Source organism: Cherax quadricarinatus, unplaced genomic scaffold, assembly GCF_038502225.1.
Source record: "Cherax quadricarinatus isolate ZL_2023a unplaced genomic scaffold, ASM3850222v1 Contig545, whole genome shotgun sequence".
Classification (NCBI taxonomy): domain Eukaryota; kingdom Metazoa; phylum Arthropoda; class Malacostraca; order Decapoda; family Parastacidae; genus Cherax; species Cherax quadricarinatus.
In genome coordinates, this window is record NW_027195571.1 from 20,001 (window position 1) to 162,500 (window position 142,500).

General features: G+C 43.5%; 1 protein-coding gene across 1 annotated transcript; it reads right to left on the reverse strand.

Annotated features, from left to right (window-relative positions):
- Positions 1-14,126: 14,126 nt before the first annotated feature.
- LOC128691334 (uncharacterized) lies at positions 14,127-109,475 on the reverse strand. The gene is made up of 3 exons (XM_070080507.1): positions 109,340-109,475; positions 53,869-54,253; positions 14,127-14,288 (listed from the first exon to the last, which is right to left on the reverse strand). Exons 2-3 carry the CDS (start codon positions 54,250-54,252, stop codon positions 14,148-14,150), a joined length of 525 nt encoding a protein of 174 aa, XP_069936608.1. The 5' UTR covers position 54,253; positions 109,340-109,475; the 3' UTR covers positions 14,127-14,147.
- Between the last annotated feature and the right edge of the window lie 33,025 nt (positions 109,476-142,500).

Below are 142,500 nucleotides of genomic sequence, written 5' to 3' on the forward strand. Positions count from 1 at the left end.
CTATACTCTGTCTGCGGTCTTCTTTGCCCGTCCCCAATTTGGCTGAATTGAATTCGAGAAGCCAGTTACTGGACCACATGTCCAACCTGTCCAGGTCTCTTTGCAGTCCTGCCTCATCCTCGTCCGATTTAATTCTTCTCATCAACTTCACGTCATCTGCGAACAGGGACACTTCAGAGTCTATTCCTTCCATCATGTCGTTCACATATATCAAAAATAGCACTGGTCCTAGAACTGACCCCTGTGGTACCCCTCTCGTAAGAGGCGCCCACTGTGATACCTCTTCACGTACCATGACTCGTTGCTGCCTCCCTGTCAGGTATTCCCTTATCCATTGCAGTGCCCTCCCTTTTACATGCGCCTGATCCTCCATCTTCTGCACTAATCTCTTGTGGGGAACTGTGTCAAAGGCTTTCCTGCAGTCTGTGTGTGCGTGTGTGTGTGTGTGTGTGTGTGTGTGTGTGTGTGTGTGTGTGTGTGTGTGTGTGTGTGTGTGTGTGTGTGTGTGTGTGTGTGTGTACTCACGTATTTGTAATAACCTATTTGTGGTTGCAGGGGTCGAGACATAGTTCCTGGCCCCGCCTCTTCACTGATCGCTACTGGTCCTCTCTCTCCCTGCTTCATGAGCTTTATCATACCTCATCTTAAAATTATGTATGGTTCCTGCCTCCACTACATATGACAACAGGAAAATACAACCTCCCTTCCTGTAAGCTTTTCCACCCTGAAATGTGTCACTTTTCAGTACAGGAAAGAGAGTGCTGTAACTTATATTGCCAGACACACCACCTAAAAGGGACAAGAAGACACAGAACATCTAGACCATAGGACAACCTGGGTAGCCACAGCCACTCCAGAGAGCGAGGTTTTCTAGCGCCAGGAAGGAAAATAAGATGGCAGGAAATGACAGAAATTGTACGCCAACTCCAATCATTTCTTGAGTGGAGTCACAGTCGATGGCCTCCACTCTGAAACAACAGATAATAGTGCCAGGCAAAAAAGACCTTCCCCCTGTACCAACAATACCACCAATCAGACGACATTCATCTTTGTAAATATACAGGGTCTAAAGCCAGCAAAGAATAACAAAATACCATTCATCCGTGGACTGCTTACGGAGTCAAAGGCAATGGTCGCGGTTTTCACAGAGACCCACATAAAGGATCACTTGGACAACGAAATGTAGATCCCAGGTTACAGCCTATACAGATGCGACAGAATGAACAGGCAAAAGGGTGGGGGGGGGGGTTGGACTGTAAATTATAGTCACTTATATGCTCAAAACTACTAAATGCCTCAAATGATGTAGTTGAAATAACTACTAAATGCCTCAAATGATGTAGTTGAAATAACTACTAAATGCCTCAAATGATGTAGTTGAAATAACTACTAAATGCCTCAAATGATGTAGTTGAAATTTAAGCAGTAAAGATCAAGAAGCAAAACCTGGTCATTGTGGTTGTACACAAGCCTCCACATGCAACGTCCCAACAATTCCAAGAACAGCTTTCGAAAATTGACCACTGGCTGGAAAATCTTCCAGCTCCTGCCCCCAACATCTTACTCCTGGGGGATTTCAACCTAAGACACCTAAAATGGAGGAATACAGCAAATAATGTGGTAGCAGAGATAACACTAGGAGGCAGCTCAGATGAAAACTCACCTTAAACCAGCAAATAACAGAACCTACAAGATTGAAGAACACGCTGGGTCTCATCTTCACAATGATGATCTGATACGAAATGTCTCTATATCAAAAACAACATACCCGGATCACAACATAATATAGATCCACACATGTATGCATGGAGCACCAGACTGACAAAATGTGATCAGTCACGAGGGAGTCTTCACCAAATTCAACTTCAATAAAAAAATCCATAAGGTGGGACCAAGTAAACCAAGTCCTAAATGATATAAACTGGGAAGATAGACTAAGCAACATGGATCCTACCCTATGTCTAGAACAAATTAACTCCTTGGCACTTGAGGTATGCTCAAGGCATATTCCGTTAAGGAAAAGGAGGAGAAGATGTAAACTAGAAAGAGAAAGGCGCTCCCTATACAGGCGAAGGCAAAGAATAACAAAGTGGCTACGAGAGGCCAATATATCTGTAATACGTAGGGAGACACTGGTCAGAGAAATAGCAAATATCGAACTAAAGCTAAAGGAATCTTACAGGAGTCAAGAAATGAGAGAACAACATCCAGTATTGGGCCCCTACTTAAACGGAATGAGCCCTATAAAGATAACAAGGAAATAAGTGAGCTACTCAAGTCTCAATATGACTCGTTTTTCAGCGAGCCGCTAACCAGACTGACAGTCGAAGACTTAAATAAATTTTTTATGAGAGAGAGACAGAATTTGGTAGACACAAACCTATCTGATATTATCCTGATGCCAAATGACTTCGAAAAGGCGATAAAAGACATGCCCCAGGCACAGACTCATGGAACTCCGAGTTCATCAAGAACTGCAAGAAGCCCCTATCACGAGCTTTTACCATCCTATGGAGAGGGAGCATGGACACGGGGGTTATCCCACAGTTGCTAAAAACAACAGACATAGCCCCACTCCACAAAGGGGGCAGTAAAGCAATAGCAAAGAACTACAGACCGATAGCACTAACATCCCTATATCACAAAAATCTTTGAAAGGGTCCTAAGAAGCAAGATCACAACCCACCTAGATACCCATCAGTTACACAACCCAGGGCAGCATGGGTTTAGAGGAGGTCGCTCCTCTCTGCCCCAACTATTGTTCCTGTATGCTCTAGAAGACAACTGGTGGCCTGGTGGTTAACGCTCTCGCTTCACACGGTGAGGGCCTGGGTTCGATTCCCAGCCAGAGTAGAAACATTGGACGTGTTTCTTTCCACCTGTTGTCTATGTTCCCCATCAGTAAAATGGGTACCTGGGTGTTAGTCGACTGGTGTGGGTCGCATCCTGGGACACTGACCTAAGGAGGCCTGGTCACAGACCGGGCCGCGGGGGCGTTGACCCCCGGAACTCTCTCCAGGTAAACTCTCCAGGTAATGGAACTCTCTGTAGGTATACTCCAGGTATACTACATCCCTTGCCAGACTATTCCACTTCCCGACAACTCTTTGACTAAAGAAATACTTCCTAACATTTCGTTGACTCATCTGAGTCTTCAGCTTCCAATTGTGGCCCCTTGTTGCTGTGTCCCATCTCTGGAACATCCTGTCTCTGTCCACCTTGTCAGTTCATCGCAATATTTTGTATGTTGTTATCATGTCTCCCCAACCCTCCTGTCCTCCAGTGTCGTCAGGCCGATTTCCCTTAACATTTCTTCGTAGGACATTTCCGTTAACTCTGGAACTAGTCTTGTTGCAAACCTTTGCACTTTCTCTAATTTCTTGACGTGCTTGACCAGGTGTGGGTTCCAAACTGGTGCTGCATTCTCCAGTACGGGCCTGACGTATATCGTGTACAGTGTCTTGAACGATTCCTTACTAAGGTATCGGAACACTATTCTCAGGTTTGTCAGGCGCCCGTATGCTGCAGCAGTTATCTGGGAACATCACGACGTCCGTCGTGAAGTTCCCAGTAGTCGACTCACATTCGTTAGGTAGCACTACACCTTCACTTGTGGAATTCGTCAAGACGTTCTCGATGGTCTTCGTTGGTGCTATTGCAGCCCCATGCAACACTAACTAGGTGAATATTACGTGCATCTGGCAGAGAAGTGGAGGTCTCATTACTGCTCGCTTCTGCCCCTTGCTGAGAGTGTTGTACTCTCTGACCTTCTTGATCCTTTTCAAACGCTATGCTCCGATGATATGTTGCGCTAATCTTCTCCATGAGCTTTATCATTCTTCTTAAAACTATGTATAGATCCTGCCTCCACTGCATCACTTCCCAGACTATTCCACTTCCTGACAACTCTGTGACTAAAGAAATACTTCCTAAAATCCTTGTGATTCATCTCAGTCTTCAACTTCCAACTGTGACCCCTTGTTCTTGTGTCCCATCTCTGGAATATCCTGTCTCTGTCCACCTTGTCTGTTCCTCTCAGTATTTTATATGTCGTTATCATGTCCCCCCTATCCCTCCTGTCCTCCAGTATCGTTATGTTGAGTTCCCTTAACCTCTCCTCGTAGGACATACCTCTTAGCTCTGGGACTAGTCTTGTTGCAAACCTCTGCACTTTCTCTAGTTTCCTTATGTGCCTGGCCAGGTGTGGGGTTCCAAACTGGTGCCGCATACTCCAATATGGGCCTGACGTACAAGGTGTGACTCAGATGAGTCAAAGAGATGTTAGGAAGTATTTCTTCAGTCATAGAGTTGTCAGGAAGTAGAATAGTCTGGAAAGTGAGGTAGTGGTGGCAGGTACCATACATAGCTTTAAGAAGAGGTATGATAAAGCTCATGTGTGTGTGTGTGTGTGTGTGTGTGTGTGTGTGTGTGTGTGTGTGTGTGTGTGTGTGTGTGTGTGTGTGTGTGTGTGTGTGTGTGTATGTGTGTGTGTGTGTGTGTGTATGTGTGTGTGTGTGTATGTGTATGTGTATGTGTATGTGTATGTGTGCGTGTGTGTGTGTGTGTGTGTACACACCTATTTGTACTCGTCTATTTGTGGTTGCAGAGGTCGAATTACAGCTCCTGGCCCCGCCTCTTCACTGATCGCTACTAGGTCACTGTCTCCCTGGTCGACGAGGTTTATCGTACCTCATCCTAAAAGTATGCTAAGCTCCTGACTCCACTCTATCACTCTCCAGATTGTTCCACTTCTTGACAACTCTAAGACTGAAGAAATACTTCCTAACATCCTTGTGACACATCTGAGTTATCATGGTATTATAATGATTGACTTTCTGGACTGATGAAATGTGGGTCGTACGTACTCTTGCTGCTACCACATTAATTTATTCATTTTAATGAAATTTTTCAAGCAAAGTATGAGAAGCAGCTAAGTTTTCCAGAAACTATGTTCGTATGTTCTCCCGGAAGATGAGTGTCATCAGTGACAGTGACTGACGATGGCCTCATAACATGAGTGCTGCCACTGACAAGTGACTGACGATGACCTCATAACATGAGTGCTGCCACTGACAAGTGACTGACGATGGCCTCATAACATGAGTGTTGCCACTGACAAGTGACTGACGATGACCTCATAACATGAGTGTTGCCACTGACAAGTGACTGACGATGGCCTCATAACATGAGTGTTGCCACTGACAAGTGACTGACGATGACCTCATAACATGAGTGTTGCCACTGACAAGTGACTGACGATGGCCTCATAACATGAGTGTTGCCACTGACAAGTGACTGACGATGGCCTCATAACATGAGTGTTGCCACTGACAAGTGACTGACGATGACCTCATAACATGAGTGTTGCCACTGACAAGTGACTGACGATGGCCTCATAACATGAGTGTTGCCACTGACAAGTGACTGACGATGGCCTCATAACATGAGTGTTGCCACTGACAAGTGATTGACGATGGCCTCATAACATGAGTGTTGCCACTGACAAGTGACTGACGATGGCCTCATAACATGAGTGCTGCCACTGACAAGTGACTGACGATGGCCTCATAACATGAGTGTTGCCACTGACAAGTGACTGACGATGGCCTCATAACATGAGTGCTGCCACTGACAAGTGACTGACGATGACCTCATAACATGAGTGCTGCCACTGACAAGTGACTGACGATGGCCTCATAACATGAGTGCTGCCACTGACAAGTGACTGACGATGACCTCATAACATGAGTGCTGCCACTGACAAGTGACTGACGATGGCCTCATAACATGAGTGCTGCCACTGACAAGTGACTGACGATGGCCTCATAACATGAGTGCTGTCACTGACAAATGACTGACGATGACCTCATAACATGAGTGCTGCCACTGACAAGTGACTGACGATGACCTCATAACATGAGTGCTGCCACTGACAAGTGACTGACGATGACCTCATAACATGAGTGCTGCCACTGACAAGTGACTGACGATGGCCTCATAACATGAGTGCTGCCACTGACAAGTGACTGACGATGGCCTCATAACATGAGTGTTGCCACTGACAAGTGACTGACGATGACCTCATAACATGAGTGTTGCCACTGACAAGTGACTGACGATGGCCTCATAACATGAGTGTTGCCACTGACAAGTGACTGACGATGACCTCATAACATGAGTGTTGCCACTGACAAGTGACTGACGATGGCCTCATAACATGAGTGTTGCCACTGACAAGTGACTGACGATGACCTCATAACATGAGTGTTGCCACTGACAAGTGACTGACGATGGCCTCATAACATGAGTGTTGCCACTGACAAGTGACTGACGATGACCTCATAACATGAGTGTTGCCACTGACAAGTGACTGACGATGGCCTCGAGAAAGATCAATACTACCGAGTAAGAGTCTGAAGTGTGTTATAATACCTTCAATGATGCCGTTCCATTGTTTAAGTAAATCAGAAATTATTTTTGTAGATTGTCATTAATTTGTCTGCCTTAAAAGCACATTCCATTTCCTTTCATTCCAGAAATGCAGAGTGATGTGCCGGGCAACAGTCTTCGTGATCATAAATGCGAGGGTTTAACTTGCTCTGAGTTGACTTTGCTCCTCTGATTAGCATAGTTTAAACTGATAAGGATACAATAGAATCCGGAAAATGTATCTTTTGTAAGGATGTTTTCAGAGAGTTTAGTTGCTGATGCAGCGAGCCACGTTGAGTCTTACTGGGCGACTAATGGATGTTTACCATCCGGTGGCCTGGTGGCTAAAGCTCCCGCTTCACACACGGAGGGCCCGGGTTCGATTCCCGGTGGGTGGAAACATTTCGACACGTTTCCTTACACCTGTTGTCCTGTTCACCTAGCAGCAAATAGGTACCTGGGTGTTAGTCGACTGGTGTGGGTCGCATCCTGGGGGACAAGATTAAGGACCCCAATGGAAATAAGTTAGACAGTCCTCGATGACGCACTGACTTTCTTGGGTTATCCTGGGTGGCTAACCCTCCAGGGTTAAAAATCCGAACGATATCTTAATCTCTTAATGATAGGAGGGAGGCAGTCAAACTAGTTCCCAGGTGTAGCTCTACTAGTGGAGGTGTTATCTGTCTACTTGACATAGTAGTTACGTCCCAGATGTAAAGGTACCTTGTTGGTGTAATTAGTCAACAACCTTGTTGGTGTAATTAGTCAACAACCTTGTTGGTGTAATTAGTCAACAACCTTGTTGGTGTAATTAGTCAACAACCTTGTTGGTGTAATTAGTCAACAACCTTGTTGGTGTAATTAGTCAACAACCTTGTTGGTGTAATTAGTCAACAACCTTGTTGGTGTAATTAGTCAACAACCTTGTTGGTGTAATTAGTCAACAACCTTGTTGGTGTAATTAGTCAACAACCTTGTTGGTGTAATTAGTCAACAACCTTGTTGGTGTAATTAGTCAACAACCTTGTTGGTGTAATTAGTCAACAACCTTGTTGGTGTAATTAGTCAACAACCTTGTTGGTGTAATTAGTCAACAACCTTGTTGGTGTAATTAGTCAACAACCTTGTTGGTGTAATTAGTCAACAACCTTGTTGGTGTAATTAGTCAACAACCTTGTTGGTGTAATTAGTCAACAACCTTGTTGGTGTAATTAGTCAACAACCTTGTTGGTGTAATTAGTCAACAACCTTGTTGGTGTAATTAGTCAACAACCTTGTTGGTGTAATTAGTCAACAACCTTGTTGGTGTAATTAGTCAACAACCTTGTTGGTGTAATTAGTCAACAACCTTGTTGGTGTAATTAGTCAACAACCTTGTTGGTGTAATTAGTCAACAACCTTGTTGGTGTAATTAGTCAACAACCTTGTTGGTGTAATTAGTCAACAACCTTGTTGGTGTAATTAGTCAACAACCTTGTTGGTGTAATTAGTCAACAACCTTGTTGGTGTAATTAGTCAACAACCTTGTTGGTGTAATTAGTCAACAACCTTGTTGGTGTAATTAGTCAACAACCTTGTTGGTGTAATTAGTCAACAACCTTGTTGGTGTAATTAGTCAACAACCTTGTTGGTGTAATTAGTCAACAACCTTGTTGGTGTAATTAGTCAACAACCTTGTTGGTGTAATTAGTCAACAACCTTGTTGGTGTAATTAGTCAACAACCTTGTTGGTGTAATTAGTCAACAACCTTGTTGGTGTAATTAGTCAACAACCTTGTTGGTGTAATTAGTCAACAACCTTGTTGGTGTAATTAGTCAACAACCTTGTTGGTGTAATTAGTCAACAACCTTGTTGGTGTAATTAGTCAACAACCTTGTTGGTGTAATTAGTCAACAACCTTGTTGGTGTAATTAGTCAACAACCTTGTTGGTGTAATTAGTCAACAACCTTGTTGGTGTAATTAGTCAACAACCTTGTTGGTGTAATTAGTCAACAACCTTGTTGGTGTAATTAGTCAACAACCTTGTTGGTGTAATTAGTCAACAACCTTGTTGGTGTAATTAGTCAACAACCTTGTTGGTGTAATTAGTCAACAACCTTGTTGGTGTAATTAGTCAACAACCTTGTTGGTGTAATTAGTCAACAACCTTGTTGGTGTAATTAGTCAACAACCTTGTTGGTGTAATTAGTCAACAACCTTGTTGGTGTAATTAGTCAACAACCTTGTTGGTGTAATTAGTCAACAACCTTGTTGGTGTAATTAGTCAACAACCTTGTTGGTGTAATTAGTCAACAACCTTGTTGGTGTAATTAGTCAACAACCTTGTTGGTGTAATTAGTCAACAACCTTGTTGGTGTAATTAGTCAACAACCTTGTTGGTGTAATTAGTCAACAACCTTGTTGGTGTAATTAGTCAACAACCTTGTTGGTGTAATTAGTCAACAACCTTGTTGGTGTAATTAGTCAACAACCTTGTTGGTGTAATTAGTCAACAACCTTGTTGGTGTAATTAGTCAACAACCTTGTTGGTGTAATTAGTCAACAACCTTGTTGGTGTAATTAGTCAACAACCTTGTTGGTGTAATTAGTCAACAACCTTGTTGGTGTAATTAGTCAACAACCTTGTTGGTGTAATTAGTCAACAACCTTGTTGGTGTAATTAGTCAACAACCTTGTTGGTGTAATTAGTCAACAACCTTGTTGGTGTAATTAGTCAACAACCTTGTTGGTGTAATTAGTCAACAACCTTGTTGGTGTAATTAGTCAACAACCTTGTTGGTGTAATTAGTCAACAACCTTGTTGGTGTAATTAGTCAACAACCTTGTTGGTGTAATTAGTCAACAACCTTGTTGGTGTAATTAGTCAACAACCTTGTTGGTGTAATTAGTCAACAACCTTGTTGGTGTAATTAGTCAACAACCTTGTTGGTGTAATTAGTCAACAACCTTGTTGGTGTAATTAGTCAACAACCTTGTTGGTGTAATTAGTCAACAACCTTGTTGGTGTAATTAGTCAACAACCTTGTTGGTGTAATTAGTCAACAACCTTGTTGGTGTAATTAGTCAACAACCTTGTTGGTGTAATTAGTCAACAACCTTGTTGGTGTAATTAGTCAACAACCTTGTTGGTGTAATTAGTCAACAACCTTGTTGGTGTAATTAGTCAACAACCTTGTTGGTGTAATTAGTCAACAACCTTGTTGGTGTAATTAGTCAACAACCTTGTTGGTGTAATTAGTCAACAACCTTGTTGGTGTAATTAGTCAACAACCTTGTTGGTGTAATTAGTCAACAACCTTGTTGGTGTAATTAGTCAACAACCTTGTTGGTGTAATTAGTCAACAACCTTGTTGGTGTAATTAGTCAACAACCTTGTTGGTGTAATTAGTCAACAACCTTGTTGGTGTAATTAGTCAACAACCTTGTTGGTGTAATTAGTCAACAACCTTGTTGGTGTAATTAGTCAACAACCTTGTTGGTGTAATTAGTCAACAACCTTGTTGGTGTAATTAGTCAACAACCTTGTTGGTGTAATTAGTCAACAACCTTGTTGGTGTAATTAGTCAACAACCTTGTTGGTGTAATTAGTCAACAACCTTGTTGGTGTAATTAGTCAACAACCTTGTTGGTGTAATTAGTCAACAACCTTGTTGGTGTAATTAGTCAACAACCTTGTTGGTGTAATTAGTCAACAACCTTGTTGGTGTAATTAGTCAACAACCTTGTTGGTGTAATTAGTCAACAACCTTGTTGGTGTAATTAGTCAACAACCTTGTTGGTGTAATTAGTCAACAACCTTGTTGGTGTAATTAGTCAACAACCTTGTTGGTGTAATTAGTCAACAACCTTGTTGGTGTAATTAGTCAACAACCTTGTTGGTGTAATTAGTCAACAACCTTGTTGGTGTAATTAGTCAACAACCTTGTTGGTGTAATTAGTCAACAACCTTGTTGGTGTAATTAGTCAACAACCTTGTTGGTGTAATTAGTCAACAACCTTGTTGGTGTAATTAGTCAACAACCTTGTTGGTGTAATTAGTCAACAACCTTGTTGGTGTAATTAGTCAACAACCTTGTTGGTGTAATTAGTCAACAACCTTGTTGGTGTAATTAGTCAACAACCTTGTTGGTGTAATTAGTCAACAACCTTGTTGGTGTAATTAGTCAACAACCTTGTTGGTGTAATTAGTCAACAACCTTGTTGGTGTAATTAGTCAACAACCTTGTTGGTGTAATTAGTCAACAACCTTGTTGGTGTAATTAGTCAACAACCTTGTTGGTGTAATTAGTCAACAACCTTGTTGGTGTAATTAGTCAACAACCTTGTTGGTGTAATTAGTCAACAACCTTGTTGGTGTAATTAGTCAACAACCTTGTTGGTGTAATTAGTCAACAACCTTGTTGGTGTAATTAGTCAACAACCTTGTTGGTGTAATTAGTCAACAACCTTGTTGGTGTAATTAGTCAACAACCTTGTTGGTGTAATTAGTCAACAACCTTGTTGGTGTAATTAGTCAACAACCTTGTTGGTGTAATTAGTCAACAACCTTGTTGGTGTAATTAGTCAACAACCTTGCTGGTGTAATTAGTCAACAACCTTGTTGGTGTAATTAGTCAACAACCTTGTTGGTGTAATTAGTCAACAACCTTGTTGGTGTAATTAGTCAACAACCTTGTTGGTGTAATTAGTCAACAACCTTGCTGGTGTAATTAGTCAACAACCTTGCTGGTGTAATTAGTCAACAACCTTGTTGGTGTAATTAGTCAACAACCTTGTTGGTGTAATTAGTCAACAACCTTGTTGGTGTAATTAGTCAACAACCTTGCTGGTGTAATTAGTCAACAACCTTGCTGGTGTAATTAGTCAACAACCTTGTTGGTGTAATTAGTCAACAACCTTGTTGGTGTAATTAGTCAACAACCTTGTTGGTGTAATTAGTCAACAACCTTGCTGGTGTAATTAGTCAACAACCTTGTTGGTGTAATTAGTCAACAACCTTGTTGGTGTAATTAGTCAACAACCTTGTTGGTGTAATTAGTCAACAACCTTGTTGGTGTAATTAGTCAACAACCTTGTTGGTGTAATTAGTCAACAACCTTGTTGGTGTAATTAGTCAACAACCTTGTTGGTGTAATTAGTCAACAACCTTGTTGGTGTAATTAGTTGTTGGTGTAATTAGTCAACAACCTTGTTGGTGTAATTAGTCAACAACCTTGTTGGTGTAATTAGTCAACAACCTTGCTGGTGTAATTAGTCAAGAACGTGAGACGACCCATGAAGATATTGGTAAAGGTGAATAAAATATATTACATAAAACCTCGCACATATAATTTTTCTTTGTGAAAGATAGGAGAGACAGAGAAGATTTTAAAAGTAGTATGAACCGTACACAGCGAACCTTTCTGCTACATTACGATAAGAACGATAAGAAAATCTGCTTCCTCCTTAATATTCAGGACTTACCCTGTGAGTACAAGGTCGATATTTTCCATTCATTAACTCTCTCAATATGTTACCTGCGTTTATTACCTTCACATAATTCAGTGACCTCCAGTCAGTTGTGTGTATCTGACTTATTTATCGAATACTCTTTCTACATTATTATTTATATATAGATAATTCTCTTTTATGAAAAACATTTAATATATCAGAAATGTTCTTTAAGAGAAGTACATTTAAAGACCTAGAGTACTAAATCCTACCTCTGTGATATATGCCCTTTGTTTCACTGATGGTGTAGTGTGAGTATGTGGAGTGAAGGGGAGAGTTGGTGACCATTTACTTAACGGAGAATATTTAAATGATTATTGAAGGAGACCTCAGCTCTAGTGTAATAGAGAAAAGATCTGCTCTGTTTTAAGTACCAGTTACAGCAATATATAAGTAGAGATTACATATTTCAGATTTACATCCTTCCCAGAAAAACAAAAATGAGGCGAGTAATGGGACAGTGACCACGCAGCCCGAAACTCTCTCCCGTAAATTAAAGAAAAACTTCCTTCCATACCTCTAGCTGATGCCACACTTGTGAAGATTTAGCTTACTTCTAAAACCATCTTATTAACTAACACAGAAAACACAAGCCTCCAGCTCACTCCAGCAACCTCGAGTACCACTCACACAGCAAACACAAGCCTCCAGCTCACTCCGGCAACCTCGAGTACCATTTACACAGCAAACACAAGCCTCCAGCTCATTCTAGCAACCTCGAGTACCACTCACACAGCAAACAGAAACCTCCAGCTCACTCCACGAACCTCGAGTACCACTCACACAGCAAACACAAGCCTCCAACTCACTCCAGCAACCTCGACTGCCACTCACACAGCAAACACATGCCCACAGCTTATTCCAGTAATCTCGAGTACCACTCACACAGCAAACACAAGCCTCAAGTTCATTCCAGCAACCTCGAGTACAACTCACACAGCAAACACAAGCATCCAGCTCACTCCTCGAACCTCGAGTGCCACTCACACAGCAAGCACAAGCCTCCAGCTCGATTCAGCAACCTCGACTGCCACTCACACAGCAAACACAAGCCTCCAGCTTATTCCAGCAACCTCGAGTACCACTCACACAGCAAACACAAGCATCAAGTTCATTCCAGCAACCTCGAGTACAACTCACACAGCAAACACAAGCATCCAGCTCACTCCTCGAACCTCGAGTGCCACTCACACAGCAAACACAAGCCTTCAGTTCATTCCAGCAACCTCGACTGCCACTCACACAGCAAACACAAGCCTCCAGCTTATTCCAGCAACCTCGAGTACCACTCACACAGCAAACACAAGCATCAAGTTCATTCCAGCAACCTCGAGTACAACTCACACAGCAAACACAAGCCTCCAGCTCGATTCAGCAACCTCGAGTGCCACTCACACAGCAATCACAAGTCTCCAGCTCACTCCAGCAACCTCGAGTACCACTCACGCAGCAAACACAAGCCTCCAGCTCACTCCAGCAACCTCGAGTACCACTCACGCAGCAAACACAAGCCTCCAGCTCACTCCAGCAACCTCGAATACCACTCACACAGCAAACACAAGCATTCAGCTCACTCCAACAACCTCGAGTACCACTCACACAGCGAACACAAGCCTCCAGCTCACTCCGGCAACCTGGAGTACCACTCACACAGCAAACACACGCATCAAGTTCATTCCAGCAACCTCGAGTACAACTCACACAGCAAACACAAGCCTCCAGCTCGATTCAGCAACCTCGAGTGCCACTCACACAGCAAACCCAAACCCCCAGCTCATTCCAGCAACCTCGAGTACCACTCACACAGCAAACACAAGCCTCCAACTCACTCCAGCAACCTGGAGTACCACTCACACAGCAAACTCAAACTTGCAGCTCACTCCAGCAACCTGGAGTACCACTCACACAGCAAACACAAGCCTCCAACTCACTCCAGCAACCTGGAGTACCACTCACGGCATCAATCCTACACTGCGGTAACATTTTTATTTACACTTCTGTAACATACACGCACACCTTTATTACATACATCTTCTTCACTACAACCGTTTAGTGAAAGAATGAAAGGTAGATGCCAAATTTTTGCTATAAGTGATAAAAAGTGTTACTCTTATCGGTGACAGGGAGAGATCGAAATACCGTACATCGAGTTCAACAATAATCTCAATATTGTATAACATAGCAAATGACCAAATTTTGCACAGGTGTAATAAGAACTAACGAATATCACTTACCCGGTGAGAATGAAGACCTTAAAAGGAGGGTCTCGTTAAATAATCTGTCAGCAGGAAGGGGCAAGTCAAACATCCCCAGGAACTCCGAGATGTTAGCGATGCTGTTAAGGCGAATCAGGTTCTCCATGTCCAGCTGCCGAGGAAGAATAAAATAATACTTGTGGATGGGAGAACGAGGCAGGTGGTCTACCTGATGCTTAGTAATGAACCACACTTTAACTGAGACCCCAAATAAACACACACAAACACACTTATATATATATATATACATATATATATATATATATATATATATATATATATATATATATATATATATATATATATATATATATATATATATATTATATATATATATATATGTCGTGCCGAATATGTAAAACTGGCCAGTTAGCAAGAACTCATTTAAAATTAAGTCCTTTCTAAAATTTTCTCTTATACGTTTAAAGATATATTTTTTTCATTAATGTTGATATAAAAATTTATAATTTTGCACCAAAAGAATCTTTGAAAACTTACCTAACCTTATTATAACAAGAGCATTTTATTTTAGCCTAACTCAACTAAATATATTTTAGATTTGTTTACAATAATTTAATACTAAACAAACACGGTGAAATATATTTTTTTCGTTAGGTTCAGAATGATTTTGGCGAAATTATTGCATACACAAATTTTCACTTGTCCTATATGGCAAGATGAGCGTTGCTATTTAAGCCAAGATCGCAAGTTCTGCCTATTCGGCACGACATATATATATATATATATATATATATATATATATATATATATATATATATATATATATATATATATATATATATATATATATATATATATATATATATATATATATATATATATATATAATATATAGAAATATAAGCGCTATTCGTGACTATATATTATCAAGGAATAATAATGATTTGAAATACCCAAGAAACGTAATTGATAAATCTTTTAAAATTGCTAGAATCAACTAAAAATATGTTGGTTCTCCCTTACCATGAAAACTTGGTTGATATGCCTTCTCTTCTTAAGACTTTTAATATCAAAGTTGAATTTAAAAATCTTGATACAGTAAAAAAAACTTTTGATAAAGAATTCCCCCCAAAATGCTGATGGATGTGTCTATAAGATTCCTTGTAAAATTTGCGATAAAGTTTATTACGGTCAAACCGGTAAAAATTTCGAAGATTAAAACAACATAAATATAGCATTAGAACTGGACAAGATTCCAATGCTCTATTTATTCATGTGAGAGATTTTAACCATCCAATTGATTTTCAAAAAGTTGAGAAAGTTGTATCAAGCAAGTCCATGGTCGACAGGAATATAATTGAATCTTGTTTCATAAAAAGCAGTTTTGACAATAATATGAATATTTCCTTTGGTTTATATAAATTAGATCCATTTATAATTAATAGAATTTGGGAAGAATTTAATAATACATTGGACAAATAATAAATTTTAAAATTCTTAATTCTTGGGTAGAATAGTTTGTTTGTGGGTTGTGTGAAGGACCTGTCTAGTTGGGCCAGCGGGCCTGCTGCAGTGTTCTCTTTCTTATGAGTCGCGCGTCAGGTGTTGCTTTGTTGTGGGATGTGATAGTGAGGTGTGGGCTACACTTTTTATATGCCATCCTTTGATGCATTACTCTTATTGTTCCTTGATAATGTGAGTAGTTACAAAACACTTGGAATTATTCTATTCTTTCAGAGTGGTTGTTTTGCATATTCTGAAATCACATGTTTACTATCATCTAATTACATATATATATATATATATATATATATATATATATATATATATATATATATATATATATATATATATATATATATATATATATATATATATATATGGAATGTGAGTGGTGCACTCAGGAGTCTGTGGAGACAAAGAAGGTAATCTATGGAAGCATAAGAAGGAATGTATGAGAGTATAGTGGTACCAAGACTCTTAAATGAGTCAAGCATGAACGGTGAATGTTGTAATAAGCAGGTAGTAGAGATGTGTCTGAGGATAATGTGTGGCGTGAACGATTCTGCAAAAAAAATCGTGACTTGGAGATTAGAAGGATGTGTGGGGCTTCTAAAAGTATTATTTAGAGGGCTGAGGAGTGTTGAGGGGGTTCGATCATTTAGAGAGGTTTGAATAAAATAAGATGACTTGAAGGTCGTATACATCTGTAGTGGAGAGAAGGCGGGGTAGGATCATCCTAGAAAAGGTTGGAGGGACAAGATAAAGGTTTTGTGTGAGAAGGGATTAGACATCCAGAAAACGAGGATTAGACAGAAGTGATTGGAGATAAATAGTTTTTATGACTACTTGCTGTTGATATCTGAGCATGGGAACATTTTGAAGGTAGTTAAGGAAACCGGTTAGCTGGACTTGAGTCCTAGAGGTGGGAAGTACACTGCCAGTGCCAACAATCTGAAGAAGGAATGGGGATATTTACAAGCTTGAGCTGCAGTGTTGACACGCCTCTGGAAAGACAGTGATGGAGTGAGTTTTTCTTTTAGAAAAATGAGTGTAAAGGGGAAACTTGTAATTGTTTTACATGATGGTAGGATTGCTGGTGTGTTTTTTTTCTCATAAACATGCTGGATACCAGGTATATCTTGCTACTTATACTTACACTTAGGTCACACGAGGCCAAGCCCATGATGACACTCTTCAGGTCACTTGTTCTATCTAGGCTGGAATATTGCTGCACACTAACAGCACCTTTCAAGGCAGGTGAAATTGCCGACCTAGAAAATGTACAGAGAACTTTCACGGCGCGCATAACGGAGATAAAACACCTCAATTATTGGGAGCGCATGAGGTTCCTAAACCTGTATTCCCTGGAACGCAGGAGGGAGAGATACATGATTATATACACCTGGAAAATCCTAGAGGGACTAGTACCGAACTTGCACACGAAAATCACCCACTACGAAAGCAAAAGACTTGGCAGACGATGCACCATCCCCCCAATGAAAAGCAGGGGTGTCACTAGCACGTTAAGAGACCATACAATAAGTGTCAGGGGCCCGAGACTGTTCAACTGCCTCCCAGCACACATAAGGGGGATTACCAACAGACCCCTGGCAGTCTTCAAGCTGGCACTGGACAAGCACCTAAAGTCAGTTCCGGATCAGCCGGGCTGTGGCTCGTATGTTGGTTTGCGTGCAGCCCGCAGCAACAGCCTGGTTGATCAGGCTCTGATCCACCAGGAGGCCTGGTCTCAGACCGGGCCGCGGGGGCGTTGACCCCCGGAACTCTCTCCAGGTAAACTCCAGGTAAACACTACACATACATACACATGCATGTATATACACATACCCATCTGGGTTTAATTCTATTTTCTTGCTAGTTCTTGTTCTTGTTTGTTTCTTATCTCCATGAGGAAATGGAACAGAATTCTTCCTACATAAATCGTGCGCGTCGTAAGAGGCGACTAAAATGCTGGGAGGAAGGGGCTAGTAACCCTTTTTCTTGTATACCTGGAGTTTACCTGGAGAGAGTTCCGGGGGTCAACGCCCCCGCGGCCCGGTCTGTGACCAGGCCTCCTGGTGGATCAGAGCCTGATCAACCAGGCTGTTGCTGCTGGCTGCACGCAAACCAACGTACGAGCCACAGCCCGGCTGATCAGGAACTGACTTTAGGTGCTTGTCCAGTGCCAGCTTGAAGACTGCCAGGGGTCTGTTGGTAATCCCCCTTATGTGTGCTGGGAGGCAGTTGAACAGTCTCGGGCCCCTGACACTTATTGTATGGTCTCTTAACGTGCTAGTGACACCCCTGCTTTTCATTGGGGGGATGGTGCATCGTCTGCCAAGTCTTTTGCTTTCGTAGTGAGTGATTTTCGTGTGCAAGTTCGGTACTAGTCCCTCTAGGATTTTCCAGGTGTATATAATCATGTATCTCTCCCGCCTGCGTTCCAGGGAATACAGGTTTAGGAACCTCAAGCGCTCCCAGCGGCAACAAATAAAGTCTCCTTACATACCATGAATACGACAACATTTGCATTTGCAAATATACAGGATCTAAAACCATCACCTCACAGAGCCAAATTCTGTGTTTGCAGCTTTCACAGAGACCCACATAAAGGATCACTTTGACAAAGTAATATGGATCCCAGGATACAACTTATTCAGATGCAACAGAAAGAACAGACAACAGAGGAAACTTGGCCTATATGTCACAGAGTCACTCATTTGCTCGGAATTACTGGACACCATAAATGATGTAGTTGAAGTATTGACAGTAAAGATTAAAGACTTAAACCTTGTCATTGTGGTTGTATACAAGCCACCTGACACAACTTTTCCAATAATTTAAGGACAGATTTTGAAAACTGACTATTGCCTGGAAAATCTTCCAACCCCAGCCCTAAATATCTGGTTGCTGGGTGATTTCAGCTTAAGACACTAAAAATGGAGAAAAGTGGCAAACAATGTTTATGCCGGGATCACCCCAGGAGGCAGCTCAGATGAAAATTCACACACATATGAGCTACTGAATCTCTGCAACAAATTTACCTTAAACCAGCAAATAATAGAGCCAACAAGACTGGAAAATACACTTGAGCTTATCTTTACTAATAATGATGATCTGGTACGAAATATAACAGTGTCAAAGACACTCAGATCACAACATAACTGAAGTACGGACATGTATGTGCAGAACTCCTGACCAGCAAAATTAGATCAGCTGTGATGGTTCCTTCACCAAATTTAACTTCAATATGAGAAACATACAGTGAGCAAATTAACCATGTCCTAAATGAAACATGCTGGGAAGATATACTAAACAACATGAATCAAAAATTTTACTTAGAAAGAATTAACTCTGGCACTTGAGGTCTGCTCAAGGCACATTCCCCTAAGAAAAAAAAGAAGACAAGAAGACATGAAGTAAATTAGAAAGAGACGCTCACTGTACAGGCGAAGACTCACAGAAGTTTTCTTATGTCAAATCTAGAGCAAAAATAACGTCCAGTATTGGGTTCTTGCTGACACTAGATGGGACTTAGACAGAAGATATCAAAGAAATGAGTGAGATACTAACGTGCCAATATGACTCATCATTTAGTGAGCCGTTAATCAGACTAAGGGCTGACAATCTACATTATTTTTTTAATGGCAGACTCAAAATTTGGTTAATTCAATAATTTCTGATATAATTCTAACACCACAGAACTTTGAAAAAAGCAATAAATGACATGGTCATGCACTCTGCCCCAGGCCCAGACTCGCGGGACTCCATGTTCAGAGGCAGCATGAACACACGGGTCATCCCACACTCACTAAAAACAACAGACATAGGCCCACTCTACGAAGGCTGCAGTCAGAATGATAACAAATTCCCACTACAGGCAGCACACTCCACCAATATTCAAAACTCTAAACTTACTCACCGTACAAAATATCCATACTTATTATTGTACCTACTACATACATAGAACACCGAACTCGGATATAAACCCTCCCCTCAAACCTCTCCTTACCAACCTCAACAGAACACATGACCATAACACAAGGCACAGATCACTCTTTGATGTTGTCCGGGTCCATCTCACACTAAGTAAAAACTCATTTCACATAAAAGGCCCAAAAAATCTGGAATTCATTACCTGTGAATATAAAAGAAATACTGTCTGTTTATAAATTCAAGACTCTTCTTAAAACCCACTTACTCACCCACAACTAAATAAATACTGAATAACTGTATCTCATAAATGTATAACCTATGACCCTATCAAACTATGTTTTTTTTTAATTACATTATCCATTCTCTTGAATGCACAGTAACTCATCTAATGACCATATGACTCGTTTCTAAACTACAAATCATTGATTTTACTCAATCTGATTCGATTATATTATACATTGTTATGCTACAAATTTGTACAGCTTTAATGCTTATTTGAAATATTCATTTGTACGTCATGTTGTAATTTGTTTACTGTAATTTTTACCACTGAATATATCATTGCTTAGTTAATCTTAAGTTAATTTTAAGCCTGTCCATAATGCTCTGTATACAAGGGGCTTTTGGCATGTACACCCAATCACTATATTTCTTTGTGCAACTATGTATCATGTCCAAATAAAAAAAATAAAAAAAATAAAGCAATTGCAAATAATTACAGACCGGTAGCACTAACATCCCACATCATAAAATTCTTTCAGAGGGTTCTAAGAAGCAAGATCGCCAACCACTCGGACATCCATCAGTTACAAAATCCAGAGCAACACGGGTTTAGAGCAGGTCGCTCCTGCCTGTCCCAGCTACTGGACCACTATGACAAGGTCTTGGATGCTCTGGAGGACAAACAAAATGCCGATGCTGTATATACAGACTTTGCAAAAGCCTTCAACAATTGCGATCACGGTGTAATAGCACACAAAATGCGTGATAAAGAAATAACAGGAAAAGTGGGTAAATGGATCTATAACCTTTTAACAAATAGACCACAAAGAGCAATAGTAAACAGAGTAAAGTCAGAAAAGGCTACAGTGAAAAGCTCTGCTCCACCAGGCACAGTACTCACAACCATCCCATCCCAACTGACAGAGATGTAAGTCAAAACACCGTGTTCTCCTTTGCTGATGATGCCAGAATTTGGACGACAGTGTCATCCATTGACGATACTGCATATCTCCAAGCAGACATCAACCAAATCTTTAAATTGGGACTCAGAAAATGATAAGCTCAATGAAGACAATTTTCAATTACTCAGCTATGGAAAACTCCAGGAAATTAAAACTGGCTCAGAGTATAAAATAAATTACAACCACACAGTAGAGCGAAAGATCACAACAATGTACTTACCACATCTTCTAGGAAAATAATAGGACAGACAATGAAACCCTTGAAATCTAGGGATGCCAAGCCAATGATGATTCTTTTCAAATCACTTGTTCTTTCTAGGTTGGAGTATTGCTGTACACTAAAGACCCCTTTTATGGTAGGCGAAATTGCAGAATTTAGAGAGAACTTTCATTAAACGTGTAAGTACAATAAAGCACTTAATTACTGGGAACGACTGAAGTCACTTGATCATTACTTCTTCGAATGCAGGCGGGAAAGATATATGATAATATACATTTGGAAAATCCTGGATTGGTCCCAAATCTGCACACGAATATCACTCCCTACGAAAGCAAAAGACTCGGCAGGTAGTGCAGCATATCCCAATGAAAAGCTGTGCGGCCAGAAGCAATAACAGCCAAGTTGATCAGGCCCAGATCCACCGCAAGACCTGGTCATGGACAGAGTCGCGGGGGCGTTGACCCCTGGAACGCCCTCCAGGTATATCCTGCCTTGACTAGTGACGGGTGGTATATACGTCTTCACTAGTTATTAACAAAGAGGCATCAAGTGAAGTAAAGAAATATTTAAGTAGAGACATAATGTGGGTCAGGTGGTGAGTAACTTAGCCTTAAGTGTCTTGAGTGACTACTTAAGTGTCTTGAGTGACTACTTAAAATATGTGTCGTTGTTGTTGTTGTGTGGGATGTACACTGCTTTATTCTGATGTGTTCTTGTTGCTTTTGTTTTTGTGTGGTCTAGGTGGAATACAAGAGACGCCACACAGGTGGAATACAAGAGACGCCACACAGGTGGAATACAAGAGACACCACACGTGGAATACAAGAGACGCCACACAGGTGGAATACAAGAGACACCACACAGGTGGAATACAAGAGACGCCACACAGGTGGAATACAAGAGACGCCACACAGGTGGAATACAAGAGACACCACACAGGTGGAATACAAGAGACGCCACACAGGTGGAATACAAGAGACGCCACACAGGTGGAATACAAGAGACGCCACACAGGTGGAATACAAGAGACGCCACACAGGTGGAATACAAGAGACACCACACAGGTGGAATACAAGAGACACCACACAGGTGGAATACAAGAGACACCACACAGGTGGAATACAAGAGACACCACACAGGTGGAATACAAGAGACACCACACAGGTGGAATACAAGAGACGCCACACAGGTGGAATACAAGAGACACCACACAGGTGGAATACAAGAGACACCACACAGGTGGAATACAAGAGACACCACACAGGTGGAATACAAGAGACACCACACAGGTGGAATACAAGAGACGCCACACAGGTGGAATACAAGAGACACCACACAGGTGGAATACAAGAGACACCACACAGGTGGAATACAAGAGACACCACACAGGTGGAATACAAGAGACACCACACAGGTGGAATACAAGAGACACCACACAGGTGGAATACAAGAGACACCACACAGGTGGAATACAAGAGACACCACACAGGTGGAATACAAGAGACACCACACAGGTGGAATACAAGAGACACCACACAGGTGGAATACAAGAGACACCACACAGGTGGAATACAAGAGACACCACACAGGTGGAATACAAGAGACACCACACAGGTGGAATACAAGAGACACCACACAGGTGGAATACAAGAGACGCCACACAGGTGGAATACAAGAGACACCACACAGGTGGAATACAAGAGACGCCACACAGGTGGAATACAAGAGACACCACACAGGTGGAATACAAGAGACACCACACAGGTGGAATACAAGAGACGCCACACAGGTGGAATACAAGAGACACCACACAGGTGGAATACAAGAGACACCACACAGGTGGAATACAAGAGACACCACACAGGTGGAATACAAGAGACGCCACACAGGTGGAATACAAGAGACACCACACAGGTGGAATACAAGAGACGCCACACAGGTGGAATACAAGAGACACCACACAGGTGGAATACAAGAGACGCCACACAGGTGGAATACAAGAGACACCACACAGGTGGAATACAAGAGACGCCACACAGGTGGAATACAAGAGACACCACACAGGTGGAATACAAGAGACGCCACACAGGTGGAATACAAGAAACGCCACACAGGTGGAATACAAGAAACGCCACACAGGTGGAATACAAGAAACGCCACACAGGTGGAATACAAGAAACGCCACACAGGTGGAATACAAGAGACGCCACACAGGTGGAATACAAGAGACACCACACAGGTGGAATACAAGAGACACCACACAGGTGGAATACAAGAGACGCCACACAGGTGGAATACAAGAGACGCCACACAGGTGGAATACAAGAGACGCCACACAGGTGGAATACAAGAGACACCACACAGGTGGAATACAAGAGACGCCACACAGGTGGAATACAAGAGGTGGAATACGCCACACAGGTGGAATACAAGAGACGCCACACAGGTGGAATACAAGAGACGCCACACAGGTGGAATACAAGAGACGCCACACAGGTGGAATACAAGAGACACCACACAGGTGGAATACAAGAGACACCACACAGGTGGAATACAAGAGACGCCACACAGGTGGAATACAAGAGACACCACACAGGTGGAATACAAGAGACGCCACACAGGTGGAATACAAGAGACGCCACACAGGTGGAATACAAGAGACACCACACAGGTGGAATACAAGAGACACCACACAGGTGGAATACAAGAGACGCCACACAGGTGGAATACAAGAGACACCACACAGGTGGAATACAAGAGACGCCACACAGGTGGAATACAAGAGACACCACACAGGTGGAATACAAGAGACACCACACAGGTGGAATACAAGAGACACCACACAGGTGGAATACAAGAGACGCCACACAGGTGGAATACAAGAGACGCCACACAGGTGGAATACAAGAGACAAGAGACGCCACACAGGTGGAATACAAGAGACACCACACAGGTGGAATACAAGAGACACCACACAGGTGGAATACAAGAGACGCCACACAGGTGGAATACAAGAGACGCCACACAGGTGGAATACAAGAGACGCCACACAGGTACAAGAGACACCACACAGGGAATACAAGAGACAAGAGCCACACAGGTGGAATACAAGAGACGCCACACAGGTGGAATACAAGAGACGCCACACAGGTGGAATACAAGAGACGCCACACAGGTGGAATACAAGAGACGCCACACAGGTGGAATACAAGAGACGCCACACAGGTGGAATACAAGAGACGCCACACAGGTGGAATACACAGAATACAAGAGACTCCACACAGGTGGAATACAAGAGACGCCACACAGGTGGAATACAAGAGACACCACACAGGTGGAATACAAGAGAATACACCACACAGGTGGAATACAAGAGACACCACACAGGTGGAATACAAGAGACACCACGCAGGTGGAATACAAGAGACACCACACAGGTGGAATACAAGAATACAAGACGCCACACAGGTGGAATACAAGAGACGCCACACAGGTGGAATACAAGAGAATACAAGAGACACCACACAGGTGGAATACAAGAGACGCCACACAGGTGGAATACCACACAGGTGGAATACAACGCCACACAGGTGGAATACAAGAGCCACACACCACACAGGTGGAATACAAGAATACAAGAGGCACCACACAGGTGGAATACAAGAGACACCGCACAGGCAGAATACAAGAGACACCACACAGGTGGAATACAAAGACACCACACAGGTGGAATACGCACCACACAGGTGGAATACAAGAGACACCACACAGGTGGAATACAAGAGACACCACACAGGTGGAATACAAGAGACACCACACAGGTGGAATACAAGAGACACCACACAGGTGGAATACAAGAGACGCCACACAGGTGGAATACAAGAGGAGGAATACAAGAGACACCACACAGGTGGAATACAAGAGACACCACACAGGTGGAATACAAGAGACACCACACAGGTGGAATACAAGAGACACCACACAGGTGGAATACAAGAGACACCACACAGGTGGAATACAAGAGACACCACACAGGTGGAATACAAGAGACACCACACAGGTGGAATACAAGAGACGCCACACAGGTGGAATACAAGAGACGCCACACAGGTGGAATACAAGACACACCACACAGGTGGAATACAAGAGACGCCACACAGGTGGAATACAAGAGACACCACACAGGTGGAATACAAGAGACACCACACAGGTGGAATACAAGAGACACCACACAGGTGGAATACAAGAGACACCACACAGGTGGAATACAAGAGACACCACACAGGTGGAATACAAGAGACACCACACAGGTGGAATACAAGAGACGCCACACAGGTGGAATACAAGAGACACCACACAGGTGGAATACAAGAGACACCACACAGGTGGAATACAAGAGACACCACACAGGTGGAATACAAGAGACACCACACAGGTGGAATACAAGAGACGCCACACAGGTGGAATACAAGAGACGCCACACAGGTGGAATACAAGAGACACCACACAGGTGGAATACAAGAGAATACACCACACAGGTGGAATACAAGAGTCACCACACAGGTGGAATACAAGAGACACCACACAGGTGGAATACAAGAGACACCACACAGGTGGAATACAAGAGACGCCACACAGGTGGAATACAAGAGACACCACACAGGTGGAATACAAGAGACACCACACAGGTGGAATACAAGAGACACCACACAGGTGGAATACAAGAGACACCACACAGGTGGAATACAAGAGACACCACACAGGTGGAATACAAGAGACACCACACAGGTGGAATACAAGAGACACCACACAGGTGGAATACAAGAGACACCACACAGGTGGAATACAAGAGACACCACACAGGTGGAATACAAGAGACACCACACAGGTGGAATACAAGAGACACCACACAGGTGGAATACAAGAGACACCACACAGGTGGAATACAAGAGACACCACACAGGTGGAATACAAGAGACACCACACAGGTGGAATACAAGCCACACAGGTGGAATACACCACACAGGTGGAATACAACACCACACAGGTGGAATACACCACACAGGTGGAATACAAGAGGCACCACACAGGTGGAATACAAGAGACACCACACAGGTGGAATACAAGAGACACCACACAGGTGGAATACAAGAGGTGGAATACAAGAGACACCACACCACACAGGTGGAATACAAGAGACGCCACACAGGTGGAATAAGAATACAAGAGACACCACACAGGTGGAATACAAGAGACAGGTGGAATACCACACAGGTGGAATACAAGAGACACCACACAGGTGGAATACAAGAGACACCACACAGGTGGAATACAAGACACACCACACAGGTGGAATACAAGAATACAAGAGACACCACACAGGTGGAATACAAGAGACACCACACAGGTGGAATACAAGACACACCACACAGGTGGAATACAAGAGACAAGAGACCACACAGGTGGAATACAAGAGACACCACACAGGTGGAATACAAGAGACACCACACAGAGACGCCACACACGAGGAATAAAAGAGAAACCACACAGGTGGAATACAAGAGACACCACACAGGTGGAATACAAGAGACACCACACAGGAGGACACCACACAGGTGGAATACAAGAGACACCACACAGGTGGAATACAAGAGACACCACACAGGTGGAATACAAGAGACAAGACCACACAGGTGGAATACAAGAGACACCACACAGGTGGAATACAAGAAGAGAATACACCACACAGGTGGAATACAAGAGACGCCACACAGGTGGAATACAAGAGACACCACACAGGTGGAATACAAGAGGCACCACACAGGTGGAATACAAGAGACACCACACAGGTGGAATACAAGAGACACCGCACAGGCAGAATACAAGAGACACCACACAGGTGGAATACAAGAGACAGCACACAGGCGGAATACAAGAGGCACCACACAGGTGGAATACAAGAGACACCACACAGGTGGAATACAAGAGACACCGCACAGGTGGAATACAAGAGACACCACACAGGTGGAATACAAGAGACACCACACAGGTGGAATACAAGAGACACCACACAGGTGGAATACAAGAGACACCACACAGGTGGAATACAAGAGACACCACACAGGTGGAATACAAGAGACACCACACAGGTGGAATACAAGAGACACCACACAGGTGGAATACAAGAGACACCACACAGGTGGAATACAAGAGACACCACACAGGTGGAATACAAGAGACACCACACAGGTGGAATACAGGTGGAATACAAGAGACACCACACAGGTGGAATACAAGACCACACAGGTGGACACCACACAGGTGGAATACAAGAGACACCACACAGGTGGAATACAAGAGACACCACACAGGTGGAATACAAGAGACACCACACAGGTGGAATACACAGGTGGAATACAAGAGACACCACACAGGTGGAATACAAGAGCACCACACAGGTGGAATACACCACACAGTTGGAATACAAGAGACACCACACAGGTGGAATACAAGAGACACCACACAGGTGGAATACAAGAGACACCACACAGGTGGAATACAAGAGACACCACACAGGTGGAATACAAGAGACACCACACAGGTGGAATACAAGAGACACCACACAGGTGGAATACAAGAGACACCACACAGGTGGAATACAAGAGGCACCACACAGGTGGAATACAAGAATACAACACCACACAGGTGGACACCACACAGGTGGAATACAAGAGAATACACGCCACACAGGTGGAAGACAAGAGACACCACACAGGTGGAATACAAGAGACACCACACAGGTGGAATACAAGAGACACCACACAGGTGGAATACAAGAGACACCACACAGGTGGAATACAAGAGACCACACAGGTGGAATACAAGAGACGCCACACAGGTGGAATACAAGAGACACCACACCACACAGGTGGAATACAAGACACCACACAGGTGGAACCACACAGGTGGAATACAAGAGACACCACACAGGTGGAATACAAGAGACACCACACAGGTGGAATACAAGGTGGAATACAGCACACAGGAGGAATACAAGAGACACCACACAGGTGGAATACAAGAGACACCACACAGGTGGAATACAAGAGACACCACACAGGTGGAATACAAGAGACACCACACAGGTGGAATACAAGAGACACCACACAGGTGGAATACAAGAGACACCACACAGGTGGAATACAAGAGACACCACACAGGTGGAATACAAGAGACACCACACAGGTGGAATACAAGAGACACCACACAGGTGGAATACAAGAGGTGGAATACACCACACAGGTGGAATACAAGAGACACCACACAGGTGGAATACAAGAGACACCACACAGGTGGAATACAAGAGACACCACACAGGTGGAATACAAGAGACACCACACAGGTGGAATACAAGAGACACCACACAGGTGGAATACAAGAGACACCACACAGGTGGAATACAAGAGACGCCACACAGGTGGAATACAAGAGACACCACACAGGTGGAATACAAGAGACGCCACACAGGTGGAATACAAGAGACACCACACAGGTGGAATACAAGAGACACCACACAGGTGGAATACAAGAGACACCACACAGGTGGAATACAAGAGACACCACACAGGTGGAATACAAGAGAATACACCACACAGGTGGAATACAAGAGACACCACACAGGTGGAATACAAGAGACACCACACAGGTGGAATACAAGAGACACCACACAGGTGGAATACAAGAGACGCCACACAGGTGGAATACAAGAGACACCACACAGGTGGAATACAAGAGACACCACACAGGTGGAATACAAGAGACACCACACAGGTGGAATACAAGAGACACCACACAGGTGGAATACAAGACACACCACACAGGTGGAATACAAGAGACACCACACAGGTGGAATACAAGAGACACCACACAGGTGGAATACAAGAGACACCACACAGGTGGAATACAAGAGACACCACACAGGTGGAATACAAGAGACACCACACAGGTGGAATACAAGAGACACCACACAGGTGGAATACAAGAGACACCACACAGGTGGAATACAAGAGACACCACACAGGTGGAATACAAGAGACACCACACAGGTGGAATACAAGAGAGAGGTGGAATACAAGAGACACCACACAGGTGGAATACAAGAGACACCACACAGGTGGAATACAAGAGACACCACACAGGTGGAATACACAGGTGGAATAGACACCACACAGGTGGAATACAAGAGACACCACACAGGTGGAATACAAGAGACACCACACAGGTGGAATACAAGAGAGGTGGAATACAAGAGACACCACACAGGTGGAATACAAGACACCACACAGGTGGAATACAAGAGACACCACACAGGTGGAATACAAGAGACGCCACACAGGTGGAATACAAGAGACACCACACAGGTGGAATACAAGAGACACCACACAGGTGGAATACAAGAGGTGGAATACAAGAGACACCACACAGGTGGAATACAAGAGACACCACACAGGTGGAATACAAGAGACACCACACAGGTGGAATACAAGAGACGCCACACAGGTGGAATACAAGAGACACCACACAGGTGGAATACAAGAGACACCACACAGGTGGAATACAAGAGACACCACACAGGTGGAATACAAGAGACACCACACAGGTGGAATACAAGAGACACCACACAGGTGGAATACAAGAGACGCCACACAGGTGGAATACAAGAGACACCACACAGGTGGAATACAAGAGACGCCACACAGGTGGAATACAAGAGACACCACACAGGTGGAATACAAGAGAATACAAGACACCACACAGGTGGAATACAAGAGACACCACACAGGTGGAATACAAGAGACACCACACAGGTGGAATACAAGAGACACCACACAGGTGGAATACAAGAGACACCACACAGGTGGAATACAAGAGACACCACACAGGTGGAATACAAGAGACACCACACAGGTGGAATACAAGAGACACCACACAGGTGGAATACAAGAGACACCACACAGGTGGAATACAAGAGACACCACACAGGTGGAATACAAGAGACACCACACAGGTGGAATACAAGAGACGCCACACAGGTGGAATACAAGAGACACCACACAGGTGGAATACAAGAGACACCACACAGGTGGAATACAAGACACACCACACAGGTGGAATACAAGACACACCACACGTGGAATACAAGAGACACCACACAGGTGGAATACAGGAGACCCCACACAGGTGGAATACAAGAGACACCACACAGGTGGAATACAAGAGACACCACACAGGTGGAATACAAGAGACGCCACACAGGTGGAATACAAGAGACACCACACAGGTGGAATACAAGAGACGCCACACAGGTGGAATACAAGAGACACCACACAGGTGGAATACAAGAGACACCACACAGGTGGAATACAAGAGACACCACACAGGTGGAATACAAGAGACACCACACAGGTGGAATACAAGAGACACCACACAGGTGGAATACAAGAGACACCACACAGGTGGAATACAAGAGACACCACACAGGTGGAATACAAGAGGCATCACACAGGTGGAATACAAGAGACCACACAGGTGGAATACAAGAGACACCACACAGGTGGAATACAAGAGACACCACACAGGTGGAATAAAAGAGACACCACACAGGTGGAATACAAGAGACACCACACAGGTGGAATACAAGAACGCCACACAGGAATACACCACACAGGTGGAATACAAGAGACACCACACAGGTGGAATACAAGAGACACCACACAGGTGGAATAAAAGAGACACCACACAGGTGGAATACAAGAGACACCACACAGGTGGAGACACCACACAGGTGGAATACACCACACAGGTGGAATACAAGAGACACCACACAGGTGGAATACAAGAGACGAATACAAGAGACACCACACAGGTGGAATACAAGAGACACCACACAGGTGGAATACAAGAGACACCACACAGGTGGAATACAAGAGACGCCACACAGGTGGAATACAAGAGACACCACACAGGTGGAATACAAGAGACACCACACAGGTGGAATACAAGAGACACCACACAGGTGGAATACAAGAGACACCACACAGGTGGAATACAAGAGGCACCACACAGGTGGAATACAAGAGACGCCACACAGGTGGAATACAAGAGACGCCACACAGGTGGAATACAAGAGACGCCACACAAGTGAAATACAAGAGACACCACACAGGTGGAATACAAGAGAATACAAGAGCCACACAGGTGGAATGCAAGAGACACCACACAGGTGGAATACAAGAGACGCCACACAGGTGGAATACAAGAATACAAAGACACCACACAGGTGGAATACAAGAGACCCCACACAGGTGGAATACAAGAGACGCCACACAGGTGGAATACAAGAGACACCACACAGGTGGAATACAAGAGACACCACACAGGTGGAATACAAGAGACACCACACAGGTGGAATACAAGAGACGCCACACAGGTGGAATACAAGAGACACCACACAGGTGGAATACAAGAGACGCCACACAGGTGGAATACAAGAGACACCACACAGGTGGAATACAAGAGACACCACACAGGTGGAATACAAGAGACACCACACAGGTGGAATACAAGAGACGCCACACAGGTGGAATACAAGAGACGCCACACAGGTGGAATACAAGAGACGCCACACAGGTGGAATACAAGAGACGCCACACAGGTGGAATACAAGAGACACCACACAGGTGAAATACAAGAGACACCACACAGGTGGAATACAAGAGACACGCCACACAGGTGGAATACAAGAGACACCACACAGGTGGAATACAAGAGACACCACACAGGTGGAATACAAGAGACGCCACACAGGTGGAATACAAGAGACACCACACAGGTGGAATACAAGAGACACCACACAGGTGGAATACAAGAGACACCACACAGGTGGAATACAAGAGACACCACACAGGTGGAATGCCACACAGGTGGAATACAAGAGACACCACACAGGTGGAATACAAGAGACACCACACAGGTGGAATACAAGAGACGACACACAGGTGGAATACAAGAGACACCACAAGAGACACAAGAGACACCACACAGGTGGAATACAAGAGACACCACACAGGTGGAATACAAGAGACACCACACAGGTGGAATACAAGAGACGCCACACAGGTGGAATACAAGAGACACCACACAGGTGGAATACAAGAGACACCACACAGGTGGAATACAAGAGACGCCACACAGGTGGAATACAAGAGACGCCACACAGGTGGAATACAAGACACACCACACAGGTGAATACAAGAATACACAGGTGGAATACAAGAGACACCACACAGGTGGAATACAAGAGACACCACACAGGTGGAATACAAGAGACACCACACAGGTGGAATACAAGAGACACCACACAGGTGGAATACAAGAGACACCACACAGGTGGAATACAAGAGACACCACACAGGTGGAATACAAGAGACACCACACAGGTGGAATACAAGAGACACCACACAGGTGGAATACAAGAGACACCACACAGGTGGAATACAAGAGACGCCACACAGGTGGAATACAAGAGACACCACACAGGTGGAATACAAGAGACACCACACAGGTGGAATACAAGAGACACCACACAGGTGGAATACAAGAGACACCACACAGGTGGAATACAAGAGACACAGGTGGAATACAAGAGACACCACACAGGTGGAATACAAGAGACACCACACAGGTGGAATACAAGAGACACCACACAGGTGGAATACAAGAGACACCACACAGGTGGAATACAAGAGACGCCACACAGGTGGAATACAAGAGACGCCACACAGGTGGAATACAAGAGACACCACACAGGTGGAATACAAGAGACACCACACAGGTGGAATACAAGAGGCACCACACAGGTGGAATACAAGAGACACCACACAGGTGGAATACAAGAGACACCACACAGGTGGAATACAAGAGACACCACGCAGGTGGAATACAAGAGACACCACACAGGTGGAATACAAGAGGTGGAATACAAGACACCACACAGGTGGAATACAAGAGACACCACACAGGTGGAATACCACACAGGTGGAATACAAGAGACACCACACAGGTGGAATACAAGAGACACCACACAGGTGGAATACAAGAGACACCACACAGGTGGAATACAAGAGACACCACACAGGTGGAATACAAGAGACACCACACAGGTGGAATACAAGAGACACCACACAGGTGGAATACAAGAGACACCACACAGGTGGAATACAAGAGACACCACACAGGTGGAATACAAGAGACACCACACAGGTGGAATACAAGAGACACCACACAGGTGGAATACAAGAGACACCACACAGGTGGAACACAAGATACACCACACAGGTGGAACACAAGAGGCACAACACAGGTGGAATACAAGAGACACCACACAGGTGGAATACAAGAGACACCACACAGGTGGAATACAAGAGACACCACACAGGTGGAATACAAGAGACGCCACACAGGTGGAATACAAGAGACTCCACACAGGTGGAATACAAGAGACACCACACAGGTGGAATACAAGAGACACCACACAGGTGGAATACAAGAGACACCACACAGGTGGAATACAAGAGACGCCACACAGGTGGAATACAAGAGACACCACACAGGTGGAATACAAGAGACACCACACAGGTGGAATACAAGAGACACCACACAGGTGGAATACAAGAGACACCACACAGGTGGAATACAAGAGGCACCACACAGGTGGAATACAAGAGACACCACACAGGTGGAATACAAGAGGCACCACACAGGTGGAATACAAGAGACACCACACAGGTGGAACACAAGAGGCACCACACAGGTGGAATACAAGAGGCACCACACAGGTGGAATACAAGAGACGCCACACAGGTGGAATACAAGAGACGCCACACAGGTGGAATACAAGAGAGGCCACACAGGTGGAATACAAGAGAGGCCACACAGGTGGAATAACAAGAGACACCACACAGGTGGAATACAAGAGTCACCACACAGGTGGAATACAAGAGTCCCCACACAGGTGGAATACACCACACAGGTGGAATACAAGAGACACCACACAGGTGGAATACAAGAGACACCACACAGGTGGAATACAAGAGACACCACACAGGTGGAATACAAGAGACGCCACACAGGTGGAATACAAGAGACGCCACACAGGTGGAATACAAGAGACGCCACACAGGTGGAATACAAGAGACACCACACAGGTGGAATACAAGAGACACCACACAGGTGGAATACAAGAGACACCACACAGGTGGAATACAAGAGACACCACACAGGTGGAATACAAGAGACACCACACAGGTGGAATACAAGAGACACCACACAGGTGGAATACAAGAGACACCACACAGGTGGAATACAAGAGACACCACACAGGTGGAATACAAGAGACACCACACAGGTGGAATACAAGAGACACCACACAGGTGGAATACAAGAGACACCACACAGGTGGAATACAAGACACACCACACAGGTGGAATACAAGAGACACCACACAGGTGGAATACAAGACACACTACCTGGAGAGGGTTTCGGGGGTCAACGCCCCCGCGGCTCGGTCTGAGACCAGGCCCCGTGGTGGATCTGGGTATGATCAACCGGACTGTTACTGCTGGCCGCACGCAAAATGACGTGCGAACCACAACCCGGCTGGTCAGGTACCGACTTTAGGTGCCTGTACAGTGCCTTCTTGAAGACAGTCAGGGGTCTATTGGTAATCCCCCTTATGTATGCTGGGAGGCAGTTGAACAGTCTTGGGCCCCTGACACTTATTGTGTTGTCTCTCAGTGTACTCGTGGCGCCCCTGCTTTTCATTGGGGGAATGTTGCATCTCCTGCCGAGGCTTTTGCTTTTATAGGGAGTGATTTTCGTGTGCGAGTTTGGTACTAATCCCTCTAGGATTTTCCAAGTGTGTATTATCATGTATATATCTCTCTCGACTGCGTTTCAGGGAATACAAATCAAGGGACTTCAACCGTTCCCAGTAATTTAGGTGCCTTATCGTAATTAAGTGTGCCGTGAAAGTTCTTTGTACACTCTCCAGGTCAGCAATTTCGCCTGCCTTGAAGGGGGCAGTTAGTGTACAGCAGTATTCCAGCCTAGAGAGAACAAGCGATTTGAAGAGAATCATCATGGGCTTGGCGTCCCTAGTTTTGAAGGTTCTCATTATCCATCCTATCATTTTCCTAGCAGATGCGGTAGATACATTGTTGTGGTCTTTGAAGGCGAGATCCTCTGACATTATCACTCCCAGGTCCTTCACATTACTTTTTTGCTCTATTGTATGGTTAGAATTTGTCGTATACCCTGATACAGTTTTAATTTCCTCAAGTTTTCCATATCTGAGTAGTTGAAATTTCTCTTCATTGAACTTCATATTGTTTTGAGTGGCCCATTTGAAGATTTGGTTGATGTCCGCTTGGAGTCTTGCGGTGTCTTCGATGGAGGTCACTGTCATGGCAATCCGGGTGTCATCCGCAAAGGAAGACACGGAGCTATGGCTTACATCTCTGTCTATGTCAGATATGAGGATGAGGAATAGAATGGGAGCGAGTACTGTGCCTTGTGGAACAGAGCTTTTCACTGTAGCTGCCTGGGACTTTACTCTGTTTACTATTACTCTTTGTGTTCTATTTGTCAGGAAGTTATAGATCCATCTACTAACTTTTCCTGTTATTCCTTTATCACGCATTTTGTGCGCTATTACACCATGGTCACACTTGTCGGAAGCTTTTGCAAAGTCTGTGTATAATACATCTGTACCTTGTTTATCCAGGACCTGTCATAGTGATACAGTAGCTGGGACAGGCAGGAGTGACCTGCTCTAAACCCGTGATGCCCTGGGTTGTGTAACTGATGGGTATCTAGGTGGCTGATGATCTTGCTTCTTAGAACCCTTTCAAAGATTTTTATGATATGGGATGTTAGTGCTATCGGTCTGTAGTTCTTTGCAATTGCTTTACTGCCACCTTTGTAGAATGGGGTTATGTCTGTTGTTTTTAGTGAGTGAGGGATGACCCCTGTGTCCATGCTCCCTCTCCATAGAATGCTGAAGGCACGCAACAAGGGCTTCTTGCAGTTCTTGATGAACACGGAGTTCCATGAGTCTGGGCCTGGGGCAGAGTGCATGGGCATGTCATTTATTGCCTTTTCAAAGTCTTGTGGTGTTACGATAATATCAGAGATTTCTGAGATGACCAAATTTTGGGTTTCGCTCATGAAGAATTCATTTGGATTGTCGACCCTTAGTCTGGGCAGCGGCTCCCTGAACACTGAGTCGTATTGGGACTTCAATATCTCACTCATTTCTTGGCTGTCATCTGTGTATGTCCCATCCTGCCTAAGCAGGGGACCAATACTGGAAGTTGTTTTTTCCTTAGATTTGGCGTAAGAGAAGAAGTATTTTTTTTTCACTTTCCTTTATGGCTTTTAGTTCTTCCTGTGATTCTTGTCTCCTGTAAGATTCCTTCAGCTTAAGTTCGATATTTTCAATTTTACTGACCAGTGCCTCCCTTCGTATTTCAGATACATTGGCCCCTCTCAGCAGCTCCCTGACTCTTCACCTTCGTCTGTATAGGGAGCGTCTCTTTTTCTAGTTTACATCTTCTCTTTCTTTTTCTTAACGGAATATGTCTTGAGCAGGTCTCAAGAACTACAGAGTTCATTTTTTCTAGGCAAATGTTCGGATTCGTGTTGTTTAGGATATCTTCCCAGCTTGTTTTATTTAGGACATGGTTGACTTAATCTGTATTGTATGCTTTAGTTATTAAAATTGAATTTTGTGAAGAGACCTTCATGACTGATCACATTTTGCTGGTCAGGAGCCCTGTGCATACATGTCTGTACCTCTATTATGTTGTGATCTGAGTGTATTGTCTTTGATACGGTTATATTACGTATCAGATCGTCGTTGTTAGTGAAGATGAGGTCCAGCGTATTTTCTAGTCTTGTAGGCTCTAATATTTGCTGGTTTAAGGTGAATTTGGTGCAGAGATTTAATAGTTCGTGTGTGTGTGAATTTTCATCTGAGCTGCCTCCTGGGGTGATCTCTGCTAAAACATTGTTTGCTATACTCCTCCATTTTAGGTGTCTCAAGTTGAAATCTCCTAGTAGTAAGATGTTTGGGGCAGGAGTTGGGAGATTTTCCAGACAGTGGTCAATTTTCAAAAGCTGCTCCTGGAATTGCTGGGAAGTTGCATCTGGAGGCTTGTATACCACCACAATGACAAGGTTTTGGTTTTCAATCTTTACCGCCAAAACTTCAACTACATCATTTGAGGTGTTTAGTAGTTCTGAGCAAATGAGCGACTCTGTGGCGTACAGGCCAGCCCCTCTCCCCCTTGTTGCTTGTTTAGTCTGTCGCATCTGAATAGGTTATAACCTCGGATCCATATTTTGTTGTTATAATGATCTTTTATATGGGTCCCTGTGAATCCTGCAAACATTGCATTTGACTCCGTGAGCAGTCCCTCGTTGTAAGGAATTTTGTTGTTTTTTTACGGCTTTAGACCCTGTATGTTTGCAAAGACAAATGTCATTATATTGGTGGAATTTAATAGATTAGTTGAGTATCATAGTACCATCTATGTGCTTTATATAGAAGCTCCCTAGGCCTGTGACTGTATGACGTCACGGGGGTACAGCTTGAGTCAGGGTGAGACGCGCTGCCTCGTTCTTACTTGGTGTATAGACATCCAGGCAGTAACAGGGCAGGCTGGGCCCATCCCTTCCTTACCACAGTCTGACAATATATATAGTGTTACCATCCAACAAGGTGTTTACTTTCAACCCTCTTATCTCCTTATCGAACCCCCCACGACAAATTGGTGACAGCGGAGGGCCTGTAATTCTGAGGATTACAGCGATTTCTGGAGATAAATTTCTACTGAGCCGGTCACCATCTTGTGACGCTAGGCCTGCCGACCTAAGCTCGACCTACCTCAAGCCAGCTACTCCCGCAAGTGTCTACCAGCCTCTACAATATTCACTGGTCAGTCTCATTGTATTAGTATTTATCTGCTTATTTACATCACTCCCAAGGGGTTGACCCGAGTTTGCAAAATAAGCCAGTAGACAGTCTGTGGTGAGGGAGTCACTCAGCCTAGCTTACTCCATCCAGCCTTTGCCTGCCAAGCCAGCTTTCCACCCCTGCTGTGCTCATCGTTAGAAGTTATCGAACCATTCTGTGTGAAGGGTTAAGATAAGCCAAGCCAGCCAATAACTAACCCAGGTGACTAACCCAGTACTCAAGCAAGCCACGTGGGTACAGTCTTCATCGCTTTGTGCTTCAAGCTCCAAGCCATTCTGAGTGCTTTTTCATCCCAGTGGTGTTGTGGTATTTCGTGGGTTTGTTTTAAGCCAGCCGGCTTAGTGTTTTCGCGCCAGTGAGGGTGTCCCCAGTGAGGCTTATGCCGTTCATCCCATAGGCCCAGTTACCACGTGGTCTCGCCACCGCGGCCTCAGCCCTGCCTCAGCCCACTCACCAAACCATTACCACTGTTTTTGTAGCACCATATTTTAAGGACCACATAGGGGGTCAACAGCTAGAGTGTGTCTTGTCATCGGCGTCATCGTTAAAAGCCTCCTGTGTGAGTCTATCATGGATGTAAGCGCAATTCTACGATCACGTGTGCAGAGGACAGTAGCCAGCCACGAGACGACATAACCATCCTCCACCACCATCTACCACCATCTACCTCATTCTTCACCAACGTTGCTAGAGTGATAATATTTTTCATAGAGACATTTGCGAGTGTTGAGACATTTCTTTTTTGTGTTTCCAGTGATTCCTTAGTGACATTCAGTAACTCTTCATTAGACTCAGTGTTTATTATATACTGTTTGCAATATTTTTTTTCTCTTCTTAATTCAGTGTTAATTTTCGTGCATAATTTCATGTCTGTTGTGTTGTGCTTCTTTTTTTTTATACTTGAAGTAAGTACCTTAGTGTTTTTTCTTTGTTGTGTGCAACATATAAGCAGTATAGAACTTGTGTTTACACTTCAGAATCACCTTGTGTTCACAGTATTCCAGTGAAGTAATTCAGTAATTTATTACCTTGTATTCTGCATCACAACTCAGTGTTGTCTATTATATTTTCCTCCCAGCATTTGTGTATTCTTGCCAGTTTATTTCATTTTTCTCTGTGTGTTGAGCATTTTTTGCATTAATTCCTTTCATTTAGCCAGTGTCTAATTTGTCTTATTTCCACAGACAATAGTGCCATTGTTTTGTTCAAGCAAGACAATAATTTTTTCCAAATTTTTCACACATCAAGTTTCATAGCAAGAAAATTCTAGTATTGTGTTTATATTGATGTGTTGTGTTCTGCATCACTGTAAGTGTTCAAACCTTTTGTTCTGTGTTTTTGCACCTATTATTTTTCATGTTTCATTGAACAAATTCACTCTTAGTGCAATTTTTAAGTTGTTCATTTAAAGTAAATTGTTCTTTGTTTGTTCAGTAAGTGTTGCTTAAGCTGCAATTAAGAGTTAAAGTGTTCACTCAGTTCATTCCTTGATATATTTTTTTTCTTGTAAACTGTATTTTCTTGTGTGTGTAATTTTTTTTATTATTGCACATTGACTCATTTTGCAATAATTCTTGTGCAAACATTGTGTTACCATTTAAAATTCTTCTTTCAGAAATTTTATGTAGTGTTGTGCAGTACTTTTGATTAGCAATTGTTATTTGCAATATTGCTACAGTATATTTCAGTGCAGTTTCATATGCTCTTTTCAGTGCATAATATTTTATTCTTTGTGTGCCATTTTATTTTATTTTTAGTGAATTGTTTTCCCAGTTTGTTTTAATTTTGCACAAGCTTTATTGAGTCCATTTTAACATTTTTGATTGATTCATCATTTTATTGTTGAATTTCCCTATTGCATTGAGAGTAAAGACAACTCACTGTGCCATTCATTCAATTTTAAAGTAAAGTTGAGCAAATTAGATTTGAGTAAAGTACAAGTTCTCTTGATTTTCAAAGTGTTGTTTATTCAGTTGAGTATTTTCTTGTGTGAGTTTCCTTGCTTACAGTGTGACCTGTCAATTTTTAATTACTTATGCAGAATAGTTAAGCATTTTCTTCCCATTTAAGTTCACTGTGTTGTGTGTTCCTCAGTTACATTTTCTTTTGTTTCTCTAAATTCTTGTTTTACATTTTGCAAACATGTCTCAAGTCTTCTCAAGCGATGCCTCAGCAAATGCTGCTAGTACAACCATTAATGCATCAGTTCACAATTCGAGTAATCCTTTATCAAATAATAGACACACTCAGACTTCTAGCCTGCGCAATTTCAGTCGTGATCCTTATGATGCTATGCCATTGTTCAATGGTAATCCTGACAACCTAGAAGGTTGGTTTACTGCTGTTCGAGCCAGAGCTGATGCTTCAGTTGATGGCCTTCCATCTGAGAGTTGTTTAATCAGTATCGGAAAGGAGAGTCTAGCCCGTTCTCCAGCCGCCTCACATGTGTTGAACTTGATTCGTATGAAAGACTTTAAAGATCTAACCAGGTGCCAAGATTATGAACAGTTAATCCGTAACTATCTTGAACAGGTGCGAGAAACCGATCCTTTTGTCGTTCTCAAAGAATTAGTGTGTACAGCTCCGAGACCAGAGGAGTCATTAGATGAATTTGCCCTTCGCCTAAATAACCTAATGTCCTCATTCGTTAAAGCAGGTCAAACTTCCAAGTACCTCAGAGACAATGATAAACCAGCCCTTGAAGGGTTTGCTAAATTAGCAGCATTCGGAGTTATCAAACAACTAATGCCACCGGCATCAATGTATGTGTACAATTCTAGTCCTCTAAATGCTGCAGTGGGACCGCCCGCAGCTCTCATCCATGCACGAAATTTGTGTCCCGAGGGAACCTTTCCTTAACGTAAGTCTACGCCAAACACTTTGTCTACTCCTGTACTTTCTCTAGTTTTGTGCTACTACCAAAACTCCCAATCTAAATCACTCGTGATCATCATCCAAAGCTAGTGTTAAGAGTCATCATTCCTGTAGCACCCGTAGCATGTATAGTACCTATAGTCAAAGAACTTGCTACAATTGTGGTTTCCGTGGCCATATTGCAATTAATTGTCCTGATAGTCACCCTAAGAGGCGTCGTACTGATGATGAGTACCAGTCAGATCTTCCCTACTGTACTTATCATAGAATACATGGACATGACACATCTGAGTGCAATGCTCTCTACAACCTTCAATACTCTAGATCTTTCTGTGGCCGTTCCAACCGCAGAGCCAGGAGGGGAAACAGAGTCGTGGTTCTCAAACTAACCAGAACCAGGCTCATTCTTCCAATTCGGGGGAATCCGAGCACCCCAGTCTACTTGTCCAGTCGTGACAGTAGGTGATAATGAGTACACCATCCCAGTTCAAAATTCCTATGAAGCCTTAGCCAGTCTTGAGAATGACAACCTCGCTGTTGATGCTGCTTCACACGTCTCTGACGTAGAGGAATTTGGGGATGAAGTAGAAAATGCCTTCTCCGATGATAACCCACCCTTCTGTTTGCATATAACTCCAAACAAACCGATAGGTCCTTTAGTACAAGCTTCTATCCATAATGCGCCCGTTCATGTGTTCATGGACTCTGGTGCACAAGTTAATATCATCAGGTCTAGCTTGTTTAAAGAGAAGCAGTTACGCTGTGTCCTCCTCGTTGAACCAACTACTGTAACCTCCCTTAGTGGAGTAGCTGGTTCCCTTCTGCGTGTCCGAGGTCAGACTTCACTCACCTTTACTATCCAAGGTAGAGACTTCACTGCTGCTTTTCTTGTTGTCAACCAGATTACTTTCCCTGGTGACCTTCTACTGGGATTTGCTTCCATGCGAGACTTACGCATTGTGCTCGACCCTTACCGATGGCATGCCCAAATTGACGACTTGATCGTTCCATTTTGGGGTTACCAGCTTGGATCAGAAATCTGCCATACTGCCGCAGAGTACGATGTACGGATTAAGTCCTTACAAGTTAGTTACAAGCCAATGCATTTTCCAGTAGCGTACCCAAGTGGTCAGGAACTAGTAACTCTGTCACTCCCATCTGTGTTCCACCTACACCTTCAGATATGCAAGATAGTGTATTGTCTCAAGTGTCCGAGGATGCTCAGACTGCCTTGAGTGCTCAGCCTATCCCTGCAATGTCTGCTAGTCCAAGTAGTAGTTTCTCCACAGGGGACGCCTTGTCGGAAAATGATTACTTGAAACTAGTAATGCCATCTCTTGTTGATGTCACATGCCGTCTGCAGAAAGACGTCTCTGTTGCGGCTAGTGCTCTCACTAGAGTGTCTGTTGTTGTTCCTAATGTTCCAGATGGTGATAACGTCCTAGTTGACAGTGATTCCTGCAAGGTCAAGGGTTTATTTGTTGAACCTTCCTTACACGTTGTAAGAGACAGTAAGATCCATTTATTCCTTGCTAACACTTCGGGTCACAGTGTTCGTCTCAGAGCAAATACCAATCTCGTTGACCTGGTTCACTATCCTTACCCTGTTCAAGTACAGGATGACGTGCCACCTGACCAGTGGGTCGGTGTTATTTCAACAGGGGAGACCTCATCCACTCCACTGGATCAATCCATTCCACCGGTTGAGGAGAAAGACTTAGCTCCCACTGACTTCCCAGACGAAGTCAAGCGTTTGTTGACGCAGTTGAACAAACGTCGTAAAGCCATTGCCTTACCAGGTGAGAGATGGGTATAACGAACTTATTGTCCCATCGTATTCCACTTGAACCTGGTACTAGACCTATCTATATACCTGCGTACAGAATGCCTCATTCCCAAGTTGCTGTCGCAGAAGAATTGATCAATCAAATGCTCGATAATGGAGTTATTGCACCAAGTAATTCACCCTGGAATGCGCCCTTGATCCTAGTGCCTAAGAAGGACGGCACTTGGCGCCCGGTGATTGACTTTAGGAAGTTAAATGCGAAACCTATTCCAGATCATTTCCCACTTCCTGTACTTGGTGATCTTTTACGCAACATTGGAGATAACAAAGTCTTCTCAACCCTGGACTTGTTACAAGGGTTTTGGCAAGTCCCTCTTCACGAGGACAGCCAAGAGTTAACCGCATTCTCTACTCCCACAGGTCATTATCACTTCCTTCAAATGGCTTTTGGATTACGATCCTCTCCTATCACATTCTCTAGACTCATGACCAATATCTTTAGAGGTCTTATAGGTAAAGCACTTATGGTGTACTTAGATGACGTAATCGTCATGTCCGAAGATGTGGATACACACCTGAAAAGACTTGATATAGTACTTGGTAAGCTTGAAGAAGCCAATTTAAAGATCAAACTGTCTAAATGTCAATTTTTCAGATCAGAAATTAAGTTTCTTGGTCACGTAGTCACTCCTAGAGGGGTTACGACTGATCAAAGTAAAGTAACGGCAGTACTAAATTTTCCATCCCCCAAAACTGCTGATGCTGTAAGATCCTTTGTGGGTCTAGCAGGTTTCTACAGATCTTTCATTGCTAATTTTTCTTCAATAGCAGCTCCTCTAACTGAATTGCTTAAGAAAGATGCTCCTTTCGTTTGGACCTTCCGTCAAGAAAGAGCATTCCAGACACTAAAAGAAAAGCTAACGTCTGCTCCCATTTTGAAATTCCCAGATTTTTCTAAGCCCTTCTATCTGACAACTGATGCTAGTTCAATTGGCATAGGTGCCGTACTAGCTCAGAAGACTGATGGCAAGTACAACGCAGTTGCATTTGCTAGCCGAGTCCTTACGAAGGCTGAACGTAATTATACAGTAACGGAGCAAGAAGCTTTAGCAATAGTATGGTCTTTAAAGCACTTCCGAGACATTATTTACCAGTACCCTGTTCATGTCTTGACAGACCATGCACCACTGATACCTTTATTCCAGAACAAACAACCTACTGGAAGGTTAGCCAGATGGACCTTGACTATCCAAGAGTTCAATCCCACTTTTGAACATTTACCTGGCAAGTCAAATGTAGTCGCAGATGCTTTATCGCGACACGTTAGTGTAGTTACTGCAGATCCTCCATTTACTGCCGAGGATGTAAAGAATGCCCAAAGAACAGATCCCATGTGGTCTGGTGTGATTCGATTCCTGCTCCAGGAAGATCTTATTCTGACTGTGAAGCCACCAGCACCCATTAGTGACTTTGTAATGAGCCAAGAATTACTGTATCGAACAGCCGAGTTGGGTACTCCAAGTAGAAGAGTGTACCAGTTAGTAATTCCACAGTCACTAGTGAATGTAGCTCTACAGCTAGTTCACGATGCACCAGGTGTTGCACACCCTGGTATGGATCGTTCTGTGAAACAAGCCAGAATGAAGTACTTTTGGCCACGTATGGCAACTGACATTTCAGAGTATGTTAAGAAATGTAGTGTTTGTATGCAACATAAAGGAAATGTCAATGGTCCTAATCCAATCCAAGTGTACCCAACCACTAGCGAACCGTGGGAAAGAGTTGCCCTTGATTTGTTAACCAATTTTAAATGTTCCCTCCAAGGCAACAAACATCTGTGTGTTATGGTAGACCATTTCACCAGATATTGTGAGTTAGTTCCTATTGCAGATAAGACTGCAGAGACAGTAGCTAAAGCGTTTAAAGAACGCATTATCTGCAGGCATACCACCCCTAAGTCCTTAGTAACAGATAATGGAGGTGAATTCTGTAATGAGATTCTTGAAAATTTGTGTACTTTGTACAAGATCTCTAAATCCACCATTGTTCCTCATCATCCTGCCAGCAATGGGTTAGCTGAACGAACCAATAAGAAAGTACTTGATGTCTTGAGAGCCACTATCAACCCCAATAGTGAAACTTGGGATGAAGTTATACCAGATGTTCAATGTGCCATAAATTCTGCTTACAATGCTTCCATAGGTGATACTCCACATTATGCATTGTATGGTGTAGACAAGCGTTTACCCTATGAGTTGATATATTCCACTCCGAAACCCAATTACAACCCTGATGATTTCGTAGCAACTCGTACCAGCTTAGCTCAGAGTGTTTTTAGCAGAATCCGTGAAACACTTCATAAATCAACAGCAGAATTTACTAGAGTAACTAATAGCCGTGCTAAGCCATCAAAAGTTAAAGTAGGTTCAAGAGTAATGCTGACAAATTTCAACAAAACATCCGAAATGCCTAAGCTCGATCAAAAGTTTGTTGGCCCTTATCGAGTTGTAGAACATATCTCTGGCAATAAGTATAAGGTTAGAGAAATTAGTACTGGTAAGTACAAAGAATCGCATTTAGATCATATGAAATTAGTATGCGATGTTGATGATATTGCTACCCAGACTAATGTGACAGATGCTGAAAATCCTCTTGACTCTGTACCCTCTACCTCAAATACTCAGTCAGATATTCAACCTGAATGTCGTTACTCCTTGCGTACTCGACAAGTAATGAGAAACCCACAAGTATCTTTTGTAGATACTCGTTCAGATCTCCCTCAGTCAAGGCATGTGTTAGCCATTGCAGAGGAATTCGATCCTCCCAGAGATGATAACCATTCTGCATATGTAAACCTCACCCTCGCAGAATTGGGTTTAAATGTACATAGTCTGTATAATTAGATGTCCGAGATGAAGGAAATTGTCAACTGTGTGTTTTGTTATTAACTGATCAGTTTTTCAGAATTTTTTTTTTTCGTGTTCACGTTCCCTCCGTATTCTGAGAATTTGACAGTAATGATCTGAGTGCACCAGATGCCTTTGCTGTTAATTTCACCTTGTATATATATATATTTATTCTTCCTCAGAATCCGTAGAGTGCATGAATACAGATCGATCGATCAATTCCATCCATATTGTACAATGATTTGTTCTTATAGTTTGTAATGCATTACGTTAAAAATTACGTTAACACCCAATGAAACTCATTACGTTAAGTGATTACGTTAACACCCATTACGTAAAACTCATTTTGTTAACATCCATTATGATACCATCCATTAGTTCTAAGTTATATATGAATTTGTTATTGTATAGAATCAGCCCAGAACCACCTGCCTGTTCAGCCTATAGCATAGTAGTGTATGTCGAGACGACATACGTAACATGACCGAGCTGTCAGCATAGTTGCTGATCCCCTTATGTGTGTTATATAGATTAGCTGAGTATCATAGTACCATCCATGTGCTTTATATAGAAGATCCCTTAGGCCTGTGACTGTATGACGTCACGGGATACAGCTTGAGCAGTGAGACGAGCTGCCTCGCTCTCACTCGGTGGACATCCAGGCATAGCAGGCTGGGCTCATCCTTTCCATCCAGGCAGTAACACGGCAGGCCTCTCCCCTGGTTGAAACGACAGGCTGCATGCTATCTCCCGCACCTCTCCACTGGCTAGAAACGACAGGCTGCATGCTATCTTCCACGCATCTCCCCTGGCTAGAAGCGAGAGGCTGCATGCTATCTCCTGCACCTCTCCACTGGCTAGAAACGACAGGCTGCATGCTATCTTCCACGCATCTCCCCTGGCTAGAAGCGAGAGGCTGCGTGCTATCTCCCGCACCTCTCCACTGGCTAGAAACGACAGGCTGCATGCTATCTTCCACGCATCTCCCCTGGCTAGAAGCGAGAGGCTGCATGCTATCTCCCGCACCTCTCCACTGGCTAGAAACGACAGGCTGCATGCTATCTTCCACACCTCTCTCCTGGCTAGAAGCGAGAGGCTGCATGTTATCTTCCACACCTATCCACCTGGCTAGATGGGACACTCTGCATGCTATCTTGCACACCCTTTACCCTGGCTAGAAACGACAGACTGCATGCTACCTTCCACATCTCCCTCCTAGCTAGAAGCGAGAGGCTGCATGCTATCTTTCCCTCCTCTCTACTTGCTAGAAGCGACAGTTTGCATGTTATCTACCACACATCTCTCCTGGATAGAAGCAACACTCTGCATGCTATCTTCCCCACCTCTCTCCTCTCTAGAAGCAACAGTCTGCATGCTATCTTCTGCACCTCCTTCGTAGATAGAAGCGACAGGCTGCATGCTATCTTCCCCTCCTCTCTCCTGGCTAGAAGCGACAGTCTGCGTGCTATCTTCCACACCTTCGTAGATAGAAGCGACAGTCTGCATGATATCTTCCACACCTCTCTCCTGGCTAGAAGGGAAAGACTGCATGCTATCTTCGACCCCTCTGCCCTGGATAGAAGCGACAGAATGCATGCAATCTTCCACACCTCTCTCCTGTATAGGAACGACACTCTGCATGCTATCTTCCCCACCTCTCTCCTGTCTATAAGCGACAGTCTGCATGCTATCTTCTACACATTTCCCCTAGTTAGAAGCGACAGTCTGCATGCTACCTTCTACACCTCTCCCCTGGCAAGAAGCAACAGTCTGCATGCTGTCTTCCACACCTCTCTCCTGGCTAGAACCGACAGTCTGCATGCTATCTTCCAACCCTCTTCCCTGAATAAAAGCGACAGTCTGCATGCTGTCTTCCACACCTCTCTCCTGCCTAGAAGCGACAGTCTGCATGCTATCTTCCACACTTCTCTCCTGGCTAGAACCGACAGTTTGTATGATAGCTTATGCACCTCTACCCTGGCTAGAAGCGATAGGTGGCATGCTATCTTCCACATCTTTTCCCTGGCTAGAAGCGACAGGCTGCATGCTATCTTCAAGAACTCTCCTCTGGTTAGAAGCGACACTTTGCATGCGGTCTTCCACACCTCTCCCCTGACTAGAGGCTACAGTCTGCATGCCATCTTCCACACTTCTCTCGTGGTTAGAAGCGACAGCCTGCATGCTACCATTAAGAACTCTCTCCTGGCTAGAAGCGAGAGGTTGCATGCTATCTTCCACACCTCTTTTCTAGTTAGAAGCGACAGTCAGCGTGCTATATTCCAAACCTCTCCCCTGGCTACAAGAAAGAGAGGCTGGATACTATCTTTCACACCTCTCTCCTGGCTAGAAGCGACAGCCTGCATGCTACCTTCAACACCTTTCCCCTGGTTAGAAGCGACAGTCTGCATGTTATCTTCCAATTCTCTGCACTGGCTTGAAACGACAGGCTTCATGATATCTTCCACACCTCTCTCCTGGCTAGAAGCGACAGGTTGCAAGCTCTCTTCCACACCTCTCTCCTACCTAAAAGCAACAGGCTCCATGCTTAATTCCACACCTCTACCCTGGCTAGAAACGACAGTCTGCATGCTATTTTCCAAACCTCCTTCCTAGCTAGACGCGAGAGGCTGCATGCTACTTTCCCCTCCTCTCTCCTGGTTGAAACGACACTCTGCATGCTATCTTCCACACCACTCTCCCTTTTAGAAGCTACAGTCTGCATGATATCTTCCACCACACCACTCTCCATTTTAGAAGCGACAGTCTGCATGATATCTTCCACACCTCTCTCCTGTCTAGAAGCGACAATCTGCATGCTATCTTCTACACTTCTCTCCTGGCTTGAAGCGACAGTTTGCATGCTATATTCCCCTCCTCTCTCCTCGCTAGAAGCGACAGTCTGCATGTTATCTTCCACACCTCTCTCCTGTCTAGAAGCAACAGACTGCATACTATCTTCTGCACCTCTCCTCTGGCTAGAAGCGACAATCTGCATGCTATCTTCCACACTTCTCTCCTGGCTAGAATCGACAGTCTCCATGCTATCTTCCACACCTCTCTGCTGGCTAGAAGCGAGAGTCTGCATTATGTCTTCCACACCTCTCTCCTGGCTAGAAACGACAAGCTACATGCTGTCTTCCACTCTCCTGGCTAGAAGCGAGAGGCTGCATGCTATCTTCCCCTCGTCTCTCCTGGCTAGAAGTGACACTCTGCATGCTATCTTCCACCCCTCTCCTCTGGCTAGAAGCGGCAGTCTGCATGCTATCTTCTGCACCTCTCCTCTGGCTAGAAACGGCAGGCTGTATGTTATCTTCCACACTTCTCTCATGGCTAGAAGCGAGAGTCAGCATGCTATTTTCCACACCTCTCTCCTTGCTAGAAGCGACAGGCTGCATGCTATATTCCACACCTCTCCCCTGGGTAAAAGCAACAGTCTGCATGCTAAATTCGACACCTTCCCTGGCTAGAAACGACAGTCTGCATTCTATCTTCCACACCCCCTTCCAGTTGGAAGCGAGAGGCTGCATGCTATCTTCCCCTCCTCTCTCCTGGCTAGAAGCGATAGTCTGCATGCTATCTTCCACACATCTCTCCTGGATAGAAACGACACTCTGCATACTATCTTCCCCACCTCTCTCCTGTCTAGAAGCGACACACTGCATGCTATCTTCTGCACCTCTCCCCTGGCTAGAAGCGACAGTCTGCATGTTATCTTCCATACCTCTACCCTGGCTAGAAACGACAGGCTGCATGCTGTCTTCTACACCACTTTCCTGGCTAGAAGCGACAGCCTGCATGCTATCTTCCACACATCTCTCCTGGATAGAAGCGACACTCTGCATGCCATCTTCCCCACCTCTCTCCTGTCTAGAAGCAACAGACTGCACGCTATCTTCTGCACCTCTCCCCTGCCTAGAAGCGACAGTCTGCATGCTATCTTCCAAACCTCTACCCTGGATAGAAGCGAGAGGCTGCATGCTATCTTCCACACCTCTTCCCAGGTTAGAAGCGACAGTCTGCATGCTATCTTCCACATCACTTCCCTGGTTAGAAGCGACAGGAGGCATGCTATCTTCAACATCTCTTCGCTGGTTCGAAGCGACAGTCTGCATACCATCTTCTACACTTCTCTCGTGGCTAGAAGCGACATCTTGCATGCTACCTTCCATACCACTCTCCTGGCTAGAAGCGACAGGTGGCATGCTATCTTCCACACGTCTTTCACACTTTTCTCGTGGCTAGAAGCGACATCTTGCATGATATCTTCCACACCTCTCTCCTGGCTAAAAGCGACATGTGGTGTGCTAACTTCCACACCTTTCCCCTGGCTAAAAGCGACAGGCTGCATGCTATCTTTCACACCTCTTCCCTGGTTAGAAGCGACACTCTGTATGCGGTATTCCACACCTGCCCCCTGGCTAGAGGCATTAGTATGCATGCCATCTTCCACTCTTCTCTCGTGGCTAGAAGCGACAGCCTGCATGATATCTTCCACACCCCTCTCCTGGCTAAAAGCGAGAGGTTGCATGCTTCCTTCCACACCTCTCCCCTGGTTAGAAGCGACAGTCTGCGTGCTATATTCCAAATCTATACCCTGGCTAGAAGCGAGAGGCTGGATACTATCTTCCACACCTCTCTCCTGGCTAGAAGCTACAGCCTACATGCTGTCTTCTACTCCTCTCCCCTGATTAGAAGCGACTGTCTGCATGCTATGTTCCAGACCTCTGCACTGGCTTGGAACGACAGGCTGCATGCTATCTTCCACACCTATTCCCTGGCTAGAAGCGACAGTCTGCAAGCTATCTTCCAAACCTCTACCCTGGATAGAAGCGAGAGGCTGCATTGTGTCTTCCACATCTCTCCCCAGGTTAGAAGCGAGAGTCTGCATGCCATCTTCCACACTTCTCTCGTGGCTAGAAGCGACAGCCTGCGTGCAATCTTCCACACCTCTCTCCGGGCTAGAAGCGACAGGTGGCATGCTATCTTCATCATCTCTCCCCTGGCTAGAAGCAACAGGCTGCATGCTATCTTCCACACGTCTTCGCTGATTAGAAGCGACAGTCTGCATGCCATCTTCCACACTTCTCCACTGGCTAGAGGCGACAGTCTGCATACCATCTTCCACACTTCTCTCGTGGCTAGAAGCGACAGCCTGCCTGCTACCTTTCATACCACTCTCCTGGCTAGAAGCGACAGGTGGCATGCTATCTTCCACACGTCTTCCACACTTCTCTCGTAGTTAGAAGCAACAGCCTGCATGATATCTTCCACACCTCTCTCGTGGCTAAAAGCGACAGGTGGTATGCTATCTTCCACACCTTTCCCCTAGCTAGAGGCGACAGGCTGCATGCTGTCTTTCACACCCCTTTCCTGGTTAGTAGCGAGAGGTTGCATGCTACCTTCCATACCTCTCCCCTGGTTAGAAGCGACAGTCTGCATGCTGTATTTCAAATCTTTCCCCTTGCTAGAAGCTGGAGGCTGGATACTATCTTCCACACCTCTCTCCTGGCTAGAAGCGACAGCCTGCATGCTAAGTTCAACGCCTTTCCCCTGGTTTGAAGCGACAGTCTGCATGCTATCTTCCACACCTCTCTTCTAGCTAGAAGCGACAGTCTACATGCTATCTTCCACACCGTTCGTCTTGCTTAAGCAAATATAATTTACTGTTGAAGGTTTTCTACAGTTGTACATTATCTAGATGTTCGTCCAGTTGACATATACATCAGACTCATCAAACACATGAGTCCCATGTATATGAAGGAATTTACTGTAGTTTGAACTTTGCAAATAATCCTCTGATTACTAGTCTTGTGCTGTTGGCACTGGAGTTCTTTATAAGGGTTATGGACGTGCTAAGAATTTCCTCTCATCTATTTGTTTTAAATCGTTATTTCGAACAGAAAAAAAGAGAAGAGAGAGAGAGGAGGGAGAGGGAGAGAGAGAGAGAGAGAGAGAGAGAGAGAGAGAGAGAGAGAGAGAGAAAGACTGACTCTCACGACCTTGGTGGTGTTCTAACAATAATATGTAATATTTTATTCTCGCCAGATCTCCTGCAACAACACTCCAGCCATAATACTTATAGTACGTCAACTCAGGGACGTAAACATTAACATAATTCTCCTTTATGTTATGCATATGTTTCTGGCTGGACAAATTCTGTTTCAGGTTAGTCACAACTATTAATGAGTGAATCGGGTACAGAAAACAACTAAATTCTGATAAATCTACTTCCTATATGCAAGTCTAGCATGTAGGAAGTCCAGACTTACATGCACAGGAGTCCTGATCAGCAAAATGCATACAGCTATGAGGGCACCTTTACCAAATTCAACTTCAACAACAAGAACATCATCTGGGATCAGGTAAACTTTGCTCTAAATGAAACCTGATGGGAGGATATCTTAAATTACATAAACCCTAACCAATGCCTTGAAAAGATCAACCTCCTGGTAGCTGAAGTATGTTCAATGTATATTCCTATAAGAAAAAGGAAAAGAAGAAGTAAAGTGGCGAGAGAGAGACGCTCCCTCTACAGGAGAAGACGAAGAATCACTGAGCTCCTCAAGAATGCCAGATTATCTGATACACTTAAGGAAGTGCTAACCAGGGAAGTGGAAAATATTGAGCTAAAGTTACTGCAAGAAACCCCTCTCACGGGCCCTATATATGCTATCGAGAAGGAGCTTAGACACAGGCGAGATTCCACAATCACTTTAAACAACAGATATAGCCCCACTCCATAGCGGTGGCAGCAAAGCAGTAGCTAAGAACTAGAGACCAATAGCTTTAACGTTCAATATCATAAAAATCTTTGAAAGAGTTCTAAGAAGCAGGATAGCAAACCACCTGGACTCCCAAAAATTGCACAACGCAGGGCAACATGGTTTCAGAGCAGGTCGCTCCTGCCTTTCGCAACTGCTAGACCACTATGATATGGTCCTAGATGCACTGGAAAACAAACAGAATGCAGATGTAGTATACACAGATTTTGCAAAAGCCTTTGACAAGTGCGATCACGGTGTAACAGCACACAAAATGCGTGCTAAAGGGATAACTGGCAAAGTAGGCAGATGGATCTTCAACTTTCTAACCAATCGCACACAGAGAGTAGTGGTAAACAGAGTTAAATCAGATGCTGCCATAGTGAAGAGCTCTGTCCCACAAGGCACAGTACTCGCTCCTATCCTGTTCCTTATTCTCATATCAGACATAGACAGAGATGTAAACCACAGCACTGTATCATCTTTTGCAGATGATACTAGGATCTGCATGAGAGTGTCATCCATTGAGGACACGGCGAAGCTCCAAGAAGATATAAACCAAGTTTTCTAATGGGCAACAGAGAACAATATGATGTTCAATGAAGACAAATTCTAACTACTCCGTTATGGAAAACTGGAGGAAATAATAACTAGGACTGAGTATACTACAAACTCTAATCACACAGTAGAGCGGAAAAGTAATGTGAAGGACCTGGGTGTGGTAATGTCCGAAGACCTCACCTTCAAGGACCACAACAATGCCACTATCACATCTGCTAGGAAACTGATAGGATGGATACTGAGAACATTCAAGACAAGAGATGCTAAGACAATGATGATCCTTTTTAAATCACTTGTTCTCTCTAGGCTGGAATACTGCTGTATATTAACATCCCCATTCAAGGCAAATGAAATTGCGGTTCTAGAGAATGTACAGAGAACCTTTACTACTGGGAACGCCTGGAAGCACTTGACTTGTACTCGCTGGAGCACAGGCGAGAGAGAGATATATCATAATCTACACCTGGAAGATTCTGGAGGGACTGGTCCCTAATATGCGGACAGAAATCACTCCATACGAAAACAAAAGACTTGGCAGGCGATGCAACATACCCCCAGTGAAAAGTAGGAGCGTCACTGGTACACTTAGAGAAAACGCAACAAGTGTCCGGGGCCCAAGACTGTTCAACAGCTTCACACCAGTAATAAGGAGCATTACCAGTAGACCCCAGGTTGTCTTCAAGAGGGAGCTGGACAGATACCTAAAGTCGGTGCCGGATCAGCTGGGCTGTGGCTTGTACGTTGGATTGCGTGCGGCCAGAAGTAACAGCCTCACTGATCAGGCCCTGATCCACCGGGAGGCCTGGTCATGAACCGAGCTGCGGGAGCGTTGATCCCCGGAATACCTTCCAGGTAGACTCCAGGTATGGATAGCAAGTGAAGATCACAATGAACAGGAAGCTACTTACCAGATCCAAGTCCTCAGGCAGCTCTGGTATAAGTCTGTGGTCGGGCTGAGGCACAGGTGGGGTTACAACCTTGGGAACAGGCTGAGGTACAGGCTGAGGTACAGGCTGAGGTACAGGCTGAGGTACAGGCAGGGGTACATGCTGAGGTACAGGCAGGGGCACACGTTGAGGCCTTGTATGATGTACTGGCTTGAATGCAAGGCGGGTGAAATCACGGTTAGCAAATCCATTAGAATTTTTATCTGGGAAGATGATGGGAGTGTGGTCTGTGCCGGGTCTGACATTAACCCCTGGCACCACAGACCTGGGTCTCTGCTCTCGTGGCTCAGCCGCTTCGTCTAAGTGGAACAAGGTCACAACAACCACAAGACACACCAGCTTCATGCTGTAAGCAAAAAATGCACTTGTCAGGGGATGGAGTGGCGACGGAGTGAACATTACTCACCACTCTCATGCACACTATTTCTAACTTTACATGTAGAAATAATCTTCCTACTTTACCGAAAACAAAAGATGAACGTTGCAGATCAAGCCTTTACTGGGACAAAAATTATTTTTGTGTAGAGCTTTATCAATCTATAATTCTATAAATTAAATCTTTGGATCTTACTAAAGCCACTATGGTGTCCTTAGCACCAGACTTCCTTACTATTAACTATAAAATAATAATTATTGGATATTACTCTCTTTATATCATTTGTAATAAATTTAATAGGCTGGCGCATGACACAATACTAGCTGCTAAATGAAGCTAAGTGAACATAGATATGGTCTCATATCAAAACCTTAAGATTATCTTGCTAGTAAAAATAACAAGAGACCAAAGCGACTAAATAAATCAAGGGTAACACTACAAACTTCTCCATCTTCACGCAGTAATCTCAAGCGACTTGGACTCAGAATCAACACAAGAACAACTGAACAAATGACTCCAGAAAAACTAGTACCTTAGATCTACATTTATAATATCCTGTAAAGATCTGGCGGCAGCGGCAGCAGCGACTTCCAAGCTCCGTACTTTTCTCCAACTACCAGAGCTACCAATGCTCCTATGATGACCTAGTTACAAGCAAAACTGCACTACCCAACGTAGCACCCAGAATGACCAAAGATTACCAACAGTGAAACCTACAAATCGAAAATAATAGAGATCAAAGGAAGACTGCACACAAACCGAAAGCAACACCCCGCTGCCAGCCGAACAACGTAACCCTAAGCTTTGTATACTACAACTTCTTCTTAACTACAACAATTCCTGTAGTATTATGAGGCGCAATCTAAGAGGAAACAGCACCAAGGCCAGCAAGAAAACACCGAAAAATCAACTATTCAACAAGTGTAGCCAGGAGGACGCCGGCTCAGCAACCACCCCACTCACCACCACTCAAGGCGACACCACAACAATAACAACAAACATGGCTGCCACCAGCCCATCCTCCCCTCTCTTCCCCGGATTCAACCTACCAAGTAGTCTCTCAGGTATGACCAACGATCCAGATACCCTAAAGACATGCATCTCCAACTTAGCTATTGAAAATATGAATCTTCGAGAGACGCTAACAAAACAAGACACCAGGATGACACAACTCGAGAACAAAATCCTCAGTCTTGAACAAAAGTTAACAACACCAGGAATGACTAACTGTGACAAGACCATCCAAACAGTCATAGATAGCCATACCCAACAAATAATATCTCTTAATACAAAGGTTGAAGAAGCAGTAAAAGAATGGAAGAACAACTTAGATAACCAGTTCAGTGACTACTTTGCTCTCCAAGAAGATAAAACTGAACAAGATAAACTATCGGACGCAGTAATAGTTAACAGTCCACTTTTTCCCAGTGATATGAACCAAACAAACAGTAAAGAAATTACTCTGCAGATCATAAAGGACCAAACAAGTGTTATTGTACCAGAGTCTGAAATAAAAGAAGCCAGGTTACTAGGATCCCATGGTAGAAAAAGTGTTATGCTTAGATTCCACTCACATGACAGGAAAAAAGACTTAATTATTGCATCTATTAAAGTAAAGAAAGAGGTATACATAAACGAGTGTCTTACCAAAAAACGTCAGAACCTCCTGTATAGAGTCAGAAAACTTAAGCGGGAGAATAACGACACAATACACCAATGCTTCACACGGGATGGGAAAATTCTTGTTAGGAAAACAAATGTAGGTCAACTGTACACAATCACGAACGAGAATGATCTATCACGATTTCTCAGGGATACTAATCTTACAGAGAATAACTAAACAATGTCCAACTTAAAAGCCTACGTAGTGTAGTGTATGTTTTGCTCCATTATTGTTCAAATTTCATTGTGCAATCTCTTAGTAATTAAATAATCAACTACCTCATTTTGTGATTTTACTAGTAAGCATAAGTCACCTTATGTGATTTTGTTATTTACTATTGTTCGCTTAAACATTAGCTGAATTGATACTTTCTCTGTCCATATTACTACCTCATATTTTTTTAAATACTATCAATTGATATTACTTACTAAAATTAATAATTATCATTTTTACTAAAATTTCAATTTACTCTTAACATTTTTGACATTTAATAACCATTACTTGTCTAATTACCTTTACCTGTTTTAATACCACATTTACTATCTTAGATTACTCTTAATTACCTTGTACTGCCATATAACCTCAAGTATAACTACCAGTGCAATATTGAATGAAATAAACATTACTTTTTCACTTTTTTGTAATCATTATTACTTACTAAAATTTTATTAAACACCATATTTACTACCAGTCAATTTTACTTTTGTACATTAAACATTATCTTATACTTCCCATAACATTTTGTTGCCAAATTTTCAAGTTTGTATATTCAACCCCAACCTTTATATTATCCTTTGTACCTGTGTACCTGGGTACCTGTCTACCATCTTACTATCATATTATAACCAAGACATTACCATTGTTATTTTTTTACTATTATTCTTTTGGTACTTTAATTGTGAATTTTATTTTGTCAATTTAAATCTAGTTATAATCTTGATCTTGTCAACAACCTATACCAGACTCTAGTGCAATTGCAAGTACCATTTCAAATTGTATTTTTATATTATAAGTTTATATTATAATTCCTACCATCTGTCCATTTAACTTTGTTTACCATTACTTAATTTTAGTCCCTTATATATTTTCTCCTTTATTTTAGCTTTATATAACTACCCTAGTTTATATATTCACAATTGTTAAAATAATCAAGGTGCTATTCTCAGGTGCTAAAGTAGAATAAGTTCACAATTTTGCCATTATATTCCAAAGCTCATTTATTTGATTACCACTTTATTGTTCACCACAACCTATATTAGTCCCTTTTATATTATAATTTTATACTATAATTCTAACTTTAAAAAATTACCTTTATAGTACTACCTACTATCATATTCCCAAGCTCCATTATTTGATCATCACTTTATTTGTATTAGTATTTTAGCTTCCCTTAGCTCATTATTTTACATTTGTTAAATAATTCAGGTGCTATTTTTTAGCTTAAGACTATTTACTTTGTTTTATACTTAATTCTAACTATAGATTCACTACAAATCTTATGATTACAAGCATTGATCCTGATACCAACCTCTTATTTAATGACTTAAATGAATCAAACAGTTACTGTAATTACTACACTGCAGAACAATCAAAGGCACTTCTCAGTGCCAACAACAACATAACTATCTTTAACTACAATATCAGATCTTTAAGCAAGCATTACGATGACCTCATAGCATTACTAAATTCCTTACATGCCAATATGTCCATCATTACACTAACTGAAACCTGGCTAAAGCCTGATAGTACAGATGTCTATGCCATTCCTGGTTACACAGCCATACACAACTGTAGGCCAGACCAACAAGGGGGTGGCACAGCCATATACTACTCAGACCAACTAGAATGTATCACTAATACTTGCACAAGGGATGAACATGGGGAATATATAATAGCTAAATTCAAATCCAAATACCTACAAAAACCTCTCACATTGATAAACATCTACAGAGTTCCACAGTCAAACATTAGCCAATTTAGTCAAAATCTAGGAAGTATGATAACTGATGCACGCATGAACAAAGATCACTTACTACTCTCAGGTGACTTCAATATAAATCTCCTGCAAGACCAGGACCCACACGTTACTGAATTCACAAACACAATGAGTAACTGTATGTTACTACCAACAGTAACAAAACCTACAAGAGTTACAGAGACTAGTGTTTCCCTACTTGACCACATCTGGACCAACACCATATCCCCTTTAAAATCAGGCATAATTACAGATAATACCACAGACCACTACCCTACTTTCCTCATAACAACTCTTGGTAAACTACCCCAAGACACTACTAAAGTCACCTTCAGACTTCACAATGAGGCAGCCATTAATAACTTCACAACAGCAGTAGCAAACATTGATTGGCACACTGAGCTAGAAATCTATACAGATATTGACGAATGTATTAATAATTTTCTAAAAAAGACCCAATACCTCTATAACAAGCACTGCCCTAAAAAAACTAAACAGATGACAGCTAAGAGACTGAACAGTCCCTGGCTAACACCCAGCATTCTCAAATCCATAAATACAAAACACCAATATGAAAAACAGTACAGAATGGGTCACATAACCAGAGACCAAACAAAACGTTACTCGTCAATCCTAACCAGCCTGATAAGAAGGGCAAAAAAATTGTATTATGAGAACAGATTATCCAACTTACGAGGTGATATAAAAAAGACCTGGAAAACCCTATCAGAAATTCTGGGAACAAAAAAGATATCACGAAATAGCGAAATAAAATTAGCAAAATCAGATGAACCCCAACTCCCACCAACAGAAACAGCAAACAGACTCAATGATTTCTTCTCCACTATAGGACAAAACCTTGCCAATAAAATCCCAAGCTCAGATACCCCACCAAATGACTACCTCACCGGCAACTACCCGAACACACTGTTCCTAGCTCCGACTAACCCATACGAAGTCTCCCTTATTATCAACGCACTAAAAAACAAGGCAGGAGATTTAAATACCTTACCACCCTTTATATACAAAAAAGTGTCACAAGTGCTATCACCAATCATTGCAACACTCTTTAACAAATCCATTGAATCCTCCACCTTCCCTACAGTACTCAAAATAGCAAGGGTCACCCCGATCCACAAAGGAGGAGACCAAACAGAGTTGAATAACTATAGGCCAATATCCAACTTACACCCTCTCTCAAAAATCTTCGAAAAATTAATTCATAAACGAATCTACTCCTACCTTATCTCCCAAAACATACTCAACCCCTGCCAATTTGGATTCAGGCCTAATAAAAATACTAATGATGCTATTATACACATGCTAGAACATATATACACTGCAATAGAGAAAAAAGAAGTCCCACTGGGGATCTTCATTGACTTACGTAAAGCTTTTGATACAGTTGACCATGACTTGCTCCACGTAAAATTGTCACACTATGGTATAAGAGGGCACTCCCTCAACTACCTCAAGTCATACCTCAGCAACAGAAGCCAATATGTGTACGCAAATGGGGCAAACTCTTCTGCGCAACCAATTACAGTTGGTGTCCCACAGGGAAGTGTCCTTGGCCCTCTTCTCTTTCTCCTATACATAAATGACCTTCCAAATGCTTCGCAATTACTCAAACCCACACTATTTGCAGATGACACTACATACGTCTTCTCTCACCCGAGCCCAGTCACGCTAGCCAATACTGTAAATACCGAATTACAGAAAATATCTACCTGGATGAGGACTAACAAACTTACACTAAACATTGACAAAACCTACTTCATTCAGTTTGGTAACAGAGCTACAGATGTCCCTCTTAACATAATGATAAACGGATCACCTATCACAAAGCTAACAGAGGGAAAATTCTTAGGAATCCACCTTGATAATAGACTCAAATTTCATACACATATACAACAAATTTCTAAGAAAATTTCCAAGACTGTAGGCATACTATCGAAGATACGGTACTATGTTCCACAGTCAGCCCTCCTGGCCCTATATCACTCTCTTATTTACCCCTATCTCACCTATGGAATTTGTGCATGGGGCTCAACAACAGTTAACCATCTCAGACCACTAATTACCCAACAAAAGGCTGCAGTTAGAATGATAACAAATTCTCACTACAGGCAGCACACTCCACCAATATTCAATACACTAAACCTACTCACCATACAAAACATCCATACTTATTACTGCACCTATTACATACATAGAACACTTAACTCTGATATTAACCCTCCCCTCAAACATCTCCTTGCCAACCTCAACAGAACACATGACCATAACACAAGGCACAGATCACTCTTTGATGTTCCTCGTGTTCATCTCACACTATGCAAAAACTCAATGCACATAAAAGGCCCTAAAATCTGGAATTCATTACCTGTAAATATAAAAGAAACACTACCTGTTTATAAATTCAAGTCTCTACTCAAAGATCACTTACTCACCCAAAACCAAATAAATACTGAATAACTGAACCTTATAAATTGTATATCTTAAATGTTTCTCACAATTATATCACATAAATGTTAAACCTAAAACCCAATCTAACTTTATTATTTTTTAAATACACTACCTAACAGAATCCTTCATATGACTGAATGCAACCATATGACCTGTCTTTGTAATACTCACTTGTGCTTTATAGTAATCTGTTTACATTAATGTTTTATCACTGACTTCATCATTGCTTAATTAATCTTAAGTTAATTTTAAGCCAGCCCGTAATGCTATGCATAGTATAAGTGGCTTTGGCATACTGCTCTTATCTGTATTTTTTTTTTGTACCTCTGTATGTGTGCACAAATCTCACAACTACTGGATCACTATGATATGGCCTTGGATGCACTGGAAGAAAATCAGAATGCAGATGTAATATACACAGACTTTGCAAAAGCATTTGACAAATGCGATCATGGCGTAATAGCCCATAAAATACGTGCTAAAGGAATAACTGGGAAAGTGGGGAGATGGATCTTCAACTTCCTAACAAATCGAACACAAAGAGTAGTGGTCAACAGAGTTAAATCGGAGGCTGCCATAGTGAAGAGCTCTGTTCCACAAGGCACAGTACTCGCCCCCATCTTATTCCTTATCCTCATATCAGACATAAACAGAGATATACATCACAGCACCGTATCATCCTTTGCGGATGATACTAGGATCTGCATGAGGCTGTCATCTGCTGAGGACGCGGTTAACCTCCAAGAAGATATAAACAAAGTTTTCCAGTGGGCAACGGTAAACAATATGATGTTCAATGAGGACAAATTCCAACTACTCCGTTATGGAAAACTGGAGGAGATAATAACTAGAACAGAGTATACTACAGACTCTGGCCATACAATAGAGCGGAAAAATAATGTAAGGGACCTGGGAGTAGTAATGTCTGAGGATCTCACTTTCAAGGATCACAACAGTGCCACGATCGCACGTGCAAAGAAAATGATAGGATGGATAATGAGAACGTTCAAAACGAGAGATGCCAAGCCAATGATGATCCTTTTCAAATCACTTGTTCTCTCTAGGCTGGAATACTGCTGTACATTAACATCTCCATTCAAAGCAGGTGAAATCGCAGATCTAGAGAGTGTACAGAGATCCTTTACTGCACGTATAAGTTCTGTCAAGCACCTTAACTACTGGGAACGCTTGGAAGCACTTGACTTGTACTCGTTGGAACGCAGGAGGGAGAGATATATCATAATCTACACTTGGAAAATCCTGGAAGGAATGGTCCCAAATCTGCACACAGAAATCACTCCCTACGAAAGTAAAAGACTGGGCAGGCGATGCAAAATGCCCCCAATAAAAAGTAGGGGCGCCATTGGTACACTAAGGGAAAACACCATAAGTGTCCGGGGCCCAAGACTGTTCAACAGCCTCCCATCAAGCATTAGGGGAATTGCCAATAAACCCCTGGCTGCCTTCAAGAGAGAGCTGGACAGATACCTAAAGTCAGTGCCGGATCAGCCGGGCTGTGGCTCGTACGTTGGACTGCGTGCGGCCAGCAGTAACAGCCTAGTTGATCAGGCCCTGATCCATCGGGAGGCCTGGTCATGGACCGGGCCGCGGGGGCGTTGATCCCCGGAATAACCTCCAGGTAACCTCCAGGTAACACACACCATTAATAATGATCTAAGGATACCCAGTGATGAAATCCTGAAAATAGAAAAATTCCTAAAGTTATCCAGGCTCACCACAAAAAAATTAGAGAAGACCTACATTGGTCAGGTGACCCATAGCTTCAGCTAAATATGCTGAAAATTTTAAGCCGATCGGATGAGGCGTTCTGAAGTTTATTTTTTTATTATCACACTGGCCGATTCCCACCAAGGCAGGGTGGCCCGAAAAAGAAAAACTTTCACCATCATTCACTCCATCACTGTCTTGCCAGAAGGGTGCTTTACACTACAGTTTTTAAACTGCAACATTAACACCCCTCCTTCAGAGTGCAGGCACTGTACTTCCCATCTCCAGGACTCAAGTCCGGCCTGCCGGTTTCCCTGAACCCCTTCATAAATGTTACTTTGCTCACACTCCAACAGCACGTCAAGTATTAAAAACCATTTGTCTCCATTCACTCCTATCAAACACGCTCACGCATGCCTGCTGGAAGTCCAAGCCCCTCGCACACAAAACCTCCTTTACCCCCTCCCTCCAACCTTTCCTAGGCCGACCCCTACCCCGCCTTCCTTCCACTACAGACTGATACACTCTTGAAGTCATTCTGTTTCGCTCCATTCTCTCTACATGTCCGAACCACCTCAACAACCCTTCCTCAGCCCTCTGGACAACAGTTTTGGTAATCCCGCACCTCCTCCTAACTTCCAAACTACGAATTCTCTGCATTATATTCACACCACACATTGCCCTCAGACATGACATCTCCACTGCCTCCAGCCTTCTCCTCGCTGCAACATTCATCACCCATGCTTCACACCCATATAAGAGCGTTGGTAAAACTATACTCTCATACATTCCCCTCTTTGCCTCCAAGGACAAAGTTCTTTGTCTCCACAGACTCCTAAGTGCACCACTCACCCTTTTCCCCTCATCAATTCTATGATTCACCTCATCTTTCATAGACCCATCCGCTGACACGTCCACTCCCAAATATCTGAATACATTCACCTCCTCCATACTCTCTCCCTCCAATCTGATATCCAATCTTTCATCACCTAATCTTTTTGTTATCCTCATAACCTTACTCTTTCCTGTATTCACTTTTAATTTTCTTCTTTTGCACACCCTACCAAATTCATCCACCAATCTCTGCAACTTCTCTTCAGAATCTCCCAAGAGCACAGTGTCATCAGCAAAGAGCAACTGTGACAACTCCCACTTTATGTGTGATTCTTTATCTTTTAACTCCACGCCTCTTGCCAAGACCCTCGCATTTACTTCTCTTACAACCCCATCTATAAATATATTAAACAACCACGGTGACATCACACATCCTTGTCTAAGGCCTACTTTTACTGGGAAATAATTTCCCTCTTTCCTACATACTCTAACTTGAGCCTCACTATCCTCGTAAAAACTCTTCACTGCTTTCAGTAACCTACCTCCTACACCATACACCTGCAACATCTGCCACATTGCCCCCCTATCCACCCTGTCATACGCCTTTTCCAAATCCATAAATGCCACAAAGACCTCTTTAGCCTTATCTAAATACTGTTCACTTATATGTTTCACTGTAAACACCTGGTCCACACACCCCCTACCTTTCCTAAAGCCTCCTTGTTCATCTGCTATCCTATTCTCCGTCTTACTCTTAATTCTTTCAATAATAACTCTACCATACACTTTACCAGGTATACTCAACAGACTTATCCCCCTATAATTTTTGCACTCTCTTTTGTCCCCTTTGCCTTTATACAAAGGAACTATGCATGCTCTCTGCCAATCCCTAGGTACCTTACCCTCTTCCATACATTTATTAAATAATTGCACCAACCACTCCAAAACTATATCCCCACCTGCTTTTAACATTTCTATCTTTATCCCATCAATCCCGGCTGCCTTACCCCCTTTCATTTTACCTACTGCCTCACGAACTTCCCCCACACTCACAACTGGCTCTTCCTCACTCCTACAAGATGTTATTCCTCCTTGCCCTATACACGAAATCACAGCTTCCCTATCTTCATCAACATTTAACAATTCCTCAAAATATTCCCTCCATCTTCCCAATACCTCTAACTCTCCATTTAATAACTCTCCTCTCCTATTTTTAACTGACAAATCCATTTGTTCTCTAGGCTTCCTTAACTTGTTAATCTCACTCCAAAACTTTTTCTTATTTTCAACAAAATTTGTTGATAACATCTCACCCACTCTCTCATTTGCTCTCTTTTTACATTGCTTCACCACTCTCTTAACCTCTCTCTTTTTCTCCATATACTCTTCCCTCCTTGCATCACTTCTACTTTGTAAAAACTTCTCATATGCTAACTTTTTCTCCCTTACTACTCTCTTTACATCATCATTCCACCAATCGCTCCTCTTCCCTCCCGCACCCACTTTCCTGTAACCACAAACTTCTGCTGAACACTCTAACACTACATTTTTAAACCTACCCCATACCTCTTCGACCCCATTGCCTATGCTCTCATTAGCCCATCTATCCTCCAATAGCTGTTTATATCTTACCCTAACTGCCTCCTCTTTTAGTTTATAAACCTTCACCTCTCTCTTCCCTGATGCTTCTATTCTCCTTGTATCCCATCTACCTTTTACTCTCAGTGTAGCTACAACTAGAAAGTGATCTGATATATCTGTGGCCCCTCTATAAACATGTACATCCTGAAGTCTACTCAACAGTCTTTTATCTACCAATACATAATCCAACAAACTACTGTCATTTCGCCCTACATCATATCTTGTATACTTATTTATCCTCTTTTTCTTAAAATATGTATTACCTATAACTAAACCCCTTTCTATACAAAGTTCAATCAAAGGGCTCCCATTATCATTTACACCTGGCACCCCAAACTTACCTACCACACCCTCTCTAAAAGTTTCTCCTACTTTAGCATTCAGGTCCCCTACCACAATTACTCTCTCACTTGGTTCAAAGGCTCCTATACATTCACTTAACATCTCCCAAAATCTCTCTCTCTCCTCTGCATTCCTCTCTTCTCCAGGTGCATACACGCTTATTATGACCCACTTCTCGCATCCAACCTTTACTTTAATCCACATAATTCTTGAATTTACACATTCATATTCTCTTTTCTCCTTCCATAACTGATCCTTCAACATTACTGCTACCCCTTCCTTTGCTCTAACTCTCTCAGATACTCCAGATTTAATCCCATTTATTTCCCCCCACTGAAACTCCCCTACCCCCTTCAGCTTTGTTTCGCTTAGGGCCAGGACATCCAACTTCTTTTCATTCATAACATCAGCAATCATCTGTTTCTTGTCATCCGCACTACATCCACGCACATTTAAGCATCCCAGTTTTATAAAGTTTTTCTTCTTCTCTTTTTTAGTAAATGTCTACAGGAGAAGGGGTTACTAGCCCATTGCTCCCGGCATTTTAGTCGCCTCATACGACACGCATGGCTTACGGAGGAAAGATTCTTTTCCACTTCCCCATGGACAATAGAAGAAATAAAGAAGAACAAGAGCTATTTAGAAAAAGGAGAAAAACCTAGATGTATGTATATATATATGCATGTGCGTGTCTGTGAAGTGTGACCAAAGTGTAAGTAGGAGTAGCAAGATATCCCTGTTATCTAGCGTGTTTATGAGACAGAAAAAGAAACCAGCAATCCTACCATCATGCAAAACAGTTACAGGTTTCTGTTTCACAGTCATCTGGCAGGACGGTAGTACTTCCCACCTCGCCCGCGCGCTCAGTGCTCGCGCGCTCGCTCCGGCGCTCAAGCCCGCGCGCCGGCTCGTGTCGCGCTCAAGTTCGTGCTTTGTTCTCGCCGCCGTGCCTTTCGTATGTCAACCGAGCGCCCTCGCGCCCGAATTTTTTCCGATTAGTCTTCTTTGAACTCATTTTCTGTGCTCTCATTTTCTCTCGGATCGTTTTTTTAGCATCTCCTTCTCATTTTCACCATCCCAAAATTTCTCGACACAAGTTTGATCTTCATGGTTTCGAAATTTGCGATCCTCCTTCGATCTCTCCCACACCCCGCTGTGAATTTCTCGACAACAACATGACTATCCTCAGATCGTTTGGATACTCCTTTCACTTCATTCAAATACCAATATCAGCTTGATTCCCCCCATGGGGGTTTCGAAATTTACATCTTCCCGACTGGGGCCTCTTGAGGTCTTCTCCTCACTACCAATTTCACCCTCATCTCTTTCCTCGATAACAGTTTTGGGATTCCTCCTTGCGGGGGCCTTCGAAATTTTATCTTCTCGATCTCTCCCACTACTCCTCACCCCAAAATTTCTCTCGAACAAAAACTCCATCTTCCTGAAATTTTGATTACTCCCTTCACTACTTCCAATTCTCGATAATACCAAGACTCATCTCCTGATCAGCAGTTCTTGGATTCTCTGGGTTACATTCAAAATAGACTCTTCATAGCATGCCATTACAGGTGCTCCAAACAAACAATGACCTACAGCAGCGCCAGGTGTCAGTACTTCACTCAGCGCTTAGCCGACGGTCATGACGTCACGTTTACGACCAATATATGCAGGTTGCAAGCTGACCCGTCTACCTTTTAGTTACAGAATATCAGAAAGCGCATTTTCGTTAATACCACAATTTTCTTTAGCAACATTACCCGACATTTTTAACCATTGTTATCAAACACCTCACGAGTCTTCCTCACCTTCAAACTCCTCACACTCCGACCACACCAATTTTCACTTCATAACTCACTTTTCGTTTTAATTCTTTTGTTCATTAAAAGCAGGGGACACAGCATATCAGAAACACACATACATTCACTTCGTTAACACTATCATTACCTTGAAGATATTACCAGTTAAAATATCTATCTTTGCTTCTTGAACATCTTTCAAATACTTCATAAATCATTTGAATACAAAATACTTATACATTTCAAACAACATACCAAATACTAAAATATCATTTAACGCCCTCAAATACTCTTCTATTATTTATCACTTTCATAAGTACTACAACATTAAATAATTAAAAATACTTGAATACATAAACAGCCTTGAACACCTTCAAAATACTCAACACTAAACACTTGAATACCTTTTGAACATTTTCAAAACAGCATTCTAAATAAGATTGACATTCTGGTTTATTCAGCCTTCACATTTACAATTACAATTATTCACTTCAGACGCATTTTCAGCCATTTCCTTTTGCTCATTGTTAGTTATGGGACATAATATTGTCACAAAATTGACCAAACACTTTTATGAACAATTTCAGCAGCTCATAATCATTTGAATACTATAGTCATCTTCTGGAATACTCTTCAAAACAATTTGAATAATGTTTTAAATTGCTTCATCACAACTCTTATAGTCATTTTCGGTAACTTAATTCGACTACATTCGCTTCCTCATCAATTACCAACAGTTTACTGTTTATCTAATGTCAAGGTCAGCCAAATTCAAAGATACAAAAATTTATGACACCAACACATTGTCAACATTACACACTGTTGTCACTCATTACTTTTCGTTTTACCTTTTAGTTCATTAAAGCTGGTTAGTGAACACAAAGGTCAGAAACACAACAACACCACAACTCCATTGCCTTCTTTCGCCTTCTTTGTGTTCATTGTGCAGTGTGAGACTCATATCAGAAAGTCCCAACAACAACCCACTTATAACATTCTTTTTCGGTATCTTAGTTCGACAACAACACCACATCCACGAACAGCTTCCAAAACATTATTTGGAGTACTCCTACCACCACGATTACTACTAAAACAACATTGAATTAACAAAACACTTAACACTTCAAATACTTGAACACCTCAAAATACTTCTGGAATACTAAAATAGCTTGAATATTTCAACAACACTGAAATACTTCAAAAATACAAGAGTACTCTCACTACTAAATACTATTTAAAATACTGCTGAATTAATGTGTCATTTCACTAAAACACTTGAATACTAAAACACTTCTGAACACTAAAATACTTTTTGAATATTTAACAATACTGAAATACTTCAAAACACGAGTACTTCAAGTTGCTAATTACCGACATTACTAAACATCGTTAATAAAACATTTTCACTAAAATACTTGAATTGTTTGAACACTTTCAAAACAAATATTTAACACATTAAACATACTTGAATACTTGAATATTTAGCTGAAAGACTTCAAAATACCATTTGAGTACTTCAATACAATTACCGGTCATTAAACACATTTTCACTAAATACCACAAAAATTGCTGATCAACACTCATTATCTGTCACTTCACAACTCACATACTCATTGTTTTTTCTCAGCTTTATCTACTATCAGAAAGTCACAACACTATTGGCTTCATTTGCTTTAATTTTAAATTATTAACACAGGGGAAACACACTAATATCAGAAACTAATATCAACAACTCATTTCATAAATACTTTTCGGTGTCTTGCTCGACAACAACACTCATACTACATCCACAACATACTTCCATGAACACTTCCAAACACTATTTAGCAATTTCCTCAATTGGCTAATTACTGACATTACTAAACATCGCTGAAGGTCATGTCACTTTTCAACACTCTTTCAAATACTTCCTGAACAATTTTCTCAAAATTCTTTCTGAATACCTTTCTGAACATTTGTCAACACGAAATACTTCAAAAAACACAATGAAAAGGCTTCACTACTAATACCGAATACTGCTTTCGTGTCACTGCTGAATTCCAATAAACACTTTTCACCGTTTTTCAAATGTTTTTTGAACATTCTTTCAAAACACTTTTGATTACTCAAAAGAGCACTTGAACAATTTTCAAAATACTTCATCATTTCTTGGTCAACACTGAAATACTTCAAACACAATTTGAGTACTTATCATAATTACTACTCCTCTACTAAAACACAAGCTACCAATTTAAAATACCAACACCTTTTCAAAACAATTTGAACACAAACACCTTACTAAAATACTTCTTACTAAAACATTTCATAATCGCTTGAACAATACTAAAATACTCTTTGAATAACTCAAATACTTGAATACCTTTTCAAAATACTTGAATACTCTTCAAAATATTTGAACACATTAAAATACTTGAATACTCTGAACATTTCAAAGGTCACTGAAAATACTTCAAAACAATTATTTGAGTACCAAAAGACTACCGAATACACCAAAACAATACTACCAAAATCACCATAAACTAAGATCAACACTACAACTCATTACCACCTAATGCTCGTTTTACCTACTATCAGAAAAAGTCACAACACTACCCTCTATTTTTTTCAGCCTAATTCCTTTAGTTCATTAAAAGTTGGTTAGTAAGTCATTACTGGCTATCAGAAAGTCACAAACAAACTCATTTATAGTCGTGTCTTTCGGTAGTCTTAAGTTCGAGTCAACACTTCACAGTCCATTATCACTTCACAACTTCATTATCTCTCACACACACACACAGACACACACACACATTCACATCTCTTACCCCAGTTTCAATTCCACTCTAACTTATCTCTGGCCCCAATTCTAATTCCAATTTGGCCCTAATCCCAATTCTGTCTTATCTCACCTAGTTTAATTTACTTATCCTTACTAAATTATTCTAACTTGGCCCTGGCTTTCCAGTTTAACTATCCTAATCTTTAATAATTCTAATTTAACCGAACCTACCATCCCAACCTACTTCCACCTAACCTAGCCTAATCCCAACCTGGGTCCCAACTTAACTCAACTAACTTAACCCAACTCCAACCCAACTCTGCTCCTGCACCTGGTCCTAACTCAACCTATCTTACCTTTACTTCCAATCCCACCTAGCCGAACCTGTCCAACCCAACCTAAATATATTGGAACACCTCCAAAATACACAGAGCACTAGCTGAATCCATTCCATTTGGATACTTCCAAATTAGTTTTTGAAAACTTGAGTCAAATGAACATTATTTCTGTTGGTAAAACATCACTTCTCATGCAGTAGGCTTACTGATTTCCGAATAGAAAGACAATCCTTCAGCTTGAGATATTAGGTTACCAACATGGTGTACGTGTTAATACCTGCTGCAGAATATCACACCAGGATTAGACAGGTGCTAATGTGGGTAATATCTATGTAGAACAGTTCTTTCCAGATCAATTTGTTCTATTCAATTATCTCTACCCTAATTTACTCTTACCCCAATTCTACTCACTTCCACCGAATTTAATTTGTCCTTTTGGTCATTTTCTATTCCTAATTTCAAGTCTTAAGTCTCTAATTTACCTACTTCCCAATTTATCAAATATTTATTCCAATTCAATTAATTTTATCTTTGACCTCAACAATTTATCACATCAATACTACTCCAATTTAACTTATCTCTCTAACTTGAGCTAATTATTTAGACTAACTAACTTGGCCTTATTCTAATTTGGTCTAACACTTGGCCTCCACCTAATCTCCATCAACATTTTCTGCCCTAATTCTGCCTACCCTATTCTAATTCTGTCCCATCTCCATCAGCTCACTGAATACTACTTGGTCTTAATTCCCAATTCTACCCTATTTAATTTGTTGAATTTAATCCCAATTTGGCCCTAATTTGTCTTGCTCTGTTCTAATTTGGTTCTATTCCCAATTTATTCTAATTTAATTTGTTCTAATTTAATCTTATCTTGTTAATTTAATTTGTCTTATCTTATCCTAATTTATTCTAATTTAATTTAAATACTGATTGATCTTTTAATTTGACCACTGATCACAGAAAACACACATTTTTATAATTATTCACACAAAAATCACGATCACCAATTCCATATCATGTTTACCGTCATCTATCAACACTAATCACCAAGATCACCAAAAAAAATCTAAGATCATGCATCTCAAAACTACTATGATCACTGAAAACACTTATTTTTTAAACATTCGCACAAAAATAAGACATACACAAAAATACCACAACACTTCCACCAACATCTATAACATAACATGAGCACTATAACATATCACTATCACAAAAAAAATAATACACAAACACCCACATATTATACATTTCAATTGGAAATTTAAGACATGAGACATACACACCAAATCTAAGACATTCACCTCCAACTAAGACATACACATCACCCCTAAAACTTCCTTCCTTATTCATTCCGTATATCTCCTAGAGCTGTTTTAACCCCGACGGTTCCATCACGACGTAGGAGCCAGAGGAACCATCACCACTCCAACACCACCTACTACACTCTGGCTCCTACGTCGTGATGGATCCGTCGGGGTTAAAACAGCTCTAGGAGATATACGGAATGAATAAGGAAGGAAGTTTTAGGGGTGATGTGTATGTCTTAGTTGGAGGTGAATGTCTTAGATTTGGTGTGTATGTCTCATGTCTTAAATTTCCAATTGAAATGTATAATATGTGGGTGTTTGTGTATTATTTTTTTTGTGATAGTGATATGTTATAGTGCTCATGTTATGTTATAGATGTTGGTGGAAGTGTTGTGGTATTTTTGTGTATGTCTTATTTTTGTGCGAATGTTTAAAAAATAAGTGTTTTCAGTGATCATAGTAGTTTTGAGATGCATGATCTTAGATTTTTTTTGGTGATCTTGGTGATTAGTGTTGATAGATGACGGTAAACATGATATGGAATTGGTGATCGTGATTTTTGTGTGAATAATTATAAAAATGTGTGTTTTCTGTGATCTTGGTGTTGGGGATCATAAAATCTGGTAATCGTCTTGGATATAGTGTTCTTAGATAATGTAGGGTACAACAGGTTGAAACAAGGGGGGTTAGGTGTGATGTTACCAACCACCAAGTAACACAATGGGAGTGTGACGTCACTGGAGGTGAGCTCGTCGGTCCTGTGAGGTGAGACATCGTGTGTTGGTGGTAGTGAGGTGAGTGCGCTTAGATATTGTCAAATATGATTTTTTTTTGTGTGTGTGTGTGTGTGTGAAATGTTTATAAAAATGATTGTTTTCTGTGATATTAGTGATTTTGAGGTAAGTGAACATGGGTGATTGTAGTTGGTGATTGTCTTATATTATGTGTGTGTATAAGATATGTTTTCAGTTGATGGTGATCATGTACTAAGTGTTTGCGTATTAGGTTTGTGTTCATGCTTTTTTTTTTATGCGCCAAATGGGGAGGGAGTTCTTGGTTATAGTGATTTGAGGGGATTTCTATAAAAAGGATGTTAGATGGTGATGTTAAACTTAGTTTCTGGTGATTTTGACGGTGATTGGCAGTATTCAGTGGTGATTTGGTAGTAATCAGTAGTGTTTTTTTGGGAGTATTCGGAGGTGTTTGATGGTGTTTTTTTTGAAGGTGTTCAAATGATGTGCAGAGCATTTTTTGAAGAAGATCAGTGGTGTTCAGAGTTGGTTCAAAGTTAGTCAGTGTTTAGGTTAGGTTAGGATAGGTTAGGTTAGGATAAGTTAGGTTAGGTTAGCTTAGGATAAGTTAGGTTAGGTTAGGTTAGGTTAGGTTAGGATAGGTTAGGTTAGGTTAGGTTGGGACAGGTTAGGATAGGTTAGGTTAGGTTAGGTTAGGTTCGGTAGGTTAGGTAAGGTTAGGTTAGGTTAAGTTAGGTAGTATTCGAGGTGTTTGATGGAGTTAGGTTAGGTTAGGATAGGTTAGGTTAGGTTAGGATAGAGGTGTTTGATGGAGTTAGGTTGGGTTAGGTTAGGTTAGGTTAGGTTAGGATAGAGGTGATTGATGGAGTTAGGTTAGGTTCGGTTAGGTGAGGTTAGGTTAGGTTAGGAATTAGGTTAGGTTAGGTTAGGTTAGGATAGACAGTTGGTCTGGAAAGAGATGATTTTCTACCTTGGATGTTACCCGCATTACATGGCGCCTGTCTGTCCTGAGTTGACGCAGGTGTTATGTTCTACCTTGGGTGTGAAGCGCATTACACCATGTGTTGGGGTGACCCACAATGAGTCTCTCAGAGCGAGGACAGTGCTTCTATTCGGAAATCGAGTAAATATTTCTACCATTGAGTGTGTTTTACCAACAAGAAAATAATGTTCGATTTTACGATAAAGTTTTCAAAACTAATTTGGAAATATCCAAAAATGGAGTCGTTCAAAGTAATTCTGGAGTACTCTAATGTATTTTGGAAGTGTTCCAATATATTTTAGGTTAGGTTAGGATAGGTTCGGCTAGGTTAGGTTAGGTAAGGTTAAGATAGGTTAGGTTAGGTTAGGTTAGGGTAGGTTAGGTTAGGTTAGGTTAAGTTAGGTTAGGCTAGGTTAGGTTAGGTTAGGTTGGGTTAGGTTAAGTTAGGTTAGGTTAGGTTAGGCTAGGTTAGGTTAGGTAAGGTTAGGTTAGGGTAGGTTCGGTTAGGTTAGGTTAGGTTAGGTTAAGTTAGGTTAGGTTAGGCTAGGTTAGGTTAGGTTAGGATAATTTAGGTAAGGTTAGGTTAGGTTAGGCTAGGTTAGGATAAGTTAGGTTAGGTTAGGTTAGGTTAGGTTAGGTTAGGTTATGTTAGGATAAGTTAGGTTAGGTTAGGCTAGGTTAGGGATGTGTGTGTGTGTGTCTGTGTGTGTGTGTGGGGGATGTGGGATGTGGGTGATGTGGGATGTGGGTGTTGTTGTCGAACTAGAGATACCGAAAAGACGTTATAAGTGGGTTGTTTTTGTGACTTTTTCTGATGTAGTGTGGCCCCTTATTAACTTTAATGAACTAAAAGGGTTAAAACGAGAAAAAAATGGGGGGTGTGGGTGTTGTGACTTTCTGATGAAATTAGATAAAACGAGAAAAAATTGTGGGTGTTGTGGGTTGTGGGTGTTGTGGGATGTGGGTGTTGATCTTAGTTTATGGTGATTTTGGTGGTGTTTTGAGTGTATTCAGTGGTGTTTTAGTATTCAGTGGTGTATTTGGGAGTACTCAAATGGTGTTTTTGGAAGTGTTTCAGTGTTGTTTGGAAATGTTCAAAGGTGTTCAAAGGTGTTTTGAGTGTGTTCAAATGTTGTTTTTTTGAAGGTGATCAAGGGTGTTCAAGGGTGTTTTGAAGGTGTTCGAAGGTGTTTTGAGGTTATTCAAAGGTGTTTTGAGTGTGTTCAAATGATTATGAGAGTGTTTTGAATGTGTTCAAAGGTGTTTTGAAGGTGTTCAAAGGTGTTTTGAAGGTGTTGAAGGGTGTTTTGAGTGTGTTCAAGGGTGTTTGAAGGTGTTGAAGGGTGTTTTGATTGAATTCAGCGGTGTTTTAGTAGTAATCAGTGGTGTAATTGGGAGTACTCAAATGGTGTTTTTGGAAGTGTTTCAGTGTTGATTGGAAATGTTCAAAGGTGTTTTTGAAAAGTGTTCAAGAGTGTTTTGAAGGTGTTCAAGGGTGTTTGAAGGTGTTGAAGGGTGTTTTGATTGAATTCAGCGGTGTTTTAGTAGTAATCAGTGGTGTAATTGGGAGTACTCAAATAGTGTTTTGGAAATGTTCATGGGTGTTGTGGGATGTGGGTGTTGTGGGTGTTGTTGTCGAACTAGAGATACCGAAAAAAAAATGTTATAAGTGGGTTGTTGTTGGGACTTTTTCTGATGTAGTGTGTCCCCTTATTAACTTTAATGAACTAAAAGGGTTAAAACGAGAAAAAAATGGGGGGTGTGGGTGTTGTGACTTTCTGATGAAATTAGATAAAACGAGAAAAAATTGTGGGTGTTGTGGGTTGTGGGTGTTGTGGGATGTGGGTGTTGATCTTAGTTTATGGTGATTTTGGTGGTGTTTTGAGTGTATTCAGTGGTGTTTTAGTATTCAGTGGTGTATTTGGGAGTACTCAAATGGTGTTTTTGGAAGTGTTTCAGTGTTGTTTGGAAATGTTCAAAGGTGTTCAAAGGTGTTTTGAGTGTGTTCAAATGTTGTTTTTTTGAAGGTGTTCAAAGGTGTTCAAAGGTGTTTTGAAGGTGTTGAAGGGTGTTTTGATTGAATTCAGCGGTGTTTTAGTAGTATTCAGTGGTGTAATTGGGAGTACTCAAATTGTGTTTTTTTGGAAGTGTTTCAGTGTTGATTGGAAATGTTCAAAGGTGTTTTTGAAGGTGTCAAAGGTGTTTTGAAGGTGTTCAAAGGTGTTTTGAAGGTGTTGAAGGGTGTTTTGATTGAATTCAGCGGTGTTTTAGTAGTATTTAGTGGTGTAATTGGGAGTACTCAAATTGTGTTTTTTGGAAGTGTTTCAGTGTTGATTGGAAATGTTCAAAGGTGATTTTGAAGGTGTTCAAGAGTGTTTTGAAGGTGTTCAAGGGTGTTTGAAGGTGTTGAAGGGTGTTTTGATTGAATTCAGTGGTGTTTTAGTAGTAATCAGTGGTGTAATTGGGAGTACTCAAATAGTGTTTTGGAAATGTTCGTGGGTGTTGTGGGATGTGGGTGTTGTTGTCGAACTAGAGATACCGAAAAAAGATGTTATAAGTGGGTTGTTGTTGGGACTTTTTCTGATGAAATTAGCTAAAACGAGAAAAAATTGTGGGTTGTGGATGTTGTTGTTGTGACTTTCTGATGTACTGTGTCCCCTTATTAACTTTAATGAACTAAAAGGGTTAAAACGAGAAAAATTGTGGGTGTTGTGGGGTGTGTGTGTGCGTGTGTGTTAGGTGTCATAGAGTAAAATTTGTTTTTTTTTTTTTTGTGAAAATCTTGGTTACAGTGATGACATTAGTTAAAACGAGTAAAATTTGTTGGTAATTGATGAGGGTAGTGTAGTCGAATTAGAGTTACCGAAAAAAGATGATATAAGTGGGTTGTGATGAAATTAGTTTAAAACGATATTCAAAGGTGTTTTGAAGGTGTTCAAGGGTGTTTATGTGAGTATTCAAATGATTATGAGAGTACTTTGGGGGTGTTCAAAGTAAAGTGTTTGAGTTAGTTTTTGTGACTTTTTTCTGATGTATTGTGTCCCCTTAATAACTTTAATGAACTAAAAGGGTAAAAACGAGAAAATGCCTAGTCTGGAGACTGAGGGGATGAGTTGTAATTTAATGAAATGTGTAAGTGCAGATAAATTAGAGATGTCAAATCTTATTTGGGAGTACTCAAATAGTGTTTTGGAAATGTTCAAAGGTGTTCAAAGGTGTTTTGAGTGTGTTGAAGGGTGTTTTGAAGGTGTTCAAGGGTGTTTATGTGAGTATTCAAAGGTGTATTGAAGGTGTACAAATGATTATAAGAGTACTTATGAAGGTGTTCTGGGAGTATTCAGAGGTGATTTGGGGGTGTTCGAATGATGTTTTTGGAGTATTTCAGTGTTGTTTGGAAATGTATTTTTTGTGAGTATTCAATGATTTATGAGAGTGTTTTTGAAGATGTTCAAAGTAAAAGTGCGTATTTTAACTTCGTAATATGTAAAATTGTGAGTAGTGAATTTAACGAAAGTGGATGTAAGCGATGTGGTGACTTTCTGATGTACTGTGTCCCCTTATTAACTTTAATGAACAAAAAGGGTTAAAACGAGAAAAATTGGAGTTATGAGTGAAAATTGTGAGGTGTTGGTTGGAGTGTGAGGGTTTGGGAGGGGGGGGGGGAGGTTACTTCGTGGGGAGTGACCTGAGATGAAATAGTTAAAAATGTCTAGACTTGTGTTGTAAAGTAATTGTGGGTATTAACGAAAAAATGCGCCTTTCTGATGTCCCAGTAGTACCTAAAAGGGTCGTCATGATTCAGCCTGTGTGTGTGGGGGTCATCGCGTGACGTCACTGACCGTCGAGTAAACACAGGTGGGGTGACGTCACTGACCGCCGAGTAAACACCCTTCTTAGGTCATTTGACTTGTTTAGACCTGTAGTAAGCATGCCCCCATAGGAGGAGTCTATTTTGAATGCTTACCCCCAGAGGGGGGAATCCAAAAAACCTTGATCCAAGGAGATGGAGTCTTGGTATTATCGAGAAATTTTGGGGTGGGAGTGAAAGTGAGAGGGGTAATCCAAAAATTTGATCCAAGGAGATGGAGACTTTGATTTCGAGAAATTTTGGGGTGGGGGTGAAAGTGGGAGGGGGATCCGAGGAGATCATAAGAATTTCGAAACCCCCATAGGGGGGGAATCCAAAACTTGTATTATCGAGAAAAATTTGAGGTGGGAGTGAAAGTGGGGGGAGGGGGAACCTCAAAAATTTGATCTGAGGAGATGGAGACTTTCGAAACCCCCATATTTTTGGGGTTGGGGGGTGGGGGGGGGGATCCAAAAACTTGGTAATATTGAGAAATTGTTTGGGGATGGGGGGTGAAAGGAGGGGTATCCAAAAAACTTGATCCTGAGGAGATGGAGACTTTTGTATTTCGAGAAATTTTGGGGGGGGGTGTGGGTGAAAGTGGGAGGGGGGATCCGAGGAGATCATAAGAATTTCGAAACCCCCATAGGGGGGAATCCAAAACTTGTATTATCGAGAAATTTTTGGGATTGGGGGGTGAAAGTGGGAGGGGGAACCTTAAAAATTTGATCTGAGGAGATGGAGACTTTCGAAACCCCCATAGGGGGGAATCCAAAAACTTGGTAATATCGAGAAATTTTGGGATGGGGGTGAAAGTGAGAGGGGGAACCTTAAAAACTTGATCCGAGGAGATGGAGAGCACAAGAAAATGAAATTCAAAAAAAATTTCGAATCCAAAAACCTTGATCCAAGGAGATCATAAGAAAAAAAAATTCGAGGCGCGGGGGCGATCCGGACGACGCTGCAGAAGGCGCAGCAGAAGGCGCGGGCGGGGCTCGCAAAGGGCGCGGGTGGGCGCGCGGCGGGGGGTCGCGAAGGGCGCGGGCGGGCGCGCGGCGCGCGGCGGGCGCGGGGCGCGGGGGGGGGGGCGCGCGGGGGGGGGTCGGGGGGGGGGGGGGTATTGGTTGGGGGGTCAAGGGTGAGGTAGTCTCGAGGGCGAGGTCATGGTCAAAACCGGAAGTAACACCTAGGTGTGAAAAGGTGACCCTCCAGCCGCTGGTCCTAGACCGGATCATTATCTCATACCCATTATCTCTGCTTTACTAAAGAAAATTACCAGAGCAGATTTACTGATTCCTGAGTAATTAAATATTCCTAGCTATTTCTATATATTCCTTGATATTTTTCAAGGTTTTTAATGTTCCTGAATATTCCTTTTCTTATAGAGTTGCGGAAAAAGTTCCTGGACAGTCTCTTTCCTGGACAGAAAATCTATCAGGCAACTCAGACGTAGTAGACGAACGACTAAATATTATTTTCATAAATAAATAAGCACAGCTTGTAAGGGCGATGGGGATTGGCTGTCAACATTAACTGTGAGTACTTCTTGTGTATCTATATAAAACAGATCTATGAATGCAAATATTAATTAATTACTATATACTGATAAGGTGATCGAATATATGGTAAAGGAAGTGTTATGATTGATAACAGGATCGTAATCATCGTACATCAGTCATATCTACTCATGTGAGGTATAATTCTGATGGACGAGTTGGGTGATTAAGTTGATTATTAGTCCGGCTGTGTGGATAAAATACTGTGTACTCTGATGCCGAGTTTGCAGGTTTGAATCCTGCTGTGGACCGAGATATAATGTTTATACATATATTATCATTTTTATTAACACATCGGCCATTTCTGTGGTGAACTTTGCCAGAGGCATAGTTCACCACAGTGTACGCCACTGTTAAAAACTGCAACATATCAACACCCTCTCCTTCAGGGTGAAGACACTGTACTTCGCACCTCCAGGACTCAAGTCCGCCCTGCTGGTTTCCCTGAATCCTTTTTATAAATGTTACTTTGCGCACACTATCAGCATGTCATTAGAACCATTTGTCTCCATTCGCTTCTGACACCCTCACCCACACTTGCTTGAAGTCCAAACTCTTCGCACACAAAACCTTCTTTACCCCCTCCCTCCAACCTTGACTAGGACGACCCCGACCCTTCCTTCCACTACAGATTTATATGTCCCCTAAATCGTTCTATATGTTCCATCCTCTTTAAATGTCCAAACCACCTCAACACTCCCTTCTCAGCACACTTTTACATAACCTGGACCTTCTAATCTCCAGGTTACAGTTGGTCTGCATTATATTCACACCAGACATTGACCTCAGACATAACATCCCCACTGCCTCCAGCCTTCTCCTTGTTGCAACATTCACCATCCATGCCTCACACCTATATAAGAGCATTGGTGCTACTATACTCTCATACACTGCTCTCTTTGCTTCCATTGATAACGTTCTTTGTCTCCACAGACTCCTCAGTGCTCCACTCCTTTATCCACTCCTATATACCTGAGTACATTCACTTCGTCCATACTCCCGCCTTCCAGTCTCATATCCAGTATATCACTACCTAAATTTTTTGTTACACTAATCACCTTGCACTTTCCTATGTTTACTTTTAATATAGTTCTTTTACATAGCCTCCCATGTAACAAACACACACACTGGAAGTGGAATAGTTGGAGATTATTATTATTATGAGAGTATAAATGAAGCACTAAACCTACAAGGGTATCCTGTTTCCCTATCTATTTACCGACCTACCTGCTTCACTCCCTACTTACCGACCTACCTGCTTCCCTCCCTACTTACCGACCTACCTGCTTCCCTCCCTACTTATCGACCTACCTGCTAACCTCCCTACCTACCGACTTACCTGCTTCCTTCTCTACTTACCGACCTACCGGATTCCTCCCTACTTACCGACTTACCTGCTAACCTCCCTACTTACCGACCTACCTGCTTCCCTCCCTACTTACCGACCTACCTGCTTCCCTCCCTACTTACCGACCTACCTGCTAACCACCCTACCTACCGACTTATCTGCTTCCTATTCTACTTACCGACCTACCTGCTTTCCTCCGTACTTACTGCCCTACCTGCTTCCCTCCCTACTTATCGACCTACCTGCTAACCTCCCTACCTACCGACTTACCTGCTTCCTTCTCTACTTACCGACCTACCGGCTTTCCTCCCTACTTACCGACTTACCTGCTAACCTCCCTACTTACCGACCTACCTGCTTCCCTCCCTACTTACCGACCTACCTGCTTCCCTCCGTACTTACCGCCCTATCTGATTCTCTCCCTACTTACCGACCTACCTGCTTCCCTCTCTACTTCCCGACCTACCTGCTTCCCTCCCTATTTACCGACCTACCTGCTTCCCTCCCTACATACCGACCTACCTGCTTCCCTCCCTACTTACCGACCTACCTGCTTCGCTCCCTACTTACCGACCTACGTGCTTCCCTCCCTACTTACCAACCTACCTGGTTCCCTCCCTACTTACCGACCTACCTGCTTCCCTCCCTACTTACCGACCTACCTGCTTCCCTCCCTACTTTCCGACCTACCTGCTTCCCTTCCTACTTACCGACCTACCTGCTTCCCTCCATACTTACCGACCTACCTGCTAACCTCCCTACTTACCGACCTATCTGCTTCCCTCCCTACTTACCGACCTACCTGCTTCCCTCCCTACTTTCCGACCTACCTGCTTCCCTCCCTACTTACCGACCTACCTGCTTCCCTCCATACTTACCGACCTACCTGCTTCCCTCCCTACTTACCGACCTACCTGCTTCCCTCCATACTTACCGACCTACCTGCTAACCTCCCTACCTACCGACCTAATTGCTTCCCTTCCTACTTACTGACCTACCTGCTAACCTCCCTTCTTACCTCCCTACTTGCTTCCCTCCCTACTTACCGACCTACCTGCTAACCTCCCTACTTACCGACGTACCTGCTAACCTCCCTACTTACCGACCTACCTGCTAATCTCCCTACTTACCGACCTACCTGCTAACCTCCCTACTTACCGACCTACCTGATAATCTCCCTACTTACCGACTTACCTCCTAACCTCCCTACTTACCGACCTACCTACCAACATACCAACTTACTGACCTACCTACCAACATACCAACTTACCGACCTATCTACCAACATACCAACTTACCTACCAACATACCAACTTACCGACCTACCTAACAACATACCAACTTACTGACCTACCTACCAACATACCAACTTACCTACCAACATACCAACTTACCGACTTACCTACCAACATACCAACTTACCGACTTACCTACCAACATACCAACTTACCGACCTATCTACCAACATACCAACTTACCGACTTACCTACCAACATACCAACTTACCGACCTACCTACCAACATACCAACTTACCGACCTACATACCAACATACCAACTTACCAACTTACCTACCAACATACCAACTTACCGACCTACCTACCAACATACCAACTTACCGACCTACCTACCAACATACCAACTTACTGACCTACCTACCAACATACCAACTTACCAACTTACCTACCAACATACCAACTTACCGACCTACCTAATAACATACCAACTTACCAACTTACCTACCAACATACCAACTTACCGACCTACCTACCAACATACCAACTTACCGACCTACCTACCAACATACCAGCTTACCAACTTACCTACCAACATACCAACTTACCGACCTACCTACCAACATACCAACTTACCGACCTACCTACCAACATACCAACTTACCGACCTATCTACCAACATACCAACTTACCAACTTACCTACCAACATACCAACTTACCGACCTACCTATCAACATACCAACTTACCGACCTATCTACCAACATACCAACTTACCAACTTACCTACCAACATACCAACTTACCACCCTACCTACCAACATACCAACTTACCAACTTACCTACCAACATACCAACTTACCGACCTACCTACCAACATAACAACTTACCAACTTACCTACCAACATACCAACTTACCGACCTACCTACCAACATACCAACTTACCGACCTACCTACCAACATACCAACTTACCGACCTACCTACCAACATACCAACTTACCATCTTACCTACCAACATACCAACTTACCGACCTACCTACCAACATACCAACTTACCGACATACCTACCAACATACCAACTTACCAACTTACCTACCAACATACCAACTTACCGACCTACCTACCAACATACCAACTTACCAACTTACCTACCAACATACCAACTTACCGACCTACCTACCAACATACCAACTTACCAACTTACCTACCAACATACCAACTTACCGACCTATCTACCAACATACCAACTTACCGACCTACATACCAACATACCAACATACCAACTTACCGACCTACCTACCAACATACCAACTTACCTACCAACATACAAACTTACCAACTTACCTACCAACATACCAACTTACCAACTTACCTACCAACATACCAACTTACCGACCTACCTACAAACATACCAACTTACCGACTTACCTACCAACATACCAACTTACCGACCTACCTACCAACATACCAACTTACCAACTTACCTACCGACATACCAACTTACCGACCTATCTACCAACATACCAACTTACCGACCTACCTACCAACATACCAACATACCAACTTACCGACTTACCTACCAACATACCAACTTACCAACTAACCTACCAACATACAAACTTACCAACTTACCTACCAACATACCAACTTACCAACTTACCTACCAACATACCAACTTACCGACCTACCTACCAACATACCAACTTACCGACCTACCTACCAACATACCAACTTACCGACCTACCTACCAACATACCAACTTACCGACCTACCTACCAACATACCAACTTACCGACCTACCTACCAACATACCTACCTACCTACCTACCTACCAACATACCTACCTACCTACCAACATACCTACCTACCTACCAACATACCTACCTACCTACCAACATACCTACCTACCTACCTACCTACCAACATACCTACGTACCTACCTACCTACCAACATACCAACTTACCGACCTACCTACCAACATACCAACTTACCGACTTACCTACCAACATACCAACTTACCGACTTACCTACCAACATACCAACTTACCGACTTACCTACCAACATACCAACTTACCGACCTACCTACCAACATACCAACTTACCGACCTACCTACCAACATACCAACTTACCGACCTGCCTACCAACATTCCAACTTACCGACCTACCTACCAATTTACCAACTTACCTACCAACATACCAACTGACCGACTTACGTACCAACATACCAACTTACCGACCTCCCTACCAACATACCAACTTACCGACCTACCTACCAACATACCAACTTACCGACCAACTTACCGACCTACCTACCCTACCAACATACCAACTTACCGACCTACCTACCAACATACCAACTTACCGACTTACCTACCAACATACCAACTTACCGACCTACCTACCAACATACCAACTTACCGACCTACCTACCAACATACCTACTTACCGACCTACCTACCAACACCAACTTACCGACCTACCAACTTACCAACTACCTATACCAACTTAGCGACCTACCTACCAACATACAAACTTACCGACCTACCTACCAATATACCAATTTACCAACTTACCTACTAACATACCAACTTACCGACCTACCTACCAACATACCAACTTACCGACCTACCTACCAACATACCAACTTACCGACCTACCTACCAACATACCAACTTACCGACCTACCTACCAACATACCAACTTACCGACTTACCTACCAACATACCAACTTACCGACCTACCTACCAACATACCAACTTACCGACCTACCTACCAACATACCAACTTACCAACTTACCAACTTACCGACTTCCCTTCCAACATACCAACTTACCGACCTACCTACCAACATACCAACTTACCGACCTATCTACCAACATACCAACTTACCGACCTACCTACCAACATACCAACTTACCGACCTACCTACCAACATACCAGCTTTCCGACCTACCTACCAACATACCAACTTACCGACCTATCTACCAACATACCAACATACCAACTTACCGACATACCTACCAACGTACCAACTTACCGACCTACCTACCAACATACCAACTTACCAACCTATCTACCAACATATCAACTTACCGACCTACCTACCAACATACCAACTTACCGACCTACCTACCAACATACCAACTTACCGACCTACCTACCAACATACCAACTTACCGACCTACCTACCAACATACCAACTTACCGACCTACCAACATACCAACTTACCGACCTACCTACCAACATACCAACTTACCGACCTACCTACCAACATACCAACTTACCGACCTACCTACCAACATACAACTTACCGACCTACCTACCAACACTATCTACCAACATACCAACATACTAACTTACCGACTTACCTACCAACATACCAACTTACCGACCTACCTACCAACATACCAACTTACCGACCTACCTACCAACATACCAACTTACCGACCTACCTACCAACATACCAACTTACCGACCTACCTACCAACATACCAACTTACCGACCTACCTACCAACATACCAACTTACCGACCTACCTACCAACATACCAACTTACCGACCTACCTACCAACATACCAACTTACCGACCTACCTACCAACTTACCAACTTACCTACCAACATACCAACTGACCGACTTACGTACCAACATACCAACTTACCGACCTACCTACCAACATACCAACTTACCGACCTACCTACCAACATACCTACTTACCGACCTACCTACCAACATACCAACTTACCGACTTACCTACCAACATACCAACTTACCGACCTACCTACCAACATACCAACTTACCGACCTACCTACCAACATACCAACTTACCGACCTACCTACCAACATACCAACTTACCGACTTACCTACCAACATACCAACTTACCGACTTACCTACCAACGTACCAACTTAACCAACATACCAACTTACTGACTTACCTACCAACATACCAACTTACCGACCTACCTACCAACATACCAACTTTACCTACCAACATACCAACTTACCGACTTACCGACCTACCTACCAACTTACCAACTTATATACCAACATACCAACTGACCGACTTACGTACCAACATACCAACTTACCGACCTCCCTACAAACATACCAACTTACCGACCTACCTACCAACATACCTACTTACCGACCTACCTACCAACATACCAACTTACCGACTTACCTCCCAACATACCAACTTACCGACCTACCTACCAACATACCAACTTACCGACCTACCTACCAACTTACCAACTTACCTACCAACATACCAACTTACCGACTTACCTACCAACATACCAACTTACCGACCTACCTACCAACATACCAACTTACCGACCTACCTACCAACATACCAACTTACCGACCTACCTACCAACATACCAACTTACCGACTTACCTACCAACATACCAACTTACCGACCTACCTACCAACATACCAACTTACCGACCTACCTACCAACATACCAACTTACCGACCTACCTACCAACTTACCAACTTACCTACCAACATACCAACTTACCGACTTACCTACCAACATACCAACTTACCGACCTACCTACCAACATACCAACTTACCGACCTACCTACCAACATACCAACTTACCAACTTACCTACCAACATACCAACTTACCGACCTACCTACCAATATACCAATTTACCTACCAACATACCAACTTACCGACCTACCTACCAACATACCAACTTACCGACTTACCTACCAACATACCAACTTACCGACTTACCTACCAACGTACCAACTTACTGACTTACCTACCAACATACCAACTTACCGACCTACCTACCAACTTACCAGCTTTCCTACCAACGTACCAACTTACCGACTTACCTACCAACATACCAACTTACCGACCTACCTACCAACATACCAACTTACCGACTTACCTACCAACATACCAACTTACCGACCTACCTACCAACATACCAACTTACCGACCTACCTACCAACATACCAACTTACCGACTTACCTACCAACATACCAACTTACCGACCTACCTACCAACATACCAACTTACCGACTTACCTCCCAACATACCAACTTACCGACCTACCTACCAACATACCAACTTACCGACCTACCTACCAACTTACCAACTTACCTACCAACATACCAACTGACCGACTTACGTACCAACATACCAACTTACCGACCTACCTACCAACATACCAACTTACCTACCTACCTACCAACTTACCAACATACCAACTTACCTACCTACCAACATACCAACTTACCGACTTACCTACCAACATACCAACTTACCGACCTACCTACCAACATACCAACTTACCGACCTACCTACCAACATACCAACTTACCAACTTACCTACCAACATACCAACTTACCGACTTACCTACCAACCTACCAACTTACCGACCTACCTACCAACATACCAACTTACCGACGTACCTACCAACATACCAACTTACCGACCTACCTACCGACATACCAACTTACCGACCTACCTACCAACATACCAACTTACCGACCTACCTACCAACATACCAACTTACCGACCTACCTACCAACATACCAACTTGCCGACCTACCTACCAACATACCAACTTACCGACTTACCTAAAAACATAACAACTTACCGACTTACCTACCAACATACCAACTTACCGACTTACCTACCTACATACCAACTTACCGACCTACCTACCAACATACCAACTTACCGACTTACCTACCAACATACCAACTTACCGACCTACCTACCAACATACCAACTTTCCGACTTACCTACCAACATACCAACTTACCGACCTACCTACCAACATACCAACTTACCGACCTACCTACCAACTTACCAACTTACCTACCAACATACCAACTTACCGACTTACCTACCAACATACCAACTTACCAACCTACCTACAAACATACCAACTTACCGACCTACCTACCAACATACCAACTTACCGACCTACCTACCAACATACCAACTTACCGACCTACCTACCAACATACCAACTTACCGACCTACCTACCAACATACCAACTTACCGACCTACCTACCAACATACCAACTTACCCACTTACCTACCAACATACCAACTTACCGACTTAGCTACCAACATACCAACTTACCGACTTACCTACCAACATACCAACTTACCGACCTACCTACCAACTTTACCAACTTACCTACCAACATACCAACTTACCGACTTACCTACCAACATACCAACTTACCGACCTACCTACCAACATACCAACTTACCGACCTACCTACCAACATACCAACTTACCGACTTACCTACCAACATACCAACTTACCGACCTACCTACCAACATACCAACTTTCCGACTTACCTACCAACATACCAACTTACCGACCTACCTACCAACATACCAACTTACCGACCTACCTACCAACTTACCAACTTACCTACCAACATGCCAACTTACCGACTTACCTACCAACATACCAACTTACCAACCTACCTACAAACATACGAACTTACCGACCTACCTACCAACGTACCAACTTACCGACCTACCTACCAACATACCAACTTACCGACCTACCTACCAACATACCAACTTACCGACCTACCTACCAACATACCAACTTACCGACCTACCTACCAACATACCAACTTACCCACTTACCTACCAACATACCAACTTACCGACTTAGCTACCAACATACCAACTTACCGACTTACCTACCAACATACCAACTTACCGACCTACCTACCAACTTTACCAACTTACCTACCAACATACCAACTTACCGACTTACCTACCAACATACCAACTTACCGACCTACCTACCAACATACCAACTTACCGACCTACCTACCAACATACCAACTTACCGACTTACCTACCAACATACCAACTTACCGACCTACCTACCAACATACCAACTTACCGACTTACCTACCAACATACCAACTTACCGACCTACCTACCAACATACCAACTTACCGACTTACCTACCAACATACCAACTTACCGACTTACCTACCAACATACCAACTTACCGACCTACCTACCAACATACCAACTTACCGACCTACCTACCAACATACCAACTTACCGACTTACCTACCAACATACCAACTTACCGACCTACCTACCAACATACCAACTTTCCGACTTACCTACCAACATACCAACTTACCCACCTACCTACCAACATGCCAACTTACCGACCTACCTACCAATATACCAACTTACCGACCTACCTACCAACTTACCAACTTACCTACCAACATACCAACTTACCGACTTACCTACCAACATACCAACTTACCGACCTACCTACCAATATACCAACTTACCGACCTACCTACCAACATACCAACTTACCGACTTACCTACCAACATACCAACTTACCGACCTACCTACCAACATACCAACTTACCGACTTACCTACCAACATACCAACTTACCGACCTACCTACCAACATACCAACTTACCGACCTACCTACCAACTTACCAACTTACCTACCAACATACCAACCTGCCGACTTACCTACCAACATACCAACTTACCGACTTACCTACCTACATACCAACTTACCGACCTACCTACCAACATACCAACTTACCTTCCAACATACCAACTTACCGACCTACCTACCAACATACCAACTTACCGACCTACCTACCAACATACCAACTTACCGACCTACCTACCAACATACCAACTTACCGACTTACCTACCAACATACCAACTTACCGACCTACCTACCAACATACCAACTTTCCGACTTACCTACCAACATACCAACTTACCCACCTACCTACCAACATACCAACTTACCGACCTACCTACCAACATACCAACTTACCGACCTACCTACCAACTTACCAACTTACCTACCAACATACCAACTTACCGACTTACCTACCAACATACCAACTTACCGACCTATCTACTAATATACCAACTTACCGACCTACCTACCAACATACCAACTTACCGACCTATCCACCAACATACCAACTTCCCGACTTACCTACCAACATACCAACTCTCCGACCTACCTACCAACATACCAACTTACCGACCTACCTTCCAACTTAGCAACTTACCTACCAACATACCAACTTACCGACTTTCCTACCAACATACCAACTTACCGACCTACCTACCAACATACCAACTTACCGACCTACCTACCAACATACCAACTTACGGACCTACCTACCAACATACCAACTTACCGACTTACCTACCAACATACCAACTTACCGACCTATCTACCAACATACCAACCTACCGACCTACCTACCAACATACCAACTTTCCGACCTACCTACCAACTTACCAACTTACCTACCAACATACCAACTTACCGACCTACCTACCAACATACCAACTTACCGACCTACCTACCAACATACCAACTTACCGACTTACCTACCAACATACCAACTTACCGACCTACCTACCAACATACCAACTTACCGACTTACCTACCAACATACCAACTTACCGACCTACCTACCAACATACCAACTTACCGACCTACCTACCAACTTACCAACTTACCTACCAACATACCAACTTACCGACTTACCTACCAACATACCAACTTACCGACTTACCTACCTACATACCAACTTACCGACCTACCTACCAACATACCAACTTACCTACCAACATACCAACTTACCGACCTACCTACCAACATACCAACTTACCGACCTACCTACCAACATACCAACTTACCGACCTACCTACCAACATACCAACTTACCGACTTACCTACCAACATACCAACTTACCGACCTACCTACCAACATACCAACTTTCCGACTTACCTACCAACATACCAACTTACCCACCTACCTACCAACATACCAACTTACCGACCTACCTACCAACATACCAACTTACCGACCTACCTACCAACTTACCAACTTACCTACCAACATACCAACTTACCGACTTACCTACCAACATACCAACTTACCGACCTATCTACCAATATACCAACTTACCGACCTACCTACCAACATACCAACTTACCGACCTATCCACCAACATACCAACTTACCGACTTACATACCAACATACCAACTTTCCGACCTACCTACCAACATACCAACTTACCGACCTACCTTCCAACTTACCAACTTACCTACCAACATACCAACTTACCGACTTTCCTACCAACATACCAACTTACCGACCTACCTACCAACATACCAACTTACCGACCTACCTACCAACATACCAACTTACGGACCTACCTACCAACATACCAACTTACCGACTTACCTACCAACATACCAACTTACCGACCTATCTACCAACATACCAACCTACCGACCTACCTACCAACATACCAACTTACCAACTTACCTACCAACATAACAATTTACCGACTTACCTACCAACATACCAACTTACCGACCTACCTACCAATATACCAACTTACCGACCTACCTACCAACATAACAACTTACCGACTTACCTACCAACATACCAACCTACCGACCTACCTACCAACATACCAACTTACCAACTTACCTACCAACATAACAACTTACCGACTTACCTACCAACATACCAACTTACCAACTTACCTACCAACATAACAACTTACCGACTTACCTACCAACATAACAACTTACCGACTTACCTACCAATATACCAACTTACCAACTTACCTACCAACATAACAACTTACCGACGTACCTAGCAACATACCAACTTACCGACTTACCTACCAACTACCAACTTACCAACTTACCTACCAACCAACTTACCGACTTACCTACCAACATAACAACTTACCCTACCTACCAACGTACCAACTTACTGACTTACCTACCAACATACCAACTTACCGACCTACCTACCAACATACCAACTTAAAGCCCTACCTACCAACATACCAACATTACCGACCTACTTACCAACATACCAACTTACCGACTTACCTACCAACATACCAACTTACCGACCTACCTACCAACATACCAACTTACCGACCTACCTACCAACATACCAACTTACCGACCTACCTACCAACATACCAACTTACCGACCTACCTACCAACATACCAACTTACCGACTTACCTACCAACATACCAACTTACCGACCTACCTACCAACATACCAACTTACCGACCTACCTACCAACATACCAACTTACCGACCTACCTACCAACATACCAACTTACCGACTTACCTACCAACATACCAACTTACCGACTTACCTACCAACATACCAACTTACCGACCTACCTACCAACATACCAACTTACCAACTTACCTACCAACATACCAACTTACCGACTACCTACCAACATACCAAATTACCGACTTACCTACCAACATACCAACTTACCGACCTTATCCTACCAACATACCAACTTACTAACTTACCTACCAACATACCAACTTACCGACCTACCTACCAACATACCAACTTACCGACCTACCTACCAACATACCAACTTACCGACTTACCTACCAACATACCAACTTACCGACCTACCTACCAACATACCAACTTACCGACCTACCTACCAACATACCAACTTACCAACTTACCTACCAACATACCAACTTACCGACTTACCTACCAACATACCAACTTACCGACCTATCTACCAACATACCAACCTACCGACCTACCTACCAACATACCAACTTACCAACTTACCTACCAACATAACAACTTACCGACTTACCTACCAACATAACAACTTACCGACTTACCTACCAACATACCAACTTACCGACTTACCTACCAACATACCAACTTACCAACTTACCTACCAACATAACAACTTACCGACTTACCTACCAACATAACAACTTACCGACTTACCTACCAACATACCAACTTACCGACTTACCTACCAACATACCAACTTACCAACTTACCTACCAACATAACAACTTACCGACTTACCTACCAACATAACAACTTACCGACTTACCTACCAACATACCAACTTACCAACTTACCTACCAACATAACAACTTACCGACTTACCTACCAACATAACAACTTACCAACTTACCTACCAACACTTACCACTTACCTACCAACTTACCAACTTACCTACCAACATAACAACTTACCGACTTACCTACCAACATACCAACCTACCGACCTACCTACCAACATACAACTTACCCTACCAACATACCAACTTACCGACTTACCTACCAACATACCAACTTACCGACTACCTACCAACATACCAACTTACCGACCTACCTACCAACATACCAACTTACCGACTTACCTACCAACATACCAACTTACCGACCTACCTACCAACATACCCTACCAACTTATACCAACATACCAACTTACCGACTACCTACCTACCAACTTACCAACACCTACCAACATAACAACTTACCGACTTACCTACCAACATAACAACTTACCGACTTACCTACCAACATAACAACTTACCGACTTACCTACCAACATAACAACTTACCGACTTACCTACCAACATAACAACTTACCGACTTACCTACCAACATAACAACTTACCGACCTACCTACCAACATACCAACTTACCGACTTACCTACCAACATACCAACTTACCAACTTACCTACCAACATAACAACTTACCGACTTACCTACCAACATAACAACTTACCGACCTACCTACCAACATACCAACTTACCGACTTACCTACCAACATACCAACTTACCGACCTATCTACCAACATACCAACCTACCGACCTACCTACCAACATACCAACTTACCAACTTACCTACCAACATAACAACTTACCGACTTACCTACCAACATAACAACTTACCGACTTACCTACCAACATAACAACTTACCGACTTACGTCTTTCCCTCTCTCTCTTTCTTTCCTCTGTCTCTTTCCTCTCTTTCTTCTTCCATCAAAAATTTAGATATTAAATGGATGGCAGACAGCAACTTGTAGCCTTTTGAAGGCACAAGCTGCTCGTCCATCACATTTCTAAATCTACCTAAAGTTAGTTTGTATGACATTTAATGGCAATGTTTGACATTTAATCTCTGATGATTGACAGCTGTATGGCAGGTTATCACCACAGACATGTTGACGTAATGTCAGTTGCCAAGTACAGAATAATAACCTATGTTAACATTCTGGAATAAATTATTAGGGTTTTTGATTTTCTTTCCTTGAAAAGCTTTAAAAGTTGGTTAGACAATTATGTGAGAAGGAACAAATGACGTTGAATAGGAATTATATAATGTTCTTAAGTAATATTAAAAACATCTTCGTCCCTTAACTAAATATTAGCATAAACCTTCACTGTTCAGTGTATATGCTGACACGTGACAGTGCAGGTGTGTACCACTGGCTTCAGGTGTGTGTTGGGAGGGGGATATAGAAGGAGAGGGAAGTGAGTGGGTGGGAAAGGCTTGATGAGTTTAACTAGATGAGGAGAGGATGACTGTAAAGAGCAAGAAGTGAGAGTTACAAGCTGCAGCTGCAGAGTCTAGGATATGTAGCCTAGAAGAGGAATTGAAAAATGATAAAATGGAATATGCAGCCGAAGAGCATAATGGGCATGACATCAAGAACAGGAACATCAGCAACCAGCGAGTGAACCAAAGGAAGGGAAGGAGATAAACCATATACTGATGCTCTATCAGACCACTGGGGGCCCCAAGAAAAGTTGAAACTTGAAATTGGCATTCCACTGGCATTGCCCAGTGACAATATGAGAATGACATAGCATCGAAAGCCAGATCTGACCCAAAGCTGTTACACAGCCACTTGAGGAGGTAAACAGTCAAGGACCAGGTAATCAGTGTGAGGAAGGAGGGTGAGGAGATCATAAGATAGTTGAATTGAGAATTTCTTAGCTCTTTATCTTTGTCTGGAAACCATATTAGAGTTGATTTTATCAGCAGAATTGACCTAAAATAGTGGTCACAGTGGCTTCACTCTCCCAACTTTTACCTCCCCTGAAATATACCTGGTTTAACTAACTAGTAAACAACTACTGGGGTCTTCTAGACGAGAGATAAAGAAAAAGACTGCGGAAGTTAATAATGGACAGAGACAAGATTGTATCAATATATGGAAGGCCTATGGTTTTCTGCGACTCTGATTTGAAAAAGGAAATTGTTGAATTTAGTTTAAAATTAGCTGAAGGACCAAATTTTAAACTATTAACAGTTTGTTTTTGTATTAAAATTACCGAAAATGTCTACCAATTTATAGCACTCAAGTCACACTAGTGAAAAAGACTAGATTTCAGTCAATTTTACGAATGATATAGGCCGGGAATAGGCACCAAAATGAGTGTCTGTCGCTTAATTACCCCAAGAAACTATTTCTAGGTCTATTTAGGCCTTTGCTGACATTCAAATAAACCTTAATAAATAGCCGCTAATGTCGAAATCACAGCTGCAAGGTGACATGACTCATAAATCACGGCTTCCAGGTGACATAACTCATAAATCACGGCTTCCAGGTGACATAACTCATAAATCACGGCTTCCAGGTGACATAACTCATAAATCACGGCTTCCAGGTGACATAACTCATAAATCACGGCTTCCAGGTGACATAACTCATAAATCACGGCTTCCAGGTGACATAACTCATAAATCACGGCTTCCAGGTGACATAACTCATAAATCACGGCTTCCAGGTGACATAACTCATAAATCACGGCTTCCAGGTGACATAACTCATAAATCACTGCTGCAAGGTGACATAACTCATAAATCACGGCTTCCAGGTGACATAACTCATAAATCACGGCTTCCAGGTGACATAACTCATAAATCACGGCTTCCAGGTGACATAACTCATAAATCACGGCTTCCAGGTGACATAACTCATAAATCACGGCTTCCAGGTGACATAACTCATAAATCACGGCTTCCAGGTGACATAACTCATAAATCACAGCTTCCAGGTGACATAACTCATAAATCACGGCTTCCATGTGACATAACTCATAAATCACAGCTGCAAGGTGATATAACTCATAAATCACGGCTTCCAAGTGACATAACTCATAAATCACAGCTGCAAGGTGACTTAACTCATAAATCACGGCTTCCATGTGACATAACTCATAAATCACAGCTGCAAGGTGACTTAACTCATAAATCACGGCTTCCACGTGACATAACTCATAAATCACAGCTGCAAGGTGACATAACTCATAAATCACAGCTGCAAGGTGACATAACTCATAAATCACAGCTGCAAGGTGACATAACTCATAAATCACAGCTGCAAGGTGACATAACTCATAAATCACAGCTGCAAGGTGATATAACTCATAAATCACGGCTTCCAGGTGACATAACTCATAAATCACAGCTGCAAGGTGACTTAACTCATAAATCACAGCTGCAAGGTGACATAACTCATAAATCACAGATGCAAGGTGACTTAACTCATAAATCACAGCTGCAAGGTGACATAACTCATAAATCACAGATGCAAGGTGATATAACTCATAAATCACAGCTGCAAGGTGACATAACTCATAAATCACAGATGCAAGGTGATATAACTCATAAATCACAGCTGCAAGGTGACATAACTCATAAATCACAGATGCAAGGTGACATAACTCATAAATCACAGCTGCAAGGTGACATAACTCATAAATCACAGATGCAAGGTGACATAACTCATAAATCACAGCTGCAAGGTGACATAACTCATAAATCACAGATGCAAGGTGATATAACTCATAAATCACAGATGCAAGGTGAAATAACTCATAAATCACACATAAATAACCAACGCTGTTAACAGGAAGCAATAATCCTGGTTTTTGTGCCTTTCTGGTTGCATGAAAGTCACTCTTAAGATGTTCAGAAATAAGGTGGGAATGCGCTTGGCGACAGTGGTAAGAGGCGCATCCCACAATTCACTTGTTAGATACAAACACACATGTTTAACTATTGTGACATTTTACTGCAGTAACTTTCCGCTCTCTGAAACTCTGCAAAGTTGTTACAAACAATACAAGGACACAGACGATACATATACCTGGAGTATACCAGGAGAGACTTTCGGGGGTCAACGCCCCCGCGGCTAGGTCTAAGACCAGGCCTCGTGGTGGATCAGTGTATGTTCAGCTAGGCTGTTACTGCTGGCCGTACATAAACTGACGTACGAACCACAGCCCGGCTGGTTAGGTACTGACTTTAGGTCCAGTGCCTTTTTGAACACAGCCAGGTGTTTATTGATAATTCCCCTTATGTATGCTGGGAGGCAGTTGAACAGTCTTGGGCCCCGTGCACGTTTTGTGCTGTCTCTCAGCGTACTCGTGGCGCCCCTGCTTTTCATTGGAGGAATGTTGCATCTCCTGCCCAGTGTTTTGCTTTCATAGGGAGTGATTTTCGTGTGTAAGTTTGGTACTAGTCCCTCTAGTCTAGGATTTACCAAGTGTATATTATCATATATCTCTCTCGCCTGCATTCCAGGGAATACAAATCAAGTAAATAAAACCGTTCCCAGTAATTTAGGTACCTTATAGTGCCGTGAAAGTTCTTTGTATGCTCTCCAGCTCAGCAATTTCGCCAGCCTTGAAGGGGGCCATTAGTGTACAGCAGTATTCAAGCCTAGAAAGAGAAAGCGATTTGAAGAGAATCAAGATGGGCTTGGTATCACTAATTTTGAAGGTTCTTATTATCCATCCTATCATTTTCCTGGCAGATGCGGTAGATACATTGTTGTGGTCTTTGAAGGTGAGATCCTCTGACATTATGGCTCCCAGGTCCTTCACATTACATTTTTGCTCTATTGTATGGTTAGAATTTGATGTATACCCTGATACACTTTTAATTTCCTCCAGTTTTCCATATCTGGGTAGTTGAAATTTCTTTTCATTGAAGTTCATATTGTTTTGAGTGACCCATTTGAAGAATTTGTTGATGTCCGCGCGGAGTCTTGCAGTGTCTTTCCGATGGAGGTCACTGTCATGGCAGTTCGGGTGTCATCTGTAAAAGGAAGACACGGAGCTGTGGCATACACCTCTGTCTATGTCAGATATGAGGATGAGGAATAGAATGGGAGCGAGTACTGTGCCTCGTGGAACAGTTTTCGCCGAAGCTCCCTCAGACTTTATTCTGTTTACGAATACTCTTTGTGTTCTATCTGTTATTCCTTTATCACGCATTTTGTGCAATATTACACCATGGTCACACTTATCGAAAGCTTATACAAAGTCTGTGTATACTACTTCTGTGTTTTGTTTATCCTCTACAGCAACCAGGACCTCGTCATAGTGGTCCAGTAGCTGGGACAGGCAGGAGAGACCTGCTCTAAACCCGTGTTGTCCTGGGTTGTGTAACTGATGGGTATCTAGGTGGTTGGCGATCTTGCTTCTTAGAACCCTCTCAAGGATTTTTATGATATGCGAAGTTAGTACTATCGGCACATAGTTCTTTGCAATTGCTTTACTGCCACGTTTTTAGAGTGAGGCTAAGTCTAATGTTTTTAGTGTGTGTGGGATGACCCCTGTGTCCGTGCTCCCTCTCCATAGAATGCTGAAGGCACGTAACAGGGGGTTCTTGCAGTTCTTGATGAATACGGAGTTTCATGAGTCTGGGCCTGGGGCAGAGTGCATGGACATGTCATTTATTGCCTTTTCAGAGTCTTGTGGTGTTAGGATAATATCCGAGATTTTTGAGATGACTAAATTATGGGTCTAGTTCATAAAGAATTCATTTGGATTCTCGACCATTAGTCTGGCTAGCGCCTCAGTGAACACTGAGTCGTATCGGGACTTTAGTATTTCACTCATTTTTTGGCTATCATCTGTGTATGTCCCATCCCGCCTAAGCAGGGACCAATACTGGATGTTGCTTTTCCTTAGATTTGGCATAAGAGAAGTAGTATATTTTTTTTTCAATTTCCTTTACGGCTTTTAGGTTTTCCTGCGATTCTTGTCTCCTGTAAGATTCCATCAGCTTAAGTTCGATATTTGCAATTTCATTGACTAGTGCCTCTCTTCGTATTTCAGATATATTGACCCCACTCAGCAGCTCTGTGACTCTTCACCTTCATCTGTATAGGGAACGTCTCTCTCTTTCTAGTTTACATCTTCTCGTTATTTTTCTTAATGGAATGTGCCTTGAACAGATCTCAAGACCCACATAGTTTATTTTTTCTAGGCAAAGGTTCGGAGCTGTTTTGTTTATATCTGATATCTTCCCATCTTGTTTCATTTAGGACATGGCTGATTTGTTCCCAATGCATGTTTGTTATTGAAGTTGAATTTTGTGAAGACACCCTCATGACTGAGCTGGTGTTTTAGTTTTCGATCCTTACCGCCTAAACTTCAACTACATCATTTGAAGTGTTTAGTAGTTCTGAGCAAATGAGCGACTCTGTGACATACAGGCCAACCCTTTCCCCGTCATGTTGCCTGTTTAGTCTGTCGTATCGGAATAGGTTATAACCTGGGATCCATATTTCATTGTCATAATGATCCTTTATGTGGGTCTCTGTGAATGCTGCAAACATTGTATTTGACTCCATGAGCAGTCCCTTGATGTAAGGAATTTTGTTGTTTGTTGACGGCTTTAGACCCTGTATGTTTGCAAATATAAATGTCCTTATATTAATGGAATTTAGGGGGATTTTATTTGCCGGCTGTAATATCTGTTGTTGTGGAGTGGAGGCCAGTGTGTGTCTGTGTTGGTGTAAGTTAATAAAAGATAAATAATCATTAGCACTGAGGCACCCTGACTGGTCCATGCTAATGATGGTGGCGACGGCGACAACAGCAGTAATAACAGAAATAGTAGTAACAGTAGTAACAACAGCAGTAGTAATAATAGTAGAAGTAAAAATAGTAGTAGAAATAGTAGTAGTAACAATTTTAGCAGTAGTAGTAGCAGTAGCAATAGTAGTAGTAGCAGCAGTAGTAGTAGTAGTAGTAGCGGATGTAACTTTTGGTTGCTATGTAATAGTGAGGATCATTGTTGTAAGGATAAATCTCGTTAATACTTCAGATATGACGAAACTTTCTCTTTTCTGTTTAATAGTCTTTGAAATGGCGATTAAGAATCCTTGTTGTCTAAATATATCTTCTATGTAGAGTAGAGGCTGTGTGTGTGGGGGGGGATTTCACGACCGGCAGGTTAGTGGTCCCCTTGTATACAACAGTCAGGAATCCACCAGGGCCTGCCGTCCCACCCTGGATTAACTCAAACCAATGGGTAATCACCTATATTAGTACACAGGAGGCAGTGTGCAACGGGTTGTATCGGCCTCAATTAATATTCTAAAAATTGCTGACAGGAAATTGGCGGGACTTCAAAAATTACATATGTATGACGGAAAATAAGTGATGCAACATCACTCACACGGTAGTGCACCATTATTTTTTTGCATTTAGACACTAGCTGGCCAGTGTAGGGTCTAGGAGCTAGGCAGGTGTTGTGGTGTGATTAATCTAAAATAATTAAATGGGAAGAGTTAATGCAGAGTTCTTTCCTAATAACACTAATAATTTATGTATAATATTTATATAATGTGTAGCCAGCAAGCCTAATATTATACAGTCCACATAACCTTAATTACCAGAGTAGCTGGTTTTAATATTATAATTTTTAATTTAATGTTAGGTCTAGCTTTTTGTGAAAGTGGTGAAGTGGGCAGTCGAAGGAGTTGCAGTTCAGTTGCAGTTCAGTGACCTACTGTGACATAAGTCCCACTTAACTCAACCAAATTTCTTGCAGGTAATAATTCAGATAAAACCCTGTAAACCTCCTGCAGGTAATTTACTCACATAATAATAGTAAAATAATAATAATAATAATAATTTTTCACAAAACTACTTGTTATGCAGATAGGTCATAACCCACATTGAAAGTGAAAACTCGTGTATGGTGCCAACCTGCTATACAGCAGTCAACCATAAGGAATAAAGGTCAAACACTGTGTCCTTGTAATGTTTGTAATGGCTTGACATAGCTCCTGGAGAGCGAAACGTTGCCACAGTAAAATGTCACAGTTGCAGCTGTGAAAATATACCTAACATCAAAATTATGCTTCACCTGAGTAGATATGACTGATGTATATATTCGGTCATCTTTTCAAATAATTTTTATGTTGTATATCACTGGATATAACATCCGAGTGGTAATTCATGTCTACATTTATAAATCTACTTTTATATAGATACACAGAACGTACCGGTAATTAATTTTCTCAACCACTCACCACTGTCATTACAACCTATACTAATTTATTCGAGAAAATAGTCTTTAATCTTCTGTTTATTATGTCTGGGTTGCCATATATTTTTCCTGCCCACGAGAGGCTGTTCAGGAACGTTTATCAACAACTGTGCCTGCTAACACTGCCTCACAATAGAAAGGTATTTAATATAATAATATCTTCATATACTACAAGTACATGTACATGTCCTAGCTAACAACAGTGACATACTACAGGGTGATCCAAAAGTCTGGACACATATGCGAAATTGCATTTTTGTAATAATTATAGAGTAATTTTAATGAATAATATCATCTTGTTGCAAAGTTCAACGCTCTTTGTAAGATTCATATGAACACACTGCAGTAACTCCGGTAAATGCGAGAGAAAAAACAGAATATTAGTAATATTTCCCATGCATTCAGACTTCTGCGTCACCATGTATATAGAAAGCTCCTTGTTATGCAGAGCAAGTTAGGCAACTTAGGTTGCCCGAAATGCGACCCACACCAGTCAACTAACACCCAGGTACCTACTTACTGCTAGGTGAATAGGGACAGCAGGTGTGTTAAGGAAACACGCAAATGTGGCATAAACACTGACTATCACAAAGTACATTTAACAACTAAGGTTTACAGGATTGCAAACATTTTAAATAAACTAAAACATGGGGCAGGAAGATGTTATTTCCATGGCCTGTGTTCCAGTACCATTTTAATGTGTGTAATGTAAATTGTGTTCATTGTGTGCTTAAAATTTATGTGTGAGATGGAACATGAAGGTGTTTGTGTAAACTTGATGTACACAACCTGGGTGCAAAGAGATGTCTTGGTGCTTGCTTTTGTACTGCGAGAGGTTGCAGAACTGTTACTATCTATGAACAACCTTCTAAGTTTAAATGTCAACATTTTGCCACAGGAAAGAAAATTTTCATTTTGGGGCTGGCTATTCAGCATTTGTACATGTCTCAGGATCTCTTCATCCTGTTCCTGTGTATAGTGATTAAAATCAGACTCTTAAAATGGGCTTTGTTCCTACAGCCTTTTAATTTGGAAGTTAAATATATAAAAGGCTCAGAGAATGTGGTTGCTAATGCCCCCCCTAGATGTTCCATGCAGGTGCATGGTGCGTACTTTGTACATAGTGTTTGTCTTGTGCTGACCTTGTTGTTTTTGCAGTGGTGAACTCTCGGCGAGCCTGAGTACTCTCTACCAGCCATCTGACTGTGAAGGAGTCGAGTCGGAGCCAAAAGTGTGACGAGGGTCAGTGTATATGTAAATGTGAGTTGAGGCAGTGGTTGACATCCTTCGGTAACATGAGACGTTCAGGAAGGTATGTGATATGTTGTGTCTTGGTGTGCTCTATATACGAAACGATCCGACGATTTGCCTTTGTGGTCCCTTTGACCCCTCCATGTTCTATGTCAGCCTCCTCTTCATAAGTTTGGAGGATCTGTGTGGAGTGGAACCTCGGAAGATGGGCTTGAGTGCCTGACCATGTTAAGGATCGTGAGTGTTGACTGGAAGTCTCACTGTTTGGTTCGGCCACCAAGTGAGAGACACCTTGACATGTTTTGTGAAGTTTTCTGCCTGGTGTACACCTGACTGCTCTGGGTTTGGCTCTACTCTCGTCTCCTGATCAGGAAGATGCCACCCTGGAGTACCAGTTGCTTGCTGGATTACCGCAGCAGAGGCACAGGCCTGTTGGTGCAGGCTTTCACAGTGGGCATTGTGTGCAATTCTTGCATTGTGTATTATGTTTGAAAAGCCACTAAAATTGTAAATAGTTACACCCTTGAGTATGTGGGTATGGTTAAAATGCTTTTCTAAAAAATTCTGCAATCTGTTGTAAATAACAGTAAAGTGAAGAGTAGTTATGGTGCTGGGAAATATGTAGCATTTCTAGTAGTCTTGCTTACCGCCTTCAGACTTAAGCAATATACTTTTTACTAGCCGTATCCTGAGGGACACGGCTAGCTTTTGTGAGACTTCGTCTGGAGGTGGGGGTGTTATGGGGCTATGGGACCCAACATGTATTTATGTAAGTTACTCTTGGATACCTAATTATATTGAATTAATGGGGACTCAGCTCTAAATGTCATAAGGGCAGATCACTCTCATGGCTGTAAGGCGGATGGGTCAAGCCTGTTTTTCTCAATATAATAGGTTATACTATAGACACACAAACACACAATTTAAATAAGTAGTTTATGAAGTTGTAATTCTTTTTGTAAAAGTAAAATTAAGGTGTGGTAGAATTGTGGTAACTGGAGAATTGTGCTTGGCAACAGTCTTTTGTTTGTTGGTGGGTGTGGGAGGAGCTTAGCTAGGCTCCTCCATCTACCTCTATCTACCTCTATCTACCTCTCCTCCATCTACCTCTCCCTCTCCCCCCCCTCTCTCTCTCTCTGTTGGTGGACTTCAAGCTGGCAGGACCTCTGGGTCCTTCTTCTATTTCTTTTGGGCATTATGTGTGCTCCAGGGGTGAGTTTTTATAACTTAAGTTGTGGCCACCATACCCAGGGTGACTAAAGTGTGTCAAAACACTGGTTAGCCCAGAGATTAGTCATGAAGAGAGAAGGGCAAAGTTGCTGAGATGCACCATGTAGGAGAACAGGTAAGGAGTGTGTAGACTTATGTTTTGAATATGTGAGTGCTGTAATTGTATATTTTGTACATATCTATTTAGAATACAGTTATATTTTTATAGTAGTAGTTTAAATAACCTGCGAAGAGCGCTGGTGAAAGGATAAGAGACACTGAGGATGATCAGTCATGATGTATTACCCTAGTCATAAGGCCTTTATGTAAAAGTTACCCCACACTAGAACATGTAGTGAGAACCTTACTGTCAAAGTAATAAGATATACTTACATAACACACACTCCCACACTTCTCACCAACACACTCCCACACTTCTCACCAACACACTCCCACACTTCTCACCAACACACTGCCACACTTCTCACCAACACACTGCCACACTTCTCACCAACACACTCCCACACTTCTCACCAACACACTCCCACACTTCTCACCAACACACTCCCACACTTCTCACCAACACACTCCCACACTTCTCACCAACACACTCCCACACTTCTCACCAACACACTCCCACACTTCTCACCAACACACTGCCACACTTCTCACCAACACACTCCCACACTTCTCACCAACACACTCCCACACTTCTCACCAACACACTGCCACACTTCTCACCAACACACTGCCACACTTCTCACCAACACACTCCCACACTTCTCACCAACACACTCCCACACTTCTCACCAACACACTCCCACACTTCTCACCAACACACTCCCACACTTCTCACCAACACACTCCCACACTTCTCACCAACACACTCCCACACTTCTCACCAACACACTCCCACACTTCTCACCAGCACACTCCCACACTTCTCACCAGCACACTCCCACACTTCTCACCAACACACTCCCACACTTCTCACCAACACACTCCCACACTTCTCACCAACACACTCCCACACTTCTCACCAACACACTCCCACACTTCTCACCAACACACTCCCACACTTCTCACCAACACACTCCCACACTTCTCACCAACACACTCCCACACTTCTCACCAACACACTCCCACACTTCTCACCAACACACTGCCACACTTCTCACCAGCACACTCCCACACTTCTCACCAACACTCTCCCACACTTCTCACCAACACACTCCCACACTTCTCACCAACACACTCCCACACTTCTCACCAACACACTCCCACACTTCTCACCAACACACTCCCACACTTCTCACCAACACACTCCCACACTTCTCACCAGCACACTCCCACACTTCTCACCAGCACACTCCCACACTTCTCACCAGCACACTCCCACACTTCTCACCAACACACTCCCACACTTCTCACCAACACACTCCCACACTTCTCACCAACACACTCCCACACTTCTCACCAACACACTCCCACACTTCTCACCAACACACTCCCACACTTCTCACCAGCACACTCCCACACTTCTCACCAACACACTCCCACACTTCTCACCAGCACACTCCCACACTTCTCACCAACACACTCCCACACTTCTCACCAACACACTCCCACACTTCTCACCAACACACTCCCACACTTCTCACCAACACACTCCCACACTTCTCACCAGCACACTCCCACACTTCTCACCAACACACTCCCACACTTCTCACCAACACACTCCCACACTTCTCACCAACACACTCCCACACTTCTCACCAACACACTGCCACACTTCTCACCAACACACTGCCACACTTCTCACCAACACACTGCCACACTTCTCACCAACACACTCCCACACTTCTCACCAACACACTCCCACACTTCTCACCAACACACTCCCACACTTCTCACCAGCACACTCCCACACTTCTCACCAACACTCTCCCACACTTCTCACCAACACACTCCCACACTTCTCACCAACACACTCCCACACTTCTCACCAACACACTCCCACACTTCTCACCAACACACTCCCACACTTCTCACCAACACACTCCCACACTTCTCACCAGCACACTCCCACACTTCTCACCAGCACACTCCCACACTTCTCACCAGCACACTCCCACACTTCTCACCAACACACTCCCACACTTCTCACCAACACACTCCCACACTTCTCACCAACACACTCCCACACTTCTCACCAACACACTCCCACACTTCTCACCAACACACTCCCACACTTCTCACCAGCACACTCCCACACTTCTCACCAACACACTCCCACACTTCTCACCAGCACACTCCCACACTTCTCACCAACACACTCCCACACTTCTCACCAACACACTCCCACACTTCTCACCAACACACTCCCACACTTCTCACCAACACACTCCCACACTTCTCATCAACACACTCCCACACTTCTCACCAGCACACTCCCACACTTCTCACCAACACACTCCCACACTTCTCACCAACACACTCCCACACTTCTCATCATAGACCCCCTCTGGAGAGGGGGTCTATGATGTCAATATGGTCACTACACTTGTTAATGATCAGAGGAATATTACTGCTCTCAATAGCGACATTACTTGTACACAAGTACATATATTGAGAAGTAACACTTTCCCTGAGTAACTCCCTGGCATAAGGAATATATCACAAAGTTCTAAGCTTGACACAGGTCGTCACATCGTAAACTGAGGGTAACAATATATAACTGTCCGCAGACTTCACTTCAGAATAAACCTCAAGCTGGTTCAGGAGTTTCTACAACACAATTCTCTATCCAAGTGAGAATAAGGTGGAGTACTGGAGGGGTAGCTCAGTCAATGTACACTGAGTCAGCAGAGAGAGTGAACTGAATTAACACAGTTAATTCCTACACGACATCAACTCGCCAAAGGAGAGAGGGAATATTAGGCTAAACTACCCTCCAAGGGCATACCTTGTTTCAACTCTTAGCCAGCTGTTACCTACCTACCCAACACATTACTCAAAATACATAAATATATATATACACATCATAGCCGGGTATATTACTAAATCAGATAATATTATAAACTAGTGGAATCTTTAATTTAGCTAATATTAAAGAAACCCCGAGTATAATATTAAGTGGATAATACATATATAAATTAATCTCATTATGACCTTGGTCATAACAATAAGGCATCACAAGACTGTGTCACTGGTCAGTAGTACAGAGCTTACTGTCTGTTACAGTGAGGTCACTGGTCAGTAGTACAGAGCTTACTGTCTGTTACAGTGAGGTCACTGGTCAGTAGTACAGAGCTTCCTGTCTGTTACCTTGAGGTCACTGGTCAGTAGTACAGAGCTTCCTGTCTGTTACCTTGAGGTCACTGGTCAGTAGTTCAGAGCTTCCTGTCTGTTACCTTGAGGTCACTGGTCAGTAGTACAGAGCTTCCTGTCTGTTACCTTGAGGTCACTGGTCAGTAGTACAGAGCTTCCTGTCTGTTACCTTGAGGTCACTGGTCAGTAGTTCAGAGCTTCCTGTCTGTTACCTTGAGGTCACTGGTCAGTAGTTCAGAGCTTCCTGTCTGTTACCTTGAGGTCACTGGTCAGTAGTACAGAGCTTCCTGTCTGTTACCTTGAGGTCACTGGTCAGTAGTACAGAGCTTCCTGTCTGTTACCTTGAGGTCACTGGTCAGTAGTACACAGCTTACTGTCTGTTACAGTGAGGTCACTGGTCAGTAGTACAGAGCTTCCTGTCTGTTACCTTGAGGTCACTGGTCAGTAGTACAGAGCTTCCTGTCTGTTACCTTGAGGTCACTGGTCAGTAGTTCAGAACTTCCTGTCTGTTACCTTGAGGTCACTGGTCAGTAGTTCAGAGCTTCCTGTCTGTTACCTTGAGGTCACTAGTCAGTAGTTCAGAGCTTCCTGTCTGTTACCTTGAGGTCACTGGTCAGTAGTACAGAGCTTCCTGTCTGTTACCTTGAGGTCACTGGTCAGTAGTACAGAGCTTCCTGTCTGTTACCTTGAGGTCACTGGTCAGTAGTACAGAGCTTCCAGTCTGTTACCTTGAAGTCACTGGTCAGTAGTACAGAGCTTCCTGTCTGTTACCTTGAAGTCACTGGTCAGTAGTACAGAGCTTACTGTCTGTTACCTTGAGGTCACTGGTCAGTAGTACAGAGCTTCCTGTCTGTTACCTTGAGGTCACTGGTCAGTAGTACAGAGCTTCCTGTCTGTTACCTTGTAGTCACTGGTCAGTAGTACAGAGCTTCCTGTCTGTTACCTTGAGGTCACTGGTCAGTAGTACAGAGCTTCCTGTCTGTTACCTTGAGGTCACTGGTCAGTAGTTCAGAGCTTCCTGTCTGTTACCTTGAGGTCACTGGTCAGTGAGGTCACTGGTCAGTAGTACAGAGCTTCCTGTCTGTTACCTTGAGGTCACTGGTCAGTAGTACAGAGCTTCCTGTCTGTTACCTTGAGGTCACTGGTCAGTAGTTCAGAGCTTCCTGTCTGTTAAGTCACTGGTCAGTAGTACAGAGCTTCCTGTCTGTTACCTTGAGGTCACTGGTCAGTAGTACAGACCTTCCTGTCTGTTACCTTGAGGTCACTGGTCAGTAGTACAGAGCTTCCTGTCTGTTACCTTGAGGTCACTGGTCAGTAGTACAGAGCTTCCTGTCTGTTACCTTGAGGTCACTGGTCAGTAGTACAGAGCTTCCTGTCTGTTACCTTGAGGTCACTGGTCAGTAGTACAGAGCTTCCTGTCTGTTACCTTGAGGTCACTGGTCAGTAGTACAGAGCTTCCTGTCTGTTACCTTGAGGTCACTGGTCAGTAGTACAGAGCTTCCTGTCTGTTACCTTGAGGTCACTGGTCAGTAGTACAGAGCTTCCTGTCTGTTACCTTGAGGTCACTGGTCAGTAGTACAGAGCTTCCTGTCTGTTACCTTGAAGTCACTGGTCAGTAGTACAGAGCTTCCTGTCTGTTACCTTGAGGTCACTGGTCAGTAGTACAGAGCTTCCTGTCTGTTACCTTGAGGTCACTGGTCAGTAGTACAGAGCTTCCTGTCTGTTACCTTGAGGTCACTGGTCAGTAGTACAGAGCTTCCTGTCTGTTACCTTGAGGTCACTGGTCAGTAGTACAGAGCTTCCTGTCTGTTACCTTGCAGTTTATCTCGTTGCTTGCCTTCCTGTCATCATTTCCTCTGTGTGTCCTCTTTTTTCTTTAATTAATGTAATCAACTGATTCTTATTTACAATTTTCTTTTAATGTCGCTATGAAAATGCTCTGGTTCTTTATTTGCCTCTGCTGCTATGTTTATCTCAGATGGTTTCTTAACTTTCCTTACAAGAAGATAATCATTTGTGGCACCTCTGTTAGGTTTCCTGGTCTCTGGTGTTCGGTACATCCTATACTTGTGCTGGCATCCCTGCTTCTGCTTCAATACAACTTACACTTTCTCCATGCCTTTATGTTTCAAAATTTTGCTTCGTTCCACTGAACTCTGGGTTCTCCCGGTGTTTGATATCTATTCCCTTACGGTTTATACAAGAAATCCAAACAGGTGCGGCTTATTTCCGTTGGGAAATCCTTCCGGTCCTATCCAGGACGTGACTCATAAATGTTGGATAATACACTGGTACTTATTCACTGCTTGATGAACGTGGCAGCAGGTGTAGTATGATTTAAGCACACACCTCAGCGTGCCTGGGGACCCATGACTGACTCTCTCAGTGGTCAGCTAAGAGCATCTCTGTTACTGACTAAGAAGGTCTCAGTCACGCAGTGTGTATATGCTATGTGCATCTAGTAAAGCCATCAGACATAAGAAGTATACATACTATCTGACAGTATTCACGACAAAGGAGTTTCTCATGTGCGTGGGAAAGCCATCATTGACGTCACGTGCATGATACAACTGTGTTAGTGCATGTCAAAGGCACTTGCCGATAGACACTTAACCTGCTGTTCACTATGTGTGTGTGTGTGTGTGTGTGTGTGTGTGTGTGTGTGTGTGTGTGTGTGTGTGTGTGTGTGTGTGTGTGTGATGCTTAATGCTACACATATTGTCAATTAGATTCCAACATTTTATTTGTTGTCTCACTTATGAAACAAGTATTATTAAGAAATTCAGTACCAAACCACTATTTTATGTTGTGACGCGACAATCTTACAGGAGAATACTTCACAAACACTATGTAATGAGACATGACGCAGTTACAGGAGAATACTTCATAAACACTATGTAATGAGACATGACGCAGTTACAGGAGAATACTTCATAAACACTATGTAATGAGACATGACGCAGTTACAGGAGAATACTTCATAAACACTATGTAATGAGACATGACGCAGTTACAGGAGAATACTTCATAAACACTATGTAATGAGACATGACGCAGTTACAGGAGAATACTTCATAAACACTATGTAATGAGACATGACGCAGTTACAGGAGAATACTTCACAAACACTATGTAATGAGACATGACGCAGTTACAGGAGAATACTTCACAAACACTATGTAATGAGACATGACGCAGTTACAGGAGAATACTTCACACTCACTGACTGTGTAATGACACACAATGCAGTTCACAAAACATTATTGCAAAAGACGTCACAGTCTCAATACGCGGTAATGCAACACTGACGACGAGAAACAACACAATTTATCAAAACATTGTTGCAAGAATATCAGTATACATCAGAGTCAACCAGTATTGAAGCAACACATCTCACTTAACAATATTACAAGAACCTCAACGTCACTTGTTGATAGTATAAATGATGGATCATGTAACAACAAAGACACACAACACACCTGATAACTGTAGTAAATCCAGGTACAACTTGACCTACACACAACTACTAGAGTCACAGTGACAGTGTCAGCTGTAGTGCTCCTCCTGGGCCAGTTCTTGGTGGAATGTTCTGCCTCGTGTGTGAGTCTCGCCTCGTGTGTGTGCCCCGCCTCGTGTGTGTACCCCGCCTCCCGTGTGTGTGCCCCGCCTCGTGTGTGTGCCTCGCCTCCCGTGTGTGCCCCACCTCCCGTGTGTGTGCCCCGCCTCCCGTGTGTGCCCCACCTCCCGTGTGTGTGCCCCGCCTCCCGTGTGTGTGCCCCGCCTCCCGTGTGTGCCCCACCTCCCGTGTGTGTGCCCCGCCTCCCGTGTGTGTGCCCCGCCTCCCGTGTGTGCCTCGCCTCCCGTGTGTGTGCCCCGCCTCATGTGTGAGCCCCGCCTCGTGTGTGAGCCTCGCCTCGTGTGTGTGCCCCGCCTCCCGTGTGTGTGCCCCGCCTCCCGTGTGTGTGCCCCGCCTCGTGTGTGAGTCTCGCCTCGTGTGTGTGCCCCGCCTCCCGTGTGTGCCCCGCCTCCCGTGTGTGTGCCCCGCCTCCCGTGTGTGTGCCCCGCCTCCCGTGTGTGCCTCGCCTCCCGTGTGTGTGCCCCGCCTCATGTGTGTGCCCCGCCTCATGTGTGTGCCCCGCCTCATGTGTGTGCCCCGCCTCGTGTATGTGCCTCGCCTCATGCGTGTGCCCCGCCTCGTGTGTGAGCCTCACCTCATGTGTGTGCCCCGCCTCCCGTGTGTGCCCCGCCTTCCGTGTGTGTGCCCCGCCTCCCGTGTGTGTGACCCGCCTCCCGTGTGTGTGCCCCGCCCTGCCCCGTGTGTGTGCCCCGCCTCGTGTATGTGCCTCGCCTCATGCGTGTGCCCCGCCTCGTGTGTGAGCCTCACCTCATGTGTGTGCCCCGCCTCGTGTGTGAGCCTCGCCTCATGTGTGTGCCCAGCCTCGTGTGTGAGCCTCGCCTCTTGTGTGTGCCCCGCCTCCCGTGTGTGCCCCGCCTCCCGTGTGTGTGCCCCGCCTCCCGTGTGTGCTCCGCCTCCCGTGTGTGTGCCCCGCCTCATGTGTGTGCCCCGCCTCGTGTGTGAGCCTCGCCTCGTGTGTGTGCCCCGCTTCATGTGTGTGCCCCGCCTCCCGTGTGTGTGCCCCGCCTCCCGTGTGTGTGCCCCGCCTCCCGTGTGTGTGCCCCGCCTCGTGTGTGAGCCTCGCCTCATGTGTGTGCCCCACCTCATGTGTGTGCCCTGCCTCATGTGTGTGCCCAGCCTCATGTGTGTGCCCCGCCTCCCGTGTGTGCCCCGCCTTCCGTGTGTGTGCCCCGCCTCCCGTGTGTGTGCCCCGCCTCCCGTGTGTGTGCCCCGACTCCCGTGTGTGCCTCGCCTCCCGTGTGTGTGCCCCGCCTCGTGTGTGTGCCCCGCCTCCCGTGTGTGCCCCGCCTCCCGTGTGTGTGCCCCGCCTCCCGTGTGTGTGCCCCGCCTCCCGTGTGTGTGCCCCGACTCATGTGTGTACCTAGCCTCATGTGTGTGCCCCACCTCATGTGTGTGCCCCGCCTCATGTGTATGCCCAGCCTCATGTGTGTGCCCCGCCTCATGTGTATGCCCAGCCTCATGTGTGTGCCCCGCCTCATGTGTATGCCCCGCCTCATGTGTATGCCCAGCCTCATGTGTGTGCCCCGCCTCATGTGTATGCCCAGCCTCATGTGTGTGCCCCGCCTCCCCGCCTCGTGTGTGCCTCAGCCTCGCCCTCAGCCTCATGTGTGTGCCCCGCCTCATGTGTGCCCAGCCTCTGCCCCGCCTCATGTGTGTGCTCATGTGTGTGCCCCGCCTCATGTGTATGCCCAGCCTCCCCGCCTCATGTGTGTGTCATGTGTGCCCCGCCTCATGTGTATGCCCAGCCTCATGTGTGTGCCCCGCCTGCCCAGCCTCGTGTGTGTATGCCCCGCCCATGTGTATGCCCAGCCTCATGTGTGTGCCCCGCCTGCCCGTGTGTGCCCAGCCTCATGTGTGTGCCCCGCCTCTGCCCAGCCTCATGTGTGTGTGTGTGCCCCGCCTCGCCTCATGTGTGAGCCTCTCGCCTCATGTGTAGTGTATGCCCAGCCTCATGTGTATGCCCAGCCTCATGTGTATGCCCAGCCTCATGTGTATGCCCAGCCTCATGTGTGTGCCCCGCCTCATGTGTATGCCCAGCCTCATGTGTATGCCCAGCCTCATGTGTATGCCCAGCCTCATGTGTATGCCCAGCCTCATGTGTGTGCCCCGCCTCATGTGTGTGCCCCGCCTCTGCCCCGCCTCATGTGTGTGCCCCGCCTCATGTGTGCCCAGCCTCATGTGTGTGCCCCGCCCTCAGCCTCATGTGTGTGCCTCCCCGCCTCATGTGTGTGCCCCGCCTCATGTGTATGCCATGTGTATGCCCAGCCTCATGTGTGTGCCTCATGTGTATGCCCAGCCTCATGTGTGCCCAGTATGTGTGTGCCTCATGTGTATGCCCAGCCTGTACTCACCTAGTTGTGGTTGCAGGGGTCGAATCATAGCTCCTGGCGCCGCCTCTTCACTGGTCGCTACTGGGTCACTCTTCTTGCTCCATGAGCTTTATCATATCTCTTCTTAAAGCTATGTGTGGATCCTGCCTCCACTACATCACTTCCCAGACTGTTCCACTTCCTGACAACTCTGTGACTGAAGAAATACTTCCTAACATCCCTGTGATTCATCTGAGTCTTCAACTTCCAACTGTGACCCCTTGTTGCTGTGTCCCATCTCTGGAACATCCTGTCTCTGTCCACCTTGTTGATTCCTCTCAGTATTTTATATGTCGTTATCATATCTCCCCTATCTCTCCTGTCCTCCAGTGTCGTCAGGTCGATTTCCCTTAACCTCTCCTCGTAGGACATACCCCTTAGCTCCGACACCAGTCTTGTTGCAAACCTTTGCACTTTCTCTAGTTTCCTTACTTGTTTGGCTAGTTGTGGGTTATAAACTGGTGCTGCATACTCCAACATAGGCCTAACGTACACGGTGTACAGGGTCCTGAACGATTCCTTATTAAGATGACGGAATGCTGTTCTTAGGTTTGCCAGGTGCCCATGTGCTGCAGCAGTTATTTGGCTGATGTGCGCCTCATGAGATGTGCCTGGTGTTATACTCACCCCAAGATCCTTTTCCTTGAGTGAGGTTTGTAGTCTCTGGCCCCCTAGACTGTACTCAGTCTGCAGTCTTCTTTGCCCTTCCCCAATCTTCATGACTTTGCACTTGGTGGGGTTGAACTCCAGGAGCCAGTTGCTGGACCAGGCCTGCAGCCTGTCCAGATCCCTTTGTAGTTCTGCCTGGTCCTCGTCCGATTGAATTCTTCTCATCAACTTCACATCATCTGGAAATAAGGACACTTCCGAGTCTATTCATTCCATCATGTCGTTCACAAATACCAGAAACAGCACCGGTCATAGGACTGACCCCTGTAGAACCCCGTTCGTTACAGGCGCCCATTCTGACACCTCGCCACGTACCATGACTCGCTGTTGTCTTCTTGAAAGATTTTCCCTGATCCATTGCAGTGCCTTCCCTGTTATCCCTGCCTGGTCCTCAAGCTTTTGCACTAATCTCTTGTATGGATCTATGTGAAACGACTTCTTACAGTCCAAGAAAATGCAATCTACCCACCCCTCTCTCTCTCTTGTCTTACTGCTGTCACCTTGTCAAAGAACTCCAGTAGGTTTGTGACACAGGATTTCCCGTCCTTGAAACCGGGCTGGCTGTCGTTGATAAGCTCATTCCTTTCTAGGTGCTCCACCACTCTTCTCCTCATAATTTTCTCCATGACCTTACATACTATACACGTCAGTGACACTGGTCTGTTGTTTAATGCTTCGTGTCTGTCTCCTTTTTTTTAAAAATTGGGACTTCATTTGCTGTCTTCCATAATTCCGGTAGTCGTCCTGTTTCGATATATGTGTTGAAGATTGTTGTTAGGGGTACACATAGCGCCTCTGCTCCCTCTCTCAGGACCCATGGGGAGATGTTATCTGGCTCCATCGCCTTTGAGGTGTCTACCTCGCTTAGAAGCCTCTTCACTTCCTCCTCGGTAGCATGTATTATGCCCAGCACTTGATGGCGTACCCCACCTCTCCGCCTTTCTGGAGTCCCTACCGTCTCCTCCGTGAACACTTCTTTGAATCTCATGTTAAGCTCCTAACATACTTCGCAGTCGTTTCTTGTGATCTACCCTCCTTCCTTCCTCAGTCTGATTACCTGGTCCTTGACTGTTGTTTTCCTCCTGATGTGGCTGTACAACAGCTTTGGGTCAGATTTGGCTTTTGCTGCTATGTCGCTTTTGTATTGTCGTTGGGCCTCCCTTCTTACCTGTGCATATTCATTTATAGTTTTACGACTGCTATCCTTGTTCTCCTGGGTCCTTTGCCTTCTATATTTCTCTAGCACACTTGGTTTTGGCCTCTGTACACCTTTGGGTGAACCAAGGGCTCATCCTGGCTTTCTCGTTATTTCTGTTACTCTTGGGTACAAACCTCTCCTCAACTTCTTTGCATATTGTTGTCACATATTCCATCATCTCGTTTACTGACTTCCCTGCCAGTTCTCTGTCCCACTGAACCCCGTGCAGGAAATTCTTCATGCCTGTGTAGTCCCCTCTCTTGTAGTTTGGCTTCATTCGTCCTGCCCTTCCTGCTTCCCTCTCCACTTGTAACTCTACTATATATTCAAAGCTCAGAACCACGTGATCACTGGCCCCGAGGGGTCTTTCATATGTGATGTCCTCAATATTTACACTACTCAAGGTGAATACTAGGTCCAGTCTTGCTGGTTCATCCTCTCCTCTTTCTCTGGTAGTGTCAATTACGTGTTGGTTCATGAGGTTTTCCAGTACCACCTCCATCATCTTTGCCCTCCATGTGCCTCCAGGTTCTCCCAGTCGATTTCCTTGTGATTGAAGTCACCCATAATCAGCAGCATTTCTCTGCTCGCATGAGCCCTTCTGGCCACTTCAGCCAGTGTGTCAACCATCGCTCTATTACTCTCATCATACTGTTGCCTTGGCCTCCTGCTGCTCTGTGGTGGGTTATACATCACTGTAATTATCACCTTGGGTGTGTGTGTGTGTGTGTCTGTCTGTGTGTGTGTGTGTGTGTGTGTGTGTGTGTGTGTGTGTGTGTGTGTGTGTGTGTGTGTGTGTGTGTGTGTGTGTGTGTGTGTACTCACCTAGTTGTACTCACCTAGTTGAGGTTGCGGGGGTCGAGTCCGAGCTCCTGGCCCCGCCTCTTCACTGATCGCTACTAGGTCACTCTCCCTGAGCCGTGAGCTTTATCATACCTCTGCTTAAAGCTATGTATGGATCCTGCCTCCACTACATCGCTTCCCAAACTATTCCACTTACTGACTACTCTGTGGCTGAAGAAATACTTCCTAACATCCCTGTGATTCATCTGTGTCTTCAGCTTCCAACTGTGTCCCCTTGTTACTGTGTCCAATCTCTGGAACATCCTGTCTTTGTCCACCTTGTCAATTCCTCTCAGTATTTTGTATGTCGTTATCATGTCCCCCCTATCTCTCCTGTCCTCCAGTGTCGTCAGGTTGATTTCCCTTAACCTCTCCTCGTAGGACATACCTCTTAGCTCTGGGACTAGTCTTGTTGCAAACCTTTGCACTTTCTCTAGTTTCTTCACGTGCTTGGCTAGGTGTGGGTTCCAAACTGGTGCCGCATACTCCAATATGGGCCTAACGTACACGGTGTACAGGGTCCTGAATGATTCCTTATTAAGATGTCGGAATGCTGTTCTGAGGTTTGCTAGGCGCCCATATGCTGCAGCAGTTATTTGGTTGATGTGCGCTTCAGGAGATGTGCCTGGTGTTATACTCACCCCAAGATCTTTTTCCTTGAGTGAGGTTTGTAGTCTCTGGCCCCCTAGACTGTACTCCGTCTGCGGTCTTCTTTGCCCTTCCCCAATCTTCATGACTTTGCACTTGGTGGGATTGAACTCCAGGAGCCAATTGCTGGACCAGGTCTGCAGCCTGTCCAGATCCCTTTGTAGTTCTGCCTGGTCTTCGATCGAGTGAATTCTTCTCATCAACTTCACGTCATCTGCAAACAGGGACACCTCAGAGTCTATTCCTTCCGTCATGTCGTTCACAAATACCAGAAACAGCACTGGTCCTAGGACTGACCCCTGCGGGACCCCGCTGGTCACAGGTGCCCACTCTGACACCTCGCCACGTACCATGACTCGCTGCTGTCTTCCTGACAAGTATTCCCTGATCCATTGTAGTGCCTTCCCTGTTATCCCTGCTTGGTCCTCCAGTTTTTGCACCAATCTCTTGTGTGGAACTGTGTCAAACGCCTTCTTGCAGTCCAAGAAAATGCAATCCACCCACCCCTCTCTCTCTTGTCTTACTGCTGTCACCATGTCATAGAACTCCAGTAGGTTTGTGACACAGGATTTCCCGTCCCTGAAACCATGTTGGCTGCTGTTGATGAGATCATTCCTTTCTAGGTGTTCCACCACTCTTCTCCTGATAATCTTCTCCATGATTTTGCATACTATACATGTCAGTGACACTGGTCTGTAGTTTAATGCTTCATGTCTGTCTCCTTTTTTAAAGATTGGGACTACATTTGCTGTCTTCCATGCCTCAGGCAATCTCCCTGTTTCGATAGATGTATTGAATATTGTTGTTAGGGGTACACATAGCGCCTCTGCTCCCTCTCTCAATACCCATGGGGAGATGTTATCTGGCCCCATTGCCTTTGAGGTATCTAGCTCACTCAGAAGCCTCTTCACTTCTTCCTCGGTTGTGTGCACTGTGTCCAGCACTTGGTGGTGTGCCCCACCTCTCCGTCTTTCTGGAGTCCCTTCTGTCTCCTCTGTGAACACTTCTTTGAATCTCTTGTTGAGTTCTTCACATACTTCACGGTCATTTCTTGTTGTCTCTCCTCCTTCCTTCCTTAGCCTGATTACCTGGTCCTTGACTGTTGTTTTCCTCCTGATGTGGCTGTACAACAGTTTCGGGTCAGATTTGGCTTTCGCTGCTATGTCATTTTCATATTGTCTTTGGGCCTCCCTTCTTATCTGTGCATATTCGTTTCTGGCTCTACGACTGTTCTCCTTATTCTCCTGGGTCCTTTGCCTTCTATATTTCTTCCATTCCCTAGCACACTTGGTTTTTGCCTCCCTGCACCTTTGGGTAAACCATGGGCTCATCCTGGCTTTTTCATTATTCCTGTTACCCTTGGGTACAAACCTCTCCTCAGCCTCCTTGCATTTTGTTGCTACATATTCCATCATCTCATTAACTGGCTTCCCTGCCAGTTCTCTGTCCCACTGAACCCCGTTCAGGTAGTTCCTCATTCCTGTGTAGTCCCCTTTCTTGTAGTTTGGCTTCATTCGTCCTGGCCTTCCTGCTTCTCCCTCCACTTGTAGCTCTACTGTGTATTCGAAGCTTAAAACCACATGGTCACTGGCCCCAAGGGGTCTTTCATATGTGATGTCCTCGATATCTGCACTACTCAAGGTGAATACTAAGTCCAGCCTTGCTGGTTCATCCTCTCCTCTCTCTCTTGTAGTGTCCCTTACGTGTTGGCACATGAAGTTTTCCAGTACCACCTCCATCATCTTAGCCCTCCATGTATCTTGGCCCCCATGTGGGTCCAAGTTCTCCCAATCGATCTCCTTGTGGTTAAAGTCACCCATGATCAGGAGCTTTGCCCTGCATGCATGAGCTCTTCTGGCCACTCTAGCCAGTGTGTCAACCATCGCTCTATTGCTCTCGTCGTACTCTTGCCTTGGCCTCCTGCTGTTCTGTGGTGGGTTATACATCACTGCTATTACCACCTTGGGACCTCCAGAGTGAAGTGTTCCCGCTATGTAATCACTTTCTTCTCCGCTGTCTCCTCTCTCCAGCTCATCAAAATTCCAGCGATTTTTGATCAGCAACGCCACTCCTCCACCCCCCCTGTTCCCTCTGTCTTTCCTCAGGATTTGGTATCCCGTTGGAAAGATGGCATCTGTTATCATACCTGTAAGCTTGGTTTCTGTGAGAGCTATGATGTCCGGTGATGCTTCTTTGACTCTTTCATGCCACTCCTCCCACTTATTTGTTATTCCATCAGCGTTTGTGTACCATACCTTCAGTTTCCTTTCCAACACTGTGGTTTGGGGGGCCTGTGAGGGTGGGAGACCTGGTGGCATACTGTGGGATTCTATAGCTCGGTGTTGGGTGGAGGCTGTGGGTATGGATTGTAGTGTGTGTTGGGATGGTGTGATAGGTTGTATGGTTCTGAGAATAGTTGTGTGTGTGCTTGCCCTTGCTGTTCTGTTCTGCTCTGACTGACCTCTGCTGGTTCCATCCTTGTCTCTTTTCCTAGCTCCTTTCGCTTTTTTGTCCTCTCCCTCAGCTGCTGTCGTTCTGATTTTGTTCTGTCTCTGTCTAGGAACACCCTCTTGTACTCTTCCGAGTATTTCAATCGTGGTTTCTCTTGTGTGTGTGTGTGTGTGTGTGTGTGTGTGTGTGTGTGTGTGTGTGTGTGTGTGTGTGTGTGTGTGTGTGTGTGTGTGTGTGTGTGTGTGTGTGTGTGTACTCACCTATTTGTACTCACCTATTTGTGGTTGCAGGGGTCGAGTCATAGCTCCTGGCCCCGCCTCTTCGCTGATTGCTACTAGGTCCTCTCTCTCCCTGCCCCATGAGCTTTATCATACCTCGCCTTAAAACTATGTATGGTTCCCGCCTCCACTACGTCACTTTCTAGGCTATTCCACGGCCTGACTACTCTATGACTGAAGAAATACTTCCTAACATCCCTTTGATTCATCTGAGTCTTCAACTTCCAATTGTGACCTCTTGTGTCTGTGTCCCATCTCTGGAACATCCCGTCTTTGTCCACCTTGTCTATTCCGCGCAGTATTTTATATGTCGTTATCATGTCTCCCCTGACCCTCCTGTCCTCCAGTGTCGTCAGGCCGATTTCCCTCAACCTTTCTTCGTAGGACAATCCCCGTAGCTCTGGGACTAGTCTTGTTGCAAACCTTTGCACTTTCTCTAATTTCTTGACGTGCTTGACTAGGTGTGGATTCCAAACTGGTGCTGCATACTCCAGTATGGGCCTGACGTAAATGGTATACAGAGTCTTGAACGAATCCTTACTGAGGTATCGGAACGCTATCCGTAGGTTTGCCAGGCGCCCGTATGCTGCAGCAGTTATCTGATTGATGTGCGCCTCAGGAGATATGCTCGGTGTTATACTCACCCCCAGATCTTTTTCCTTGAGTGAGGTTTGCAGTCTTTGGCCATCTAAACTATATTGTGTCTGCGGTCTTCTTTGCCCTTCCCCAATCTTCATGACTTTGCATTTGGCAGGGTTAAACTCAAGGAGCCAGTTGCTGGACCAGGCTTGTAGCCTGTCCAGGTCTCTTTGTAGTCCTGCCTGATCCTCATCCGATTTGATTCTTCTCATTAACTTCACATCATCTGCAAACAAGGACACTTCTGAGTCTATCCCTTCCGTTATGTCGTTCACATATACCAAGAACAGCACAGGTCCTAGGACTGACCCCTGTGGTAGCTGTGCGCCTCAGGGGATGCGCTCGTTACAATACTCACCCCATGATCTTTTTCCTAGAGCAAGATTTGCAGCCTTTGACATCGCTCCTCCGAGTCTGTACTCCATCTGCGGTCTTCTTTGTCCCTTCTTAGGTTTCATAGCTTTACACTTGTTGAGGTTAAACTCCAGGAATCATTTGTCGGACCATGTTTGCATTCTTGATCCTCGTCGGCTTGTGTTCTATTCATTAGTATCACGTCGTCTGTGAAGAGTGACACTGCTGACTCTATCCCTTCTGTCATTATCATTCTCACATACAAGAAACAGCACCAGCCTTAGGGCTGACCCTTGTGGAACCCCATTTGACACATGCGCCCTCTCTGACACCTTGTAACGTACCATCACTTGCTGTTTCCTTCATGTTTGTTATTCCTTCATCAATCGCAGTGCTTTTCCTGCTGCTAATATGACTTTTGTGCCAGTCTCTTGTGCGGCACTGTGTCAAAAGCTTACAGCCCAAGAAAATGCAACCTATCCAACCCTCTCTCTTCTGTCTTACTTCTGTTACCTTGTTTTAGAACTCCAGTAGGTTTGTGACAGGATTTTCCATCCCTGATGCCGTGCTGGTTGTCGTGTAAACTCATTCCTTTCTAAGTGCTCCACTACTCTTCTCCTGATAGTCTATTCCATGACTTTACTTACAAGTTAGTGACACTCGTCACTCTTCTTCTGTCAATCTTTTCCTTTCTTAAAATTTGGGACTACATTTGCTGTCTTTCAAACATGATAGTTGCCCTGTGTCAATTGATTTATTGAGGACTGTTGTTACCGGCTCACAAAGTGCCTCTGCCTTCTCTCTCTCTCAGGATCCAAGGAGAAATGCTGTCTGGATCCACCGCCTTCGAGGTATCTAGCTCACATAGTAGTTTCTTCACTTCCTCCTCGATTGTGTAGCGTGTCCAGTACTTGCTGCTGTACTCCACAGCATGGCTTGCTGGAAGTCTTTCTGTCTCCTTTGAGAATGCCTCCCTAAATCTCACGCTGAGCTCTTCACATACTTCCTGGTCATTCCTAGTAAGCTACCACTCCTTTCCTCAGCCTGGTTATCTGGTTTAAAATGTTACGTTTTTCTTGATGTGGCTATACATATAACAACTTTGGGTTAGATTTGGAACTGGGTTCTACATATTCATTCAGGAGGAAAATAGTCCCGAGCTGCTGAAGCATGGAGTGTTTGGCTTGTTGCAGTGTTTTAGAATCTAGATGTTGAAGGAGGTTTAGGAGGGAAGCTTCGCCTGAGTGTGAGATAGTTGGTGCTGGCAAGTAGGAAATGCTTACCATCAGTGAGAGTGGCAGCCGCTTTAAGTGGCACGTGGTTCACAGTTCAGGAAGAAGGAAGATAAGGAGAGTTAATAAAGAAGATGTGAAGGTAGGAAATCGATTCTCCAAGACGAGTGTACTTCAGTGGCTAGTGAGGTTAAAGGTAACTCTGACTTCCCTGCTAATCAAGGTAAGAATATTCTGATTGTGGGAAACTCTCAGGTAAGATATATGGATCGTGCTTTTTTGCAACCGAGACAGAAACGTCAGGAGCTGGTGTTGGCTACATAGTCAGCAGGTTGGATAATATGTCAGGTAATGGGAGTAAGCCCATTATCTTAGTGCTGGTGGAAATGACAATGAGAAGGGCAGGAGAGAGGAGCTACTGGACAAGTACAGGTCAGCCATAGAAGTAGTTAGGTCTAAGGGAGGTATCCCAATCATATGTAGCATCTTACCTAGAAAGGGAGTGGGCAATGAATGGATGTCTAAGGCAATTGGTATAAATTGCTGGCTAGACAGGTTCTGCAAGAAACTTGCAATCCCATTCATTGATAACTGGGACAAATTCTATGGCAAACATGATATGTATGCAAGTGATGGGGTTCATCTCTCTGGGGCTGGAGTGGTTGCATTAGCTAATTCGATTGAGGGGGTAATTGATGACTTGTCTAGGACTTTAAACTGATAGATTATAGAGGTATGGGTGTTTGTGAGAAACAGTCAGGCTGCAGTATTAGGGTTGGAAACAGTAGATATTACCAGGTTACCTCAGAGATATGTTTAAAAGACAATATTCAAAATAAAGATCCTATTAAAGACAAAGTAACTGATCAACAAACAAAGAGAGATAGTAGAGGGCAACGAGTGACTAGCTCACTTAAGGTTTACTATACAAATAGTAGGAGTCTAAGAAATTAGATAGATAAGCTAAGATTACTTGCAAGTGCAGGTACTATAGATATTATTGGTATAACAGAGACCTGGTTCAACCTGAAAGATAGAGAAATGCCTTCTGAATGCAACATACAGGGTTATAAACTATTCCACACTGATAGGGTCAACAGGAAGGGTGGTGGAGTTGCGATGTATGTCAGAGAAAATTTAACTTGTTGTGTTAGACATGATATAAGATTATAAACATAGGACACATAATCTGTTTGGCTACAGTTTCTCGAGGGACGTGACAAATTAATTTTGGGTGTGATATACAGGCCCCCAAACCTTGATAGGGAGTGCGGTAAGCTGTTATGGGACGAAATTCATAAGGCATCTATGTATGAAAATGTTGTGTTAATGGGGGATTTTAACTTTAGACAAATTGATTGGAACAATTTGACAGGAAATCTTGAGTCTAGAGGAAACAATCTGCTTGACTTGGTTCTTGCCAACAAAGATTCACTAATTAATAATCTTGAGGTTAATGATGAGCTTGGGGAAAGTGATTATAAATCACTTAGTTTCAATATACTATGGAATTACCCAGTAAACTGCAATCAAGTCTCTGTCCCAGACTTTCGACTGGCTGATTTCATGGGACTGAAAAATTACCTAGGGGGGGGGCTAAATTGGGATGACCTGACTATGGGTCAGGTAGGTGGTGTTGGTTGCCAATATGACGTTTTTCAGAGCATAGTTCTAGCTGCCCAGACAACTTTTGTTCCGAGTAGGGAAATTAGATCTAACAAAAATGATCCCAAATGGATGAACAATAGATTAAAACATCTCATTGGTCAAAAGAGAGGCATATATAGGCGTATCAAAAGAGGGAATGGGCAGTTAAGAAATCAATATATTCAATTAAAGAGAGAAATAAAAAAAGGAATAAGAAAAGCAAAAAAGGATTATAAGGCTAAGGTCGCAAGGGATTCGAAGACTAACTCAAAAGGGTTCTTTCAGGTATACAGAAGTAATATTAGAGACAAGATAGGCCCACTTAAGAGTAACTCTGGCCAGATCACTGACAGTGATAGGGATATGTGTGAAATTTTCAATTCATACTTCCTCTCAGTCTTTACTCAGGAATATACTAGCGAAATTCCAGAAATAATAAATTATGTAGAACAGGACGATAATAAACTATGCACGATTGCGGTAACTAGTGACATGGTCCTCAGACAAATAGAGAAATTAAAACCTAACAAATCCCCAGGTCCTGATGAACTGTTTGCAAGGGTGTTAAAGGAATGTAAAGAGGAACTTAGCATACCTTTGGCTAATCTTTTCAATATATCACTACAAACTGGCATAGTGCCTGACAAGTGGCAATGTAATAACTATTTACAAGGTAGATGACAGGTCCTTATCTTCGAACTATAGACCAATAAGCCTAACCTTCCAGTGGGAAAATTTATGGAATCAATAATTGCCGAGGCAATTCGTAGCCATCTTGATAGGCATAAATTGATTAATAATCTCAGCATGGTTTTACAAAGGGGCGTTCCAGTCTTACAAATTTACTAACTTTTTTCACTAAGGTGTTTGAGGAGGTAGATCATGGTAATGAATATGATATTGTGTATATGGACTTCAGTAAGGCTTTCAATAGAGTTCCACATCAGAGACTTTTGAGGAAACTTAAGGTACATGGAATAGGAGCAGAAATTTTTTCCTGGGTAGAGGCGTGGTTGACAAATAGGCAGCAAAGAATTTGCATAAATGGGGAGAAATCAGAGTAGGGGCACGTCACGAGCGGTGTTCCACAGGGGTCAGTGTTGGGCCCCTTGTTGTTCACAATTTACATAAACGATATGGATGAGGGAATAAGTAGCGACTTTAGCAAATTTGCTGATGACACCAAAATAGGCCGTCCAATTCATTCTATTGAGGACATTAGAGCACTCCAGGATGATTTGAATAGACTGATGCAGTGGTCGGAGAAGTGGCAGATGCAGTTTAATATAGACAAATGCAAAGTTCTAAATGTTGGACAGGACAATAACCATGCCACTTATAAACTGAATAGTGTAGATCTTAATACTACTGATTGCGAAAAGGATTTAGGAGTTCTGGTTAGCAGTAATCTGAAACCAAGACAACAGTGCATAAGTGTTCGCAATAAAGCTAACAGAATCCTTGGCTTCATATCAAGAAGTATAAATAATAGAAGTCCTCAGGTTGTTCTTCAACTCTATATATCCTTGGTTAGGCCTCATTTAGATTATGCTGCACAGTTCTGGTCACCGTATTACAGAATGGATATAAATGCACTGGAAAACGTACAGAGGAGGATGACAAAGTTGATCCCATGTATCAGAAATCTTCCCTATGAGGATAGACTGAGGGCCCTGAATCTGCACTCTCTAGAAAGGCGTAGAATTAGGGGGATATGGTTGAGGTGTATAAATGGAAAACAGGAATAAATAAAGGGGATGTAAATAGCGTGCTGAAAATATCCAGCCAAGACAGGACTCGCAGCAATGGTTTCAAGTTGGAAAAGTTCAGATTCAGGAAGGATATAGGAAAGCACTGGTTTGGTAATAGAGTTGTGGATGAGTGGAACAAACTCCCGAGTACCGTCATAGAAGCTAAAACGTTGTGTAGTTTTAAAAATAGGTTAGATAAATACATGAGTGGGTGTGGGTGGGTGTGAGTTGGACCTGACTAGCTTGGGCTACCAGGTCTGGTGCCGTGCTCTTTCCTTAAGTGGAAGTGAATTGACTAGGTGGTCATTGTTCTAGGCCGGGGGCTGGCATGGACCTGCTTCGCATGGGTCAGTAGGCCTGTTGCAGTGTTCAACTTGTGTATTCTTAGCAATTTGAAATGTGTGTGTGTAATAACAGAAAATTATTGGAAGGGGGTATAACACTTACCCATCAGATTTACACAGATATAGCAAATATATAAGTGCATGACTCTGAGTCGGTAATAGATATACGAGTTGCAATTACTTTTTTTTTTTTTGCGATTGCATGACGAAAGTTTCAATGACAAGGCAAGGCAATAATTATATTGACAATTCATGTAAGATCACTGGGCATTGTTGGCTTCTTTCAAGGTGGTGTCCTGCCATAGTAAATACAACGATTTTACAATAGTAGATATAAGATATAAGACATCTCCATAATTAGGGGAGATGATATTCTTAGTAGACATAGAAGGGTTCCGGTGTTACCCAGTCATCTTCATCTGCAGGGAGGTTGCTCAAGATCATTGGTCGTTGGTAATCATCCTTATGGATGAAACGACGCAGCCTCTGTGGAAGAGTCATTCTTTGGGTCCATAGTCGGTAGTATTTGCAACTTGGGGAGGAAGCTCTCTGTTTGATATATAGAGTTCTTGCATTGCATAGAGTTGCCTCTTCTTCAGCATACCAAGGCGTACATTTAGGGCAGCAGTATCCTGTTGGATGTGTAAATCTGCCATCCTGATTACGTCTCCCCTCTTGGTACCCTTAATACAGCGGAGAGCTCTATTCTGGACCCGTTGCAACTGTAGCATGTTGGTCTTTGTTGTTAACGACACTGGGACACATGGGTATTCGAGTATAAGTCTTATCATCAATTTATACAGATGTTTTTTGACGTGTGAAGGGGCTTGATTAAATCTGTAGAGACTGCTAAGACCGGCTTTGGCTATGTTGATCTTTTTACTGACGTGAGACGTTGAGTGGGGTAATTTGTCTATTTCATATCCCAAGATTTTGTTAGGGTTTCTAATGGCTACAGGTGTATTTCTGATGGAGATACCCCCCTTGTCTTTGATGGTTGATGCAAAACATCTTATCGTGTTGATAAGGACTTTGTCAGGGTTGGTCGTAATTCTCCATATCTTTTCCCAATTAGATGTTCGGTGAAGTTCAACATTCATTTTTTCTATGACTCTCTCATACTTATATTTTCCTGTTACAGGGGTTGATGAGAAGACATGGATAACATCATCTGCAAATTGTGTTATAATTGTATCATTGAACTCCGGCTGAAGAAGATCGTTTACATAAATGTTGAATAGTATTGGGCTAAGACATGAGCCTTGGGTCTGAAGTGTTTCTGCTATATCCCTCTGTCCATTCCTTCCATCTCCTCAAGCTTCACTGGTTTCTGATGAGCAGTACAGCTTCTCCTCCTCCCCTCTGTTGACTCTGTCTTTCCTCGGTATTTGATGGGCAGTTGGGAAGATCTCATCTGCTATCATCTCTGTAAGCTATGTCTACATGAGGGCTATGATGTCTGAGGATCCCTCTATGATTCGTTCATGCCACTCCTCACTCTTTTTTCTTATTCCATCTGCGCTGGTGTACTATACCTTCAGTTTCTGTCTCATTGTTGTATTCTGGGGGGGGGGGGTTGTGTAGGTTGAGGGTGGGAAGGTAGGGCCAGATTTTGTGTGTGGCTGCTGTGAGTGAGAGAGGCATTTGTGCTGAGGGATGGGGTGGGGACTGTAAGTGTGGAGTGTGTTTGGTTTGGGTTGTGTTTAAATGGTAAGGAAGGGAGGGGGGAGGCTAGATGTTGAGGGGGTTTCAGTGGGTGGTTCTGCAGGTAGTTGTGTTTGATGGCCCCCTGAGGGTATGTTAAGCTGCCCTGTCTCTCACTCTTGCCTCTGGCATCTTGGTGCCCTGACTCTCAGTTGTTCCCTTTCGTTCTTTATCTGTCATGGTCAAGGTACACCCAGTAGTAGTACTGTGAGTCCTTTAACACTGGTTTCTGCTGCATGATCTTGTTTCATACCATTTCTGTCGTGACTTCAGTTTGACTGGGTGAAGTTTTCTCCTCAAATACACCTCAAAGTCTGAAAATTTGTCATCTGGGACTTATCCTTCTCTCTTGTTATTGTGATGATCTTTTTGATCACTGTTCCCTTCACCTGTCATCTTTCATCATAAGACCTCCCTTTAGTTTCCTGAAGTTCATCAATAATGAGTAACCTCTCCTTCTCTTCCTATTTTCTTTAACTCTGTATCTCTGTATCCAACATGATCATCCTTTCTGCTGTCTCCCTTATCGTCTCCTGGATCTCTCAAAGGCCTGAGAACACTTCTGCAAAAGACTTCTTAGCTTCTTTCCCTCCTTCAATCTCCTTGCTGGTCGTTGACTTTCCTGTTTCCATCTTCTTGCCCCTTTCATTCCTTGGATCTATTTCCACTTCACCACTTTCAGTTTTTCCTCCAGGCTCTGTATCTTTGCCTCAGTAGCTGTAGCTCTTAGCTCCTATTTCTTGCTCTTAATAGACATCCTTTTTCTCTATTGTGTTGCAAATCTCATCTAGCCATTTTTCCCACTCTTGTCCCATCATGCTCTTGAACCCTTCTGCCAATGCTTCCTTCTCAGACCAGTCTTCCTCAATTCCTATGCCTCATCATCCAAATAACTGCTGCAGCCCATATGCCCATAGCCCATATGAGATGTGCCTGGTGTTATACTCACCCCAAGATCCTTTTCCATGAGTGAGGTTAGTAGTCTTTGGCCCCATAGACTGTACTCCGTCTGCGGTCTTCTTTGCCCTTCCCCAATCTTCATGATTTTGCACTTGGTGAGTTTGAACTCCAGGAGCCAGTTTCTGCACCAGACCTGCAGCCTGTCTAGATCCCTTTGTAGTTCTGCCTGGTAACAGTCCAGTTGAATTCTTCTCATCAGCTTCGCATCATCTGCAAACAGAGTCTATTCCTTTCGTCATGTCGTTCACATGTACGAGAAACAGTACCCGTCCTATGACTGACCCCTGTGGAACCCAGCTCTTCACAAGCTCCCACTCTGACATCTCGTCACGTGTACTCACCTATTTGTAGCTGCAGGGTTCAATTCATGGCTCCTGGCCCTGCCTCTTCACTGATTGCTACTAGGTCCTCTCTCTCCCTGCTCCATGAGCTTCATCAAACCTCGTCTTAAAACTATGTATGGTTCCTGCCTTCACTACTTCACTTTCTAGGCTATTCCACTTCCTGATAACTCTATGACTGAAGAAACACTTCCTAACATACCTTTGACTCATCGGAGTCTTCATCTTCCAATTGTGACCCTTTGTTTCTGTGTCCCATCTCTGGAACATCTTGTCTTTGTCCACCTTGTCAATTCCTCGCAGTATTTTATAAGTCGTTATCATGTCTCCCCTGACCCTCCTGTCCTCTTGTACCGATTTTCCCTTAACCTTAGCTCTGGGACTAGTCTTGTTACAAACCTTTGCACTTTCTCTAATTTCTTGACATGATTGACCAGGTGTGGATTCAAAACTGGTGCTGCATACTCCAGTATGGGCCTGACGTATCTGGTATACAGAGTCTTGAACGATTCCTTACTGAGGTATCGGAACGCTATTCTTAGGTTTGCCAGATGCCCGGCCCGTATGCAGCAGCAGTTATCTTATTGATGTGCGCCTGAGGAGTTGTGCTCGGTATTATACTCACCCCAAGATCTTTTATCTTGAGTGAGGTTTGCAGTCTTTGGCCACCTAGACTATACTCTGTCTGTTGTCTTCTTTGTCCTTCCCTGATCTTCATGACTTTTTATTTGGCAGGGTTAAATTCAAGGAACTAGTTGCTGAACCAGGCTTGTAACCTGTCCAGGTCTCTTTGTAGTCTTGCCTGATCCTCGACCGATTTAACTCTTTCATTAGCTTCAAATCCTCTGCAAACAAGGACATTTCTGAGTCTATCCCTTCCGTTACGTCATTTACATATACCAAAACAGCACCGGCCCCAGGACTGACCTCTGTGGAACCCGCTCGTCACAGGCGCCCACTCGGACATCTTATCACGTACCATAACTCGTTGTTGGCTCGTTGTCAGATTTTCTCTGATCCATTGCAGTGCCTTTCCTGTTATGCGTGCCTGATCCTGTAGCTTTTGCATTAACATCTTGTGAGGAACTGTGTTAAAGGCCTTCTTGCAGTCCAAGAAAATACAATCTATCCATCCCTCTCTCTTGTGTGTGTATTTATGTGTATGTGTGTGTGTGTGTGTGTGTGTGTGTGTGTGTGTGTGTGTGTGTGCGTGTGTGTGTGTGTGTGTGTGTGTGTGTGTGCGTGAGCGTAGAATGGGTGTGAGTGGAGTTTCCAGTGAGTATTTTACTGTGGAATGGGTGGTAAGTGGCCGACTTCTTTGTCTCTATTATTTTTCAGAAGTTCCCAGCTAGAATTCTTAGAAAAACATAATTGCGGCCAAGTGTTGCTAGCAGGCCAGGGGTCTCTTAATATGCATTCTCAACAAACCCTCGGGACACTAACCAGAGGAATGTCCTTAACTGTATTTGTTGCCAAAGGATTTGTTTAATCTTTCTCTCCTATGAGTTTAGTACATTCCAGTGAGCAGATTGATAACGATAATCTGCCATTCTCCAGACGCTCTTAAACCCCACTGTGTTTAGCGCTTTCTTAGCAAATATATAAAGCTTCGTGTTTTGAAATATTCCAGTAGAAGTATCTTAAAACTATTCACCTGTGCAAGTAAAGGTTGAGCTCAATCTCTTGGCGCCCCTTAACCTTCAGTTATATAGTGTAGTCTCTTAGGATTTTCATATTAACCTATGAATAATAATAATAATAATAATAATAATAATAATAATAATAATAAAATTGTATTTAGACATCATAATACATAGTTGTACAAGGAATTATAGCAGTTGGTGTACATGCACCTTGCATGCAGAGCATTATGGGCAGGTTTAAAATTAACTTACAATTAATTAAGCAATGATAGATTTAGTGGTAAAAATTACAATAAACAATTTAAAATTTGAAGTTCACTTGAGTATTTTAAACAATGAAATTTGAACATTTCAATTTTGAAGCATTGTAGTTATACGAACTTGTAGCATTATAATGTAGAATATAATAATGATCAGTATACTATATGCAGTCATACAATTTATTAATCAGATCAAATCGAATAAAATCAATGATTTGTAGTGCAGTGAGAGTTGATATAGTCATTAGATGACTTACTCTATCAAACATAGTTTGATAGAGTCACGGGTTATACATTTATGAGATACAGTTACTCAATATTTATTGGTGTTTGAGCATTTAATTATGGAGTTGTGATGCTGGGGGAGTAACACAGTGTTTAATGTTAAATTGAGGCAGTAGAAAGTGATTTAGTAACTTTGTAGAGTTTTAGAGTTTGTAGAGTTAAGTACTGTGTATTTAGTTGTGGGTGAGTAAGTGGTTTTTAAGAATTCTTAAATTGATAAACAGTGTTTCTTTGGTATTCATAGGTAATGAATTCCAAGTTTTTGGGTCTTTTATGGGCATTGAGTTTTTACATAGTGTGAGATGGACACGAGGAACATCAAACAGTGATCTGTGCCTTGTGTTATGGTCATGTGTTCTGTTGAGGTTGGTAAGGAGAAGTTTGAGGGGAGGGTTTATATCTGAGTTCAGTGTTCTATGTATGTAATAGGTGCAGTAATAAGTATGGATGTTTTGTGCAGTGAGTAAGTTTAGACTTTTGAATCTTGGTGGAGTGTGCTGCCTGGAATGGGAATTTGTTATCATTCTGACTTCAGCCTTTTGTTGGGTAATTAATGGTGAGAGATGATTTATTGTTGTTGAGCCCCATGCAAAGATTCCATAGGTGAGATAGGGGTAAATAAGAGAGTGATACAGGGCCAGGAGGGCTGACTGTGGAACATAGTACCGTATCTTCGATAGTATGCCTACGGTCTTGGAGACTTTCTTGGAAAGTTGTTGTATATGTGTATGAAATTTGAGTCTATTATCAAGGTGGATTCCTAAGAATTTTCCCTCTGTTAGCTTTGTGATAGGTGATCCGTTTATCATTATGTTAAGAGGAACATCTGTGGTTCTGTTTCCAAACTGTGTGAAGTAGGTTTTGTCAATATTGAGAGTAAGTTTGTTAATCATCATCCAGGTAGATATTTTCTGTAATTCGGTATTTACAGTACTGGCTAACATGACTGAACTTGGGTGAGAGAAGACGTATGTAGCGTCATCTGCAAATAGTGTGGGTTAAAGTAGTTGACATGCATTTGGTAGGTCATTTATGTAAATGAGAATGAGAAGTGGGCCAAGGACACCATCACCAATCACGTACGAAGTTGACGTCCTTCTCTAGTTCGTTTAATTTTTTTTTTCACTACCCTTCGGAACCTTATTGAATTTCATTATATCTCACCTAATTCCATCCAGTGAGGAGAAGTTTGTCTCTAATCTTGTATTGTACCTCATGACTTATCAGTCCTGAGATCAGTCTGGGTTCACCAGGCACGAAGCACCAGGCACGAGGCACCAGGCACGAGGTACCAGGCACGAGGCACCAGGCACGAAGCACCAGGCACGAGGTACCAGGCACGAGGCACCAGGCACGAGGCACGAGGCACCAGGCACGAGGCACCAGGCACGAGGCACCAGACACGAGGCACGAGGCACCAAGCACCAGGCACGAGGCACCAGGCACGAGGCACCAGACACGAGGCACCAGGCACGAGGCACCAGACACGAGGCACCAGGCACGAGGCACCAGGCACCAAGCACCAGGCACCAGGCAAAAAGCACCAAGCACCAGGCACCAGGCACCAGGCACAAGGCACCAAGCACCAGGCACCAGGCAAAAAGCACCAGGCACCAGGCAAAAAGCACCAAGCACCAGGCACCAGGCACCAAGCACCAGGCACCAGGCACCAGGCACCAGGCACCAGGCACCAGGCACCAAGCACCAGGCACCAAGCACCAGGCACAAGGCACCAAGCACCAGGCACCAGGCACCAAGCACCAGGCACCAGGCAAAAAGCACCAAGCACCAGGCACCAAGCACCAGGCACCAGGCACCAGGCACCAGGCACCAGGCACCAAGCACCAGGCACCAGGCACCAAGCACCAGGCACCAGGCAAAAAGCACCAGGCACCAGGCACCAGGCAAAAAGCACCAAGCACCAGGCACCAGGCATCAGGCACCAAGCACCAGGCACCAAGCACCAGGCACCAAGCACCAGGCAAAAAGCACCAGGCACCAGGCAAAAAGCACCAAGCACCAGGCACCAGGCACCAAGCACCAGGCACCAAGCACCAGGTACCAAGCACCAGGCACATGGCACCAAGCACCAGGCATCAAGCACCAGGCACAAGGCACCAAGCACCAGGCACCAGGCACCAAGCACCAGGCACCAAGCACCAGGCACCAGGCACCAAGCACCAGGCACCAGGCATTATGCACTAGACACCAAGCACCAGGCACAAGGCACCAAGCACCAGGCACCAGGCACCAGGCATTATGCACTAGACACCAAGCACCAGGCATTATGAGTTAGTTTAATATGTTTATTATGCACCCCATACCCATCCTGTGGGCGGTAGTCAAAAGATTACAGAGGTACATAATTGGTCCAGGGACTGGGCCTCAAAGTTTTGATAGCTGAGCAAGTTACAGAGGTAATGAATTCACAATTTACAAAGGTAATGAACTCACAATTTACAAAGGTAATGAACTCCAGGTAGGTCTAGTCACAATCATGACAAGTTACAAAGGTATTTACAGATTACAGAGGTACACAATGGGTCCAGGGACCGGGCTCCAAAGTTTTGATGGCTGAACTAGGTACAAGGTAATGAACTCACAAGTTACAAAGGTAATGAACTCACAAGTTACAAAGGTAATGAATACTGTAAGAATGGTTACTTACGTTTATACATGGCTGCAATCATGAACAAATTTTAGAGTAATGAGCAATTCACACTTCCACACCCGGTCACAACTGTAGTGAGTTATTGGTGCAAATGTTGATTGTTGAGTCTCTCACACACACACACACACACACACACACACACACACACACACACACACACACACACACACACACACACACACACACACACACACACACACACACACACACACACACACACACACACACACACACACACACACACACACACACATACACACACACACACACACTCACACACACACACATACACTCACACACACACACATACACACACACACACACACACTCATACTCACACACACACACACACACACACACACACACACACACACACACACACACACACACACACACACACACACACACACACACACACACACACACACACACACACACACACACACACACACACACACACACACACACACACACACACACACACACACACACACACACACACACACACACACACACATGTGGTAATGCTTTATTTACAGCTAGCAAAGTCAGGGTATTTCTCCAGAATGGTCTGTAATATACCACTGTGGATAAAATACTTAGCCATTTCTTGAACACTTCTGAGTGAGTTGTTTCTAAATTCATTAATTTTATCGCACTCCAGTACATAATGACGCAAGGTGTGACAATAGTCCATCTGGCAAAGTTTACATTTCGTTTGGTCTACATCTGGTGGTGGTGATTTAACCTGCCAAAGATACTTGTAACCCAGCCGGAGCCGGGCGGTAGTGACATCCAAGAGTCTGCTTATTTTGTTGGATGCACCATAGACATGTGGCTCCTCCTGCATGATAGAATGATGATAGATGGACTCACTGGTGTCAATCTCCCTGAGCCTTAAGTCCATAAAATTCAGCTGAAGTTCTTTTCGTATTATTGTTCTCAAACTACTACCTGACAAGCCAAGATTGTAATCTACTCCCTCTTTGAAAGCATACAGCTTAGCCAATTTATCAGTTCTATCATGCATCTGAAGACCAATGTGAGATGGAATCCACAGCATGTGCACTCTGACTCCACTGTCCACAATCCTACCATACCTGTGTCTGGCTTCTGACACAAGCATGCCACAATTTATGCTTAATGAGTTGAGAGCATTTATGGATGACAGAGAATCAGTTACAATTAAACTGTCAATCTTTGATACATAGATGCATTTCAGTGCAAGGAGTATGGCAAACAGTTCTGTCTGAAGGGTAGAGGCCCAATTATTGATGCGTGCTCCAATTTCTTTAAGAGAGCCATCACTCTGTACGACAACAGCAGCACTACCAGCTGCACCAGTGGATTGGTGAACAGAACCATCAACGTAAATAATTTGCGAGAGTGTGTGCTGTGTGACTAAGTTATCAATACAGCTTAAGGCCTCATGTTTGGCTTCAAGGCGAAGTTTTGGTTGTGATTTAAGAAGTAGTTTGGGGGGAAATGGAGGAATGGTAGTTTGGAATGGGGTAATATTCCATGGAGCGGAGAAGTGCCGCTGTTGCCTTACTTGACATAGATCATGTATCTGATTCATGCGGAGGTCGGTTCCAGTTTTTTCGATCCATCTGGAGGAGTGTTCACCAGTGCTGAGGAAAGTTTGGAGGGCTTCTGTGCAGGGGTTTGAATGAGCTTGCCTGAGCATATTAACCCCAATTAGGATATTTCTTTCAGTAACACGATCTCTGATGCTTGGAATATCAAGTTCTTTTTGCATATTTAAAATTTTGGCAGTACGAGGGCATCCTAAAATGATCCTCATTGCTTCGTTCTGCAGTTTTTCCAGCCCTCCAAGCTTCCAGTCAGACACAAGAGCAAGTAGTGGCGCAGCATAATCAACCAATGATCTAATATAAGCAAGATACATCATTTTCACAATTTTAACATTAGCACCATACCTGGGGTGAAGCCCTGCCACAACTCTAAGTGCTCTTAGTCGTTCTTTGTATTGGCGACAAAGTCTTGTTACAACAGGTCCAAGTAGTGGAACCTCAAAGCCTAGATACCTGTATCTGCTTACATATTCTAGAAGAGACCCATCATGCAATTGGATCTGACGAACTGTGCCTCTCTGTCGAGGAGGACGCCTATTGAGTATCTTTGTTTTATCAGTAGAGATTATCAACCCCAGGTCCTGACACGAGGCTAGTACATGATTAAGAATGTTTTGGGTGTTGGAGAATCCGGTGGTGTGAATCATTATATCATCAGCAAAACTAATCACATAATGATGGGGCTGACTAGGCATAGCATTAAGTAATGCATTAATTAGAATATTGAACAGTGTGGGACTGAGCACACCTCCCTGTGGGGTTCCTAATTCAAAGTCTTTAGTTACACTTCTATGTCCCTGGAACAACACAGACGATTTTCTGTTGGACAGGTAGCCTTTAATCCAGCGGAGAAGCCATCCTCCAACATCCATTCTGGCAAGTTCACTAATGATTACATGTCGGTTGGCTACATCGAAAGCGGATTTAAGGTCAAGGAAGGTAGTGTATGAGCTGTCAGTGTGCAGGGTGAGAAAGGTGGCTATGCAATGATGCACGCTCCTTCCATGCATGAAACCATGTAACCGGGGAGACAAAAATTGTTTGATTCTGTACATGAGACGATTAAGAATCATTCTCTCAAATGTTTTACACAAGCAGCTAGTAAGAGATATTGGGCGAAATGCATTTTGTTGATTGGGCTTAGGAATTGGAATGATGAGGCTGTTGGTCCAAGATTGAGGGAGCTCCCCAGTTACATAGCTCATGTTATATAATTCAAGTAATGGATTACCTGGTACTCGACACAGCAATCTGAGTATGTTGTAAGTAATACCATCCTCACCAGGCGACGTGGAGTTGCCCTTAGTTAGCGCTGCATCAAGTTCATAATTAGTGAAAGGAATGTTGCAATCATCTGCCTTGCTGAGCATAAAGCAAACAAGTCTCTCCCTTGCATCATATTTGTCATTTAATTTTGCCTGTGTGGTACTGGGAAGATTGTCATAGCTAGATGTAGCAGCCCAAGCACTGACTAACTCATTCGCCCTATGCAAGGGATGAGGGTGCGCGATCTGCCCAGTTCTGTTACCCTTAATTCTATTTATGTCCCTCCATGCCCGGCTAAGTGGGGTGTGAGCATTAAGACCGTTGACAAATTTTTCCCAGTCTGTTTGCCGCAGCTCTGTCATACGCTCTCTGGCAGCAGCAAGGGCAGTTTGGAAGAGCCTCAGCATTCCAGGGGTACGATGTTTTCTATAGGCTAGGCCTAGTCTGCGAGCAGTACGTTTCAGTGTACGAAGTTTAGAATCATTGTAATAAGTATGGTTTTTGAAGGAGGTATGATTATTATGGAAGTTTGTTGGGTTTAGAGTACCAAGAGGTTGCAGTGGCGGCTCTAAGTAGTTCTGAATACTGCTCACAAGATCATTGTTAAAGGTCTCTACAGAGGAACACTCATAGGAATTATACCAGTCAGTCACATGTGCAACAAAGTCATCATGCTGATCTGTGGGAACATTAAAACGTTTCCGTTTGAATATCCCACCAGGAAGGATAGTATTACCAATATCTAGAGAGGTTAGCCTAGGGAAATGATCAGACGCTATATCTGTTACAATGGAAGACTCACAGCTGGCAGAAGTAATGTTGAAGCCCAGGCACAGATCAAGGACGCCTCCATAGATATGTGTGGGTTCAAGGTCACCTACAATTTGGACATTATCATGACTGTTTAAGAGTGACAACAGTTGATTGCCATTACGATTACCAAACTGTGAGTTTCCAATGCTTTTGTGTCTCGCATTGTAATCGCCAATAATAAGAGTAGGCTCAGAATGAGCACAAGTTGGGAGCTCCAAGTAATTAAATTTATCAGCAGGAGCATACAAGTTAAATATGTTGAGAGCAGAGTTCCCTATATAAATCCTAACACCGTGATATTGTAGCCCCTCTGTTTTCTTATGTGCAAGAAGTTGATGGGGAAGTGATTTTTTAATATATAGAACACAAGAGTTAGTAGATTTGAGGTTATATGCAACAAATGATGGTAATTTAGGGGGTTGGGATTTTTCAGGGACTCTGCACTCTTGTAGACACACAACATCAATGGGTTCGGTGGTTACTTTATGATGAAGTTCAGGAAGTCTTTTTCTAAGTGATGCAATATTCCAGCTTAATATAGAAAGTTTATACGAGTTTTGATCCATTATAGTAGTCCTGGGATCATCTTGAGTTTCTCAGCATAATGAAAAAATTGTTCATATAAATAGCAGACCTTATCAATGTCAACAGTGCTACCCTTGTCCATGAGTTTTGTAAGTGCACCTCCAGTTGTAAGGCCTCGTGGGAGTCTTCGTAAACCCAGAGCATGACGCTGTTTATGTGTGAATGTATGATAGGTGACACCACCACTCACATTCCCTCCTCCACTAACATTACACGCAACACTACAACTGTCATCACCAGCGCCACTACCAACATTGTGTTCATTACATTTGTCAACAGTATTGTATTCAACATTAATGTCTATGTGACTAACCTCATCACACTCTGCACCACCACTTATATTATGCTCATCACTATTACTAACATTATAGACACCACCACTCTCATCACACTCTTCACCACCACTTAAATTATGCTCATCACTATTACTAACATTATAGACACACATTATGCACTATTACTCATAGACACCATTGCCCTCATCACACTCTTCACCACCACTTATATTACGGTCATCACTATTACTAACATCATTGACACCATAGCCTTCGTTATGATGCTCACTACAGTTATCAACACAAGTATTATATTCGTCATTACTGTGATTAAGAACACCACCACCACCTTGTTCAGCAGCCTTACACTTGCTTTCACAAATTGTGACAATCTTGTTATTGGTACACTCTACACATCTTTCCTTGTGTTGTTCAAGTTGTTGTTTCAGGAGAAATTGTTGTGTTTCCAGTATTTTTATGCGCGACATCAGGTTGTATACCACAGGAGCAAGACTTGGAACATCTGGAGACGTGAAGTCCCGGTCAGCTGAGCTATTTGGCTGACTGTCAGCTGACTCAGCTAGGCTGGTATTGACAGCCGACGTGATGGAGGTCTGTTGACGTGCTCCCCAGGTGAGGTGCTCAACCCCATTGTCTGAGGGCAGGCATGAGCCAGTATTCAGACCCGAGGTACCTGGTAGTCCTGGGGGGCCATTATGAGGGGTACAGGGTGAAGTGCGGTTGGCTGCGATGCGATCAGCCCTCACACTGCAGTCAGCATGAGCTGCTGTGACTCCTGAGGTCTTACAATTGATACATTGTTTAGCAACAGTCTGTTGCTGTTTGATCATAGCATAACACCGTTCAGAAGGATGAGCATTGGCACACACTGCACACCAGTGTGACTTAGATGGGCATTTCCTGGCGATGTGGCCCCAGCGTTGACACTTATAACATCGACGTTGAGGAGGTCTGTACAATGCAATGTAATAGCGTCTGTTGAGGGCTGCACGGGAGTGAATATAGCGTGGCAGAGTCCCCTGGCCAGTCCACTCAGCTAATATCAGACCGTTGGAAAGTCGACGAGGGCTTGCAACTTGCTCTGACGCCAGATATTGAGGATTCAAGTGCTTGTTGACGTTGTAGATGACAATAAGCACTTTAGGTGCCCTTGGTGGGGCAGCTCGGAGTTTGATGTTGGCATATTCGTGAGTGAGAAGTTTGTCTATAAATGCTGAATCATTAGGCACAAAGACGTAGTTATCCTCATCGCGGACAAACTTGATCGTTTTCTCATGATTGTTTACACTAGCTTCGAAAAACCAGTTAAACTTGGTCTCTTGATCAGTGTTGTCAGGGAAATCTAACCTGACAGCTTTGGGAGGGTGTGCGCCCACTGTATTGCTTTCAGCAAGCTTTCTCTGGAAGCCTCGTTCTTTTTTCCGAGCCTGTTTACTAAAATATGTTTCAAATCTGCCTTCACCATCATCTACGTCAACACCATCAGCTATACTCATAGCTGACAGGAGTTTCACACTGGCGATGGGCTAAAGGATACCGGTGAATAGAAGGGACAAGGAAGGGATATTCACCTCGCTAGACACAGGCAATGTGGGTGTAGTGGCCTGCGGGTCGCAGTGCGATTTTCAAGGTCATTCACGGGGCCACAGTCGTCTCGAGAGTTACCAATATTGCACCACTCGTTAATTACTCCAAACCCGCAGCACTTAACACAGCTAGCACACGTGTCTGGGAATGACAGACAAATTTTCACTCTGTGGACAAATAAATCAGCACAAACTTAATATGTTTATAGATGAACCTCTGGCTTGTTACAGTTAAAAAGCTGTTTAGCCTGGATCGGTTAAACTCGCCCTTATCTCATATGTAGATAATGGCGACGAGCTAAGGGATACCGGTGAATAGGAAAGTCGAGGAAGGGACATTCACCTCACTGGACACACGCAGTATGGGTGTAAGTGGCATGCGAGTCTTATAGTGCCATTTTCAAGGTCACCCAGCAGGCCAGACATTCCTCACTCATTTTAAGCCTACGTAGGTACTGATGGTAGCACAATGTCCTAAGTCAGTGAAATCCACTCGTGCAAATAGTTACAACAAATCTGCAGCACTTAACACAACCACTAGGATATTTGCTTGTAGCAGGCAGGTAGGCACACAGGAGACTTATTCGTAAGGTGAGTGGAGTGCGGCACAGAGGACTGACACGGGCACTCAAGCATTTATGTGGTCTGGCAAAAACCGCCTCTAGACCATAAGTAAATAGAGGCGAATGGCTGAGTTCCAAATCGAGGAAGGAGGGGAGGGAGGCGAGGTGGAGTGAAGGTGTAGCCTCCTACAGCCACTTCAAATCAAGATGTTTGTGTTTCACTAGGTATATCACTAGTCACAGTTCACACATAAGAGTTCCAGCAGCAATTCAGCTGCGCTCCAACGATATTTGTTGCATGATGAGTTATCAGTCGGGTGAGATAAGCAGTCTCAGTCTTTTCAAGTTTCTTTTTATTTAAAAGCTTAAATACTTTAGATATTCATAAATATCTATTAAATATCACTGTCAGAAACTTTCCTTCACACAAGAAAACTCTTAAATAGAATGTACATGTCAATATGGTCACTACACTTGACAATGATCAGAGGAATATTACCGCTTCCTCAATAGTAACATTACTTGTGTTCAAGCACATATATTGAGAATTAACACTTTCACTGAGTAACTCCCTGGCATAAGGAATATATCACAAAGTTCTAAGCTTGACACTGGTCGTCACATCGTAACCTGAAGATAACAGTATATGATTGTCAGAAGACTTCACAATAAACCACAAGCTGGATCAGGAGTTTCTATAACCCAACCTCTATCCAAGTGAGAATAACGGAGTACTAGGAGGGTAGCTCAGTCAATGCACACTGAGTCAGCAGAGAGAGTGAACTGCCATATACAGTAAATTCCTTCATGACATCAACTCGTCAAAAGGGGGAGAGGGTAGAGCGGTGCAAACTACCCACCAATGGAGATACCTTGTTATAAACCTTAGCCAGGTGTACCTACCTAACACATTACTCAAGATATATATATATATACATCATACCCGGGTATATTCCTAAATCAGATAATATTATAAACTAGTGGAATCTTTAATTTAGCTAATATTAAAGAAACCCAGAGTATAATATTAAGTGGATAATACATATAAATTAATCACATTATGACCTTGGTCATAACAGCCAGCACTTTGCTCTGAGCTCGCCACCACCGATTGGAATGCTCTTCTCCAAGGGGATGTTGACAACCAAGTGAATGCCTTCACTGGACACATCCTTAATCTACAACAAGAGCACATTCCTCACCGGCAATATGTGACGAAGCCTACAGATCAGCCTTGGTTTGGCTTCCGTTGTAGAGAGGCTGCTACTGCTAAGTACAAGGCATGGCGAAGGTATAAGAGACATGGGTGAAGTTCAAAAGGGGGCCATCGCTAATTGGGAGGTGGACACAAAAAGAAAGCTAGCATCAGGTAGGGTAGGCTCCAAAACCTGGTGGTCCCTGGTCAAGGACAGACAAGGTTATTTGCCTGATGAACTCATTCCACATCTAAATCGACAGGATGGGACCACCTCTACTAGTAGTCAAGAGAAAGCGGACCTCTTTGCCGAGCACTTTGCTACCATAATGCAAGTTCCTGATACAGCAGGGGACCCTTCTTGGCTAGCTGCAAGAACTGTGTCAAAACTGTCAGTGGTGACAATATGGCAGGAGGAGGTGTATCTCCTTCTTAAATCGCTTGACCCAGAAAAGATTGTGGGTCCAGACAAGTTGAGCCCAAGATTGCTGAGAGAGAGAGAGAGAGAGAGAGAGAGAGAGAGAGAGAGAGGGAAAAAAAAGTAAGAGCCACGTACGTTGTAAATCTTGCAAACAATGCAGCCAGGAAGCTTAAAGCACTTGGCCGTATCTCGCATCTGCTTGACAGTAGGGGTTGCAAGATTCTGTACGAGAGAGAGAGAGAGAGAGAGAGAGAGAGAGAAGAGAGAGAGAGAGAGAGAGAGAGAGAGAGAGAGAGAGAGAGAGAGAGAGAGAGAGAGAGAGAGAGAGAGAGAGAGAGAGAGAGAGAGAGAGAGATGTTGCCATCCCTACTCATATAAAAATGATGTTCTTCAAGCTATGCATAAACACTAATATCTCTGTACTGTTATGTGCAATGTGCAGACCTCAGTGGCAACATGCAGACCCCCATCAATTTCCCAATGGAAAATGTGGACTTCCTTCTGCTTCAATACAAATGTCAACGTATCATAAGATTTCCCTGCTCACATCTCTGGCTGCTCCCCCGACCCACTAGTGAGTGATCTGACAGAAGGCAGTCACTTTTCAACCCGTCGGCTATGTTGGATCGTCTGACCACAAGGCTGTTTTTACGACAGTGAAGATCCCAACAGGACGAGATGAGGTGTCCACATGCACAACCTGGCTATGGGAAAGAGGTAATTGGCCAGCCCTTTGCTCTGAGCTCGTCACCACCGATTGGAATGCTCTTCTCCAAGGGGATGTTGGCAACCAAGAGAATGCCTTCACTGGACGCATCTTTAATCTACAGCAAGAACACATCCTCACCGGCAGTATGTGACGAAGCCTAGAGATCTGCCTTGGTTCGGCTTTCGTTGTAGAGAGGCTGCTATTACTAAGTACAAGGCATGGCGAAGGAATAAGAGACATCCTACTTCCTATAACAGGAATTTGCACAGGCAAGCCTGTAGGCATATGGGTGAAGTTCAAAAGTGGGCCATCTCTAAATGGGAGGTGGACAGAAAAAGAAAGCTAGCATCAGGTAGAGTGGGCTCCAAAACCTGGTGGTCCTTGGTCAAGGACAGACAAGGTTATCTGCCTGATGAACTCATTCCACCTCTAAATCGACAGGATGGGACCACCTCTACTAGTAGTCAAGAGAAAGCTGACCTCTTTGCCCAACACTTTGCTACCAAAATGCAAGTTCCTGATCCAGCAAGGGACCCTCCTTGGCTAGCTGCAAGAACTGTGTCAAAACTGTCAGAGGTGACAATAAGGCAGGAAGAGGTGCTTTTCCTTCTTAAATCGCTTGACCAAGAAAAGGCTGTGGGCCCAGACAAGTTGAGCCCAAGATTGCTGAGGAGATGTGCAGACCAGCTAGCAGCACCTCTAACTCGCATCTTTCAGCACTGCCTAGTACAGTGTAAATGGCCTTCTCTGTGGAAAGAGGCAAATGTAGTCCCTGTTCACAAAAAGAAGAGCAGAGCAGAAATCAGCAACTACAGACTAGTGTCACTGCTGTCAATCACTGGCAAGATCCTTGAGACAATAATCTCAAGACAAATGACAGAGTTTTTTGACTACCACTCACTACTTTGTAACCGTCGATATGGCTTAAGGAAAGATTACTCTCCTGCAGATTTGTTATTAAACCTTTCCACTAAGTGTCACCAGTCACTGGATGACTCCAAAGTCAGCTGTGTGGTAGCACTGGATATTGTTGGTGCTTTCGACCAAGTATGTCACCAGGCCTCTCGGCAAAACTGCAAGCACTGGGAATTGCACGCTCTACACTTTGTCTCCTCAGTGATTACCTTCAGGGTAGATCTCTAGGTTTAGTTCTCAATGGGACAGAGTCAGCAAGACATCCTATTGGGTCAAGTGTTCCACAAGGAAGTGTGCTTGGGCCATTGTTATGGAATGTCTACTTCAATGACCTTCAACTCATCCCAGAATCCCATGCATATGCAGACGACTGTACTCTGACATTTACTTATCCAAGAGAGGAAATGCCAGATGCTCTTAGCTACATCAATTAGCTAAGAGCTATATCAGCCTGGGGAAACCGATGGCAGGTAACATTTGCACCTGAGAAAACACAAATGACGGTGGTCTCTAGGCACCATGATGGTAATGCCAGAGCAGTAGTAAGTATGAATGGGAGAGTGTTGGTACCCGGGGAAGAAGTTGATATCCTTGGGGTGAAATTTGACTCCAAACTGACCATGAAGAACCACGTTGTAAATCTTGCAAAAAAGGCAGCCAGGAAGCTTACAGCACTTCGACGTATCTAGCATTTGCTCTACGGCAGAGGTTGCAAGATTCTGTATGAGGCACAAGTATGCTCACACCTTGAGTATGCTTCACTTTCTTGGTT

What these genes read in the sequence shown, in the direction of transcription:
- LOC128691334 (XM_070080507.1), bottom strand. Translation starts at nt 54,252, where the DNA reads ATGAAGCTGGTGTGTCTTGTGGTTGTTGTGACCTTGTTCCACTTAGAC. An exon ending in TGCCTGAGGACTTGGATCTG is followed by an intron (nt 14,289 to 53,868) that starts GTAAGTAGCTTC and finishes CTTCCTCGGCAG; the next exon opens with CTGGACATGGAGAACCTGAT.